Here is a 121,895-nt window from a genome sequence, read left to right on the forward strand (position 1 = left end):
TTCCCTTCATTTTTATACTATACCAAATCCCTAAATATATTCAGGTTTATTTTGGTCTCCAGTCTGTTCTGTGGACATCTATTTATTCATTCAAATGATAGGTTGAATTGTGTCCATTCCCTTCCCCTCTGCAAAAAGATATGTTAGAGTTATAACCCCCAGTACTTCAGAATAGGAAGGAAGGAAGGAAGGAAGAAGAAAGATTCATTGGTATTTTTATTGGGTTTATATTTTTCTTTTTAAAGTAATTTTGTGAAAATCAACATCTTTAGACTATGAAATCTTTATGTCTAAGGGCAAGATTAACAAATATAGCCACATAAGAATAAAACATGCTGTGGCTAAAACAACCACAAAGTGAAAGAACAAATTAGCAAAGAATATTTGCAAACTCCAAACCAATAAAAAGAAGGCTAACAGATCAATAGAAGAATGCACTAAGAACACAAATGGTAAGCTTCATAGAAAATTAAAATTGTTTCTAAACATAAATGAAAAGATGTTCAACTTCATCCCTATAAAAGGAATGCAAGGAGGTATCTTTGTTTCCCTTTTTTTATTCCTATGTAACTGGCAAATGGAAAGAAACTTAGTAACTTAAAGAAGCTTAATATATTGGCAAGGGTATGGGGTACCAGACATTCTCAAGTCTCATTTACTGTTGATGGGGGTGTATTTTAGTACAACCTCTACAGAAAGCAATCTGGATATATCCAAATTTTAAATAAACACAGTATCTTTTTAAAGATTTATTTATTTATTTTAGAGAGACAGAGAGAGAGTGAGAGAACACAAGTGGAGGGAGTGGTAGAAGGAGAGAATCTCAAGCAGACTTCCTGCTGAGCACGGAGCCCCAGGCAGGGATTGATCTCATAACCCATGAGATCACAACCTGAGCCAAAATCAGGAGTTGGACTCAACCAACTGAACCACCAAGGCACACAATAGGACACAATATTTAAATCAGCATTTCCTTTTCTAGAAAGAGGTCCTAAAATATATTCACACAATGGTGTGCAGATAATATTCTGAGGTACATAGTACAAGAGTGGTATATCTTATATTAGTACACAAGTTATAGAATATCCATGCAATAGAATACTAAGTAGTTGTAACTGTAAATGAATCTGTAGGTAGGACTACAGAATGATTTATATTAAGTGAAAAAAGTGGGTCACAGAACAACATGTACAGGATGCTGATATTGAATTTAAAAAAGAGGGATCATGCATGTATACACACCTGTACACACACATGTGCTTTGATATGCATCGTGTAATCTCTGGAGCGGTTCAAAAGAAACCAACAGTGGTGGTTGCTCAGGAGTGAAACTGAAAGGTTAACAATCAGGATGAAAAGAAAAAGTATTTTTACCCCTTTCTATCTTTTAAATTTTATCCCATATACATACATTGCCCATTCAAATAAGATATAAGTTTTTGGTTTTTAAACATTTTATTGAAAAAAATCATACACATAAAAATGCACACACTGTGGATATATAGCTCAATAAGTTTTTAGAAACTGATCCCACCCAAGTAACCAAGAATCCCAAACTATTTTAAATATAGATATAACCCATTCACAAACTTCAAGAGCTTGACTATTATTAGTAAATATTTTATTTATTTGAAAAATATATTTCAAGGACACCTGGGTGGCTTAGTTGGTTAAGTCACTGCCTTCGACTCAGGTCATGATCCTGGACTCCCAGGATTGAGTCCTGCATCTGGCTACCTGCTCAGCAGGGAGTCTGCTTCTCCCTCTGACCTACTCCCCTCTCATGCTCTCTCTCTCAAGTAAATAAATAAAATCTTTAAAAAAAGAAAAAAGAAAAATGTATTTCAACCACTCACAAACTTCTAGAGCTAGAGTCTTAACTTGTAAAAAGAAAAATTACATTTGGAAAACACCAGAATAATAATGATAATATTTGTTTTTTTTTCTTTTGTCACATCCATCATCTGCTCTAAACCTGTGAAATAGGTTATTCCTGTCATTTGAGATCCATGAAGAAACTGAGATTCAGAAAAGCAAAGTGACTTGCTAATAAGTGGCAGAGCCACTTTAGTTTAAAAAATTAAATTGTACTTGCCTCAGAATTGGCATTGGTTACTGTGACTCTCAAGCAAAGAATAGACTAGACACTTAAAATAGCACCCTCTCCCTTTTCTTGAATGTATTCCTGCAATGATAGACTGGGTGATTCGGGCCAGGCTTCCTTCTAAAAGAAACTTTTAAAAACCTGTACAAGATTGGTTTAACTTTTTTTTTTTTTTAAACATGCAATTATTAGGCCAACATCTGGGAATAAGGTGTGGTAACACAGAAAAGATGTACAAAGAGCACTAGTATTCATTTTTGTCCTGGGACATTTGGCAGCCTATAGAGATATCTGAGAGGCTGAGCTGCATTCTTTTCTGGCCTCTCAAAATGAGAAAACATTGTCTGAATCTGGAGCCTGCCAAGAGTGAGAACCTTGGAAATCTCTCACCCTGACTTAAGGGCCTGAGCAGAGTTTGCAGCCTGACTTCCTGTCATCTTGGTGGCTTGGAGAAATCTCAGCCTGGCACCAGAATGAAGGTAGCCATGAACTGTAACTGTTCCAGATGCCCTAAAAGAAACAATCACAATCTTTTCTGAAGGAGGGTAGGCCCATCTTACACTTCAAATTATTTCCACACATAATTTTTAAGTACTTGCCAACACACAATCAAAGATAATTAGACACATGAGGGGACAAGACCATATAAGGGAGAACCAGAAAAACAACAGGCATTGGACTCTCAGGGATCCAAGACATTAACACTCCCAGTATAACAACCATAAAATATTCTGTAAACAGAGATGTGTATGTTGTATTAGGAGATTTTTAAAAAAATCAAGATTGAAATGTTTGCCAAGGAAGTAAAAAACATTAAGAAATGACACAGGATTTTTTTTTTAAGTAAATTTTAGGGTTGAAAACAAGTTGTAGCCAAAAATAATAGTTCATGGACAGGCTTAATAGCTGATTAGTCAACACTAAAGACAGAATTAGTTGAATTATAGGTCAAAATAAACAATCTGGAATGAAGCAAAGAGAAATAAAATTGTTGAATAATATAAAAACAAGGTATAGATTGTAGTTGATACATAGTAGATATAGAGAGAAGATCTAACATATTTGGAATTGTCATCACAGTAGAAGAGGAGAGAGAAAATCCGACAGAAGTGTTATTTGAAGGAATAATGGTAGATACCACCCCCCACCTGTTGAAAGACATCAATCCACAGACTCAAAAACCCAACAGAATCCCTATCAGAATCAATATGAAGAAGACTCTTAGACATAGTGTAGTAAAACTACTGAAAACCAAAGACAAAGAAAGAACTTAAAAGTCAGCCATAGGAAAAAGACATCTTTATAGGAGCTTATCATTGATGATCAGTTAGACTGATAGCTGGCTCCCATCAGAACAATTACTGGAGGCCAGGAGGCATTGGAATGATATCTACAGGGACTTGAAGGGAAATAATTGCCATCCTAGAATTCTGTATCCAAGAAAACTATTTTTCAATGATTACGGCAAAATAAAGACATTTTTTAGACAAAAACTGGGAAGTTCATAATCAGCAAACCTGTACCAAGGGAATTCTGAGTTGTTCTTCAATATAAAGGAAAATGATCCTGGTTGGAAGTTGGAAAAGCAGGATGGAATGAAGAACAACAAAAGAGGTAAAAATGTGAGCAAATTCATGACTGTAAAAATAATATATCACAACATAATATACATTACAAAATCATATACTATCCCATTGTTTGTCTATAGCATAATTTAACCATTTCCCTATTATCAGATATTTAGGTTGTTTCCAACTTCTTGCAGTTATAATCAGGACATGATATATCTTTACAGTAAATCTAGCCAAGCTTTTTCCAGCCATGGCTTATGGATAATTTGATGGCATATTCTGATAATGCCTGCAGTGCAGTATGCTAACATTAAGGGCTGATTCATGCTCTGGAAACTAAACAAGTATTCAGAAAGGTTGGCATTCTCCACTTAGTTGAGAGGTCTAGTCACTATTCCCTTGGTTGTCATGCTGGTTATTAAGTCTCTCTTAGCTTTAGTCCCATTCTTCTGTGGGTGGTGGTTGTGATGTGTGGATCGGGACGTGGCAAAACACATCTCTGCTTACCCAGAAGCTCCTTGTCAGTTACTGCCAATGGTGAGACTGCTAGAGGGAGGATGCAAGGCTAAGGGGGTAGGGGGAGGTGAAGGGAGTTTTCTCTCCTGTCTGCCTCTTTTTCCTATGAGCATTACCCCAGCCATGCTTCTTCATCCCAGCTGAGGCAGTGCCTTCCTATAGCAGCAGCTCATGTGATTCAGTTTTCCCTGTGACACAGGAGAGACCAACACTTATTGTCCAGGGTCTTGTCCCCAGATGTCTGAGTTTCAGCTTTGTGGTGCCCACCTCTGAGATTCTAAGTCTTTTTTTTTTTTAAGATTTTATTTATTTATTTATTTGACAGAGATCACAAATAGGAGGAAGCAGGCTTCCTGTGGGGGTCTATACCAGGACCCTGGGATCATGACCTGAGCTGAAGGCAGAGGCTTAACCCACTGAGCCACCCAGGTGCCCCTAATATTCTAATTCTTAAGAATCCTAACCTCCTCCCAATGTTCCCTCAGTCCTATGAATAGTAGGTCCTTCCATAGCTGCCACTTCCATGATATCATAGTGTTTCCCCTCACCCTTTGGTTAACAAGTTAACAACTTTGTGCCCAGTTAACAAGTCTTTATAATAAGTTCTTTCTTTTTGGATTTCCATCTCCTGCCAAGGTGGCATAGCATTATCTGCTTTACCCACCCACCTGAAACAACCAAATCAAATAAATAACAGTTTCAACATACTAGTCATCGGGTAATGAAAGACAGTGATCCTAGATAAATGAGAACAGGCAAGGTGGTCATATGGCTGCTCCAGTGACTGCTTTCAGAGAGTTTCCAAGATACAACATAGAAGTGAGCCCAAGAGGTGCCTGGCTGGCTCAGTCAGTAGAGCATGCAGATTTGATCTTAGGATTGTAAGTGTTCGCTTCACATTGGATATAGAGATTACTTTAAATAGAATCTTGAAAAGAAAAAAAGAAGAATGAGCCAAGTGGGACCTCGCTGACTCCCAGAGTTGAATAGACTGAACTGAAAGTTGGGGGAGACCCAAGCAGTTGGAGTTTGCAATGACAGAGTACCGGGAAGAAAGATAACTCTTGAAATCTGCAAAGAATCAAATATTAACAGAAAGCTTGTTCCTACCAGCCAGAGTGGAAAATGTAATAATTAATAGGACACTGGATAAAGTATTCAGGAAAGTCTTGCTTCAGTGGCAGAAAATAATTAGTCTGGACTAGACCTGCCTAACAAACCATAAAAGCAAGACTCAAAAGGATCAAATTGCTTCCAAGACTTTCAACTGCTTCCCAGGACAAGATTTATAGGAATAAAAAAATATTCAGGACCCAAGGAGGCAAATTTCATAATCTCTGGAACCCAGAGAGATTACCAGGCATGCAAAGACGCAGGGAAACATGACCCATAATGAGGAAAAAATAGTTGAAAATGACCCATAATTGGCAGCGATGTTAGGATTAACAAGAAAGAACATTAGAACAGTTATAACTGTGTTTTCTATATTCAAAAAGTAAAGACATAGAAGATTTTACATATATGTATCTATATATATATATAGATAGATAGATAGATAGATAGATAGATACAGATATACCTATATGTATATATGATTCAAATAGAACTTCTAGAGATAAAAACTACAATGTCTGAGAAAACAGATGGGATGGGATTAACACTGGAATTAACAATGGAATTAGACATTGCAGAAGACAAGATAGTGGACTTGAAGGCAGGGCCATAAAACCAATCCAAAATAAGACCCAGAAGGAAAAAAAAAATTCCTTTTGGAAAAATGAACATCGAGCCTTGGAGCAAATTCAAACAGCTATATTAATATGCACAATTGGAGTCCTGGGCTGGGGGAGGCCCAGAAAAAAAAGTTGTTGGAGATACAATGGCCAAAATTTTCTAAGTTTTATGAAAAGTATAAAGCCAAGGGTCCAGGAAAAAATATGAAGAAAGCTATACCAGCGCACATCATAAATATGTTGAGGAACACAAATAATAAACATTAAATAAAAAGTAAAAATTAAAAAGGAAATTAAAAAATGAGAAAATCTTAAAAGCAGCTGAAGGGAAAAAGACAATAGTACATGCAGAAGAACAGAGATGGGGGGAGATTACTGGGTGGCTCAGTTGGTAAGCGTCTGCCTTCGGCTCAGGTCATGATCTCAGGGTCTTGGGATTGAGCCCCACATCAGGCTCACTGCTCTGTAGGAAGCCTGCTTCTCCCTCTTCCTCTCCCCTCACTGTGTCTCTCTCTGTCAATTAAATAAATAAAATCTTAAGAAAAAAAAAAAGAACAGAGATGAGATGATAGATTTATTGTCAGAAACAATTCAAGTGTAAAGGGATCAGTTCATCAAAAGGCCATAATTATGCATCTAGTAACAAAGCTTTGCAAGAAAAACTGATAGAATTGCAAAAATAAATAGATAAATCCATAATTGCAGTCAGAGATGTCAATACTTTTGTCAATAATTGATTGAACAAGTAAAATCAGTAAATGATATTTTAGACAACATTGTCATCCCAGTTGACCTAATTGACATTTATAGAACACTTCACCCCAAATTAGCAGGACAGACATTATTTTTTCCAAGCATACATACATACACAGAACATTTACCAAAATAGACAATATTCTGGCCATAAAATAAATCTCAAAAATGTTTCAAGATTCAAATCATACAATAGGTCTTTTCTGACAGTGATATAATTAAATTAGAAATTGATTACAGAAAAGATACTTGGACTCCACCCCCAAAATATTTGGAAACTAAGTAACACATCTAAATAATCAAGGATCAAAAAATAAGGGGGGAAATTAGACAATATTTCCAACTAAATAAAAACAAAAACACAACTTCAAAATTTGTAGGATGCTGCTAATGTAACAGTACTTGTGGAAAAATTTATAGTATTAAACACCTATATTAGGAAAGAAAAAGGTCTTAAATCGGTTACTTCTCCCAGCTTAAAAAACTAGATTAAGATTAAATAACATTTGGGTGGCTCAGTTGTTAAGTGTCTGTCTTCAGCTCAGGCCATAATTCCAGGGTCCTGAGACCAAGTCCTGCATTGGACTCCCTGCTCAGCGGGAAACCTGCTTCTCCCTCTCCCACTCCCTCTGCTTGTACTCTCTCTCTTCACTGTCTTTCTCTCTGTCAAATAAAATCTCAAGATAAAAAAAAGATTAAATAACATTAAACTCAAAGTAAATAGAACAAAAGAAATAATAATAGAACAATGAAAACTCAAATCAATAAAAAATGAGACAAAAATAGAAAAAAAAAAACCCAGTGGAAAAAAAGCTGATTATTTGGGGGAAAAAAAAAAAAAAGAGGCAACCCACGGAATGGGAAAAGATATTTGCAAATGATAGTACAGACAAAAGGTTGATATCTAGGATCTATAATGAACTCTTCAAGCTCAACACACACAAAACATACAATCATATCAAAAAATGGGCAGAAGATATGAACAGACACTTCTCCAATGAAGACATACAAATGGCTATCAGACACATGAAAAAATGTTCATCATCACTAGCCTTCAGGGAGATTCAAATTAAAACCACATTGAGATATCACCTTATACCAGTTAGAATGGCCAAAATTAACAAGACAGGAAACAACATGTGTTGGAGGGGATGTGGAGAAAGGGGAACCCTCTTACACTGTTGGTGGGAATGAGAGTTGGTGCAGCCTCTTTGGAGAACAGTGTGGAGATTCCTTAAGAAATTAAAAATAGAACTTCCCTATGACCCTGCAATTGCACTCCTGGGTATTTACCCCAAAGATACAGATGTAGTGAAAAGAGGGGCCATCTGTACCCCAATGTTTATAGCAGCAATGGCCACGGTTGCCAAACTGTGGGAAGAACCAAGATGCCTTTCAATGGATGAATGGATAAGGAAGATGTGGTCCATATACACTATGGAGTATTATGCCTCCATCAGAAAGGATGAATACCCAACTTTTGTAGCAACATGGACGGGACTGGAAGAGATTATGCTTAGTGAAATAAGTCAAGCAGAGAGAGTTCAATTATCATATGGTTTCACTTATTTGTGGAGCATAACAAATAGCATGGAAGACATGGGGAGTTAGAGAGGAGGAGGGAGTTGGGGGAAATTGGAAGGGGAGGTGAACCAGGAGAGACTATGGACTCTGAAAAACAATCTGAGGGGTTTGAAGTGGTGGGGGGGTGGGAGGTTGGGGTACCAGGTGGTGGGTATTATAGAGGACACGGATTGCATGGAGCACTGGGTGTGGTGAAAAAATAATGAATACTGTTATGCCAAAAATAAATAAAAAATAAATTTTAAAAAATCAACAAAATTGAACAATATCTTACCAGACTAATTAGGGAGGAAAAAGAGAAGACACAAATTATAAATACCAGGAGTGAGGAAGATAGTAACACTACAAATTCAATAGATATTAAAAAGGATAAAAGAGAAATATTATGAACTTTATGCCAATAAATTTGATAATTTAAGGAAATGGACAAATTCCTTGAAAGACACAAACTACCAAAGCTCACTCAAGAAGAAATAGATAATCTGAATATCTCTATATCTATTAAGGAAATTGAATCTGTAGTTTAAAACGTTCCTACAAAGAAAACCCCAAGCTCAGATGGCTTAACTGGTGAATTCTACCAGGCATTTAAGGAAGAATAAGAAAAATTCTACACACATTTCTCCAGAAAATTGAAGAGGAGGGAATATATTTTAACTCATCCTATGAGGATAGCATTACCCTGAAATGAAAATCACAAAAACACAAAAAGAGAAACCACAGACCCACATCCTTGAGAGACCCCCCCCCATATACATAGGTGTTGAAATTCTAAAGAAAATTTTATGAAGTTGAATTTTATAAAATGCTATAATTTTAAAAAGTAGAGTGTTCATGATGTCATAATCAAGTGGGCTTGGTTTAACATTTGAAAATCAATCAGTATAATTCACTATACTGAAAAACTAAGAAAGAAAAATCATCTGATTATCTCAATAGGCACTGAAAAAGCATTTAACAATATTTAACATCAATTCCTAATAAAACTCAGCAAACTAAGAATAGAAAGAAACTTCCTCAACTTGATAAAAGACATCTACCAAAAACCTACAACTAACCCAACACTTAAAGGGTAAAAGACTGACTGCTTTCCTTCCAAGATCAGACCAAGATCAGTCAATATTGTATGGGAGGTTGTAGTCAGTGTAACAAAACCAGTATAGGAAAACAGTGCTATTCAAACTGGGAAGGAAAAATTATTAATTAAATAAATTAAGTTAATTAAATTAAAAATTAAATTATTATTATGTGCAGATGACATGATCATCTAGGCAGAAAACTGGATGGAACTACAGTTACTAGAGCTACTAAATAAATTTAACATGCTTACAGAACCTGAGATCAATATGCAGATGTCAACTGTATTTTTATATACTACCCACAAATAGCAGGAAACTAAAATTTAAAAATTATATTCTCATTATCAAAAATAAATACTAAAATCTGATAAAACCTGTATTTGGAGAACTATCAACCATTTTGAGGGAAATTAAAGAAGACTTAAATAAAGAGATATATTATCTTCATAAGTCAGAAGTTTTCATATTGTTAAGATGACTTTTCTATCCCAGCTGGACTAAAGGTGCCAGGCAATATCAATCAAGATTCCAGCAGGCATCTTTGTAAAACTTGACAAAGTGATTCTAAAATTTTCATACAATGTAAAGTTATCTAGAATAGCCAAAACAACTTAGAAAGAAAGAAAGAAAGAAAGAAAGAAAGAAAGAAAGAAAGAGAAAGAAAGAAAGGAAAAAGAAAAAGGAACTAACTTGGAGGTCTAAGATTACCCGATTTCAAGACTTATTATAAAGCTATAATAACCAAGATAGAGTAGTGTTGGTATGGAGACGGATAAATAGATCAATGGAGTAGATTAGAAAATCTAGACATAAACACACAAATATATGAAATACTGATTTTAATGATGTTGCCTATGCAATTTGGTGGAGAAAAGATGGTCTTTTTCAATAAAGAGTGCTGAAAACAAAGTTATTTGGGGAAAAAAATGAGCTTTGGTCTAAATCTCCTACAAAAATTAAATAAAAAATAGTTCATAGACCTAAATACAAACCCTAAAGCTATAAAAGTTCTGAAAAAAATATAAGAAAAACCTTCTTGAGCTATGCAAAATTTTCTCAGCTACAACAGGAAAAACACAATCTATAAATGTCTGCACTTTAAAAGATATTGTTAAAGGAACAAAATGATAATCCACAGACTGGGAGAACATATCTGCAAATCATATGTATGATTAAAAACTCTTCTTCAAAATATATAAAGAATTCTCAAAACTCAAGGAAAAAAAAAAAACAACAAACTAACAACCAGCTGGGAAGGTGGTGGAGTAGGAGCATCCTGAGCTCACCTCATCCCATGGACACACTGAGATAACAGCTACATATGTACAACTAACTCTGAAAATGATCTGGAAGTCTAGCAGAACAGACTTCCCACAGTTAATTGTAAAGGGGGGGCCCACCACAAAAAGGGCAGGGGGGACAGAGGTGCAGCTGAAAACCAGACCCCTGGCAAGATTAATCACAAACAGAAGGATACCATAAGCATGGAGATGTGAGAAGATTCGATCCTACACCAGGTACCCTAGGTATGGGGGAACTCACACTGGGAAGATGAGTCCCCATAACACTTGGCTTTGAAATCTAGTAGGGCTTAACTTTGTGAGTTTTCACAATCAGTGGTGCTTAACTCTGGACACTTTAAAAATGATCAGGTCTAGCTCAGAGAGTGCTGGAAGGCAATAGGAAATGGAGTCCCCACCCTTAAAGAGCCAGCATAATAAATAACCTAGTTGAGACAGCATAGAAGCAGCAGTTTGAAAAGTACCCATGGTATACACAAAGGAGATTTATTTACTAATCTCAGAATATGCTGTCAAGTGGCAGGAGACTTCTTTAAGAACAAAAATGCTAGTGTGGGCGCCATTTCTCTCCCTCCAACCTCCCCTGGTCTAGACAGTGGGGCAGTTGCAGGAACCAACCAGAAAACTGTACCTGTCTTGCTAGCACCATGCACTCCACCCCCATATTCCCTGGTGGGTCCATTCCATACATTCTGCCCCACTTGACAGTCATCCCTCCAAAGCAGTTCTTGCCCCAATACCCTATACCCTATACCAATACCAATACCCTACAAGCAACCCCATAAGGGACTGCCAGCTCAGAGAGGGTGCCCTGTCCATCAGTGATGGCAGCCCTGGCAGATGGACTGGGGACAGACATCTGGTCTGACTGCATCCCTGCCTACAGCAAATATCTGTCTGAGGACAGCAGGGGGGAACACCCTGATCTATGTGGCTATAGTTCCAGTAGACAGACTGGTGTGGGGGTGTAGGTATCTGGTCTGACTGCTGGCTCTTCCCAACACTAACAACCTCAGTGGGCAGCCCAGGGAGAGTGCCCTGCACTTTGTCGTGACCACAGCCCTCAGAGATGAACTGAGGACAGGCACCTGGTATGACTGACTGCAAGCCTGTGACAGCCCCAGACAGGGGGAGTGTAATACAGGGCACCACAGAACCTCTTCTTCATAGGTAACTACTCTCAAGACCAGGAGACATAGCTGACCTTCCTAATACATAGAAACATAGAGTTAGATAAAATGAGGCCAAGGACTATGTTCCAAATGAAATAATAAGACAAAACCATAGGAAAATTAATAAGGACACAGTGGCTTTGAATGACACATTAGACTAGATGGACCTAACACATGCAAACAGAACATTCCATCCCCAAACAGTGAATGTTCTTCTCAAATGCACATGGAACATTCTGCAGGATAGATCACATATTAGGCCACAAAACAAGTTTCAAATTCAAAAAGTTTGAAATCAACCACAACAGTATGGAATTAGAAATCATTCACAAGAAAAAGTCTGTAAAGAACACAAATACTTGGAGGCTAAATAACATCTATTAAACAATGAATGATTCAGTCAAGAAATCAAAGGAGAAATAAAAAAAAAATAGATGGAGATAAATGAAAACACAATGGCCCAGAATCTCCGGGATGCAGCAAAAGCTGTTCTAAGATGGAAGTTTCTAGCAATACGGGCCTATCCCAAGAAACAAGAAAAATCTCAAAAAGGCTAACCTTACACTTAAAGGAACTAGCAAAAGAAGAATAAACAAATCCCAAAGCCTGTAAGAGGAAGGAAAAAATAAAGATTAGCGCATAAGTAAGTAAAATAGAGACTAAAAAGCAAAAGAACAGCTCAATGAAACCAGGAGTTGGTTCTTGGAGAAGATAAACAAAATTGATAAACCTTCAGCCAGACACATCAAGAAAAAAAGAAGACACAAATAAATAAAATAAGAAATGAAGGATAAATGAAACGGACATCACAGGAACACAATGAATTATAAGAATATTATGAAAAATTTTATGCCAATAAATTGGATAACCCAGAAGAAATGGCTAAGTTCCTAGAAACATGCAACCTTCTAAAACTGACTCAGGAAGAAGTAGAAAATTTGAGCAGACTACTACTAGCAATGAGTTGGAATCAGTAATCAAATAACTCTCAACAAACAAAAGTCCAGGACCAGGTGAGTTCTACCAAATATTTAAAGAAGAGTTAATACCTATTCTTCTCAAACTATTAAAAAAATAGAATAGGAAGGAAGGCTTCCAGATTCATTTTATGAGCCCAGTACTACCCTGATACGAAAACCAGATAAAGACACCACAGATAAAAGAGAACTACAGGCCAATGATGAACATACATGCAAAAATCCTCAAAATATCAGTAAACAGAATCCAACAATACATTAAAAAAATCATTCACCACATTCAAGTGGGATTTATTCTAGGAAGGCAGGGGGTGTTGTTAGGTGGGGAAGGGATGGTAAAATATCCCTCAGACCAAGAAGGTACTTTGAGACTAAAAACCAAACTAAATCACTTCATACCATTTACACAGAATTCTACTGTGAATTCTAACTTACTGGCAGGGGGATCAGGTAGGTGGCAATCCAGGGGCTACACAGCTATTTTCTGCCTCCATCTTGACCCTAACCCACAGCTTTTATAGAGTGGGGGGATTATGGTGGTGGGGTCAAAGGGTAGTTATCTAAACTGGCGTGTCCTGTGTACCACTTCAGGTACGATCAGATCAAGCTTCCCCGCATTCTGGTCAGGTCATACATTAACCTTCACAGGGCCTGGAACACGTAGCCCCAAGGGAGGTAATTGCATGGACATGAACAAGATGGAGGGCCAAAGATGGGGTTAGTGTTGTCAGCACTCTGCACTCTACCCTCCCATCTGTGTAGTTTGTATAATCTTTACATGCCATTCTTCCATGATGACTGTAGAGCCGGATATCAGGAGGGGCTTGCATCCCTATGCCACAACAGCAATATTAATATACCTATAAGACAAAGAAAATACTTAGAACCAGCATACTGGTTAATACTTAATGACGCAGTTGTTTGAGGCAGGGAGGACTAGTTATCACAAGTTAACATAAGCTTCCTCAGCAACCCTGTAAGGAAGTTCTCTCTGCAGACCCAACAGCTGGAGCGATTGTGAACTTCAACGTAAGTGATGACCATAAGACAAATGTTTTACAGGCAATAAAATATGGCAAAATTTCATTTAGCAACTACACAGTAGCAATGTGGTCCCCATGAGCCAATACCACCCTTGGCTTAGGTATTTTCCCTTGGCGATGATACCATATATTTTGCCCCTTAACATCATCAGAAGGTGTGTCCATATTGTAGGTAGGCGTTTCAACTGGCACCTATACTAACAACCCTATAGTACCAAGGTCAGGGGTTCAGAAACAGTTAATTGCATAAGTGTTGGACCCAGACCAATGTAGAACAAGGGGTTAAGAATAATACCGGATGTGAGCTGTTGGTCACAAGGGATTAGGACACCTAACCCTAGCCCAAGTCAATTTACAATGAGTTAGAGTCTTACCAGGTGGGAGGCCTTGTGGCAATCACAAAAAGACTTCCTCTTCCCACCAGAGAGGCCTCAACCTCATGCCATTATCTACACCCATTGCACCTGAGCTGTGGGGGTGTGGTTGGTTAGGTGTTCACATGCCAATGTGTGTCCTGCGATGGGCATGGCATCAAGGAGTCACATGGCCTCTGTTAGTTGTGGAGAATATCCTTTGAGACAGCTGTCTGGTGACATTTTTAACTTTTTTTTTTTTTGAAAAATTAATGTATTCATCCTTTTGATTAGACCTGTGGCAGTAGGACTGTATGGCAGGTGGAGAGTCCATAATATATCCTAAACTTCTGGCCATTCTCGGACATCATGGCCAGTAAAATTTGTCCCTTGATCACTATTTGAATTGGTGTTCTATATTTGCTCTCTAGTTCCATTAATCCCGAACCTGGTCTGTTAGACCCCCGGAGCCAGGAGCCCTTGCACCCTTGGGCCCCAGTTGTAAGAATCCAGTCAGACAGCAGAGGAATGCCAAATGGTGGGGGGTTCCTAGTAACTGCCATTCATGTACCATGTATCCACTGGGACAAGCCTACTCCTTCATTTACTTGGGGAGGTGGGGTGCATCATGTCAGCAACTCCTGGAAGTTAGGCTGCATCAATGTGAAATGACTGGCCTTGGTAACAAGTGCAGTTCATGAGATATCAGGTTAGTAATTAGGCACTCCTCTGCTGTATGTAAGTGTGTCTTTTCTGTAAGGGCACAGGTACTCTAAGCTTTGCTGAACATGTCCTACTTCTATCCTCCTATTGACAGGGAGGTTCCTATCATTATGGAAAAGTCAGTTAGTCTTTCTGTCTATTGCCATGCAAGATACACAGCTCCTAGTTATTTCTCAATGACACTGTACCTGGTTTCTGTTCCCTTCCATAATTAAGACCAGAATCCTAATAGGATTTGTTTCCCATTTTATCATTGCCACAAGTCTCAGCCAAATCCTTCTGGATATGAATTTATGTCTAATTCACAACTCACATCTGGTATCAATATCCCCAGGGCCTCTATTTGTTTAACTACCATTTTTGCCTTCAAGAAAGCTTCCTTTTGGTTAACACCCCAATCCCCTATGCTTCCCTTCTAAACCAAGGCATATAAAAGTCTTAATATCTGTGCAAAGGGGGAATAAAAGATCTTCAGTAACCCAATAAACCAACAAAAGCCGTAATTCCTTTTCCACTTTAGCGACTGGGAAGGCTTGTATTTTATCAGTGGCCACCTCTGGGATCACTTCCGCCTCACCTGCCCAGATGATGCCCCCAGAACTTTACTGATTGACCCCGCACTGGGATCTTGTCGGTACTTACATGCCATCCTCATGACTTTAAGTCTGCCTATAATGACGCAGCTGCTTGAGGCAGGGAGGACTAGTTATCACAAGTTAATATAACATCATCTATATAATGATAAAGTATCATGTCCTCTGGCAATATCCATTTTTTTCAATCCACCATCCCATGACAAATGTGGAACTATGGAGATGCCCTTGGGGAGATGCCTTCTATAGGCTTAGCAAGACCCAATTGAGTTGTTTGTCTATATTTCCTCTTGGCATTCCAGATAATACTAGATCTTGCCACAATTATTTATGAGAGAACTTGATGGGCCCTCTTTCTGCCATTCTATCATCGGCAGGATCCTTTGTTTTTGTCTGTTTTTAACCCCTCTATTTCCCTGACAAATTCTTTCAATTTCATTAAATCAGCCATCATAGTGGCTACTGTAGCAATGGGTTGGTTTAACCACAGGGGCAAGGACAGATACTAAAGTCCCATACCATGCTTCCAGGGCTGACTGTAAGATACAGTCTTCTATACGAGGGGAAGATAATTCTTCATCTGGGCCTCTGAAATGCTGGGCATAAATGGCATGTTGTATTCCCAGTTCACATATAATTTCTTGTAGTTCTTCCATAGAGGTCCAGTGTAATAGGGGCAGTGGGTAGGGAGAAGGAAACATCCCCTTTGTTATGCCAGGTTATGCTAGCGTTTATCCAATCCATCAAATTAGCTAAATGCCTGTGACTCTCACCCATGCCTGCAGTGTATATCTTTGGCACAAGGTAAATTAAACTGTGATGGAGGCCATTTTTGATGTCTCAAACCCATTTAATATTATGTCATCCCCTCTAATATTCCAGTTGTAACTTCCAAGCTGCCACCCTTTTTGGCCTTTTTGCTTAAAGAGGCCAGTTAATGCTACTAATTCAGGGTTGATTATTCCCTCACAGTCATTTCCTGATGCCTGGGAATTTTTTTCTTGGTCATCCCCAGGCTTATGAATGAACTGGGTCTTTGAATTGAAGGGTGTGCCTGTGAGTCATTTTCCTCCTCTATGATAATATCCTCCTCATCAGAGAAGTCATTCTCCTGGGGACTCCCATGCTTTAGGTCCCAAATCTGTTGAGATATAATAGTTTCTCACTTTAGTGCATGGTGGTCTGTACCCACTATCCATGCATCTTTAACATCTTACACGCCGTGGTTTCTAAGTGTTCCTCCTGCTGTTGGATTCTTTTGGACCTAATTGTTCCAGGATTTCTTTTCCTTTAGTGTCCAGGGTTCTTGGTCATGCCACTTCAAATAAAGAAGAGGTAGACCAGATGAAGAGTGGTGGGCAGCAAAGCAAAATTTATGGAACAGTAGTACAGAGCTCCCAAAGAGGGAGTAGATCCCAGAAGGTTGCCTTTGGAGTTTCTAAGTCTAGGGGTTTTTATGGGACTGCTGGAGGGCTGATTTTTTGTTTGTTTGTTTGTTGTTTTGTTTTGTTTTGTTTGTTTTCAGGAGGGCTGTTGTAATCTGATTAGCCCTCCATGTGCCTGTCATCCAATCAGGTTTTAACCACGCCCTCATCTGGTGGAGGCCTCTGTCCAGGGTGGTGTAGAAGAGCAGGATGGGGTCTTTTTTCCTTTTATGGGTAGTTTCCTCTTAGGATGGGGCCCCTTGCCCCCTGCCTTCCTTTCTTCCAACTATTCTCCATTATAACGTTCATCTTAGATGAATATGCAGCTCCTATATTCTTTTCTAAAGCCTACACTTCTCTGGTATGTTCTAATTCTCTCCTTACAGGGAAATCCCTTTTGTAATGTCTCCTATTGCATAGATCAATGGCCAAGCTGGGGCTGCAACTACTTGTTCACTTTCCCTTCTCTGTTTCTTTTCCACCACCTTGTATGGGATAGTAAACAATCCCACGGGAGTTTTGGAGGCCTCCCCGTGTTCATGCACTGGTCTAAAATGCTCAGAAAACCTGGCTCCCTACATAGAGGTGGTTGGCCGGCTTCCCCCCAGCCCAGTCCCTTCACTCATGCTTGTTTCGTTTTTGATCTGCCAGCTTATTAATTAATAGAAGGTGGGGGAGGGACAGCAAAGAGTCCTCCAGACTGAGAGCCCTCTGAGACTGTAAAACGAAGCAGATCACTCCCTACTCTTCACACAGAGTTGTATTCACAGTAATCTATTGACAGGCGGTGATCAGGTGGACAATGTTCCAGACGCTACGTAGCCCTTCTCCATCCCCATCTGGACCCTTATTCACCCATTTTACAGAGTGAGGGGATCATGGTGGTGAGGTCAAAGGGTAGTTATCTAAAGTGGTACGTTCTGTGTGCCACCTTAGGAAAGATCAGAACAAGCCTTCCCTAATTCTGGTCAGGGCATACACTCATCTCTAAGGGACCTGGAGGACATAGCCCCAAGGGAGGTCATTGTGTGGGCAAGATGGAGGGCTAAAGGTGGAGTCAATGTTGTCAGCCCTCCTACAAGTTGTTCAATATTCACAAATTGATCAACACGATATGTCATATTAATAAGAGAAAAGATAAAAACTGTATGATCCTCTCCATGAATGCAGAAAAGACTTTTGACAAAGTCCAACATCTATTCACGATAAAAACTCTCAAAAAGTAGGTTGAGAGGGAACATACCTGAACGTAATAAAGGTGATATATGTAAAACCCACAGCTAATATCATCCTTAATGGGGGAAACCTGAGAGCTTCTCCTCTTAGGTCAGGAACAAGACATGAATGTCCACGGTCACCACTTTTATTCAACATAGTGCTGGAAGTCCTAGCTGCAGCAATCAGACAGAAAAAGGAATAAAATGCATCCAAATTGGTAAGAGAGAAATAAAATTTTCACTATTTGCAGATAACATGATGCCATATATTGAAAGCCTTAGATTCCACCAAAAAAACTACTAGATCTGATAAATGATTCAGTAAGGTTGCAGGATAAAAAAAATTAATATACAGAAATCAGTTGCAATTCCATAGACTAATAATGAAGGAGCAAAAAGAGCAATTAAGAAAATAATCCCATTTATAGTTGCATCAATAAGAATAAGATACTTAGAAATAAATTTAGCCAGGGAGCTGAAAGCCAATTAAGAAAAGAAGAAAAGAAAGAAAGAAAAAAGGAAAAACAACCCCTAATATTTTAAATAGGCATAAGCTTTAAACAGTTCACCAAGAAAACCTATAGTTGGCCAATAAGCACATGAAAAGATGCTCACCATCATTAGCCATGAAGAAAATGCAAATTAAAACCCCCATGAGATTCTACTGCACACTTATTGGAAAGGCTAGAAAGACCTTGGACAATATTCCAAGTATTGGCAAGGATATGGAAGAACTGGAATTCTCACACAGTGCTGGTAGGAGTATAAAATGGAAAATGGTTTGAAAGGTCCTTAAAAAGTTAACTCACACCTATCATAGGACCCAGCCATTCCACTCGTAAGTACTTGCCCAAGGATAATGAGAGCATATGTCCGTACAAAGACTTGCATGTGAATGTTCATAACAGCTTTATGTGTAACAGTGCAAATCTCAGTGAGTGCAAATGTCCATCAACAGTTGGATGGATACGCAGTGGTATGTTTGTGGAATGGAATGTTACCCGGTAATAAAATGGAATGAACAATTAGCATGCACAGCGACAAGGATACATTTTAAAATAACTAGTGTGTATGTGTGAAAGAAGCCAGATGAGGAAAGTACATACTGTATGATTCCATTTATATAAAGCTCTGGAGAATATACACTGGCCTACAGTGATAGAGGGCAGGTCAGGGGTTGCCTGAGATGGAGGCTTGGGGCAGGGACAGAGTAACTTTCGAGGGGGATAGATAAGTCTTGACTTACAGCCTTAACTGTAGTTGTCTTAGTCCATTTGAGCTGCTATAACAAAATACGATCTGGATGCCAGCAAGGCTGGCTGAGGGTCCACATCCACATCTCAGCCCTCTTGATAACATCCTAACATGTCCTCCCCTGGATGCGAGGGAGCTCTGGGGGGTCCCTATTATAAAGACATTGATCCCACTCAAGAGAGCTCCACCCTCGTGACAGAATCACCTCCAAAGACCCCGCCTCCTAACACCTCATCTTGGAGATTAGGATTTCAACATACGAATTCGGTGTTGGCAGAGACACAAACATTCACGCCATAGCACTGATATGATATGATTGGATAATATGTGCAGCAAAACTTATCAAATTGTACATTTAGAACAAATATCAATAGATCTCAATAAAACTGTTTACAGAAATTCTTTTTTGTTCAAACAACAGGCCAGTTTTCTGGCCCCTGACTGGCCCCTGATGGCACAGGTGGTCCTGGGCAGGATCAGAGCTCTCTGTGGCATCTTTGAGTTTCTGTCAGCTTTGCTCTCTTGACATCACAAAATTTCATGAAGGATTAAGACAGAGGTGATTTGGGCGTGGTATATGTTCCAGGCAAATGTCACAGCTTCTCACCCTTCCTCTGATGTTTGCGCTCCTTTAACCCAAGCACTTGGCTCTATTACTAAGGAATAAAATTTAGAAATAGAACGGATTTTGCAATGGCATAGATTTTTTTTCTTATTTAATGAAATAACATTTAGTGGAAAATGTCAGGAAACCCGAACATGTAGAAAAGAAAGCAAATTATACTAGGTCAGTAGAGTTTCCTCATTATTTTCCTTTTCTTTTAAGATTTTATTTATTTATTTATTTGTCAGAGAGAGCAAGTGAGCACAAGCAAGGGGAGAGGCAGAAGGAGAGGGAGAATCAGGCTCCCTGCTGAGCAGAGAGCCCGATGTGGGGCCCGATCCCAGAACCCTGAGCGAGAAGCAGATGTCTAACTGACTGAGCCACCCAGGTGCCTCTCCCCAATATTTCCAGCTTCACAGAAACGACTGAACTATTCTGTCTGGCAGCAGGGCTAGTTGAAACTCAAGACCGTTTCTAGACTACAAATGACTCATTTCAGGCCAAATGATACCTACAGATTGAAAGTGAAGGGGTGGAGAAACACTGACTATGAAAATGGATGCCAAAGAAAGGGTAGCAATCCTTATATTGGACAAAATAGACTTTGAAACAAAGACTGTCACAAGAAACAAGGAAGGACACTATATAATAGTAAAGGGGACAGTCCAACAGGAAGATTTAATAATTGTAAATATTTATGCACCTAACATGGAGCACCCAAATACATAAAACAATTAATGATAAACATAAAAGAAATAATTGGTAGTAATATAACAACAGTAGGGGGCATCAACACCCCCCCTTATATTGATGGACAGATTACCCAAACAGAAACCAAGGAAACAGTGGCTTTGAATGACACACTGGACCAGAGATTTAACAGACATATTCACAACATTCCTTCCTAAAACAACAGAGTACACATTCTTTTCAAGTGGACGTTGAACATTTTCCAGAATAGATCACGTTAGGCCACAGAACAAGCCCCAACACATTCAAAAGCATTGAAGTCATGCCATGCATCTTTTGTGGCCACAACGCGATGAAACTAGAAATCAACTACCAGAAAAAAAACGTGGAAAGACCACAAATACATGGAGGTTAAATAACATGGCACTGAATGATGAATGAACAGGTTAGCCAGGGAATCAAAGAAGAAATAAAAACTTACATGGAAACAAATGAAAATAAAAACAAAATGCTCCAGAATCTTTGGGTTGCAGCAAAAGGAGTTCTAAGAGGGAAGTTTATAGGAACACAGGCTTACCTCAAAAAAGCAAGAAAGGGTGCCTGGGTGGCTCAGTGGGTTAAGCCGCTGCCTTCGGCTCAGCTCATGGTCCTGGAGTCCTTGCATCCAGCTCTGTGTCAGGTTCCCTCCTCGGTGGGAGGTCTGCTTCTCCCTTTCTTGCTTCCTCTTGTTTGTGTTCCCTCTCTCGTTGTCTCTCTCTGTCAGATAAATAAATAAAATAAAAAAAAAGAGAGAACACCCTACCATCATGTTCATAGATACAGAAAAAGCATTTGACAAAGTACAACATCCATTCATGATAAAAACCCTCAACAAAGTAGGTTTAGAGGAAACATACTTCAACATAATAAAGGGCATATATGACAAACCCACACCTAACATCATAGTCAATGGTGAAAAACTGAGAGTCTTTCCCCTAATACCAGGAACAAGACAGTGATGTCCACTCTCACCACTTCTATTCAGCATAGTACTGGAAGTCCTAGCCATAGCAGCCAGACAACATAAAGAAATGTAAAGCATCTGAATTGGTAAAGAAGAAGCAAAACACTCACTATTCGCAGATGATATAGTAATATATATAGGAAATACTAAAGACTCTACCAAAACACTATTAAAACTAATAAACGAGTTCAGTAAATTTGCAGGATACAGGAATCTGTTGCATTCCTATACACTAATAATGAAGCACCAGAAAGTGAAAATTAAGAAAATCCCATTTATTGCTGCACCAGAACCAATAAAGTATCTAGAAATAAACTTAACCAAAGAGGTGAAAGACCTGTCTTCTGAAAACTATAGACCACTGATAAAAGAAACTCAAGATGACATAAAGAAATGTGAAGACATTCCAGGCTCGTGGATTGGAAAAAGAAATATTGTTAAAATGTCCATACAACCCAAAGCACTCTACTAATTTAATGAAATCCCTATCAAAATACCAGCAGCATTTTTCAGAGAACTAGAATGAACAGTCCTAAAATCTGTATGGAACCACAGAAGACCTTGAATAGTCAAAGCAATCTTGAAAAATAAAAATAAAAGTGGAGGTATCACAACTCCAGATTTCAAGTTATATTGCACAGTGGTAGTAATTAAAACAGTATGGTACTGGCATAAAAACAGACACATGGATCTATAGAATAGAACACGGAACCCAGATTATATGAGTTAATTTTTGCAGCAATTATATGGGTTAATTTTTTTTTTTAAAGATTTTATCCATTTATTTGACAGAGAGAGAAATCACAAGTAGGCGGAGAGTCAGGCAGAGAGAGAGAGAAGCAGGCTCCCGCTGAGCAAAGAGCCCGATGCGGGGCCCGATCCCAGGACACTGAGATCATGACCTGAGCCGAAGGCAGCGGCCCAATCCACTGAGCCACCCAGGCGCCCCTATGAGTTAATTTTTGACAAAGGAGGAATAGCTAACGGGGGAAAAGACAGGGAAAAGACAGTCTCTTCAAAAATGGTGTTGGGAAAACTGATCAGTTACGTGCAAAGGAATGAAACTGGACCACTTTTTCACACTACATACAAAAATGAGCTCAAAATGGGTTCAAGACCTGAAATGATGTGAGACCTGAAACCATAAAAATCCTAGAAGAGAGCTCAGGCAGCAATCTCTCCAACGCTGGCTGTAGCAAGATTTTTCTAGCTATGTCTCCTGAGGTTCCCAGAAGGGTGGTGGGTAGGAGGATGAAGAAAATAGGAAATGGGGATTCTAGAGTAACTTTTCATGATGGAAACAAATGATATTTAAAAAGACCACGTCTAGCTTGTGATAATAAAGCATAGTAGCTTTGAGTCTCCTCCTGCACTTGCCAGGTGGGAGGGCACATTTTCAGACTGCCCTCTGAGTTCAGGCGTGGGTGGGGGGGCCTTTCTTATAGGGGACACAACAAAGGCAAACATGAGCAGATGACCACATCAGCCCCAGTTCATACGAGCGCAAATGTGTGGTGGTGTTTGGAGGAGAATTGTGAAGACGAGGTTTGGACCTCAAACATTGGCTTCAAGGGCCGGCAGATGAGCTTCTCCAGTATGAACTCCTCTGCAGCTGTGATCCCAGGCAGATGCAGGAGAAAGCTCCTCCCTTAGCATCTACTACCACGTGCAATCCGTTTACATTGGCTCGTCGTTATCATGGTGGGTGAAATCGACCCATTTCCCACATGAAAGCAGAGATCCCTGGCTCTCAAAACTCTCTGAGTAACAAAATCTCATGGGGGAGCTCGTTAAAACAGACACCAGTCACACTTCCCATTTCTCATTCAGCTTCAGGATGCAAGGGGTCGATCCTAACTGGCCCTTTAGCTCAACTCCTCTCATGTCACAGTTTCACCAAATGGTTGGCCACAAATACAAGACCAGGGTATCGCCTTGGAAGATTCTGGTAAAGTCAGGTCATTAGAAACAGGTTATTAGTAACCATAAAATAAAAAATCTGACTATTCTCTTTGGATCCAAGATTACAGATCTGCACTTACCAGGAATAGCCATACACCACAAGAGGGCGCCATTGTCACAATGTTCTGATAATGCCCGACCCCCCCCCCCCTTTTATTGTGTTTAAGACTGTGTTACTCCAAAATAATTTGGACAGATTGATTCTTTCTTTTGAATGCTTAAAGGTACACACACACAAAGGACAAGGCACGAAGCCCTAAGATTATAGAAGAACCAGGAATAAAGTACAAGATGGAACTAGGATTTAAAAAAAAATGGAGAAATAGATTCTGAAAGAATATAGGCATTTTGATGGTTTGAGTAGGCTCTTCATGCCTTTTCCATGCCGATAGAACACTTGCAATGATGTTAGGGAAAGCTGCCTAGTAAAATTTTGGTTAGCTCTCTGAAATTGCCATTTTAACTGATCCTTAAGTGGTGAGAGACGAAACTTGGGGGTATTTTTGCCTAGAATCTGAGACATTCTGGCCTGGGGTATTGGCTAATAGGCTGGTGGTGGCCCCCACAGAGCTAACCTGGTTTCATCTCTCTGGGTGCCTGGTCCCACTTCCATTAAACAAGGGCGGTAGCACCAAATCAGGTGTCAGAGAGAACCCAGGGTCTTTGGTCATCAGTGCTCTGCTAACATCATCTTCGGGCTTCAACTGGTGGGAAATTGGTACCTTTCCTTGGAGGGTTTGAGAGATCATACAATCATGTAACAAAAAACCAGATGAAAATTTAAGTCCCCGCTGGGAAATCTCACTCCCTTTTTTTCCTTTCAACCACCAAGCCCCACACTTGGAGGGTGTTTTTGTTTTGTTTTGTTTTTTAATTTTAAAAAAAGGTTTATTTATTTATTAATTTAAGGGAGGAAGAGAGTAAGCATGTGAGTGGGGCAGGGGGATACAGAGGGAGAGAAACTCAAGCTGATTCCCTGCCAACGCAGGCCTTGATCTCAAGACCCAGGGAGCATGACCTGAGCCAAAATCAAGAGTTGGACACTCAGTGGGTTGAGCCATCCAGGTACCCCCAAACCTGCAGGTTTTATTCTCTTCGGGTGTTTTGTTATGAAAACCCTACAAAAATCCCTATTCTGTTTGCTCTTTGTTCTGTCCCTCTCCCCTCTCAGGGGGAAGGAGTGCTTCCTTGCTCTGTTTGGCATCGGCAGATGATTTCATTCTCTGGGTTGTTGTTTCTTTGTCTATTCCCCATGAAATGAAACGGACACTTGGGTCTCATCTTTTAGTGCCACAAACACTGCGGCAGAGAATAACTATGGACAAGGGTCATTTTGTACTTGTATGGCGGGAGAACAAATTCCCAGAAGTGGCATTGCTGGGTCAAAACTCAATGAACTCAGAACTTGCCATTTTGACCAAATCGCTCTCTAAGTGGGTATGACTTCGCTCCCAGACTGTCAGAAAGTGTCTTCCTCCAGACTCTCCAACAGAGTGCATCACGTACCATTTTTATTTCGAACTCCTGTAGAGACCTTAATACCAGGTCTGGATAATCACCCTTCTAACTCATCAGATGGGCATGGGAGTGTTTATGACCCTGGCGTGGGCGTGACCCCAGGGTGTGTGCAAGGTCAACGGCATGGGATCATTTGAGCTGGTGGGTGTTTTCCCATTCTTGCTTTGCCCTTCATGTGTTTGTGGATCTGAATTTCTGCTGCCTCCATTCAGAGCTCAAACCTTCTCCTGCAGCTTGAATATTTTATTTCCCAAGCAATTTTATGCTTCATTAGGCCATGAGTAAAACAGAGAAGAGTCCAAACTGCACGTTGATGGAACATTTCCGCGAGGCGCCCAGGCCTGACCACTGTATGCGGTCCTCAGGTGGTGATGCTGCTGGCTAGCTGACCAGTGACTGGGTTCTGGTGGTGGGTGGGGGCGCGACACTCCCTCCCCCCGGTGGAATGGAAGCTTTGTCTTTGTGCAAACTTTCCAGCTGTGGAAACTCTGGCACCGCTCTGAAGATAAATGGCATTTCTTGGCAAGGGATGGGAAAGGCAAACTTCTCTGCTATTCAGGGATTAAGTCTTAGCCTAGAAGCAAACTGTCCCCAGCCTCTGTGGGGAGGTTATCTTCCAGAGAACATTCAGGCAGTTTCTCAAGAGCAGCCTGTGCTGGCGTCAGCCAATGTTTTCTAGTTAGTGAGATTACATCCCATCCGGCCAGCACACAGAGTCGTGCTGAATTTCTTCTGTCTCTCAAACACACACATAATGACTCAGTATCTGACAGAAGGAATGGACAAAGCTGATAAGCAGACCAAAGAAGCATGAAGAACATTCTAGCATGACCAGTGTCGGATCCACTCCCATCTGGAAGCCAGAACATAAGCCACAGTCGATTGCCCTTTCCTGCGTCTGCCTGGAAATGCTGCAAACAGAAGGAAATATTGAGCAAAGTAATTAGCTAATGAGGACCTTAAATGCCCGTTTAATAGTGGCATTAATAATAAAGCAAAGTTTTATTGGGTTAATAGAGGTTAAGTGGCAATCTGGGTAAAATGGTCATTATAGATTTTCTTCTTTGCAGGGACTGAACAGAACTTCTGAAAAGACGGATTATTACAACTCCCTCTCCTGCATTTGCTCCTTCTCAAAAGAGGTATTTCTAAAGGTTTTAAAAATGATTACCACCCTTTTTTGCAGGGCCCCCTGTCTGCGGCAGGAGTCCAGGGGCTGCGTCTTTAAAGAAGCCCTTACAGGGAACTCTGTCAGTTGCTCAAGGCTTGCTGCCAACAGACAATTGAGGTATTTACCAAGGGTTTCCAAGAAATTGCTGCAAATTATATGAAATGTTATACCTGTTACAGGCGTTCAATGTATTAGCAACAGAAAAAAATGTAACGCGTGTGGAGACAGAGTTCCAATTTGTGAGAAAGTGTTCAGGAACGTAGGTGGAGATGAATTTTAATTACATGTCATAGAGAATCACACTGCATGAAAGCCGACAGGAAGTTAAATCATGTGGCGTTTTTTGAGCAAATTTCTAAATGTCAGTTGAGAATCACTGAGAAGGAACTTTTAAAACGAGATCCGTGGAAAGACCCGTTGGGACACCAGAACACTGAGACCCTGAGTGGGGACACAGCGAGTCCCGATGGGACTTCCTCACACAGAAGGAAGACCGGAACGCCCACTCTGTACTTGACCCAGCCCCGGCCCCCATCTCAGGTGGGGTGTATGCAGTGGGGAGACGTCATCCTTTAATAACTCTCTAGTTTGGGGTTTCCCTTACAAGTTTTTCTGATTGTGGTTAACACTGCCCCCCCCTTTTTTCTTTTTAAATATTTCATTTATTTATTTGAGAGAGAGCGAGAGAGAGTGAGCGTGAGCACCAGTAGGGGGAGGAGCGGAGGGAGAAGCAGACTCCCCACTTAGCAGGGAACCCCCTTCCCAAGGCTTGGTCTCAGGAACCTGAGATGGTGACCTGAGCGGAAGGTCGATGTTAAACTGTCTTAGCTACCCGCGTGCCCCACCACTACCTCTTTTTTTGTTTTTTAAAGGTTTTATCTATTCATTCGGAAGATATACAGACACACACACAGAGGGGGAGAGAGAGAGAGAGCACAAGTAGGGGGAGAGGCAGAGGGAGAAGCAGTCTCCCCGCTGAGCTGGGAGCCAGACATGAGGCTCGATTCCAGGGCCTGGGGATCATGGCCTGAGCCAAAGGCAGACGCTTAAGTATCTTAGCCACCCAGGTGCCCCACTACCCCCTTTTTAAATGAGAAAAATGGTCAATGAGTCCCTTAAATTAAGAGGGCTCCTGGTACTGTGAAATTGAGAAATCATTCCTCCCTCAGTTTACTGAGGCAAAATGCCTATGAAACCCCATCTCCCTAGATCCTTGCCGGTAATGATGGTGCAGGGACTGACAGGGCTGGTATCTAACAGGCAGGCTTCCATACTGGACTTACCAAACCTCTTTGGCCCTTTGGGTCTTTGGCTGTCACGGAAGTCCTTGGTTCCAGGCATTGGCCTCCGGCTATGAAATCCCCACCCAGGATAGCTCTGCCTCCTGATTCAGGCCTCAAAGGGGGCCCTTGATGGGTAGGACACCTTTAGAAGCTTCCCCAGGAAAATTGCCTCAGCAATTCAGCTGCTGTTTCCCCTCTCTGTCCCCAGTATGGAGGTGTGCCCTGACCCAGTATGGAGGGAAGTGGCCCCTGACCCAGTATGGAGGCTCCTGGGGTCCCTGGCTGACTTATAGGTCCTTGGCTCCTCCCTCCCACCATCCCCTGGACTGGCATTCCTCTGCTTTTCCTTGGAGGAATTCACCTGTGTCCTATTTTCCTGGTCCAGGCTGCTCTACCTTCAAGGGCCAGGCTTTATGGAGAACAGGGAGTCTTCTAAATCATGAAGGAGACACTTCCATTGAGACCCCAGATGAGGCAGGTGACGTTATTGATCTAGGGGGCACAGGGACAAGTAGGAACCAAGGAATTGAGGAGGACAAAACATTCCACATCCTTACAACGTTAAGTTTCATCACATGTTTATGTACTTTCCATCAGATTTCAGTCTAGAAGAGGACATACAGAGACGTTTAAAGCAGGTTAGAAAATATTGAACTCATTCAGTATGTCACCAGATTGAACATCTGTGTCTTGCCAGATTCCTGCTTTATGGAAATCATTGTGAATTATGGGGCTGTTGCTGAATTTGGGGCATCTGGTGACTACTTGGCATTTGTGGCTTATGGTCTTACTGGAAACCCCTTTGGATGGTTTTTCGAGCCTATAATTCATGGTTATATGTTCTGTATTTTTCCCGAGACTACTGCTGGAGTCCTGTGTTCACTGTATAATGAGTATTTTATTTTTAGATGTGGATCACCTCTTAGGGAGGGAGTCTGTGGGGAAGGTGGGTAATGAACTATTTTTGAAATAAATAATAAGTGCCAAAGAATGTGGTAATATCCAAGGAATAAAACAACAGTGACCGCCATTCAGTTGCAGAGATTGTGTCTGTATCTCCCACAATTTACCACGTTCAGCTGTGTATTATTTCAAACATTTGGTCATATTAACAACAAGGAAAGATCCAAAGGATTACCCCCAAGCATGCTTACTTTCTGTCCCTAATTCCTGGATTCATTTGGGGGAAATGAAGGGGACCTCTCAGGCCCAGGAAAACACTTTGCTCTCCAGGAGTTTCATTAGAAAACCCCAAAGTATTGGCGACTAGGTAACAAGACTAATATTTGCTCTATACAAACATTTGTTGTATGGACACTTTCTCAGCTTTTGTAGCTTTAGCTGAGTTTTTTTTTGTCCCCCCTAAAGAGGAAATGTATAAAATTTAAACTCCATCCTAGAGAATCCGTTATTCAAAACCTGTCTTAGAAATCCACGGCATTTTTATGGATGAACTGTGTAAAAATATTGACAAAGATTCAGGTAGGTTTGGGGTGCTAACCGACTATCTGCCCACAAAGAATGTAAATAAAAGTAGTGTTTACCATCCACAGGATTAACATCACCTACCATTTCTCCAACATCCATTAAATGCTAGCACTGTTAGGAGCTTGGACATTAAATATGGCCTTTTTTTTTTTTTTAACTTAGAAACTAGGGGCAGGGAACAGGTAAGTGAATTCACGGTTCACTCTCCAAGCATGCACGTCTCAAACGGCTCCTGAACTGTTTATTCTATATGCGCTCGCTCCTGCCCACAGAACGGCGGGAACAAAGGTACAGTGTGAATCGGGAAGACGCGGACAAGGTAGACGGTCAGGTCCGCCTGGCTGAAGGGCAGGGCGTGGGGAGCGGGGTTTATCTGAGGACAGTTTCAGAGAGGGCACGAGCGCTTCGTGCCGAGTTCGGAGACCAAGAAGCCCCTTCTTCAAAGATCCCTCTTCAGCTTCGCGCTGGCAGTGCATCTCTCAGGATGGGGCCGCCTGGCGGGCACGGTCCCCGGGAGGGGACACCCTGGGGCCAGTGCTGGGCGCCGCCGCCCGGAGCCCGAGCGCGGACCGGCGGGGGCGTGGTCGCCGGGCGGATAACGGGCTGCAGGGCGCCGCGGTCCGGGCCCCCGCCCGCGCCCAGCCCGGCCCCACGCCCCCTCCGCCCCGGCGGCCGAGCCGCAGACCGTGCGGGCGGGGCAGAGCGGGGCGGGGGCCGCGCGCGCCGGGAGGCTTTTTTTTTTTTTTTTTGTCAAACTTTGGCCACGTGAACCGCCCCCCATTCACTTTTGCGCCAATCCGGCGGCGCGGACGGATCCCGAGAGGGGCCAGGCTCCGCCGCCGCTGGGGCCCCTTCATAACGCGCCGTGCGTGACGTGAGGGGCTCCTGTTGCAATGGCGAGCTAAGCCGGAGGATGTGCAGCTGCGGCGGCGGCGCCGGCCACGAAGAGGACGGGGGCGGGCGCAGCGCTAGCGGAGCCGAGCCAGCCGAGAGACGCGGGCGGGGCGGGACGGGGGTGCGGACTCCGCTGCCACAGCCGTCGCCGTCGCGCTGGCCCCGCGCCCTCGCGCGCGAGCGGGAAGAGCCGCCGCCGCGTCGCGCTCGAGCCGCCACCGGCGCGCGCTGGGCATGGTCCCCTCTTAAAGGCGCAGGCCGAGGCGGTGGGGGTGGGCGTGCGGAACAAAGCGGCGGCGTGGGGCCTACGGACGGCTCGGGGGCCACGATGGGCGCGGCGGGCCCGCGGCGGCCGCGGCGCTGCCCGGGCCGGGCTTCGCGGCGCTAGGGCGGGCTGGCCTCCGCGGGCGGGGGCGGCGGGCTGAGGGCGCGCGGAGCCTGCGGCGGCGGCGGCAGCGGCGGCCCGGCGGGCAGAGCGGCACGGGCATGGCCGCGCGCGGCCGGCGCGCCTGGCTCAGCGTGCTGCTCGGGCTCGTGCTGGGCTTCGTGCTGGCCTCGCGGCTCGTCCTGCCCCGCGCCTCTGAGCTGAAGCGAGCGGGCCCGCGGCGCCGAGCCAGCCCCGAGGGCTGCCGGCCAGGGCAGGCGGCGGCGGCGGCTTCCCAGGCCGGCGGGGCGCGCGGGGCGCGCGGGGCGCAGCTCTGGCCTCACGGCCCGGCCTCGGATGGCGGCCCGCGCGACAGTAACTTTCTCTTCGTGGGAGTCATGACCGCCCAGAAATACCTGCAGACCCGCGCGGTGGCCGCCTACAGGTGAGTGAGTCCCTGCTGTCTGGACTCCGACTCCTGTATTCAGCATCCCGGTGGGCGGCCCTGCCGGTACTCTCTTGGCTTGAGCCTCTTCCTGCTTTCCAGACCGCAAGCTCCCGGGGTGCGTGTGGGATCGGGGTGCCCCTTGGGCTATGGTTGTCCGACATTGGAAACAGAGGTCAGAGGCGGGATGGTGAATGCGACGCCCACGAGTATGGGCTTTGGGGTCAGGTGGACCAGGTTGGCTCCCGTGGGTGTGGTCCTCAGCCTGACTTTGTGTAAGGCACTTCAGCTTTCTCCGTCCAAGCCGCCTTCTTTGTGAAGTAGGTCTGACTGAACATACCTCCCTCGAAAGGTTGTTGGAAAACTCTTAAGACGCAGTATCTGTGATAGTAGTGGCAGTGATGGTTATCGTTTGATTCTCTGAAATAGGTACCTTTGCTCTTGCAGAGCGAGAGGGGAGGTAAGTTAATGTAGTTAGAGCTCTAACATAGCATACTTGTAGATATCAAGGGGCTGCCAGCTACACACTCGATCCCACCAGTCTGTTGAGTTAATGGAAAGAGAACCTTGGGAAAAGTAGTTCTTGGCCCATGGTAGATTCGGGCTTAACTATCTCCGTTTGGGGATGTGTGTGTGTTATCCAGTATCTGGGTCCTTGTTGGCCATATGAGTCATAAAAGTGACTGGAATCATGTTCAGGATTAACAGAGGGATTAACCAAAGTAACCTTTAGAAGGGCGATGATTTTGGAATGGCAGATTTGTGCTGGAGTGAATTTGAGGTAGGAGAAGGGTGTGGATCCAGTAAAGGGATTTAATGGAACCTTGTATGTGTGAACTACAGAAATGCTCTCCATGTGGAGAAGATTTGGGATTCATTCAGCCACAGAACAAACCAACGCAGGGAGGTCCTCTGAGAAGGAACTTTAGAGCCCTCAGCGCTGAGCAAGGCCAAGCTGGTTGCTCTTGGTTCTTTTTTTCCTTTTTTTTTAAAGATTTTATTTATTTATTTGACAGACAGAGAACACAAGTAGGCAGAGAGGCAGGCAGAGAGAGAGAGAGGAGGAAGCAGGCTTCCTGCTGAGCAGAGAGCCCCGATGCAGGGCTCAATCCCAGGACTCTGAGATCATGACCTGAGCCGAAGGCAGAAGCTTTAACCCACTGAGCCAACCAGGTGCCCTGGTTGCTATTGGTTCTTAATTTATAACCAATCCTTTGCAACTTTGGCTTTTAAATTTAATCCTGGTCTAAATGTGCAGGCATTAGATATGAGGGGAAAAACATATATGGATCTTTATTCCTCTAAGGGAAGAAGTACAAGATTGAAAAAGAAGACAAAGAGCAATGGAGAATGTCAGCACTCTCAGTGCATTGACTCCCCATTCCTGCATCTTTCTGTGAGGATCATATTTAAGTCCAGAGCCTAGGTTCTGCCGGGAAGGATACTGAGTGCCTGAAAAACCTTAGAATGTAGTCACTTAGTATAGAATTAGACTGTGTTAGTGATTTAGGAGTCCCCAGGTGAAGATTTACTCCCAGATCTTCCATGAATTACCTGGAATTTTATGCAGATGGTTCTTTTTGCCAAGACAAATGGCTACATCTGAAATCAGGGATGGGCTGTATAAATTGTTCAGAGAATGGTTTTGAAATGTAAGCCCACATGACTGCCATTGGGTGACAAGCCCTGCGAACTTGCAACTCTGGAGATGATTATCAAAGTAGTTTGGACAAATATTATATTGCCCACCAAACAGATATATTTTCATGGATTCAGAGTCAGTATAGACAAACCAGTAGGGGTCCTGGTACACCAGCAGTACTCAGAAAATGTAACACAAACTGGACCTACTCTTCTACACTTGGAGATGATCTTTTCCCTAAGCCCACGCTTGACACTCTGACTTTTGGTCTCCTTTTCCAAGTCTCCTACCTCATCTTTTTTGGATGCAGGATTTTTATCTCATTGTTTATTTTCTTTTGGACACTTAATGGAAAGTAGAAACACAATTTGCCATCTGGCCCCAGTTCTTCCTCCTTTGTGACAACTCTGCCTTTCTGATAAAGGGAAAACCCTTATGAGGAAACAGTTTATCCTACCCAGGCATCTGTCAGCTTTCCTGCAGCTCTTTCATCTTTTGATCTCAAAAAGTCCCATTACTTGAAGCTTGGGGGTGGACTTAGCTTTCCCATTAAGATCCTCTGCCTCAAGCCTCTGTTTAGGCCATTTGCAGGAGATGGCCCAATACAGTTTTAGTCTTAAGGAACTTTGGGGGAAGGCCTGAATTGGGATGGAAGTTACAGTGTGTAACTTATGATTATGGCTCTGCTGTGCTTTGCAACCCAGGCCGAAACTCCATACTCAGCTCTTAAAACGGAAGTTGCACGCCGTTTGGCATAAAAGTCTGTTTGAATCTTAACAGGTAGAACTGTAGTTTGGCACTGGGTGTGCTCAGTTCTAACTTCTCTCCTAAGAGGCAAATTCATTCTATACCTTTAGAAAAATTTGAATGTTTTTTAGTCTAATTTTTTTTTCTTTTCAAAGAAAATTAGTTTGGCTTTATGGATGTAAGGAGATGCTGGCATTTTTAGTAATCTTATGCTAAGGTACTGAAAATATCAGAATTTAGGTCTGGCTACTAGTAATTGTTCGAGGTCCAGAAGGGAAATCTAAAGCCTTTGGGAAATTCAATGAGCTATGCCTGTCTGCACTAAAGTTAGTGCATTTTAATGATGGAACAGCCCCATCATTGCAGACGTGTACTTTCTCGACCTGCCAAATGCTTGAAGTGGGGAGAAGGGCCACCAAGGAATGTTAGCAGTGCAGCAACGGCTGATAGCATGCAAGAAACAGCTCATATATATATATATATATATATATATATATATATATATATATATATATATATATAATTTATTTATTTATTTGACAGAGAGAGACAGCCAGAGATGGAACACAAGCAGCAGGGAGAGAGAGAGAGAAGCAGGCTTCCTGCTGAGAAGGGAGCCCGCTGAGCAGGGAATCTCCTTCGGGACTTGATCCCAGGACCCTGGGGTCATGACCTGAGCCAAAGGCAAAGGCTTACCTACTGAGCCACCCAGGTGCCCCAAGAAACAGCTTTTAAAAACCAGGCACAACAAACCTCAAAGTGTAGCTGATCAGAGTCTGACCAGGGCTAGTTTCTTCCATAGGCCCTGAGCAGACACCATAGCTGTTAAGTTCATAGGAGTGATCCTGGTTCCTAAAAGTACTCAGTTACACTTAAGATTCATCCCTTTATTCAACAAATACATACATGGGTCCTCTGTGTCGGGACTCTGTCGAGGACACAATGGTGAAGATGCTTGTTCTCATGGCGCTTCTGTATTAGTGGGAACCAAGATGCTGAAAGAGTTAATGATGGGCACTATGGAGAAAATAAAACGGTAAGGAAAGAGTGGGGTGGTGTCTAGAGAACTTAGGATTTGGGCTGCAGTCTGGTGGTGAGGAACTTGTTGTGTGAGTATCACTGAGGAGCAGGGGAGCAGAGGGAAGAGCTGATAGGTTACAGACAACAACCACCTTGGAAGGGAATAAAAGAAGGGAAATAAAAGAAAGCAGATGAGGCCTGATAATGTCTGGTCTCCTGGAATTTTTCCTAGGTGAATTAGAAAGCCTTCGGAGGGTTTAGACAGGAAAGGGAGGTGATGGCGTTATGTTCTAAAAGTTAATTCTGCCCATTGTGTGGAGATCGGATTGTAGAGAAGCAGGGAGATTTTAGGAGGTGGTCTGGCTGGAGGTGGGGGTGGCAGGGGGCGGCTGTGGTGGCTGTGGCCATGGAAAGATGTGGAGAATTCCAGGGGATCTGCTGGAGCAGAGCTCAGATGTGCTGACTGAACGTGGGTTGAGTGGTGAGGCATCAATAGTGCCTTCCAGGGTCTTGCCTTGAAAGACAAGTGTGAGTGGTTGTATTACTTACTGAGCTGGGTAAGGACGTGAGTCAACAGGTCTGGTTTTGCACAGGAAAAGTTTGAAGAAGGCCTTTAGACATGCAGGTGGATGTATCCTTAGCTTTGTAAATGCAGTGAATTTATGAAGAGATTGAGAAAAGATTTACATCTGAGGTGGCTATGGTGCTGGAGCTCTGAAGCTTGCCGGAGGCCTCTGGGTTGCTGGGGTTCTGCAAACGCATCAGGAAAGTTGTTTGGACTCATCTACAGAGTATTTGTATTCTCGGTCATTTCACTTCGGAATGGTACCTGATTCCTCCAGAGGGATGTATTGTGCCAGGTAGTAACAGATCATCAGATCCCCTGTGTTCCTTGTGTCTTTTGTTACTAGCTACAGTTCATATTATTTCTGTATTTTTTCCTTTGTTCTTAGTTTGATAGAAATTCATGTAGTTCAGTTTTTACTTTTCTGATTTTGGGGTTCCCCCCACCCTTCCCTGTCCCAAGCTCAAAAAATTAATGCCCTGAAGAGATTTTTTTTTTTTAAAGATTTTTTTAATAATTTGAGAGGGAGAGGCAGAGAGATCACAAGCATGGGGAAAAGCAGAGGGAGAGGGAGAAGAGGGAGAAGCAGGCTCCCCGCCAACCTGGGAGCCCGATGTGGGGCTCCATTCCAGAACCTGGAGAACATGACCTGAGGTGAAGGCAGGCACTCAACCATCTGAGCCACCCAGGTGTCCTCCTGTAGAGATTTAAAAAGCAATATTTTTTTCCCCCTGATTCTAGAAAGGGTAGAAATCATCTCAATCTCATTTCCCCCCTAAACAGTACATTGTCTTAGCAGCATCTGTTTAATAAGCTCCCTTTTCCCTACCAGTATGAAATGCCATCTTCATCATACTCAAAATTCCTGGGTATGTTTTGGACTTCTTATTCTGTTCCAGTGATCTTTCCGTCTGTTCTTATGCCAGTACCACCCTTTGAAATTATTGGAAGTCGAATAATTTTTTAATATCCGGTAGACAAGTTCCTCTTTGTTCCTCTTCTGTTTCAAACATTTCTTGGCTACACTTACCTGTTCTTGCCGGGAGAGTTTTGATATCATTTGGATTTTCTTTTTAATTAATGGTTTGATAAAAAAGAGAAAACATGCATACTTTGCTTTTTAGTCCTTTCTTTTGCCCAGAACTCTAAGCTAATCCAACACCTTATATTTGTCTTGGTTTTTAGCTCCCCTGGGCTGAAGATGGGGAACCGTTTTGTTCTTTCTCCACTTTCTCAGAGGAAAGCGGTGGATGGTTTCCCTTCTTTGCCCTGGGAGTGATAAAGGGCACCATTAAAGATTAGCATCAGTCTGTAGGGAACTGTGGGAAGAAAGTTTGAGAAACACTAGCTGTAGCTATAGGAATCTTGTTGCAAGATGTTGTAGTAGTTAATGGCCTCTTCCGAATGCTTTCAGTGAAGGTACACTGTTCTTTTACGAACCTTAAGGAGCAAACCTGAGTCCCTTTTCTTACTCTTGAACTCAGTAAACCATGCTTATCTTGAAACAGTTTAGAGTAATACTTTCTCAGCTAGAATTCAGTTCGGCAAAAACTCACTGCCTTCTATAATCCAGATAACTGACCTGTAAATGAACTTTTGAGCACAACCCCTTTCACATTGTGAATTACCTGTCTAAGGTGACTGGAGGACTCTGCAAGCCCTGAACGTGAGTTTAGCTTTTTATGTCATGGTTCCAGATCTTGGTGCCCTCAAATAGTTAGAATATTGCAAGGATAGCTGTGGTTGTCAGCAGAAGTTTATACACGGTTGTGTTTTCATCACATGGCTAGTTTCACTTCCCTTTTCCCTTCATTAAGCTGCTCTGTATTGAAAACAGATTAATAGTTCTATCCTGGCAGGGTGTGTCTTCTAGGGAGGGAAAGAAATGGTAATACTGATGAGGAGGGCCTACAGGGTGCCTGAACCTTAACTGCTGTGGGGACACAGCACAAAGAGGCCTGCACTGATTATGAAGGGGATCAGGAAGGGCCTTGCCCACACACTCCTGCCCCCTTTCCCTCACTTTGTCTTGAAGGAGTTTTCAAGGCAGAGACAACAGATTCCTGGAAATGTGGAAGAGCAGGAAGTAGTGAAGGAACAAGGGGATTGTACATTTTGTGGCTGGGATCTGAAATTTAGCATTTCCTCTAGAATTTTTCAAAGGGATTTAAAGATGTACTCAAAGATCTATGCATGGAGTGGAAATTTGTTTTTTTCTTTTCTTTTTTTTTTTTTTTTCTAAAGATTTTATTTATATATCTGAGAAAGACACAGGGAAAGAGGGAACACAAGCAAGGGAGTGGGAGAGGGAGAAGCAGGCTTCCTGCTGAGCAGGGAGCCTGATGCGGGGCTCCATCCCAGGACCCTGGATGATGACCTGAGCCGAAGGCAGACACTTAATGACTAAGCCACCCAGGCGCCCGGAAATTTCAATGTCTTCGGTGTCCTGCATTAGGAACTGTGGACCATAATTGATTTTGCTGATTTATCCATATTGTGACCCGCTTCTCTAGCCACAAAAACGATGTGGCTGAAATATGTGTCCTGAAATGAAGAGCGATTCACAATATATTTAAATTAAGCAAGACTAGGGTATAAAATTATATTCTGGGTATGAAGCCACTCTTGTTTAAAATCAAAGAAAATAATCTGTATGTGTAGTATAGAAAAGAAAATGTGACAGAATGTATACAGAGTGATGTTCAGTGATTTTTCATATTCTTCTTGGCCCTTTTGAGTTTTTCTGCAGTGAACACTTACTTTGTAGTAAAGCTACAGAACTAGAGCATAAAAAAAAAAAAAAAAAGGAGGAGGAGAGGACAGCTCTTGGAAGGGAATGGAAGTGCAGTTTTGAGTGTGTTGAATTGTAGGTTCCTGCAACGGTGCTGGGCACAGGTGGTGCTCTGGGCTTGGGTCTGAGATCATTCTGGTTTCAGTAAGTAGCAGTTAATCCTGTCCTGATAAAGTATTCGGATACTGTAACTGTATTTACCTTAGTTCTGTAACTTCACAATTCCAGGTAGTGCTTGGGAGAATCAGGTGACAGAATTTTTAATGTGAGGGCCCTGGCTTCCACACACGAATGTAAATATTCAGTGTCTCCATCTGTCCTGCATGTGGATGGAATTGGGGGAACAAGAAATTTAGTTACGATTTAAAAGTAATGAAGCTCTCCCATCTACTCATCTTAACTAGGTGTCATTTCTAAAACCTCTGTAGCTGTGATATTTGTTCTGTAACCAAGTACCTTGGTTTGCGGATGATTAAAAAGAAGAAGGTATGGGGCTTCTGGGTGGCTCAGTCAGTTAAGTGTCTGCCTTTGGCTCAGGTCATGATCCTGGGGTCCTGGGATCGAGCCTCGCCTATGTGGAGCCTGCTTCTTCCTCTCCCTTTGCCCTCCCCTGCGAAATGGTTCCCCCTCTCCTCCCCCATCCAAATAAATAAATAAAAAGTTTTGTGGGTTTTTTTTAAAGGTGTATTCTGCTGATTTGGTGTCGACCCTGGGTTTGCAAACCCAGCACCTGAGGATTGTTGAAAATATATTTGTCCGTGGCATTAAAACAATTGCTTTGTAAGTTGAGCCTAGGTGTGAGGGCTGCTTTTGTGTTGGGATTTTCTTCTGTTTCCAGCCTACTGCTGGAAAGTGATCTGGCAGGATTTACAGTAGTGAAGGGACCCAAACGGAATGAGGCTTTCAGAAGCTACCTTCAGAGTAGAGTCTTCTGACTGACTTTCAACTAATCCAGCTCAGACTCTGAAGAGGTGTCCTCAGTGGACAGGTTTCTGCCAGGCAGACGCAGTGGAAGTGGCTGAAGTGGGTGTAAGGTTGCCCTCCTTTTCTGGGATGACTGTTTTCTCAGCCTCCTCAATGGAGGAGGGACTGCAAAGAAAACGTGGGTGATAACCTGGAAAAAAGTGTGCGGGATGAAGGCGGCAGCAGAGGCTTTGGAATCAGACCCCATTTGAGTTCTGGCCTCAACATTTATTAGCTCCATGATCACAGGAAGTTATTTACCTAGCCTTGCGCCCCAGTTTCCTCATCTGTGAAATGTGGGTAATGGTACCGCACACTGCATAGAATTGTCACAGGCTGAGTTTCTCATGCCCGCAGCGCAGTGCCCTGCACCAGGTGACTGCTTGGTTGAAGGGTGGCTGTGGGCTGCTGTTCAGCGGGTTGATACCAGGAAGTGCCTTGGTACAGGAGACTGACTTGCAAAAGCGGTCGGCCAAAGTGGGTTCAGGGTGGTTTTATTGTTTGTGTCGAAGAACACTTTTTGTTGCTGCTGTTTTTTGTGTGGCTTTGTTTGCTTAGATTTAAATTTGAAATGAATTTTGTTCATGTGTGATTAAGAATTAGTTGCATATTTACACTTTTAAATGTACGGTGGCAAAACAAACCATCTAAGGTCGCTCTCCAACATTTGAAGCTTTGGAAATGTATCATGAGACCAGAATTCGCCTTCTATTATTAACACTCTGAATTTTAATTCTTAGGTTTCAAAGAGGGCGTTTTTGTGGTCTGTGCTGAAGAGTATTTCCATTGTTTGCTGTGAACCTGGGCTCAAAGGACAGGTTGCTGGTAGCCTTTAATATCTTGGAACTGCCTCCTGGGCTAGTGCCCAGGCCATTGTTGAGGTGGGAAGCTGTAATCCACCCGGCAGGAGGAAAAAAGTCTTAATGCTTCTTTTCACCTTAGGCCCACTTTTTAGGATTAGTGGTAAAGAGTATAATTTGATTTGTCTTAAAAAAATTTTTTTTCCCACTGTTTTATGATTTCTGTTCTCTTTCCCCACCTACTTCCAAAAGAATTGAGATTGCTCACGTCATAAGTTTACGCAGTAAGGCAGTTAGAGACTTTAAAAGAGGAAGCCATGTATCCGGAAACCACATAAGAGGAAGAGAAACCAGCTCAGTACACTCCATCCTCATACCCGCACAGGACAGAGATAGTGGACTGAGTAATGCTTACAGCATCCGGCCCGAGGGCATTCCTTCAGCTCCAGGAGAGGCCTTGAGTTACCACTTGGTAGCCTTGGAAGACCTCTGAGTTTTCCCAAGGTCTGATCAAGTTCAAGTGCATGGCTGCTCTGACTGGCAGCAAAGAATTGCCCTCCATGTACTTTTTTGGGGTGGTGAGCTCAGACTGCTGCTCCATCAAACTTGTGCTTCCTATAAGGACACTCACTACCTGTGACTTCCTTTCCCTCCCCTGGACCCTGCGGGACAAGTTTCTGTCAGGTCTTAGTGTCTGGAATATCCCTCTTACTTAACCCTGAGCAGTGGGACAGAGTCCTGCAACATCTCTTGGTTGCCTGCTGGTTGGGACCCACCATTATCAGACAGAGAGACCATGTGATGGCAGTTGCCTTTAATTCCCATTATCTATCAGTTCTATAAGGAGAAAAAATGATGTTCTCCCTTCCATGACTCCAAATTCTGAGATGATTTGATCAATAGGAGTCCTTTCAAACTTACCACTATAACTGTCTGGTAATGTATTTAGTTGTTTTTTTGGAGAAATCACAGAAGATCTCCCCTTTTTACTTGTAAAAATTACTGTAGCTATTAAAATTTTAAAAATGTGAAAGTACTCAATCTCACTCCATTTTTCTTTTAGTTTTTGTCCATTGTGTAGAATAAAAAAATGTTTATTACAAAAGTAGCATTTTCTGATGTCAAATCTTTTCATTTCTGTGGATGCTTTCTAGCTTAAAGTTTTTTTCCAGATTTAAACAAAAAACAAAAAACTTTCCCCCCAGCTCTGACTATACTTATTTGTTGCAGAAAATTTAGAAAATGTAGAAAATATGAAGAAAATTAAATGTCTTCTGATCCTCCATCCAAAAATAACCACAGTAAACACTCTGGGGTAAAATTGTAAAATATTTTATTTTTGTATGTGTACTTTTGTTCCCTTAATAGTACACATCACAGGGATGTACCCTTGCCTGCTTGTTAAATTTACCCATGTATTATGAATGTGAACTTAGGATGGGAGTCACGCTGTGGATGCAGTTTTGTACACAAATGTATTTTATGTAGTTTTTCTTAAAATGATAACAGAAAGGAAGACTATGAAGTCCTGAGTCAGCAAAGGCATTCCTTAGCGAAGCTAATATTGTCCAGCTGCAGCACTTAACTGTGATTTAACTCGGTGTAGGGATAGTGTTTAGAGGCCCGGAGGAAAAGATGATAGCTTACTTGGCTCTCTCCAGTTTCAGTTGTTGTATCTGTGCTTTAGCAAGAGTTGGTTATCCGTGCATTGAAAATTGAGCTTGCTGGCAAGGACCTCTGCAAATGTTCTGTGGTTTCAATTAAGGGAGCATTCTTTGCTCCTGGTAACAAACTCGTCGATGGCAAAGTTGACATTTGCTTATGAAAATAAGGAGCTTGACCTGTTTCTGTCTCGGAAGGAGGGCCAGCTTGCTTCCTCAGCAGTGTCTCCTTTACTTCTTTTCCATCACTAAGGCACCCCGCCCCTCCCCCAGGTCCCCCAGGATGGTGAATCATGATTCCTGTTCCAGAACACTCGATCTTTCCTGAGCTCTTGAAGCCAAAGATATCCTCAATGAAAAGATCATACTTTCTTAAGGTTGGAGGATTTACAGAAACTTTTTGAGAGATTTCTCTCCAACCACCAGTCATTTAGAACAGAAAAGGGCAGCCTGAGGTTTTTCCCTGGGTTACCTAAAAAGGAAAAGATAATAATTGGGTGGAGTTACCATAAAACTGCAGAGAGGCTTTTAAGGATGGTTTGAGGTTAGATTGTCTGTTTTTAAAATTAATTGGTTTCTCTTCTTGGACAAATTACATGATTTCAAGTCATGGTATAGGCGTTAATCGCCTCAGCGAGGGTGGTTCTCGAGAGAGGCTGGCGCTTGCTGTCCGTGTCCTGTGTGCTGCAGCAGGTAGGAGCCCAGACGCAAAGGCACTCTGATGCTCGGGCTAATAGGAAGGATTCTGGCGTTTCAGAAGTGAAAACACTTTTAAAAGTTAAAGTCTCAGTAGGCTTCTACCCTAACGCTGTCTAAGATTGACAGTAAAGCGGAATTCTCCTAGATCGCTCGAGTGTCAGGTTTTTAGCCCGAAGTGTGAGGGGTGGCGTTTTCCATAATGTCTGCACACTGGTTGTCGTCCTGTAACTGATTGCAGCATGTTCAGCCCACACTCCCCTGTGCCCTTCATTTTCTCCTTCACTGTCTTACTTTATTTGCACACTCCTGGCTTCCCTAATAAGTCGCACTTACATAATGCTTTCTGCGTGCTGGGCAGACGTGAGCACTTTAGGTCGAAGAATCCACTGGCCCTCACAGCAACCCTATGAGGCAGGTAGTGTTATTATCCCCAGCTTACAGACAAGGAAGGGGAGGCACACTGTGCCTTATCCCAAAGTGGAGCCAGGACTCTCACCCCAGGAGCCTGATTCTAGAACTCACACTCTGAACCTGTGTGTTGTCTCTTGAGGAGGTGGTTCCTTTGGAGGCAGACATTGTCTTACCCTCCCCATGTCTCCGGTAATGTCGTGGTGCTTTAGTATCTTAATGGCTTCTGGGGTTGGCTCCTTTTGCACTTAACATTTCGAACTTGGTCTGTTTTATTAATCACATTGTAGTTCAGAAGCAATGGGGTGGAAGCTAAAGTTAGGTTGATTTTATTCACTATTCATGTATAATAGATTATGAGATAATGCAGAGTGTTTATAATTTAAATTTCAGAAGTACTGTGAATGGTAGTGTATTTTAACTCCATCATGCCTGTGAATTTTACTTCTTAATTGTTTTCTGGTTGTGGCTTGAGTAAGTCAGGCTCTTTTTCAGCGTGTAGGGATCGTAGTAGATAGTAGTGTGTGTCTTATGGAAAGTGACACTTTAAGTCACTTTTTTCATGCAAGTGAGCAGGATGTATTGACTTCTTTTATGTGCCAACTATCGAAATTAATTACTTTTTCAAAGAATTGTTGTGACTGCCAAACAAAAATCATTTCTACTGAAAGAAGGAATCAGGGCTCCTTGACCGGTTGGGGGTCCTCTTAGTACATCTTCATTGTCACCAAGTTCCTGGGGTTGGGAAGCCGTCTGCCCTCTAGATACCACGTCGGAAGGGGGTCTTCAGGGTATTGTACATTCTGTGTTGGTTGTAGTTCATTCTCATTTTTGAAAGAGACTTGTCTCTTTATGGAAAGGGTGGGTTTCTTTTTTAATTAATTGCCTTGCTCCGGCCACGTTCACTTTTCATCCCTTTTTTTAGGAGCTTATGTGAAAATTTGTGGAAATGCAGTACAGTCCCTGTGACAGCATCTAGAGTCCATATATGCCGAATTCTTTGTTAAAGAATTTTGTAAAAGGCCTAAGACTCTATAGGTCCATTTTAAATCCATAGGCATAAAGGGAAAAACATTACTGCTACTGTTAAGACAGTAGCAGTCTTAACAGTAGCAGTAATGTTTTTCCCTTAAACATCATTCTGAGATGTACATTTCCCTGTCCCTACATTTTAACATTGCTGAAATCAGGATGCATTTTACAGTTGCATCATGTGATTAAGAATGTCACCTTTTTTCTTTGTTACTGGTACAAAAAACAGTGGTGTATCTTATAGTCGAATCCTAGTTTTAATGAAAAACGATGTATGTGTAGTCCTCAGATTTTTTGAGAAGCATGTTTGACAGAAAGTTCGTTTGAAGTCATTTTGTATTCCTTACAATTTGGGTTAGGAATTGAATTTAAAAACCAGTAACTTCTTTTTAAGTGCATCATTGTAGATTGTTTATAAAATTACAAAAATAATACTGTGCTTTAGAAATTTAGTTTTGTAGCTGAAAAAGTTCTGGAGGCAGAGGGTGGTGATGCTGAAGTATGTTGGGGATGTGTTTAATGCTCCACTGAACATTACTCTTAAAAAATGGTTAAGATGGTAAATTTCAAGTTACGTGTATTTTATCACAGTTAACATTTTTTTCCAAAAAAAGTAATATTATGCTTATAAAAAGTTTCCTCCATTTAGAGAGATACAGAATAAAGAAAGTTTTCTTTATCCCTTCCCCCATCCTTCTCATTTCCCTACTTCTGTACCCCTTCACCAGAGGTTTGGTGTGTACCTTTTTCGACTATTTCTCTCCCTAAGACTTTCCATTTAAGATATGTGTAATTTTCATTGACCCGTCAAGTTCACTTTTCACCACCACAATACATATAAGTGTAACAGATAAGTAAAATAAAAACATATTGGGGAGACAGTCACCTGGGAGGGGTCCTTTTTTTTTTTTTTTATCTTATTAGGGCTATATTGACTGCTTCATTCACATACTGTGATGTTTTTCCTAGAAGTGGTCTATGTAAGTGTATTTTGTAGCTGGACTGCTTCTAGTATAAAGAAGGCACAGGGACAGATGTAACATGGTGGCCTTAAATCAGTTGTTCAGCAGTAGGAGTCCTGACTTTTTCCTTCTGCAGTGGGTGGAACAGTTAGCCCTGATGACACCATGTCTGGGTGGCTGTAGCAGTTCTCTGCTGGTGGCCTCAGCTGGCTCCTCCACCCCTGAGGACTGCGGGAAGCCCAGCTTTCATCCGCGTCTGGTCTGCCCCATTCTTTCGGTAGCTGGTACTGTTGAGGGGCCCCAGCTCTAGGGGGCCTGCTCCCCTCGCGGCAACCTGCCCTGTCCCCACGTGCCACTTCCTGGGCCTGTTTCTCATCCTCGATGTTCACTTGGGTCTTGGGGAAGCGATCTGTGCACTGTATGTCTACTTTGTGTTCTTTCTGTATGCTCTTCATGGCTGTGCACCTTTCTTTCAGGGTGCTGGTTTTAATTCATACCAGTAAGCCCATTGGTGTGTGACTGCCTTGATAAATGTCTGTCTCTCCTGATGACAGCTCTGTGAGTTGGCCATCGATGTTATGCTTGCTCACTGTGCATCACCCTGGCTTTGCACAGACTTGGCACTTGATGTGCATTCAAAGAAGCTTTGTTGAATGAAGAATTTGATTTTTTTTTAATTTAATTTTACTTAAATTCAATTTAGTTAACATGTAGTGTATTATTAATTTTAGAGGTAGAGTGTAAGGATTCATCAGTTGTATATAACACCCAGTGCTCATTGCATCAAGTGCCCTCCTTAATGCCCATCACCCAGTTACCCCACCTCCCCTGCAGCAATTCTCAGTCTGTTTTCTATAGTTAAGAATCTCTTGTGGTTTGTCTTCCTCTCTGATTTCTTCTTATTTTACTATCTAAGCGAAAAAAAATCAATTAGAGAAAGACGGTTATCATATGATTTTATCATATGTGGAATTTAAGAAATAAAACCAGAGGATCATAGGGGAAGAGAGGAAAAAAAGGAATTTGATTTTTGATTATCTTACAGAGTGGAGAAGTTTGTGGGTAAGGGCTTGGTAAGTATCAGAAAATTTACAGGGAGATCTAGACCTCAGTGCCCTGCCAATTTGGTTTTCAGACACAGCTAAAACTTATTTATCCTGGAACTATTTGAACACTTCATCATTTTTTTTTGTTGGAATTCTTTTGAAAATGAATTTGGGCTTTGCAATACCCTCTAGCCTGGGTTTCTTTCAAGGGGAGGCAAACAGATCAAGTAGTTTTTTATCATTCCTTTTGAACACACAGTCATTCAGCATGAGTAGATATGTGAATTTCTGGAAATGAGAAGCTTGAAATAAACTGTTCTCTCACTGATACTTATTTTAATTCCAGAACATGGTCCAAGACAATTCCTGGGAAAGTCGAATTCTTCTCTAGTGAGGGTTCAGACACATCGATACCAATCCCGATAGTGCCACTACGGGGCGTGGACGACTCCTACCCACCCCAGAAGAAGTCTTTCATGATGCTCAAGTACATGCATGACCACTACTTGGACAAGTATGAATGGTTTATGAGAGCAGATGATGACGTGTATATCAAAGGAGACCGTCTGGAGAATTTTCTGAGGAGTTTGAATAGCAGTGAGCCCCTCTTTCTCGGGCAGACAGGACTGGGCACCACGGAAGAAATGGGGAAACTTGCCCTGGAACCCGGTGAGAACTTCTGCATGGGGGGGCCCGGTGTGATCATGAGCCGGGAGGTTCTCCGGAGAATGGTACCGCACATTGGAAAGTGTCTCCGGGAAATGTACACTACTCATGAGGACGTGGAGGTGGGAAGATGTGTCCGGAGGTTTGCGGGGGTGCAGTGTGTCTGGTCTTATGAGGTAAGAACAGAAAAAAAAAAAAAAAAAAATCTGTTAATTTCATCATTAGTTCTGAACCAATCCTAGGAAATGAGTGATGATATCTTCTTTAAGGCTCAGAGTTGGTATGAGGGTATTATACATTTTTACCCAAGTTTTTAAAATTTGAATTCCTTCTTTGTATCTTTTATCCTTCATTTTTAGAACATACTTTCTATTCTTTGGCCTGATACCTTAGTGAATAAATAATGGCATTTGGAACCCAAAGAAATGATATGGTTTACTGTAGGTAACAGCAATATTTTTATGATTATCCAGAACATTCATTTAATCTGACTTCCTCTGATTCTGCCGGTGTGATTCTAAGTGTGTCAAGGTTCCCTTTCCCTCTTCTCCTGAAGGCCTGACTTTTCTGTTCATGTTGACCCACACAGTTTTGAAACTCAGCATGTTTAGAATTCATAAAAATGAGTAATGATTTAAAAAAAAAGCCAATTGCATTTGACTTTACATTTATTTAAAACCTTGACTTTTTAGACAATATTTGTGACCTGGAAGTTTGCAATATGGTTGTTCTCTTCCGAATAGTTGGTAGGCAGTCTCGGAGTTATCTTGACACACAAGTGCAATTTTTGGTAGGAAGTCTACTTGTAGAGGTTTTGTCTTTAAATGTTCTCGAGAACATGAGTTCGCTTTTGACTTTTCTTTGTTTTTATTGGCAGATGTGCACCTCTTGCCTGCAGTTACAGGATCTGATATTAGTCAGAGTGGAAAAAATTATTTAGGTTGTGTTGTGTTTAGATTGATAAACTACCCATAGTTGTGAGGAACAGAGGGAACTTGTAGACCTTTGCCCAAGAAAAAGAAGCACACTTTCTGATGTAAACTGTTAGCTTTTGTTATGAGTTAATTTTCTAAAGTGCTTGAGTGAAGAAAGAGTATTCTTGCCCGTACTTGTCTCCCCCCCAGACTTGCGTTAAAGGTTTCCTAATAACTGTTTCTTTTGTTTGAACTCTTAGGGAAGTGGGCATTTTCAAGAAGACAGGAAGTAGTTTTCATGTTCATTTCTAATTATAAAAGATACATTTTAAATCTCAACTGTGTTTGGAGTGAAACCTCTGATCTTTGTGGGTCTCCCCCCCACCTTGCATGCAGGGAGGATTGGTCACTGGATCTAGGGGGGAGGTCGCTGTGGTCATGAATTTTTGCAGCGAGGAAGCCTCTTTAGGGATGTCTTGCAGTTTCCAGTAGAATACAGAAGGCAGTGTTTCTGCATTTTCCCCATTCTTAGTTTAGTAGTTACAACCTTAGCATGTTTCATTATGGTTAAAACATGTAGTGCCTTGTGTATTTTGGGATGTTTTATGCTATTTCTGATCTCTGAGAACCTAGCCTTCCTGCGGGAATTGTGGAGGATAGGCCTACTTTTGAGAGAGAATTTTTAAAAATACCTGTCTTATAATCTGTCACTTACAACGGTTACTTGTAAATACAGTAATTTGTTTTAAAATTAAAAGCACCACTTTTACTCATGTCCTTTCTTCAATACTCAATTATTCTATCATTTTGGCAGTGCAGAATTACATTAAACACTTACACAGTTTACAAATTTCACTATGTAAATTCCCTCAGATATTTCAAGGTACATGAAAATAATTAGTCTACTTTTCTTAAACATTCAAAATACCTACATCTCAACCTAGACAACAAATGTTTCCTATTACTTACAAAACTTTTAAGTTTAATAAATTATATATATATAAAAAATACTTGTCTTAGTGTTGTATTGCTGTTGTATCTTACGTGCTGCTAGATAGACAGCCGCAGAGCCAGTACCTTGTTATCAAGAACTCTAACCTAATGTTAGTGCGAAGACATTAGAAAGTATTGTCCTGGGATGCCTGGGTGGCTCAATTGGTTGAGCAGCTGCCTTCAGCTCAGGTCATGATCCCAGCATCCTGGGATCGAGTCCCACATCGGGCTCCTTGCTCCACAGGGAGCCTGCTTCTCCCTCTGACTCTGCCTTCCACTCTGTCTGCCTGTGCTCGCTCTCGCTCGCTCTCTCTGACAAATAAATAAAATCTTTAAAAAAAAAAAAAAAAAAAAAAGAAAGTATTGTCCTGGGGGGCTTCAGGGATTGAGAGATAGTTCAGCACTTTTTCCCCCATTATCTTGTAAGAACCAAAATTCTCTCGGGCCCGAAGTTGGGATGCTGGAAATTGTCCCTTCTGGATGCTGGGAGCCACCTCTTTGACCAGAAGCACCTGGCAAAGGGATCTGATGCAGGAGGAAGCTCCCTCCCTGGGTGGTTCCCATCCCTGCCTAGGATCCCTGAGGAGTGGAATGTGGAGGCCTGTGGGCAGTGTGGGGGTGGTGTCCCTGCTGCTTTTCTTGTGTTTAAGTGTCTGATGATGACAGAGCTTTTCCTAGGTACTGCCCTTCTGTGAGCTCCTTTTATGGGAGATTATCTTCTCCCAGAATGTGGCTTGTCTTTTCACTTTAAATGTGATACTCAGCATACAAATTGTGAATTTTAAGTGTGGTCTAGTTTCTTTCTTTTCCTGTATGGTTTGTGTTTTCTGTGCCTTGTGTAAGAAAGCCTTCACTTCCTTGGGTGGCAGGAATGTCTTCTACATATTTTTCTGCAGATTGGAAGTTTTGTGTTTTATGTACAGTTCTTCATCTTTTTCTTTTTTTAAGAATTACATTTGTGGGCACATGTACCATTTTATTAGACCTTAAGTTTCTTTAGGCCTTTTTGTTTTGGTAGTGCTTTAAGTCCTCTTAACGTAAGTTATTATTAGGATTTATCATTGTGTTCACCACTCAGGCGAGAATAATCCCTCATGTGGATGAGAACTTTTATTAAACTTCCTGTAAATGTAGTTTCTCCATCAAGGTTCACATTATGAGAAATGATTGAGGTGGAGTCTTACGTTAAAGATGATTACGTTAAGCTTTGGGTCTCAGAAGGTGCTTATTTAGCTCTTACAAATCTAGATGGAGGGTGTACATTTTTTTTTTTTTTTGCAAGTTTGAAATAATGCCTTGGGATTACACTTAATTAAAATGACTCACAAGAAACAACTGTTACAATCAAAATCCAGATTCATTTCTAAGCTTGTTTTGATTTTTATTCTTGTTTATAGACTTGTTTTGATTTTTATTGGTGTTTATTAATATATGGCTTTAAAAAACTTTATTTGGAAATAATTTTAATTTTACAGAAAAACAAAATAGCACAAAGCACATCTGTACGCCTTACGCTCAGATTAACCTGTTAACATTTTACACCACTTGCATTATCATTTCCCTCTGTTTCTGAGTGTATCCCCCCAATCCTGCGTACAGGGACATAGGGCTGTTCCTCATTTAAGAGTAACTAAACATTGTGGCTCTTAACTTGAACTAACATCGATGTATTTTGACTAAGAATAGGGAAATGCTCTCATGTAACCATAAGTACAAATGGAAACTTTAACCTAGTGTTGATACTCTGATTTTATCTGCTGATGAGGTACAGTCCCACATCACAGGACCCAGCCCAGGGCGAGGGATTGCATTTGATTGTTGTCGTGGCTCTAAAGCCTCCATTAGTCCTGACCCTTTGCACAAGTCTCTTTCTTAATCTTGTGACTTCGGCATTTTCGATAAGTGGCTTTAAATACTTTATTTTCATAATAAAAAATGTGTTACCGTAAGGTGATCTTTAGTAATGCTCAATGCTTACTGAAACCTCCCAGCCCAGAATGAGAATGTGGGCCGTGAGGCTGTTAACAGTATTGGCAAAGTGGAGCAGGCAAACCTGGTTCCCCCTTATCTCATGTGGGCTCGGCCTTACAACTCAAGTTACATGGGATTTTTTGAAGAAGTATTATTATTATTATTATTATTTTTCAAGATTTTATTTATTTGAGAGGGGGAACAAGTGAGAGAAAGAAGGAGTGGAGGAAGGAGCAGAAGGAGAGGGAGAAGCAGACTCCTCGCTGAGCAGAGAAACAGGGATGTGGCGAGATTGCAGAACTCCAGGACCATGACCTGAGCTGAAGGCAGGTGCTTAACAACTGAGCCACCCAGGTGCCTTTGAGGAATTATTGAAAAATTTGAAACAATTTACTTAGGCAAATAAATGAAATACCATACAACTCTTTTAATTAGGGAATAAAAAGACAATTGATCTAAATAATCTTTTCATTTTTCTTTTGACTTTTTATTGAAGTGTATATTATACCTATGGAGAAGTGCACAGATCAGTAAGTGTAGAGCTCAGTGGATTTTCTTAAACAGAACACGGCTAGCTAACCAGCAACCGGATTTTGACTTTTTTAATTGTTAATTCAACATTTGACTAGTGGTGAAGGTATTTCGAGTAGAAAATAATTGTTAGTAATGAAAGTGGGAGCTAGGCATAGGAAGATTTGGCAACTTTAAAAGATTTATTTCATGCCATCACATGGCTGAAAATTTAGAAGCTGAAAGAGTTTATCAGGACAAGTTTTCTCATCTCTGTCCACCAGGTTCCCCTCAGAGTCCACCACGGTGGTGCAGCCTTAACAGGTGTGCCATGTGAAGATAAAAGCCACAAAGTCTATATATCCTCCCGCATGTGTTGCTTACTATCCGTATCTTGCTGGTTTTCACTCCCAAGTCTTACGATTTTCCAGTTGCTACGTAAGAATCTTCGTCTTTTTTTTTTTTTTTTTTTTAATGGACATTCAAACTCTTTTCAGTTCTTTTCAGCAGTGTTTCTAATCAGTCCCTTAACCCAGTGTTTTCCGGCCTTTTTCACATCATGATACACACACTGAGGTATGTGGGGCCCCATAGGGCTCCTGCTACCCCACCCTCTACCCACGGCACTCCTCGACCCAGACCTGAAGGGATTGTCATCTTGGCCCAACTATAGTGTCTGGGATACACCAGTATATACGGAGACACACCAGCGTGATGCTCTGAGTTAGCTAATATTCATTAAGCAAGCATTAGTGAGCCCAGTACTGGCTTTCTAAACAGGTTGGAAACTACAAAAGCACAAAACACAAATGGCCGTTTTTTCTCTTTCAGGGCTGTCATCTAATTGAGGAGACTAAAATATTTATGAAATGGTTGAGAAAAATGTAAACGTGTAAAAACCCTGTGATAGTGATCTTAAAACAGTACAGGGAAGGGGTAAGATCAGTGATGTTCTTTTTAAGGAAGGCATATCATCAACGGAAACTGGGAGTTTAGAGCAAAATATGTAAAAAGAGAAGGTTTTCTTTGTTAGTCTGACTGGCTTAGAAAGGAATGTTGAATATCTTTGTATCAGAAGCCTGGGAATTTTTTCCTTTAATGATGGAAGGGATAATGTTTCAGCTGCTGGTTATCATGGAGCTGGTTTGTGTCTAGTGGTGCCTTCTTCACACCTTTAGGCTGCTTGTTACCCTTACCTGGCTGAGAACCATGCAGGGCCCTAAATAGCTAGAATAGATGCTCCAAATACAGATCACTGTCACTGGTTGTTCTTTGAGGCAAAGCTCCTGTGTGGTTTTATACAGAGCCTTTTGTTCTGGCTTGAGGGTTCAGTCTCCAAGCTCTTAATAGATCATAAGGGCAAATTGTCATCCAAAAAGGGCGCTGCCATAAAAGACTATATCAGCAGTGAGTGGGAAGGATGTGAAGAAGATGTGAAAAATAAGATGAAATGAGACTGTGAACAGCACAGAAGTCTAAGACCCACCATTGTGTTATTGATTTTTAATTTCATTCCATATGGTTGGAGAACATACACGTTGTATTGTTTCAGTTCTTTTAAATTTATTGAGACTTTTTATGACCTACATATGGTTACCCTGGAGAGTGTTGTGTGTGTACTTGAGAAGAGTGTGTTGTACTGTTGAGTGTTCTACGGATGTCTCTTTGGTCTAGTTGATTTGTATGTTAATTGTCCTTTTCCCTGGTCATCTCTTTGTCCTACCCATTATTGAAAGTGGGATAGTGAAGTCTCTGATACTTCTGGATTGTCAGTTTCTCCCTCTCAGTTGTGTTGTTTTTTGCTTCATGTATTTTGGGGCTCTATTGTTAGGTGCATATGTGTTTTTATCATTATAAAACGCCTTCTTTGTCTTCAGTGACAATTTTTGTCTTGAAGTTTATTTGGTCTGATAGTATAACCATTCCAGTACCTTGTAGTTACTATCATGTGCTTTATCTTTTTTCGTACTTTTGCTTTTAGCCCGTTTGTGTCTTTTTTTTTTTTTTTTTTTAAGATTTTATTTTGGTGAGAGAGAGAGAGAGGTGTGTGCATGGAAGGAGGGGCAGAGGGAGAGGAAGAGGGAGAAAGGGAATCCCCAGCAGACTCTGCACTGAGTGCCAAATCCGATGTAGAGCTCTACCTCATGACACTGAGATCATGACCTGAGCAGAAATCAAGAGTCAGATGTTTAACTGACTGAGCCACCCAGGCACCAATGTTTGTGTCTTTGTTTTTAAGATTTTACTTAATTATTAGAGAGAGAGAGAATGAATGAGATGGGGGGAAGAGCAGAGGAAGAAGCAGACTTCTCCACTGAGCTGGGAGCCAGACGTGGGGCTCGATCCCAGGACCCTGGGATCATGACCTGAGCTGAAGGCAGTCACCTAACTGACTGAGCCATCCAGGCACCCCGTTGGTGTTGGTGTCTGTGAATTTAAAGTGTGTCTCTTGTAGATAGCATGCAGTTGGATCAGTTTTAAATTGGGGTCTTTAATCCATTTACATTTAATGTCATTACTGATAGGGTAGGATTTGTGTCTGTCATTTTGCTCCTCCTTTCCTAGGTCGTCATGTCTGTTTTGTTTCTCTGTTCCTGCAATGCTGCCTTCTTTTGTGTTAAGTGGTTTTTGTACATTTTCACTCTTTTGTCATTTCTTTTATTTTTTAAGAAGCTACCCTAAGTATTACAGTAAACATCTTAACTGATAAACAAGAAGTTTGGATTAATGCCAGCTTAATAACTATAGTATACAAAATCTTGGGCTTTGATAAAGCTCCATTTTCTTCTTATTCCTTCCTATTATTGTCACACAAGTTGTATCTTATATGTGATAGGGCAGTCAACACTGATTTGTAATTACTGCTTTGTGCAGTTGTCTTTTAAATCAGATTAGAGGAAAAAATGTTAACAATATATTTTTATAAAATTTTTAAAAAGATTTTATTTATTTAATTTTCAGAGAGAGTGAGCAAGCGAGCATGCATACACAAGCAGGCAGAGTAGCAGGCAGAGGCAGAGAGAGAAGCAGGCTCCCTGCTGAGCAAGGAGCCCGATTTGGGACTTGATCCCAGGACCCTGGGATCATGACCTGAGCCGAAGGCAGCGGCTTAATCAACTGAGCCACCCAGGCATCCCAATTTTTATAAATATTTTTATAAATTTTCTGTTTGCTTATGTAGCTTCCCTTATTGGGCTCTTTATTCACATGTATTTGAGTTAATGTCATGTGTCCTTTCCTTTCAGTCTAAAAAGCCTCCTTTAATATTTCTCATAGGACAGGTTTGCTTGTAACAGATTCTCTCAGGTTTTTTTTTTCTTTCTTTCTTTCTTTTTTTTTTTTTGTATCTGGGAATGCGCTAATTTCTCCTTCACTTTTGAAAGATGGTTTTGTTGGTAGAGAATTCTTGGTTGACAGTCTTTTTCTTTCAGCACTTTGGATCGAAGCTCTCTGGTTTCCATGGCTTCTGGTGAGAAATCAGTTGTTCATCTCATTGAGGATCTCTCATATGCGAAGAGTCTCTTCTCTTGTTGCTCTTGAGACTGTGGCTTTCAGTGGTTTGATTACGATGTGTCAAGGTGTAGCTCTCTGAGCTTATTGTACTTGCAGTTCATTGAGCTTCTTGGGTGTGTGGATTGTTTCTCATCAAATTTGGTCATTTTTCAGCAGTTATTTCTTCAGAGGTTTTTGTCCTTTTCTCTTTATTGTTCTTCTCATTATACAACTGCCATATGCATATGCTTGGTTCTGTTTATTTTTCTTTTCTTTATTCTTTTTTCTTTCTCCCTTCAGACTGCATAATCTCAACTGACCTGTCTTCAAGTTTACTAATCCTTTATTTCACCAGTTCAAATTTGTTGTGACTTTTTTGTTCCAAGTATTGTGACTTTCAACTCCAGAATTTCTACTTGGTTCTTTTTTTTTTTTTTTTACAATTTCTACTTCTTTATTGGCTGCTCCCCTCCCCCTTTTTATGTCTCATAATTTTTTGTTGGAAACAAGACATTTAAAATAATATAGCAACTCTGGAAATCAGATTCTGCCCCCTCCTCAGGGTTTGATGATGTGGCTGTTATTTTGTTAGTGATTTTGGGGGGCGGGAATTTTGTAAAGTCTGTATTTGTGTGTGTGTGTAACTACTAAAATCTGCTTGGTTTGCTTTGTGGTCAGCTAATGATTGGACAAAGATGTCCTCAGAGACCTGGAACTAAGAACTCTCCCTGTCTTTGGTTAAGGGCTTTGTGTACTTGTTGGTGCTTGCCTGCAACGCTCACTATGCAGTTTTCAACTCTCAGCCTCACTTCTTGCTTGTGCAGAGCCTCACAGTCAACCAGACGTGAGAGCTTAGGGCCTTCTCTGATTTTCCCTGGGCATGTGCACAGGTTCCCACAAATATATTGAAACTCTTCAAAGCCCCTTATGGACATGCCATACCCCGACTTTTCTTTTTAAGCTTTTTGGTTAGCCTGTGTTTTACCCATACTGTTAGCCACCTCCTGAGGCAGCATGATATTCAACAATTGCCTATGATCATTTTTAACAAATATTTCCTCCCTTCCCCACCAACAGCTTTTTTGGAAAAAGAGGGCTCTGAATCAGGACAAATAAAGACAGCCTTATAAATAGGGTCTTCTAAGAAACCACTAGGCAGGTCAGATAACAGTTCTCTGGGAATGGGGCTTTGAAGGAGCTCCAGTCTTGCTCTGTCCCCTTCCAGTGGCTGTCAGGCTGCTGGCTTTCACCATGATTGTGGACTGTTGGTTTTCAAGGTTACCACATTGCTCTGGGCAACAGGGAAGAGGAATGGGCAAGTTAAAATGCCACAGGATTCACTATTCCTACTAAAATTTCACTGTTTTTCTTGCATAAACACTTCCTGGGTTACTCTAAGCCTTTGGCTAATATCCAGGTCCTGAAAAGGTTGCCTGAAGCTGTTTTTTGCCCATGTTCTCTTTGCTTTTATGGGGGGGAGAATTTTTGGATGTCTATACTTCATCATTTTCATTGATGTCACCTATGACCATCAGTAATGGAGCCTCAGGGGTGCCTGGTGGCTCAGTGGGTTAAAGCCTCTGCCTTTGGCTCAGGTCATGATCCCGGGGTCCTAGGATCGAGCCCCACATCGGGCTGTCTGCTCAGCAGGGAGCCTGCTTCCTCCTCTCTCTGACTGCCTCTCTGCCTACTTGTAATCTCTGTCTGTCAAATAAATACATAAAATCTTAAAAAAAAAATAGTGGAGCCTTAGCTTCACAGCTTAAAATTTGCCTTTTCCAATTGTATAAATCACTCTGAATATCCTCATCTTCTGCTTATGAAGTCAGGGAATTGTGCTCTAAAAATTAGAAAACTTCCAACCAATCAGAATATTCATATGTATTTATTTTTCAAATAAATTTTGAACATCCGGTAAGATCAAGACACTCTTCTATTTGGGGGCCCAACAGTTCAGAAAGGAGGCCTATTCTCTCCTATTCTGTTGGGGCTGGGCTGGGCTGGGCTGCAAAGGGACAGAGAGTAAAGTGTAATGTGTGAGATGTTTAAGACATAGCAAGGGGACAAGTGTTGGAATAGGGTGAGCAAGGGACAAGAGGTGTTAAGATGAGGCCAGGTGGCACACATGTTGAGGAAAACGGGAGTGAGTGGTGAGGACGTGCCCTAGGACACAGTAGGCCTGGTTTTGAATCTCCACAAATCATTCATCATTCTTCACCAGCTGTGTGATCCCAGGCAACAAGCTGTATAACTTCTCTGGACCCTTACCTCCTTGCAAAAATGGCATAAGAAATTGCCTACCTTGTAGGAATGTTTCAAGGATACATTGAGATGCTGCATATTAATCCAAGCTAGTGCTTGGCACAGAGTGAGGGCTTATGAAATACTTCAAGTATCTGAAAAGCTAAGCTGTTCAGAGCCCATTCCGTGAGGACTTTGCATAGGTTTTGACCTGTATAAACAGGTACTTGAATATGACTTGTAGGAACACTGGGGTGTTGGACTCCTTGGTTTTTGCTTTTAAAATTTAGAGAAGAATATTCTGACAGAACCAGTCAAGGTTGACCGAAAATGGAGAAGTTAGTTGCTTTGGACCTGTAATAACTGGCAAAACAAAACCCTCCGTAAGTACATCAACATCTCTGAAGTGGTTTCTCTGTTTGGGGTATGAGTCTTGTGCTTGCAAGGGAGGAGGTGTGGATCTAAAGGCAAAGGGCTCAGTCTTCACCAAGTTCAAATTTGGTAGGAATGTGTTAAAGATGTTCTAGGTTTCACATGTTAGTCCCCTTTCTTGTGATAAGGCTGCGGCTAGACATGTTATTGAGTTGACAGGAGAGGGCTCCTTAGCCATGTTATCAGGAGGTGGGATCAGTATATCATTTTCTTTATCTTAAGCTAATAGCTGAATAGTATTTTCTGTATAGTTGGAAAGATTGAGATCACATATGTCATCAGCTCATTTCCTGTGATAAACTGACAGTCTACTTTTTAAATCACGTTAGTATTCATAGTGCTGTATGAGCCATTTTGAGGTAATAAGAGTAAAATGAGCTTTAAGGACTTGCTATCAGTATGTGAAAGTGGACAAATGTATATGAAAAATACTGTACTACCTCATAATAGTAAACCAGCAAACCAGGGTGGAATAGTGTGAGCAACACAGGTCAGTGTGGAGGGCTGGGGAGCCACTGGGATGGGTGGGTAGGGAGGAGAGTGCACAGGAGGCTTGCATTATCTGGGTCACCCCCGTCTCTAAAAGTGACTGGATTTCTGGACTGTTCTGCACAATGAGGATGGTATCCCTTCACATTTGTAAGAGGTTGAGGGATGGCAACAACAAAGCTTTGTAAAATTTTTAATTCCAGTAATTAATTGTCCTTGTTGAACTGAACCAGTAAGACCATCTGGCACCGGCAGAGTGACCAGTGAGGGAACAGAGGCAAGAATGAACCCGATGGTAGCCATGTGGTCTGGGTCAGGAAGAGACAGTCAGAGGTGAAGCTCCTTCAGGCGTAAGAGGGTGTGTTGGACGTCAGTTTTCCAGACTTAGTGACGGGAATATGTGTGTGTGTGTGTGTGAGTGTGAGTGTGTACTCCAAGCATTAACATGGTCCAAAGGTCTTCTGCTAGGCTGCTCTTTTTCAAAGGGAAGCTGTTTATACAAGAATCACTTGAGGTGTTTGCTGTAGAGCAGGTTTCCAGGCCCAAACTGAGAACCAGACTCTTGGTGGGTAGATTCCAACGATCTAGGCTTCTCCGATAGTTCTTCCTGCTCGTCTTTGAGAACCATAGATGCCATGAATACTCAGCAACATTTCTTATGATCCAGTGACACTTTGGTACTAGGTAGAAACTGGAGTTATGTTTTGGCTAATTGGCATCTCATTTAGCTCCTGTCCTATGCGGAGCATTGCCCTGGTCGTGGAGAAGACAGAAAAGGGAGTTTGGACTGTGGTCTTTCCAGTATGAGACTTAGTCCAGGGGGCAGGGAAGCAAACTTGGCATCTCCTTCCTCATATGTTTGACAGACTAATGCTTTATAATCTTTCTTCCTTTCTTCTCTTCTTTAAGCCATGTTAATTGCAGTGAGTTGTGTAGCCGGATGAAAGTCCATGAGGGTTGAATGCTGGTCAGCAGTAAATCTTGAGTAATGACAAGGGAAGAAGTTCTATTTGATGTGATGACGAAAACAGAGAACTTTTGGCCAGAGATTAAACTGAAAAACACTTTAAAGCTAAAACCAAATGATATTTTTGAAGATCTTTTTTGTCTCTGCAATTGATGATTTAACAAATGTCTGTTTATGTGGTCTGGTTATAAATCTTTCTTGAGCCTTAGCTTGCCTTTTTTCTTTATCCTCAGCTTTTGCCTTGAACCATAACTTGCGATTTGTTTAATCAAACAAATGTCAGTTAAAAAAAAAAAAAGAAGGAGTTACAAAGTCTTTATTAATTACTGTGGTGGTTTTAACATTCACAGGTTGTTTGGAATAATCTTCTCTCCTGGTGGTAGAGCTAAATTTCCCTCCCCTTGACTGTAGGCTGTACTCATTTTTAATGAATGGAGTAGGGAATAGGAAGGATAGTAACTTCTAGAAAACCTGGCAGACACCCACTTGATATCAGCAGTATTAAAGTAGTCATATTTATATCATGTACTCCCAAATGCGATGGGATGAGACAGCTCTTCACCTGTGCCTTAGTCCTCCCCAAGCCGTAACTCCAGTCTGGTCATGAGAAAACGTTAGATGTCTACAAAATACCTGACCATTGCCCTTCCTAGTGCTGAGGTCATGAAAAGCGAGGAAAGACTGAGGGACTGTCACAGATGGACAGAGACTGAGGAGACAAGACAGCTGAAAGCATTACAGGGTCCTGAATTGCAAGAGAAGAGGCATTCATGGAAAAACTGATGAAATCTGAATAAAGCCTATGGTTTAATTAATAGCATGCGAATGTCAGTTTCTTAGTTTTAATATGCATAGTGTAGAGTGTAGTTACAGAAGATGTTGACATTAGAGGAAGTTGGGTCAAGAGATGGGATCTCTCTCTCTACAGCTCTGCTATTAACCTGAAATTATTTCAAAATAAAAATTAGTTAGACCCCAGAGATGATCTAATCGGACACACAGAAGTGGAGTGTACGGTGTTGACCGCTTGGTGCCCTGGGGAACCGGGGTGAAGCCACGGAAGACTGGATCTTCTGTGAGTCTAAGTGGATATTGTGCAGGATGTGATTTTTAGCTTATTGACTTCTAGGAAATCCGAGACAGAAAGGTCTTTGTTTGAGAGGGTTTGCAGACTTCTAACCCTCATAAAGAGCTTATCATTTGAGCAGGCTTATAATGTACCGTGTTATTACTGTAAGAAATTTGTAATGGTACCATGACAGCAAAACTTTTCCCCTGCTAAAAAGAATCTTTCAGCATTCACTCAGCAATTTAATGCTAGTGCTCTTACTAACGTCATCATGGTTAACCCTATCATGTTTTGTTCCTGGGTTTTCTCTCAGTGAGCCCTTGTGAGGATAAAGAAATTGGTACAAGCTTGTTTTCTTTGCTGTCTGGCACTTATTTTCAAAGACTTTGCTTTTGAAAAATACTGTAGGTGCTACTTTTCCTTTTGTATACGTTAGTCCCTGCTTTCCCCTTCAACAGAATATTCAATTTAAAGACTGAAGACTTTTATTTATAATTATGTGGTTTACTTAAGGCAGAAAGATGAGTTCATTCTTGTTTTTTACCACCAAAGGAATGCCTGTTTACTTTTTATATTATGAATTGATTCTGCAGTAATTTAGAATTCTGGTTGTTTTGTTATGGGTATGGAAATCGAAGTATCCCAAATGATATAAAAACACTTAAATTTTTAAAATGGTTAACTCCTTAAATGAGCCACCTGTATGCCTGCCCTCTGACAGGCCCTACTCTAGACACGGGCTACAGCAGTGAGCACAACAAAGCTTTCTTTCTTTCTTTCTTTCTTTCTTTTTTTTTTTTTTTTAAGATTTATTTATTTGAGATAGAGCGACAGTGACAGAGATAGTGACAGAGAGCATTAGCGGGAAAGAGAGGGAAAAGCAGGCTCCTGCCGAGCAAGAAACCTGATGTGGGGCTCAGTCCCACAACCCTGGGATCATGACCTGAGCCTAAGCAGACGCTTCAGTGACTGAGCCACCCAGGTGCCCCAAAGCTTGCTCCCTTGATGCATTTACTTCTTTATGGGGACGTGAGAAGAGACGAGTGTATACTGGAGGTGGTACTAAGCTCTCTGAAGAAATACAGCATGGTAAGGGGATAGAATGCTAGAGGGGTTGGGGAGTGCCAGCCCAGCTGGGAAAGTGTAAGTGAACCAGGGACGATCATCTCTAGCACAGGGAACTGGGCATGCAAAGGCCTGGAGGCAGGAAGTGTATGGGTGTGTGTGATGAGGACAGCAAGGAGTCTGGGTGGCTGGGGCACAGAAGTTGAAGGGTCCAGATCCTATAAGGCCTGTCCCCAGTGAAGGCTCTGGGTTCTGTGCTGAGTAAGCTGGGCAGGCACCAGGGGATTAGGACAGTGGAGTCCAGGGAGCTGTTTCAAAAGGACCACTCTGGTTGGTGTGTGGAGAACCCTGTAGGGAAGCAAGAGTGGGGAGGAGGGAGACTGGCGAGCAAGCACTTCTGGGAACTCAGAGAGAGAGATAGCTGGTGCGGGCGGCAGCTGTGGGAGTGATGAGAAGTGATTAGCCTGTGGATGAGTTTTCAAGGTAGAGCTGATACGACTTGTTGAGCAATGATATGTGGGAGATAGGAAGGCTGCCTGAGCCGTCAGAGGGATGGAGTTACAGGGATGGGGGAAGACAAGGAAGTTCAGGCTAGAGATAGCAGTGTGAGTCAGCTGCATTTATTTCCATGGTACTTAAAGCCAGAGGAGCAATGACATCACCGAGGGAGTTAGTGGAGATAGAGAAAAAGTCTAGGCCTGAGCCCAGGGCTTCCAGGGGCTAGAAGTCAGAGATGAAGAGGAATCCAGCAAAGGAGACTGAGCCAGGGAGGCCAGGAAATAGGAGGAAGGCCTTACCTTTGGTTGACATTAGCTTAGTTTGAACTTGAAAGTATTTGAACACTCACTATTCAGACTTTTCAATCTCCTGATGACTGATGCTTGGGAATACTTCTTTTTTTTTTTTTTTTTTAAGATTTTATTTGTTATTTATTTGATAGACAGAGGTCACAAGTAGAGTGGCAGGCAGAGAGAGAGAGGAGGAAGCAGGCTCCCCGCTGAGCAGAGAGCCCGATGCGGGACTCGATCCCAGGACCCTGAGATCATGACCTGAGCCAAAGGCAGCGGCTTAACCCACTGAGCCACCCAGGCGCCCCGGGAATACTTCTTAAAAGTGATAAAGCTCAGGGGGGGAGCCAAGGACTGGTGGGCCACAGATGACTCGTGGGCCACAGTTGGGCAGAGGCTGGAATATTGTTTGCTTGGAGTAAGTAGCAGTGGGGCTTGTGTCCCTGTGATACAGAGGTCATATTTATCATGGAGTTTGACATTCTGGTACGTTCATTTAAATCTGCATGGTTTTGCTTATTTTGAAAAAAGATAAGCCAGTCACTCCATAGAGATGCATGCATCGAGCAGCTGTTTCATATCTGTAACTAACTGATAGAGAAATATACCAGAGATGTAGCCTTTCTGGTATAATCTTTGACGTATAAAATTCCTAATAGACAAAGAGCTTACTGATTACCAACTGATCAAAGTCACTTTGTAATAGTTACAGTAGATTAATAAAGTTTCCAAGTGGGCACTTACCAGGAGGGCAGAAATTACTGTTAATTTCAGGAGAAAGTTATAATTGAACATCGATTCAGTTAAGCCTTTGTAGTAAATAGTTTGGTTTTGGAGAGGATGAGGGTTGAAGGACATCCTGCACTTTTGCTGTGTCTAAATGTGTCTAAACTGTGCTCTCCCAAGCCTTGGTTACCCTTTTCTCTGAAAACAGGTTGTTGGATGCATCCTGGATTGTACAGATGCTAATGTGCCCAGAATTTGAATCCAGGCAGTCTAACTGCAGAGCCTACCATCTAACTCTAATGCAATTCTGTTTTCTTTTTCTGTATCAGACTGCACTGTACTCTACCTTTTTATTGTAAGTGTTGCCAGGAGTCGTTTGAAAAGAACCAGTAACTTTTAGTTGTTGACAATTTTAGACAAAGGGAAAACTTCCATGCTTCATGCATTTCTTTGGTAGGATATTTTCAGTATACTCATCTGTTTAAGATGATTTTCAGCGGGCAGTAATTAGACCCCATAGTACTCTGTAAGTTTGATTTGTTAGACCCTTGCCAAGCTAATGTAAATGTCTAGCTGGAAACCACTGATTTAAGTGGGTTTGAAGTGGTGGACCTCAACCCATGAACCAACAAAAAAAAGTGCTTGCTCTCCAGTCCCTAGATTTAGGAAGTTTTTAATGCAAAAGACAGGAGCAGAGAAAATACTCCTGGATCAGTTTCTCAGATCTTTAAGATAGTCTTAAAATTTCTCAAAAGTTACTTTAAAGATGCTGGTTGATCAGTCTTCTGAAACAAGTCCTCTGAATTCTCTGGCCTTGATGAAGGTGTTTATTAATGGTATAATTGAATTTTTAGGTAGTAGAGAAGATGGTAATATTCTGCATTCAGAGTTGATTTTATGTGGTATTCTGTGGCTATCCCTCTAGGAAGAAAAATAGTGCCAGATCTTTGGTTAGAAGTCTTCATTCTCGGCTATAATTTTGTAGGGGAAATCCACTGATGTCATCTTGACTTAGAGTATGTGTAGTAGATTGAGTAATGGCCACCCAAAGATACCAAATCCTGATCCCTTTAATTAGTAAATACTATCCTATTTGGAAAAGGGGTCTTTGCAGATGGATTTAAACTAAGAATTTTAAGATGAGGTTAACCAGTTGGGTCCTAAATGCCATTGTTAGAGTCCATATAAGAGAGAAGCAAAGAAAAATAACACGGACACCAAGGAGAAGATAGGCAGAAACTAGAGCATTGTGGCCACAGGCCCAGAAAGCCAGTAGCCATCAGAAGCAGGAAGAGGTGAGGGGCGCAGTCTTCCCTAGAGGGAACACGGCCCTGTGGGGTTTCAGACTTGCAGCCTCCAGAAGGTTGAGAGAGTGAATTTCTGTTGCTCTAAGCCGCCTGGTTTGCAATGGTGTGTTCCAGCTGTTCAGATGAGTACAGTCTGTAACCCAGACATGTAGCCCCTGGAGAGAGCAGGACAGAGGCTCCACAGTCCCATCATGTCGCTGTGGCCCGAGGGAGACCCCTCTCTTTCTCTAGTGTGGGGGTGTTTCTTAAGTCATGTTGCAGTAAGTACTTCACAGATGGTAAGCATTCGCTAATGGCCATTCTTAGTGCTTGGTTTGTCCTCACCTGGTTCTGAAGTCCCACCCATCAGAAATCAGAACTTCTGTGCGGATAATTATACGTTACCATGTAGCAGAGGCACCTGAGGGGCTAAAACACAGGCTGTTGAGCCCCATCCCTGGACCCGATCCAGCCCATCTGGGGCTGGGCCTGAAAACTGGCATTTCTAACAAGTTGCCAGGCGGTTCTGATGCTGCTGGTCCAGGAACCACACTTTGAGAATCACTGGGCTAAGGTTTGGCGTGGTTTACAGAACAGTGAGGAGAGAGAGATTTAGGTTTGTTTGTTTTGTTTTAAAATAAACTTTGCCTTTGGGAGAGTTTTGGATTTATTTATCTTTATCATGAAGATAAAATACTTTATTTAGATGTTTTTAGTCTATACCTGCTGTCCTTTTTTTTTTTTTAATTTTAATCATTGCATCTCCTTAGACCCCTCTGGTCTGTGACCGTTTCTTCTGCTTTCTTTGTTTTTGATGACCTTGACATTTTTGAGGAATACTGGTTAGATATTTTGTAAAAAGTCCCTCTTTAGGATTTATCTGACGCTTTTCTTGTGATCAGACTGGGGTTATGGAGTTTGAGAGGAAGACCACAGAGGTGAAGTGCCATTCTCTGCACATCGTGTCAGGAATAATACCGTCAAGGCGACTTAGCACTGCTGACGTTAGGACAAGTGGTTGAGGGAGTGTTTGGTTTCTCCTCTGTAAAAACTCTCCTCCCCTTCCCCGAGTATGCCTTCTGGAAGGAAGGCATTAAGCACAGTCCACACTAAGGAGTGAGGAGTTATGTTCCCACAACCTGAGGTTGGACTGACTACATGTATTATTTAGAATTCTGCACAGATTTGTCTGTTCTTGCCCATTTATCTATTCAACTGTTCATTTGTATCAGTGAGGACTCATAGATGTTTATTTTACATTTCAGGTTACACACTACTTAATTTGGTTGCTAAAATTACTCCACCCTGTCCATTGGGAATTCTTTCAGTTAGATTCCCCCCACCTTTTCCTTCCCCTTCTCCCCCTCCCCCTGTTCCCTTCCTCTCTCGAGCACTTCCTTAGTCTCTGGCACTAGAAGATACTGTAGGCTCATCTTGTAAATTTTTTGCTGAAGTCCTGGAATCAGCCCTTTTTTTCAAGGAGCCCACTCTCCTATTGGAAAATGGCACTAGGAACCAAGATCTGGGTACTCGGTGTACTTGTTGCTGTTGGGGTGTCAGTTGCTTCTAGGTCCACTCGTATGACAGAGCCAGGAGGCTTGTGTGTGTACTGGCCCACGTGTATGCACAAATGTGTAACCATTTCTGAGTGTGATCTCCAGGATCTACATACTAGGCATGCGACGTCTCTAGGTCAGATTGTCAGCACATGGGGTATTCCGGCCCCCTCCTTTTGCTTTACTGTAATCTCCTGCTTGAGCAGTGAGAACCCTGTCTGTCTCCACTCACCATCCCTTTAGTTAATTGTTCAATCCCAGTGTTCATGTAGAGTGGTTTCTGAATCTAACATGTGCCCCCATGAGAAACCTTATCAGACACAGTGCTCTTGGACAGTTTCATTTTCCCTTAGTCTTAGTTTCTACTCATTTCCAAACTTAGGTCAGCAACCTTCCCCCCCGCCCCCGCCCTCCCCTTGGTGTGATTGTCTCATACATTTGTAGAACAGTTTCTTTTGTCATTGGCTGCATTCCATCCTGGAGTCCCCTCTCCTCTTAAATGACTTAAAAAAAATTGTTTATGTTAAGGTTCACTGTTTGTGCTATAAAATTCTCTGGGTTTTGATCAGTATGTACCCATCATTCTCATGTACACTGTGTGCAGTATAACGTGTCCATCCCTGTGTCCACAGTGTCCTGTGCCCCTCATGACCGTGTCATACAGAACAGTTTCCCTGAACTACAAGATCCCAGGGTTCTCAGTGCTCCTCCCCTGCACCTTCCACCCTCGTAAGTCCTTGGCAGCCTCTGATCTTTTAACTGTCTCTGCAGCTTTGCTTTTTCCAGAATGTCATAAGATTGGAATCATACAGTATGCAGTTTTTTTTGGACTGGCTTCTTTCATTAGGAGTATGCATTTCAGTTTCATCCACCTCTTTTGTGGCTTGATAACTCATTTCTTTTTATTACCCAATAACACTCCATTGCCTGGATGTTCTACGGTCTGTTCATCTCTCGCAGGACATTTTGATTGCTTCTGGTTTTGGCAATTACGAATAAAGCTTCTATAAAACATTCGCATGCGTGATTTTGTGTGGGCATACGTTGTTAGTCGTTTGGGTAAATATTTGGAATTGTGATTGCTGGACGACGGTAATAGTGTGTTTAGCTTTGTGAGAAGCTGCCGCCCTCTCCCAGAGTGGTTCTTCCGCGCTGCCTTCCCTCCAGCAATGAATGGGAGTTTCTGCCGCTCTTAGGCTCTCAAGCACTTGGTGTCGTCAGTGTTCTGGATTTAGCCATTTTAATAGGTGTGTAGTGGTCAAGGAGGAGGTTTTTATGCCCTACTTAATGGTTAGTCCAGGCTGATGTGCTTTTATTTGGTACTGTTCTAACCGTTTGTAATCTGGGCAAGGGGCTCTTTCCATTTTTGTATTTTAATAATATTAAACTTGGGCAGGTTTGTGCTTGACATAATGAGGATATGGAAAATTATTGAATTGATCTTCTCTGAGGATGGGTTTGATTTTTTTTTTTTCTTTCCCTCCATGTTCTTTTTTTGGTTGTTCATGTGCCTTAGGCATCTAGAATATTAATGCAGAGCACTTAACCTTAACAGTAATGGCAAAAGTTTTCAGAACAAGTCTGAACAGCTTAACAGAAGATGATCACATTCTGTGTTTCATACCGAGGTGAATATTAACAAAAGATGAGAGTGATTTTGAAGAGATGTACATGAATTGTTCATCATTTGTTCATTCATCAGTTAGTTAATAAATGCCTCCCAGGAGATGGTGGTGCGGTAAAGCAGGGGTACCAAGCTGAGTAAACCTGTACCCATCCTTGCTGTTGTGGAATTTTCTAAAGGGAGAGACAGAAAATATATAAACATCTGTGATTCATTCAACACTTAGCAAAAAGTTGTGTGCTTCCTGTGTGCCTGACACTGGGAAGTCAGGGGTGAGCAATGGGGAGGTCCCTGCACCCCAGAGCATATGTCTGTGCAAATGCACTTTTGCATTCTTTACAGCGTGGGTTCTCTGTAGTACGAAGACAAAGTACAGAGGGCTGTTAGCAAAAAGAGCAGGAAGGTCTGACCTGGGCTGGTGGGGCAGGGCCGCCTCTGTGAGGGAGTATCTGAAGGATGAGTTACGAATTCAGTAGGTTCAGTGGGAGGTGGAGGATGAGGAAGGTAAGAAGTAGAAGGAGCCAAGTTGAGCGTATTCAGATAGTCGTTCGTGCCTGGGATGTTCTTAGAATCAGCTTGCTTTCATCCTGATGATTTTCTCCCAGCAAGCAGTGTTACAGTGCTCAAACCCCAACCCCTTCCTCTTCATAGGTAAATAAGAGTGCCCAGTGGAGTAATTCAGAGTACTTCTCGCAGAGACTAGCTTTTTTTAGATGCCATTTTTACCACCTGATAGAAACAGCACAGACTAATGCGTGAGTAAAAAGCATTCCCCTTCTTTTAGCCAGGCAGCAGAGTAAAGATGAAAAAGACAAGAACCTTACTTTCAAGGAGCCTCTAGTCCTTCAGGGGAGGGATGGTGTATAATCCCACATCTCTCAGAGAGATGGTACCAGCAGAGCCAGGGACAGGGTGTTCTAGGAAACCAGTGACAGACTCTGGGGGTGGAGGAGTGGGTGGCATGGAGAAGTCCGCATAGGTGGGACTCTTACCCAAAGCCTTGTTGACGGACTCCAGAGGATGGCCAAGGTCATACAGCAGTCTCTTAGAAGCATGTAATAAAAATGCTGGCATCAGAGAGGCACCTGGATAGTTCAGTTGGTTAAGCACCTGCCTTCAGCTTAGGTCATGATTCTGGGATCCAGGGATCAAGCCCCATATTGGGCTTTTTACTCAATAGGGAGTCTGCTCTTCCCTCTGCCTCTGCCCCTTCCCCTGAGCGCACTCTCTGTCTCTGTCATGCTCTCTCTCAAATAAATAAATAAAATCTTTAAAAAAAAATGCTGGCACAAGAACACTCTAAATCTGTTTACAGTTGGAAATTATTTTGATTTGAGCAATTATTTTGGAAGAGTTTACTTTCCTCTGTATTTTAAAATTATGTGAGAGTCTGTGCCCTGGCAGCCCCTAGTAAGTCTTACTCAGTAGCCACTAAAGATTCTATAATACCCCTTCGTGTTTTTAATGGCCTTTCAAACTTCAGTTTGCTCTGATTGTAGGCTTAGTATACTCCAAGAAAATCTTCTAAATCATTGGCTCCATGAGTGATGGTCTTCACCTAGTATTTTCAGCTCTTCATACATCGTTTAATGTACCAAAGTACATAAAAATTTATTAAAATTTTAGAGGATGTACCAACTGAAAATAGTCTTTTTTTTTTTAAGATTTTGTTTATTTATTTGACAGAGATCACAAGTAGGCAGAGCAGCAGGCAGAGAGAGAGGTAAGCAGGCTCCCCGCTGAGCAGAGAGCCCGATGCGGGGCTCGATCCCAGGACCCTGGGATCATGACCTGAGCAGAGGCTTTAACCCACTGAGCCACCCAGGTGCCCCAGTCATTTTTTTTTTTTTTTTTTTAAGATGGTGGATAGAGATACAAGGAACTTGTGGGCTGAGGCTGATGCAGACCTTGCTATGGTCAGTGTCTCCCCAAAAAAGGGATGTAAAAATGGTAGTGTTTTATGATACAAATAGGCCTGGTAAGTCTGTGTCCAGTACCTGTGGGGACAGGGGAAGTATGAGGTGCCTGGTGACGTGAAGTTGCCACTCTCCACCGCACCCCTGTGTCTGACATGAGGGACTCCTCCGTCTCTCCCCCGTCTCGCTGCTGCAGTCTTCCTCCTTACCGTGATATTTTTATTACAACTTCGGTCTGAGTTTGTCGGTACTCACAGTAGCTACTTCTGATTTTTAAACTTAAGAGGATTTGAGATTTCAAAGCAGCACCCATGTAGGTATCTCGGTATCACTGCTAGGCTGTTACAACAGCCTTTTTCTGGCAATTGCAGTGTTTTTGCAGGGACAAGTACGGTTTCCAGAGGTTGGTGTCAGGTGTGGTAGAGCCTTCAGCCTCTTGGCCTCCTGAGCTTTCTGCTGTGCGATCTTACCATTCCAGTGTGCCTGTGGCCACATGTTTCAAAGCCCTGACCAAAAAAAGGTACCGTCTAATCGCAAACTGTTTAATGAGTAATTACAGTCAAATCTTAACTCCAGCGTTAAAAACAGAGCTCGGTTTTGAGCCTCCCCCTCCCCGCCGCCCCTGCTCCAATCCTTTTTTTTCCTTTGCATGGTTTTTACCAGAAGCATTCAGAGAGTTTTTCCAGGGCTAGTGGGTAGGTGGGGGAAGAGAAATACTAGACCAAGAGTTAAAGACAAGTGCTTGGAGAAGCTTGATCGGCATTTTAACAGCACTAAACCTGTAGGAATCTTAAAGAGTCGAAATTATAAAGTTGAAGGCACTTTTTATATTTTCTGTGTTGGTCTTGCCATTTAAGTTGTCTTTTAGTGCAGATCAATCACGTGCCAGTAACCTTCTTTGTAACATAGCCCTGTATCTGCCCAGCCTTCCCATAAGCTAGAGCATGCTACTGTGTGCATCTTAAACAAACACGTCTGGTGTTGGAGCAGTTTCTGATTTGTTTACAGCTGATCCTGGAAATTTAGCACAGAAAATACAGAAAATTTCTTTGCACTGCCTCTTCTTCTCCTTTGTTGACTTCATGCAAACATATTTCATTATTGTTGCATAGCAACTGACTTTGTGTTTATGATTTTTGTTTAGCAGTTTTTTTCCTATGGAACGCTGAATTTGTATAACAATTTCCAGTCTCGAAGCCTCAGTGATGAAGGTTTTTAACTTAACCCTTTTTCCTTGAAACAGAAAAACCTACGTGGCATTCCGGGTATATATCCCTTTGTCATGTCTCTAAAGTTTGTATGAATTGAGGTTCTGTTAAAATAGATGGCATTTTCAGTGCTCTGAATGTTCTCTTTAATCACCTCCAATCTGAAATAGTTCTGTAGCCTTTCTTGCCTTGATGTTTAGACCTTGACACTCTGGGGGATTACAAGCCGGTGGAGTGCTTAGCCGTTTGGATTTGTTTATTGTGTCCTCCTGATTAGATCCAAGTTGTGCATTTTGGGCAGGAATATTACCAAAGCAATGCTGTGCTCATCTTTTATTCCAGCAGGTCATGATTTTGATTTGTTCTGTTATTGCTGGTATTAACACAGATCACTTGATTGAGGTGGTATCTTCCAGCTTTTTACTGTAAAGTAACTTTCTTTTTCTCATTAAGAAATGTCCTGTGGAGAGATACTTTAAGGCTGTGTAAATATCCTGTTCCTCATCAAAATCACAGCTGCTAGTTTTAGCAACCCTTGATGTCTCTTGGCTGAATACAATATTATTATAATGATTGCCAAATGGTGCTTTTCTATTTCCCTTCTTTCTGCTTTTATTAGTTGCAAGTAAGGAAAAGCTTGTTTTTCCCATATATCTATTCATGTGTGTGTTTGTGTGAGTATAGACTCATTTATTCCTCATTTATTCAGTGGGTTACAATGCTTTATTCATTTATTTATTTATTACTATTTCACCCTGCCTTCTTACTCACCTCCCTTCTGGCAACCTCCAGTTCTCTGTATTTAAAAGTCTGATTTTTTTTGTTTGTGTCTTTTTTTTTCCCTTTGTTTTCTTTCTTAAATTTCATATATGAATGAAATCATAATGGTATTTGTCTTTCTCTGCCTTATTTCACTTAGCACAATACTCTCTAGCTCCATCTGTGTTGTTGCAAATGTCAAGATTTCATTCTTTTTTATGGCTGAATAATCTTCCATTGGATTTATATACTACATCTTTATCCACTCATCAAATCAGTGGACACTTGGGTTGCTTCCATATCTTGGCTCTTGGGTTATAATCTTTTACTATTAGTTTTCTGTGTTTAAATCATCCCAGATTCATCCAGTGACAGACAGCCCTTTCTTGCCAGTTTCTGTGTCTTTCTGATGTGTCTCTGTCATTCTTGGGGCGATTTCTTGCTTTCTGGCACAGCAGAATATCTCAGGCTTTTATATTTTTCTCTGCCACAGCTTTACAGTCTGCCATTTCTCTAAGAGACCCTAGTTCCTCTTCATGAAAAATGTCTAGAAGCCTAGGCCTCTAGGCTCTAGGTGTGCTCAGTGCTGTTGGGGTATTGCTGCTCCCAGCGCTGTTCAGTGAACTAAACCAGACCAAGTGTGTGTGTGTGTGTGTGTGTGTGTGTGTGTGTGTATCTGTGAGTTCATACTGATACCCCAAATCCCATTTCAGCACTAAAGAATTTTTTCCTATTATCTTCCTTCTCATATTTTTATCTCCTTTCTTTGACAGTTGAGTCATCTAAGTCCCATTATCTTCAGATATAGTTACTCATTGGATTAATTTGCATTGTACATGGTCAGTCCATTATTTCTGTGACACTCGTGAACACATAGGTACCTTACCTTCAGGGCTCCAGCACCCATTACTGGGCCACTGTGCCTGGCAGCCCTCTCCCCATGATGGGACCCTGTCTTGCTCAATCCCACTGAGCACTTTTACTTTTTACTTATACTCCAAGAAAAAGGGGGCGGGTGGGCAGGAAGTCTAAATCCATCTTGAGATAGCCTTGTATAATTATAGTTCCTTTGGGTAATACCTGCCCATGTTACAGAGCAGCATAGTCCTCCTTTTAAGAGGATTTCTACAACTATTGGTAAATTTAGTAAAACAGTCTTCCTGTTTTGATAATATGGTCCTTGAAGATCAAATTTCTTTGAGTGTTTCTTTGCACCAATGTTTGACTTGTTTTTTTTCCCCTGGTAGATTGGGTCTTGTCTTAACCATTTCTGTATTCTTCTAAGAGCCTTCTGCATTAGACACTTAGATGTTTGATAAATTAGCATGGATAGGGAATATGATAGAGGTACCTTGAGGTTTAAGAAAAGTATTCTGTTAACATTGAAATTGAAATATTGTATAAAGTACTAGAGTCTATAGCTGTTGGCGGCCAGCCAGCATCATGAGTTGTACTCTCAAAACTGGAATGAATAATTTTTAAAATACTGTTGTTAGTTGGCAAACTTGAGAAGCACTTGGTGATACTAATTCTTCCCATTCTGAAGTTTTATATGGGTGTAACTCTTTCCTCTTCTTTTAGCCAAAGATTCTTTTTTTATTTTTGTTTCCAAAAAATGAGGTATAGAAGAAAAGCCTTTTATTCCCATTTTAGGTAGTGAGTGGTTTCTTTTTCTTTTTGACTCTAAATGCTTGTTAATTTGAAAAACAGTTGTCAGGAGTCGACTGTTTTTGAGATAGCCCATTTAAGACCTCACCCCTCCTCAAATTTTGTCTCTTTGTTTTTGGTTTTGTTTTGTTTTGTCTGGTCTTGTTGCTTTTGACATATAATTTTAATTTTGGAATCAGGTTTCTCCAAAATGGTATCTAGGTATGTGCTGATCTATGCCAGTAGCCAGAGGATAAATGTGGCCTAAGACCCCAGAACACTGTGATGCGTCAGGATTGGGAGAGAGAGAGACATTTCACAGTGACACAGACATGGGTATCAGAGAGTATAATGCAAACTTGTATGCGGTTTTTTTTTTTTTTTTTTTGAGCAGTTACCTGTAGTTTTTTTTGTTTGTTTGTTTGATTTTTTACTTAATTTTATTAACATATAATGTATCATTTGCTTCAGGGGTACAGGTCTGTGAATCATCAGTCTTAAACAATTCACAGCACTCACCATAGCATATACCCTCTCCAGTGTCCATCACCCAGCCACCCCATCCCTCCCCCACCAGCCCCCTAGCAACCCTTAATTTGTTTCCTGAGATTAAGAGTCCTTTATGGTTTGTCTCCCTCCCTGGTCCCATCTTATTTCATTCCCCCTTGCCCCCGCCTCTCAATTTCCTCGTATCAGAGAGATCATATAATTGTTTTTCTCTGATTGACTTACTTTGCTTAGCATAATACCCTCTAGTTCCATCCAGTCATTGCAAATTGTAAGATTTTGGGGTTTTGATGGCTGCATAGTATTCCATTATACACACACACATACATACATACCACATCTTCTTTATCCGTTCATCTGTTGATGGACATCTAGGCTCTTTCCATGGTTTGACTATTGTGGACATTGCTGCTATAATCATTGGGGTACACATGCCCCTGCGGATCACTACATTTGTATCTTTAGGGTAAATATCAGTAGTGCGATCTCTGGGTTGCAGGGTAGCTCTGTTTTCAACTTTTTGAGGCACTTCCATACTGTTTTCCAGAGTGGTTGTACCAGCTTGCCTTGTATGCATTTTTAAGAGTAAAAATGAACAAAGAAATTTAATATTTATCAGAGGACCATTTAGGCTATGCCTTTAAACTGTGGGAGTATGCATTCATTCTACCCCACCCTTGGGGTCCTTCAGTGTGCAAAAAAAAAGAAAAAACTGCACTTGTTTTCTCATAGGTTGTATAGCACTGTTTTAATCCTTGCTTCTCTTCTGTAGCTGGTTTACTGATGTGGTCTAACTCTGCTTTCATTTATAGCTTCCATAGCACCTAACTTATGTAGGGCACCATACTCTGCCAGTGAATACTGTGATAACTTTATTTTCTGAAGTGTTACTTGTATGCAGTTGGCACACAGAAGTGCTTTGTTCCAGACCATTTTTGTAGGAAACCAGTCTCAGCTGTGACCCAGCAGTTAGCTTAACTTTGTCTTCAGAGCCGGGGATGCGGAGCTGCTTATTCACTGCCCCCTGTGTCACGAGGTGTCCTCCACCCCACTCCTGTCCCCCACCCTGTCTCCGTGGCTTAGTTGCTTTCTTTCATGGACTACATCATGTACTCTTTAAAGACAATCACCTGGGAATTGGTGCTCCTGCTGCTTTGAGGCCAGTTAAGTTTTCCATTTTCTGTCTATAAGCTCACGCCTGGCATGTGGGCCTGACCATGCCCCTGTGGCCTTGGTCTGTTTCCTGGATTGTACCTCTTTGCCCAGAGACTGCCTGTAGGACTGAAAGGAGGGCAGGCTTGGGTTTGGCTTTGAAGTTAAACTTCTCATTTCATCATGCAAACACTGTGTCATAACCATCAAAAATTAAATGCCCTTAAACACTATTATTTTAGCAGTGGAACATATTACTAGCTATAGGTACTTGAAATAGAAAACAAAACCATGTCTCCCGACAGGGGAGACAACAAATTTTTAGGAAACTGTCATCAAAATTAAAGTTCTTCACTTTGAGCAGAGTAAGCGTATATGGGTCTTTGAGCAGAGTAAGTGTATGTGGGTTTGTGTATCTGAATATTGGAGTGGCTGATACTAATAGTCCTCACTAGAAATGTCAGATTCCTAATGTTTTGTAGTTATAGGACCCTTTAGGTTTGAATATGTATCTTTCAGCAAGTAGCTAAAATAGGATCTGGTAGAGCTATATATACTTTTTCCTACTTATCAGGAAGCTTTGTAGAATGCATGTAGATTGATGGCTACTTTATATTAAGGGGAAATGTAAGAACCAGTCTTTTTCTTGAACAGCTGATGAATGTGCTAGTTCTAGTAGTACATTCTGGGTTTTTTTCCCCCTTTGAATCATCAGTGTGTATGGTGGTAATTTAGTGACTAGGAGGTACTTTAAATTATTGGTTATAATAAATTGATGTCATGCTCGCAACACAGCAGGCAAAAAAGGATGAATTAGAGACAGAAATAGTAACAGGTTTTTGTCCAGGAAACCTCAAAGAATGTAATGAAGTATTGCCATGTTGATTATTTTTAAAAAAAGGAGAAGGGAAAAAAAGATCCAAGGTAAAATACTGGAACCTTTGGCTTACTAAAACAGATTATATAGATCAAAAGGTTCTTGCTTTAACTGCTAAAAATTTCTTTGAACTGCTAAGGAACGCTTAAGAAATCTTTTTCCGTAGTTTGTGATTTTTATTTGGTTGGATAGAGTATGTAGAATTGCAGAAAACCATCACTATCATTTTTACCTCTCTCCATGGTTTTTTTTTTAGATTTTGAAATAATTTTAGCCTTAGAACAATTTCAAGAACAGTACAAAGAACTCTGATATTCCCGTCATCCAAGTTCCCTGATTGTTAACATTTTCTGCATCAGCCTTAACCGTTTTTCTCTATCTGTGTATATTCTTTCTTGAGCCGTTTGAGAGTAATTTGTAGACATAATACTCTTTTTTGCCCCTAAATACTTGTGTGTATTTTCTAAGAAGGATACTGATTTATATAAACACAGTGTGATCGTCAGAGCCAGGACATTAACATTGACATAATACTGTTTGCTAATCCACAGACTATATATCACTAGTGTCCTAATAACATCCTTGATAGCAAAAATAAAAACAAACTAAAAACAAACAAACAAAAAGTACCATCCAGAGTGTAGTTCAGGGTCACATAAAGCATTCACTCAACATGTCTCTTAGGTGTCCTTTAATTTTGACCTTCCCTTTGACATTCATAACCTTGACATTGTCAAAAAGTACTGTCCAGTTATCTTGCAGCATCCCTCAGTTTGGGTTTATAGGATAGGTCCCTGGCTGTGACATGTGTTCTTCTTGGGGCGTCATATCAGGGTGCATACAATGTCATTATGACTCCATGGGCACAATTAACTGGTCTTTTGCTAAGTCTCCACTGTAAGATTACTGTTTCCCCATTTAATTAATACATATTTTATTGGGAGATCTTTTGAGAACCATCCTTTTCTTCCTCTAGTGGCCATCCACTAATTTTAGCATCCATTGATGATTCTTAACCTGAATTGATTACTCTGTTTGTCAAATGGTGGTATTCTTAACTTCATCAGACAGTAGTTTTCATGCCCAGCAGCTTTATAGAGGGGGCTTTGGGAAATTGTTTACTTTCTTAGAAGTAGTTTGAGTGACTCTAAATTTTGGAAGCCTTTGTATTGAAATTAAGTGGTGTCTGTGTCTGTCTTGTCCTCTGTTGTTTTGTTCTCTTTGGTGTATGTCCTCCATCTGTAGAACTGGTGGATGGTGTGTGGCTGGGGGGACTGTTGACAGGATTTTTGAGTGCCCCCAGGTGCCTGCTCTGCTGTTCCATATTCTGCCCCCGTCCCCCGCCCCGCCACTTCCCTCTTTCAGGGGCTTATGGCTCTGGAACCCAGCACATTCAACTTTAAAGCTCGGTTTTGGGAATACAGTTCTTACTACAGTTGATCTGTGGCTGTTTTCTTGTTTTCTTTACCTGAAAATAGCTGTTATTGAATCCTGTTATCACATATTTTTAAATTTCTGTATGTTAAGTGATGCTATTAATGTTTTCTTCTAGAAAGAAGTGGCCAAGTGGCCTTTCTATGTAGTGCAAAATAGATTAAAAAAAAAAAAAAAGGAATCTAGTTCTATGTATAATATATACGCAGACCATGGCATTTCCTCCGTGAATTATAGTTGGTTCGTGCTTGTAGGAAAAAAGCCATCTAAAACACAAAAACAACCTGTGCCACCTTTTTTTTCCTTTTTTGATTTCCTTCTTTTTTAGCTTCTTCTTAATTACTGGTCCTCATTTTATAATCTTTATTGTTTAATCTTAACTACCTCTCCAAAATTCCCAAACATGCGAACTATTTATAAATCAACCTTTTTAAAGTATTAAAAAAAAATTAACAAAAAAACAACAGCCTAATTTGGGATCACCTTGTCCCATCTGTACCGGTGAGTGCTGCCAGCAGTCCCCGATGCCCTGGTCCTTCACTGCAGACCATACCTGTAATCTCAGACCCCACTGCCCCCCTTCCAGACCTCTGCCTCCTTCTTCCGTGGCAGGCTAGGTAGGAGAACTTGTCAGAAGCAGTCCCTGGAGTTGCTAAAGCTCACGGAATGCCGTCTGGCCCATCACATTGGCTCAGATGGAAAGCTCCAGGGCAAGTAGTCTTGTCCTCCACTGCAGTGGTGGGCCTGGCTGGCTTGCTGTTGACTTGAGATCACGGCCAATCCATCACATCACTGGCAGGCAGGCAGGCATGAAGGCAGTTCTCTCCTGGGCTCAGCTCAGGAGAGGTGGAAGGTGACAGTCCTCCTTTCCTTCCTATTCATCAGATTAGCCTGGTCTCCCTGAGAATACATACATCCCTCATATGAAAAAAAAAGGGGTAGTCCCTCCCAGCCCAGGGCCACCAGAGCTGCCAGGGAACGCCCGTCTGAGTTTCTTCCCCGCCGCTGATACTTCTGACCTCTTGTAATCTCTCCATCCCGTGACTCACAGCTCTAACCTTGAGCTGAGATGTAGCTCCTCTGATTTGGTGCCTTCTTGCCAGCCCTCCCCACTTGCCCCGTGGTCTGCTGGAAAGGAGCCCCACTTCTCCACTCATTAAATGCAGCAGGTTGGCCCCAAAAGGACGCTAAGGATTGCAGCTGCGATTGCTAACCAACAGCATCTTTCTTATATAGTGCTTTCTAACTCTGTTCCCCACCTTCTTCCATAGGACTCGAGAGATGGTCCTTCCTGCCAGAGTGTCTCTTTGTTGGTATTCATGGGAGGGGTCGGGGGAGGAATAGGCCGCTCTTCCTGAGGTCCCTTTGTCCAGACGCCAGCCTCATTATATCTTTATGTGGTGGGTTTTGCCAGGGATGTGCATCGGAATTCCAGGTGGTGGAGAGTCATGCTGTTTGCTGTAAGACGCACACAGGAGACTGATCTTCTGTCTTTCTTCGTAAGCTCTCCTGACACACACAGCTCCCTTGTAGGTACACCTAGAGGATCTTGGGAGAGAATGGCATATTGTGTGACAGAAAGTGCACAGGCCCTCTGCGGCCCACAGACCCGGGCTGAGGGAAGGGCTGAGTCCCAGGGAGGCTGACCATACCTGGAAACTGACCTGTATGGAGAGTAGGAACCTGCTTGACCCAGTCACAGAGCTGCCACAGAATTGGGCCTGGCGGTGGTGGGGACTAGAATGTGAGGAGACTTAGGGGTTACCCAGAGGAGCCCTTTCGGTGGATTGAATTATTCCCAGCAAGATGCAACATGACTGAGGTTCTGTATTTGCTAGAGCACCCCAGCAGGCATGGGGGACGGCAAGGCCAGGAGCAGGGAGGACAGAAGGTTTGGGCTGTAGCCGGGTGAGTAAAAAGGAGGGTCAGAATGAACTAAGAGCCTTGCTGGTGGGTTGTGGGAGGATGGATGCTTTGGAAGGACTTGGGCTGCATTGCCCAGAGTCACTGGTCACTGACTGATTTGGGGGTGCAGGTGGAGGCAGGGAGCGGCCAGTTGTCCTTATCAATGCCTGTTTTATTGTACTAGAGAACTGTCTTCAAATGATCTTTCAAATCTTGTCTGTACTATTAATTTGCCCTAGATTGTAACCCTGAAAGGGATTTGCATGTTTAGCCCCCTTATCTCCCAGTTAAACTGGGACTTGCTTAAGGTCAAACCGCCTGTGGTACAGAGCAAGCTCTGGTCTCAGTGCTTGCCACACATCATACTTAACCGTTGCATTTGCCATTACAGCATAGCAAACCCTAATAATCTTAATTTTGTAGCAGGGGTGGGGTCATAGGATTTTTTTTTTCCCATTGAACTCTATATCAAAAACCAATGTAGTCTTCCTTTTTTGTTGAAATGTCTCACTTTTTTTTTTTTAACCTTGAAACTCATAAAAATCAAAATAAAAAATGAATTCTGGAAGTAAGTTGGCTCATGAAATGACTCCAAGTGGTGAAAACACTGTATCTTATTCAACCTAGCTTGTCACCTGAGTGATGATGAGTATTTGGAATTCAAAATAGTTACTTCAGGCTACAGAGTGTTGGATGACTATACAGCTTTGCCTAGTGTGTGGTGAGTAGACAGGAAGGACTTGTATGAAATGAATTGTGTGTATGAAGTCAGTTTTTCTTGTACCTTATTCACAGTGATGCTTCCGAGAGCTTTTGTGACTCATTCATATCCAGTTGCTGATGCAGCTGGAAAGCTGGTTAGAAATAGGGATAAAATGAACATACTCTGCTGGTTCGCGGTCTTTGAGGGTTCTATTTTGGGGAGCGCTGTGTCTGTTTTTAGTTTCTTGAAACTGCCTTTTATGCGCAGAACTGAAGTAGAATGATTGTATACCACAAAGTATAAGGCATGCAGAATTTGATTCATTGTGTTTTCTGTTTCTGGTGTTATTACTTTCAGGTTTTTAATTTAGCTTGAATCAAATATGTTGGTTTTTGAACAACTTACATAAAATGTTAAGTTTGAAATTACTTTTTTTTTTTTTTTTAAGGAGTCTTGTTAGCACCAAAAGGTAGGAAACCAGAGGTGTTGGGTTCCACAGACGTAACACGGTGTGCTGGGGAGACACAACACAACCTAAAGCTGGTCGAGAGTGGGAGGTCTGGGGTCAGGGAGCAGAGAGCAAGGACACGTCAGCTGTACGTGGGAAGGGGAAATCACGTGGGGAGAACACTGCATCTAGAAACGTGTTTTGTTTAGACAGTCTGCACGCTCCTGGACTTTATCCACTGGTGGAGGTGCTGTCATGGTGAATGGGCCTGGGTCAGGGCTCAGTGGGCTTTTTCTGTCAAGGGCCAGGCAGTAACTGTTTTAGGCTTTGGTGGGACATAAAGTCTCTGTCTCCACGAAAGCATCCAGAGACAAAAGCTAAGCAAAGGTGCAAAGCAATGTTCCAGCAAAACTTCTAACAAGTAGCAGGCCAATTTTCAGAGTTGGCCTGGGGATGGGAGTTGCTGACCTCTGCTCTGGTTGCAGACCTGAGGGTTTTGGTGCCTGACTCTGCTCATAACTCTGTTCCTTCGTCAGTTCAGCCACTTTCTTAAAGCCCTTTTTACGCTTTGTAAAACGGGAATAATACATTTGACCTTCAAACAATACAGTTGGTTCGGGGCACCCTAGCTGTCCAAAATCCACGTGCCGTTGAAAAGACAACTTTTAACTCCCCCGGAACTTACCTGTTCGCACCCTGCTCTTGATGAGAAGTCTCACCTAAATAGTCGATTAACACTGATTTTGTATGTTATGTGTTGTATGTTATATGTATTATTTACTGTATTCTTAAAATAGAGTAAGCTAGAGGGCAGAAAATGTTAAAAACCATCAGGAAGAGATAATATACTTATAGGACTGTTCTCTGTTTATTGAAAAAATCTGCGTGTAAGTGGAGCCAGGCAGACCAGACCCATGTTGTTCGTAGGTCACCTGTACCCCGGCTGGCATGAGAGAATATGAGATAATATGTAAGCTCATATTCAGAGGATAGTAGCAGTTGCCCTGAGTCCTGTGTGAGATGTCATCCTGTCAAGTTGCATATAAAGCATAGTTTATTCATTGGCTCCTGCATTGACTCCAGAGGCAAATTTATAACTTTTGTGACTTGAAAAAGGGCCAGCCACTGTAACAGGGGTTACAGTGAGGAATGCAGCAGAGAGAGACGCTGATTTCTTTCTTGAGGAACAGTTGCTGTTCCAGGGGAGCAGGGACTCTGTTCCTTATGGTCATTTAGGGAACGGGGTTCTGCTGCTGCTTCTCTGCTGTCGCCCGTGGCATCATCCTCAACTGCATGGTTACGCTGCTCTGGGGACCAGAGCCGCAGGAGGAGAGGACAAGAGCCTGGGGGGACAGAGCCAGGCCTTGAGGAGGCACAGGCTGGAAGGCGAGCCCATGGCTTCCATTCGCACTCTGCAGAAGAGGACTTGGATGTGTGGTCACGCCCAAGTAGCTGGGCTGGTGGCCGGACCCAGCCACAAGCTTCTCACCACGGTGGAAGGGAGGACGGTCCCAGCAGTCAGTTCACAGTTGGTGCCACGGGACCCAAAGCAGACTTCACATATCGTCCCAAACCTCTTCATCCAGGGTACACCCTTCTGCGGGTTTGGGGATGGAGTTAGTGTTTCTTGGGTTGTAGGCGCAAGGCGATGGACTATCGCTGGTGGAAACTGTGGCCATGTACAGAGGCCAGACGTTGAAGAGCTAGAGTTGGGCAGCACAGTTTAGTTTTTAACTTTTACATTAAAGAGCTCCTAATAGGAGGGGCACCTGGGTGGCTCAGTGGGTTAAGCCTCTGCCTTCGGCTCAGGTCATGATCTCAGGTTTCTGGGATCGAGCCCTGCATCGGGCTCTCTGCTCAGCAGGGAGCCTGCTTCCTCCTCTCTCTCTGCCTGCCTGTCTGCCTACTTGTGATCTCTATCTGTCAAATAAATAAAATCTTAAAAAAAAAAAAAAAGCTCCTAATAGGAGATCCAAATAGGAAATAGTCTTCTCTCAGGCATTTCTATTGGCAAGAGTCATTGCCTGTTACAAATTGGTCATCAGTAAATTTTGTCATTGTGGTTTTATGTTTGTTGTATTGTGTGGTGCTCTTATAATTTAACTTTATATAAATGCCCTCTTTGGGGTGTCTGTGGATATTTCACCTAAATTTTTCTCTCCTGAAAAATCATTCTGGCTGTAATGGTAAGGCTAGAAGGACCTGGGAATATTCTCAAAATATAGTATCAAACCAGCAAATCAGTCCAAATAGGAAAGTTTCCCTTAGGGTGTCTCCTTTTAAATTTACAGTATATTGCTTTTAGCTTTGGCCCTACCATAACATGGAGACTGGGAATGTTTGTGATTAAATTTGCTTTTGGGGAATGTGGAAATGCCTTGCTTATAGTTATCACAGCTTACCCTGATGTTTAAAGAAGGAATATAATTAACGGGCTTGCAGTCAAATTGATCAATAAGTAGGAAAATCTCTAATTGGATTAATGCCACCTTCTGTGGGAAGAAATAAATCAAAGTTTATGATTCTTCCGTATTTGTTTAGTTACATACTTGTGAGTAAGGTAAAACAGAGAGTAAAAGAATTAAAAGTAAACATGTATTGCTCTTTTGTATTTTAGGAATTGTCCTGTTGTTCCCTGGGAATTGCCAGGTGTACATACACCCAGTGCAACACTGTAGCACTAGCAGACTAATGCATTTGAAAAGAAACTGGAACATTCACATTTAAATTTATTTTGACATCACTTGGAACTTAAGATAGGAATAGTGGTAGGGCTGGGGATCAAGAATAGAATTCTTGTTTCATTTTACCTCTCGGAGTTTTCCTGGTTTTGAGCAGTGAACACGGGCTGTGTAATAAACTTTACTCTTCTCCTTTTTTATTTTTTATTTTATTTTACTTTTTTGTTGTTGCACTGGCACAGTATACTGTATACTCTGACACCTAGCCCTAACATCAGTATGGAATACCAGAAAATGCCTGACCAAGAGTCTGGGAAAGAAGGTGATTTTCATCTTCCAGTGCAATTTCGTATTTATGGAGTTTGACAAGGAATATATTGTTTAGTTCGGAATGTGCTTATGTCACATATGCATCTGTTTTGTATATTTCTAGGTAATTTATTTTGACTAACTTGGGTCAAGATAATATGCAACTTGAATTTGTTTCTATGTGAAATTCTCGTTACCCACCCTCCCTTTAAGAAAAAAATTGTACTTCTACCCTTCAGTCGACATACGATTTATTCCTTTACATCAATCTTCAGGCTTTCTCACTTTTGTGAAATGTTTGTTTTTCTTGTAGCTTATGACTTTAGTGTCTCTTTTTCTTTGGTTAAAAAGTTCTGATTGACAAATAGTAGGATAGCTTGATTTTATTTTATTTTTTATTAAAGATTTATTTATTTGAGAGGGGGCAAGAGCTTGAATGTGGGGTAGTCTTCCAACAGACTCCCTGCTGAATGCAGAGCCTGATGTGGGGCTCGATCCCGTGACCATGAGCTCATGACCTGAGCAGAAATAGAGTTTGAGGCTCAACCTACAGAGCCACATAGGCGCCTCTTAATTTTAGTTAGCAGTTAGTGTTGTTAACTGTTTCAGAAAAATAAGATGTTCCAAAGTAGAATTATTATTTAGATAGGCTATACTTTTAAATATATACATACTGTACAGTTTACAGAGTATATTTGGTTCTCTTGCCTTGTATATGTGCATTGGAACAAATATTTTTCAAATATTCCCGAGTAGGTTTATAAGTGACTCTCCCTCCTTTCAGTATTTTATAATGAATGTATACTGCTTTATAATAGTAAAAAAAAAAAAAGGCAGGGAGTGTAAAATTAGTAACCATAGGTAATTTAAGCATTTCTGTAGGATGGCATTTTAAGAATCCCACGGCTCCTGGCACAGACAGGAAATACTGTGCACATAACTGCGCGTCATTCACGAAGTCCCCCTTTATTTCCTTGTACTTGTCTTTATTATAAGGTATATACTGTGGAATCTGATGGAAAGTTTGGGCAAAGAAGTAGATGAGATCTTATCTTTCTGTCATCCTTTTCAGAAGTGCACTTTTGAAAACAGAATTTTGACCTTCAGAGTCCCCAGTGGTCATCCTCCCACCCCCCTCCCATCATGGCTCTCACTGCGTCTCCTTTCCCCAACTAAACACAGGTCCACACAGGGGCAGGGGTAGCGATTTGATTTAGAAGTGGAGGCAAGGTATGAAAATGAGGGTGTGCAGAGACTTGGGGACTGGGCGTGTGCAGTGGGGTCTAGCCGGAGTCGAAAGTTCTGGGCGTGACTGATTAATACCAATGCCTTTGACCTGTAGAATTAGATCTCCCCTCCTCTTTCTAGCACTGGATTATTGGTTATTTAATAGTGCAGGATATTAGACTGGAAACAAGGACTCGAGGGGCATGAATGACCGCTGGATAGTTGTGTTGGCCACAGAACTCAGAGCCAAGTTAACTTAACCATTATGGTTTAAAATGCAGTGGTAAAAATGTATCATTTTGAAATACTTTAAAGTGTTACCTACCCTGCTTGACAGTTTCTTGCTGAGGTACTCCCCACAAAACGTGTTTGTCAATATGAACAGGCAGGAAGGGGTAGCAGAGTAGGCCATTTAAATTAGTTGAGGTAGGGTTACCTTACATGAGCTTTTTCTTTCTTTCTTTCTTTTTTTTTAAAGATCTTATTTATTTATTTGACAGAGATCACAAGTAGGCAGAGAGGCAGGCAGAGGTGGGGGGGAGTAGGCTCCCCACTGAGCAGAGAGCCCGACGTGGGGCTCGATCCGAGGACTCTGGGATCATGACCTGAGCCGAAGTCAGAGGCTTTAACCCACTGAGCCACCCAGGCGCCCTTACCTGAGCTTCTTCATTCTGTTTCCTTTCAGCTTAGAGTGCTGGAGGCCCATGTGAAAATAAATGTCAACAATAAAATGGGTTAGCCATTCTTATTTTTAGGAGTGGTTTTTATTTTCATTTTTCTAAATTCCAGATCACTTGAGGACATCACTGTCCTCCTGTCCACATGGCTTTCCTGCTAGAAAAACGGTAGCTACATCCAGAGGGCCACGCGGGCATGGGGGCGTGGGGGGTGAAGGGGGTGGCAAAAGCTGCTTAGTCCTTTCGAGGCCCTTGCACTTTAAAAGACAGCTGGGCTGGCATTTGGAGTGGATCCCAGTTCGTTCTGGTGCTGGGCCAGGGCAGGGCGGTGAGCAGCTGCCGGTAAGTGAGGGAGGAAGTGGGTGGAGAGAGAGGTGTGGAAATCGTGCTGAGTGTGAGCGACACTGCCCCGTGGAAGGGTTGTCCCTCTCCTGGCGCCCCTCCCCCATCGCTGAAACTCAGTGCCTCCGTCCACTGACAGCGTGAAAACGATCCTGTTGTGCTCTGTTTTGCCAAGAGAGTGGGTTTTCTTAGAAAGTGAAGGTTCCTGAAGGTTGACATCATCTTGGTGTGGGGGAGACTGGTGCTGTCATTGATCTTCCCTAGCGCCAGGAATGTTGGCGCTGTTGCTTCTCCACTCTTGTTTGCTCTTAGGCTTCATCTGACCAAAATATGATTCCATGGAGTTTACTTACATGGTCAGAAAGTCTGGGGTGGCTTTGAAGCCTTATTGATGATCCTATTAAAATGCCTCCCCTGCCACACACACATTCCCTTTCCTAAACCCAGGCTTATGAGCCCCACCGCACACATGAACGAGTCTTGCCATGAGCCGCCATGGAGAGGCTGGTGTGGATTGAGTAGTTTGGGAGGGTACCTGCCATCCTGGCTCAAGAACTCCAGGGTGGATGGTCAGGCCAGGTGGCCCTGTCACGGTTCCTGCTATTTGCTCCCAGATGCGGCCCTTGCACAGAGGAGGTGAGTCCTATTTGCTGAAGAAATGGGCGTTCTAGAGGGAGTAGCGTGTATCCTGGAGTCTCTGACCCAAGGTGCCTTATGGAACACTTCCCTCCTCCTCACTTCTGTCAGGTCTCTGCTTTGGATGATTTCCCCCAGCCAGAGAGGCCTTCCCCTACCCATGCCTGTGAGATCTCACCCCTCTCCTCTCCCTTGCCTCCCCCCTCCCCACCCTGGGGGTTTCTTCAGGGCTCTGGTCCTAGGCTCCCATGTTCCCCTCCCGTCCTACCTCTGGAGCATGAGCTGCAGGAGAAGGGGGGCCCGCCACCCCCTGACCTCTGCATGTGCCCTGTGCCCAGAGTGGTGCCTGCAGGAGGGCACTCTGCTTGTCATGTTACTAGCCTTCAGGCAGCTGTGACAGCAGGGCGCCCGGCGAGCTGCTGCACATGAGTCTCCTGGTTGGCACACGTGGACACTGAGGGCACCACCTCGCAGGCTTCAGTGACTGAGTGCGCGGGAAGTGCCCACAGAGCTTCTGAGAGATGTCGCTCATCAGGGTCGTAAAATCAGAAACTATAACTTCCACTTGGGATTGGTGGTTATAAGGATTAAAAAAAAATCAGGTACCTCTGAAGGGTTAAAGGACAAGCTTTCCATTCAAACATGTTGCCTAACATTTAACCAACGGAAAGGTTATGTTGACGGTTGTGTAAGTCGGGTAGGTTATTTTGGAAATATAGGATGATTATCTGTTTAGTACACCAAAATGCTCTGTTACTAACATTTTATCCTTTGAGTAAATGTTTATTGAGCGAATCGGTTGTGTGCCAGGCTCTGCTGGAGCCGCAGGAACATGGGTGAGGTCTTCCTTCCAGGGCCCTTGGTCCAGTGGAGCCTGATAGTAAGTGAAGTTTTTGAGAATTCTAGATGATTCTCTTATATGGATGCTTTTCCTCTTTCATGTCTCTGAAGATAGAATCTGTATTTTAGAGGCCTGTTTCGTGAGGTCTTGCTGCCATATCTGTTGGGAGTTGGGGAACCGGGTGGAAGCTGACAGGGTGTCAGCCTTGGGCTGGTCTGCCCTGGAGTATGAGGGGCAGGGTTGGGGTTGGGGACTGGGGGCAAGGGCTACCTTTACTTGGCGGACAGCTGTGGTACGGTGAACGTGTTCTCTTTTCTAAAGTTTTGTTAGCTCTTCTGTGGAATGTGGTGCTTCTCTTTCACTGTGATGTTTAAATACTGTTTGGAGCCACTTACAGTGTTAAGTGATTCATCCTTTAGTCCTTGCTCTCAAAATGGGAGAAACAATACTCATTTGTTCAGCAAGTACTTATTGGGCAATTACTTATGTCAGGCTCCTAGAACAAAAGTAGGTTTTGCCCTTAAGGGGTTTAAAATTGTGAGGATTCAATGTGTGTGTGCTTGGGTCAGGGGAAGGAGGCAGGAGAGGGAGAAGGGGAGAAGGGCAAGAAAGGTCTCATGCTAGATGCTCAAAGACTCAAAAGAAAAAATCTCTTCTCCTTTTTATCCCTTGGCTTTTTACTTTACTGTCTTAAAGACCAAAAAAATCTTACTCATTGTGAATTGTTAATCACTTCTGCTTTGTTTCTACCCATTTCTTTGCACAAAGGATCTGACGTTTAGAGTATTTTATATATTCCTCTAAAGGTTTGGTTTTGCTTAGAGCAGGGAGCTGATAGATGAGTGAAGGGAAGAACAAAAGAATTGATCATAAATAACAAGTCAGAGAAAAGGGATTAATTAACTGTTTTCCTCTAGAATCTACTTCAACATAAATAATTTGAGGGTTTTTCTCCTAATAGGTTGCCCATGGGCTTTTAAAAATTAACTTTTTTTTTTTTAAAGAATTTATTTGACAGAGATCACAAGTATGCAGGGAGAGAGGAGGAAGCAGGCTCCCTGCTAAGCAGGAGCCCTGATATGGGACTTGATCCCAGGATGCTGGGATCATGACCTGAGCCTAAGGCAGAGGCTTTAAACCACTGAGGCACCCAGGTGCCCCCACAATTAACTATTTTTTAGAGCAGATTAGGTTTAAAGCGAGATTAAGCGGACGGTACAGCGTTCCCGTGTACCCCTTCTCTCCCCTCCAGCACCCATGCTACCAGCATCCCCACAGAGCAGTACTTTTGTTACAGTCTACGGACCCCCACAAACACATCAGCATCACCTAGGTCTTGAACTTACATTGGCATTCCCTCTTGGCATTGCACGTTCTTCGGCTTGGACAGATTTCTAGTGTCTCCTATCCACCATTACAGTGTGTTGAGTAGTTTCCCGGCCCTGAAAACCCTCTGTACTCCTCCCCTCATTCACCCACCTCTCTCCCCTAGCCTCAGGCAACCACTGATCTTGTTACTGTCTCCCTGGTTTTGCCTTTTCCAGAATGTCCTATAGCTGGAGTCCTACAGTCTGTAGCCCTTTCAGACTGGCTTCTTTCACTCAGCAATATATATGTGAGGTTCCTCTGGGTCTTTGCTTGGCATGATAGCTCCCTTTCTTTTTAGTTGTGAATAAGTTTCTACTGTCTGGATGTACTGCACTTTACGCATTCACCTACCAGAAGGACATACTGGTTGATTCTGAGTTTGGGAATTTATGAATAAAGCTGCTCTAAACATCTGTGTGCAGGTTTTTGTATAAACAGATGTTTTCAGTTTAGTTGGGTAAATACCAAGGAATACAGTTGCTAGATCTTAATGTAGAAGTACATTTCGTTTTGTAAGAAACTGCCAACTGTCTTTAGAGGATGTGCTATTTGCCTTCCCACCATGTATGAGGGAGAGGTCCTCTTGATCCATATCCTCGCCAACAGTTGGTTTTGTCAGTATTTTAGATTTTGGCCATTTTAGTAGTTGTGTAGTGGTGGCTGGTTTTAATTTGCACTTCTTTAATGTCATATCGATTTTGAACATCTTTTCACATGTTTTCTTGGACATCTGTGTATCTTCTATGGTGAGCTCTCTGTGAAGGTCTTTTGTTCATGTTTTAAATCAGGTTGCTTATGTTATTGTTGTTGAGTAAGTTCTTAATACATTTGGACAACAGTTGTTTATCCAAGATGTCTTTTGCAAACATTTTCTCCCAGTCTATGGATTTTCTTTTCATTCTCCTGACAGTGTCTTTTTCAGAGCAGAAGTTTTTGATTTTAATGAAGTTCAGCTTCAGTTATTTCTTTCGTGGATCATGCCTTTGGTGTTGTATCTAAAAAGTCCTCTCCATACCCAGGGTGGTCTGGGTGTCTCCTGTTATCTCCGAGGACTTTCATAGTTTTGTGTTGTACATTTAGATGTGTGATCCATCTTGAGTTAATTTTTGTGAAGTGTTCTAAGTCGAGGTCCAGGTTGATTTTTGTGTGTTTTTGCTCGTGACTGTTCAGTTGTTCTGGCAGCATTTGCTGAAAAGACTGTCTTTCCTTCATTGTATTTTCTCTTTTGTTGGTTGCCTGTGTTTAGACACTGTTTATTTCTATCACTTCTCTAGAAACCGATACTATGGAGGTTTTTTTTAAAGATTTTATTTATTTATTTGAGAGAGAGTGAGGAGAGCACATGGGGGAGGGGCAGAGGAAGAAGCAGACTCCCCGTTAAGCAGGGAGCCCCCTTCGCAAAGCTTGATCCTGGGGACATGAGATCATGACCTGAGCCAAAGGCAGAGGCTTAACCAACTGAGTCACCCAGGAGCCCCAATACTCTAAAATTTAAAGCAGTAAGAGCTACCCTTCCCCCCAAACATTCCCTTTTCTTCCATTTTTCCCTTTTCTTAAAAAAAGCTTTGAAGAACTCAAGCCTTTGTGTGATAATCGTGGAGTGAGAGTCACTTCTTGGACTTCCACGGGGTGAACTCAGGATTAGTAAACCAGGGTATCCAAAACACGCTCCGTCCTCATCCCTGCTCCAGACTCCCTCACCATCATTGGGCTGGACGTTCAGAGGCTTGGGTGGACAGGAATTGGGCTGTGCTCTTGTTTCGCCTCATCACTGACCTTGCTGCCCTTCGCTAGTGGCCGTACCTTGTGACCACAGCTCCAGTGGGCTGCCCTAACTCAGTAGACCTTCATCATTCGAAGCCTGCTTGGATCTTTAGCAAGTATGTGGGTGTACGATATTACTAGATAGACATGGTAAGTTAAAATGGTTCAAAATGTGTTTATTTAGAATGAGATTCCACAGCAAATCAGGAATCTTGACTAAAAAAACCCAGAAGAAAATGAGTTTATAGGCCATATTTGGCCCACAGATTTGGCTCATATTTCTCTGTCTCTCATTCTAAAATTTGGGTTAGTTTCTAACATTTAGAAATTAGGAGGCTCTACACAAAAATAGCCCTCTTCCTCACTTTTCTTTAAAAATCAGAAGATCTGACCCCACTGGGCCTGGATTCCTGTGTCCCTCCCCAGCCTGGTACACTTCCCCCATATTGCCCCTGAAAGTTTGTTTTTAGCTTTGTTTTTGTTTTGGTTTGTTCTTTGGTGATCCCTTAGACTGCGGCTCACGTCGGTTTTGCTGTGGATTGTAGCTCCAGTGTGAGAGCTGGATGTGTTCACGTTGACTAGCATTAGTAAGGAGCGCCGAGAGGGGCCGCGACTGTGGTGGCCTGCCATGACTGTACCCGGACACGGGCTACGAGACACCTTTAGAGAGAGCCCTTCCCATCCTTCCCCCTCCCTTCCCCCACGAGCAGGCCCAGGACTGGGCTTGTCCCGCTGCCCACTCAGTGCTTTATCTTTGTGTGCAAGCTTATCTTCTCTTTGTACTTGACCTTTTAGATGTTCCCTGCCTGGTAGAGTGCCTTTAATGTGAATGTTCAGTAAGTCTTTGAAGCCACATTTACGTAAGACTTTGTTCATTTGAAGATAGGTGTGCACACATTCATTCTTCCTAACCCTGCCACGTTTACTTCTTTATCTGCGGGAGCAGAAAGGGGATGTCTGGAAAGCTTAATTGACTCGTGCAAGGTCAAAATGTTATTAAAGGGCAGCAAATGGGAGTTTAGATCATTTTCTGACTGCAGATAAGGGTGTTCTCTTTCCACGGTTGCTGTTGACTGTTCACGCTGCCAGCTGTCCACCGCAGACTCTTGATTTCAGTGGGATCACTTTGCTTAATAAGTCTTACATACAAGGGTCAAATTACTACCAACAGTTTTTGCCATACTTTGCCAAGCTTAATTCCCAGTTCTTTTGAAATGCATCCGACTTCTCAAAAAGGTGTTTAGATTTCAAATTTCGACACTGCTGGTTTGAGACACAAACATACAGCTCTCATTTTTTACTACCAGAGGCCCAGCGTAATTCCCATAAAAAATCTGCTTTTTTAAATGGACTCTAAAATATGAAGCACCTAATCCTCGAACTTAATTGGATGAAAGTCAGCAAAGCCTATACAAAACGAATTAGGAGAGAGACCTAATATGGATTGTAGTGGACCATATGCCCTGAGAGCCAGTGCCAGGCCAGTATATGCCCCCGATCTTGGCCTAATTATTAACAGATTTTCTCTTTCATCTCAAAAGGCCCTGCCCCAGACAATAAATTCTCTGGAAACCCTACTTCTAGGTATATGAGAATGTTAATTTAAATATTTAAAACTTGTGAATAAGAGTATTTTGAAACTATTATCAGGTATGGTCTCTTGATATTTAGCAGCCCATATTTTCTGTGAAGCATTTTTCAGCACAAAAGGATACAAAAAATCATCTGCGGAGAATTGAAGCACTGCACAAATCAGAATTAAGAGATAACTATCAATCTGGAGCAGTGACTGTTGATGTGGCTGAAATACATATTTAATGATAGACACTAATGTGAACAGTTACTGGGAAGAACCATGACTTAATGAGAATGTTGGCCTTCATTGCAGAGGATGCCGAGGACATTTGCTAATGCAGATCGTAGACCGTAGACCGTGTTCGTTAACTGAGGATTAGATGTGGATAGTTGATGGTTATTCCCAGCTGGACTGGAGGTTCCTGGGAATAGCGTGACCTTGATATTTATTAGCCCCTCTCAGATTTACCATGGAATGAGTCACAGTCCTGAAGCATGTCACAGTGCAGGAGATGGCTTTTCTGGAGTCCAGGATTATGGGGGTACTTTTTAGAACAAAGATTAGGGGCCGTTCTAGGGACACTGGAAATTAAATGAAACCACAGGGGTACTGTATGCATCTTCAAAGGGCTTCCTTGGTGTTTTTTAGCCAAGGAATGACCTTGTAATTATAAAATAACCCATATGCACACCAATTTTGTGTTTTCTTCTGCAGTACTTTTTAACTTCCCATTTTATAATATTCTTTAAGAGAATGTACCAAATTATAGATTATTGAAATACTTTAACGAAGTCCTTTTAAAATTCAAATTTGTTGACATTCGAAATATTCTTTTTTATTTTTTTAAAGATTTTGTTTATTTATTTGACAGAGATCACAAGTAGGCAGAGAGGCAGGCAGAGAGAGAGAGGGGGAAGCAGGCTCCCTGCTGAGCAGAGAGCCCGATGTGGGGATCGATCCCAGGACCCCAGGACCATGACCTGAGCCGAAGGCAGAGGCTTTAACCCACTGAGCCACCCAGGCACCCCTCGAAATGTTCTTTATAACAAAAATGCCTCCTTATTTGCCACTCATGGAATTACTAAAATGAACCATTACAAATCTCCTATCCTTAACTTTTTTATTTATAACAGAATTGGAAGTTTGTTTTTATAAGATGAAAAAAGTTAACAGGGTGCAATGTGGTGTTCTCTTCTAATGCTCCAAACACAGTTTGACTCAGTGAGGGTAGGAGCCTGTAACATTTGAATACTGTATCTTTGACCACATCAGAGTGAGTGGGTAGAAGAACATTAGGGCATGATTTTAGAATTATATGTGACTGTTTTATAAAACTAGCATATAAAATTTTTTTAAAACATAAGTTTTATAAAACTAGCATGTAAGATTACATAGTATCTTAGAATTCTTCATGTTGAAGGAACCTCTTGTATGATATAGTCATTTTATAAACAGGAAAACTTGAGATCCAACAAATTCAAGTGACTCCCCCAAGACCTTACAACTTACTGGTAGCATTAAGTCAGTAAATGTCTCCGTATAGTCTTATTTCTTAATGTTTATTTTACATTGTTACATTCTGTACTTTCTCCCAGGGAAATAGCAGCTTTAACTTGCTAAACACTTACTTTAGACATGCAATTATACCTCTTACGGGTGTAGGGGACTTCATTCCTGTTGAATCTGGGAAATTGCCCGAAGTCCAGAAATTAAATCTTACCTTCATCTTACTTGCTTAATGGGGAACATTGTAGTGAATAGAAAATTGGCTCTAATGTGGAGAAAAGAGGTATAATGGACAGAATATAGAGACATTCAGCATAATGATCCAGCTATTTCTCATTCAAGAGCCCAAAGCAGAGTGGTCCAACTTCTTCTCACCTTCAGTGTACACACCTTCTTAAATGCAACAGCCATCTTTAAAGGGAAAAAAAGAAAAGGTAGGCAAAGTCTAAATAATAGCAAGGAAGCTAGGAACCAGTCAAGATAAAAACAAGGATGATTTGAGGAGAACTTTGCAAAGGATTTGAAAAACAAAAGCAAATGCCTACAATACTACAAAGGCAGAAATGAGATGCAGAAGCACTAAGATCACTTGATGTGAACAGGTGGAAAAGGTGATTTGGGGTAAAAGTGGAGGAGGGATAGCTGGTGGCTGGGGAAGGTGTTGTGAGCTCTTGCCCAGAACCCGGCCCACTGGGATGTGGACACAGAAGTCTGATCAGTGGGACCAGCACCCAGCTTTCCCTTCTGGTGTTTCCCTCCCCATCTCTGTGGCAGGAACCGCAGATGATTTCTGGATCATTTGTCTCTAACTTAGCCTTAGTGTCTGCTTCATTGAAATTTTTGCTTCGAATTACACTATATTCCCTGTTCTAAATTCTGAAGGTGCTTTGTGACTCATATTCATATTTAAAAAAAAAAAGTTTTCTTGAAATCTGCATTTCCCCCTTTCTCTCCCCACTGCACTGAGGGTAAAAAGAAAGTTTCCTGACCTCTCCACCAAAACCATTTATAATAAGGCTTTGTATAGACGCTGATGGGGATTGGTCAATGTGCAGAATGACCGAAAAGGTACCACTAGAAACTGACTTGGGCAGGGTCTTTGTTTCACCATTAATACCATTATGTGGAGGTTCATGGCTTCGCCTCTTCGGTACCTCTGTCCACATCTGCCCTTTCGGAAGAGGAGCTGTTCATTGGCATTTATTGAGATTTTTCTTAGGATCATAGCAGGTGCATGGCTTCTTTGTTGAAAATGTTTATTTTGTAGTGATATTAGGGTGATGCAGGAGAGGAGGGCACCAGCTAGTCTGGACATAGACTTGGCCTTATTTGTAACAAAACAAGTGCTTTCCCCCAAACACACACGTGCTTGCACTTGTGTATGCCTGCACGCTCCCCACCCCTTTCTCTCGTCTTGCAAAAGATTTCATTTAAAAAAAAATACCTACACCATATATCTGTACGAGGCTGGGTGCAGTGTCAATTACGAGAGATATTTATATATCCCTATATAAATAATAAATTATTAATAGTAAATGTGTCCTATAAAAAAAAAGGATATAACAACATTCATTCAGACTGGTGGAGGTTAGCCAGAAGGTGCCTACAACAACTTTACTACAGTTCACGATCTTGGTCTCTAATGGCTCCAGGGGGTTTAAGGCTTTCATAAAACCCGGTTAGTCATTGTCAGCAATTTTCTTTTCTTTGTGTTTATCCCTTTAGCACACACATGCTGTGTTTCCGGTAAAGCTTACCTAAACGTCAGTTACTGTGAAAGTCGTGGCCTCAGACAGCTTCTAAAAGATGTTTAGAGGGGCACCTGGGTCGCTCAGTGGGTTAAAGCCTCTGCTTTCAGCTCAGGTCATGATCTCAGGGTCCTGGGATCAAGTCCTGCATCAGGCTCTTTGCTCCGCAGCAAGCCTGCTTCCTCCTCTCATTCTCTCTGTCTGCCTCTCTGTCTACTTGTGATCTCTGCCTGTCAACTTAAAAAAAAAAAAAAAAGACGTTGAGAAACATAGTCCTGAAAAATGCTTGGGGTTGTGGTGTCCTGGGAGTGGGTAAGAAGAACCAGTGACACATGGCAGACCCTGCACTCCACACCAGACCTTGGAGCTCGCTTGCCGCGGGTGGGGTTTTGATAGCCGAGAGTAAGATGTGCAGTTATCTGTTTGGTTTTCTAGAGAGTAAAGGACAAATAACAACTACATCCTTTATCTGGAAGGATATTTATTTTTCCTCAAATATACTGCTGATTTTTGCATTTAAAAATATATTCTAGCCAGAGGACCCCAGCCCTGTCCCGGTATATTAGTTACCACTTAGTTATCCTATCTGTCAGTCTTCATCAGCTGTGCTCTTCTGCATTGAAATCATGCAGCATTTTCTTGATACCTGCTGTGCTAAAGACTTTACTGTTTGCCGTAAGTTCACCAAATATCTGCCGAGTGTCTCGTGTCAGGCCTGAGCTAGACTCTGAACATAAAGGTCGTGAGCGTGCGTGCGCTGGTTCCCTCAGCCCGCTCTGGAGCCCTCTGCCTCTCCTGTCTGTTCGGGCTGCCAGAACGAAAGTTCGGTGGACAGGGTGGCCGATGCCGCAGACATGTATTTCTCCCCGTGCTGGGGGCTGGACGTCCGAGGTGGAGGCGTCCCTAGGGTCAGGGTCTGGGAAGGACCCTCTGCCTGGTTTACAGAGCTGCTTTCTTGCTGCATCCTGCCATGGTGGGGAGAGAGTGCTCTGGTGCCGTCTCAAAGCCCTATCTGGCCCCCATCCCACCGTGGGAGCCCCCCCTACAGCCTCTTCTCAGTTCCCTTCCAAGGGCCACACCACACACCCTCACACTGAGAGCGCCTCAGCGTGTGAATCTGGGGCGTGCGGACATCCCAGTCCACTATACTCTCCTTGTGGGACCTCCTTGCATTGTCGTTCTAGGCGCTCTTTCTTCTCTGTCGTACCCCTTGTTTCCAGGATGCTGTGTGATCGTCCTTTCCGATATATTCCCTCATTCTAGAAGGGCACATCCTTCCAGAGCTGGGAAAGGCTGAGTACAAGGTAGGACCGTCCTCCACTGCCTGAAAATCTCTCTTCTGCCCTCCTGCTTCATGGATCATTTGGTTAAGAGGAGAATTGTACGTTGGGAATAATTTTCACTCCCTCTTATTTCTAGATGGCCTTTTTTTCTTATCTTGGGAAGTTTTCAGAGTGCTTTCTTTGTGGTGTTCTGAATTTGTATTCTTTCTACCAGGTGATTGGGATTTAATTCAGGCAACTAGTTCTTTTATTCTGAACCCATTTTCTGTATTGTTATTTTCTCCCCTGGTGTACTTTCTTGTGGTAGAATGAATACTTTTCTGTTTTCTGGTTTTGTTATCATTTTTGTTTTCTGGGATATTCTTTAACTTTATTTTCAAATTTTACTCTTCTTTTTTTGTGCTGCTAGTTTATGTTGATTTTCAAGAGCCTTTTTGGTTTTCTGATTTTCTTATAGTATTCAGTTTTGGTTGCATGGGTGTATTATCTTCTGTGTGGATGCCTTCTAGGTTTGTCTTTTGTTTCTCTTGTTGGGCTGGGTGGGCTGTTCTGACCTAATTTTGAAAAGCAACCTGTAAGGTTCAGTGTGTTCACATTCTTGGAAATGGAGGGACCTTTAAAACAAGTCATGGTCCTTCATGCTCACTGTTAGAAATTTGGAAATTATAAGCAGACAAAATGAAAATAATATGTAATTATAACAAATATCTATAAAACTATTACGTAGCCCTCCATCATCTTGCATGCAGTAGTTATTTTACTGGTTCTAGTTGTGGAGCCTTGAGCTGGTGCTGATTTCTTGGCTGTGGTGGAAGGTGGAAGGGCCTTGAGCTGGTGCTGATTTCTTGGCTGTGGCCTTTGCATAGTCTGTTCGCTGCAGCGCACCACCACCCCCCCCACACACCCCCCCGCACCCAGGCCGTGTCCTCAGGCAGGTTTGGGGATCAGATAGCACACCCACTGTGGGATGCATGTCCTGAAGGCTGACCTTGCGAAAACTGGAAGAAGGGCCTCCAGGCTCCTGTTGGGGCATGCGGTCATGCAGGGGGTAAAGGGTGGGACCTTAGAACCTGTGGGCAGATTTCATTTCTCCTGGCTTGGCAACCTCACGGGACACTCACTTGTCCCCTTGCAGCCATTCAGTTGGCACCCAGGAGGCAGTCTGGCTGGAAGATGAATGTGAACTCCTGGGGCAGGAAGTTCCTGAAACCTCTTTTGTTGTCACCCATATAAAAAGAAAGGCACATGATCAGGTTCTTGTCCAGCCCCTGTCATGGGGTATTTACGTTACTGTAGTTTTTCTCCGTGCTCATGTCTGTGGCCTTATAGCCAGGCCTTGGAGGAGCTCAGACCTCCCTTGCTTCACGCTTTCCCAACTAAGCAAACCCCAGACTGCTGCTTTGCTTCGGGCTGTCCTGCAGCTTCCTGTAGATCAGAGGTGTGGGGAGGCGCCACCCGTGCTGGCTGCCCTCCGCTGGGAACAGAGGCCAAGAGCAGCCTCTGCACGGGGGTCCTGCGCATCCTGCGCATCCTGCGTTTGCCCTTTGCCTCCAGGCACGCTGAGAGGCGGGGCTGTTCTCCAGGGCTGGATATGCTGCGCTTCCGTTCTTTTTTTAAACTTTGACTGCCTTTTCTAATTAATTGCAAAATTTAGAAATGATTTGAGCGGCTAATTCCATGTCTCCTTGTCCTGTGTTGATCACAGACCATGTGGGAAGCAAAGTTGAAAAGAGTGAGGGCCTTTCTGAGATGTTGGCATTCCATGCCAAGTCCTAGTCTGTGGACAGACCTCGCAGGTGTCCAGGAGAGGAGAGAGCTGACCTTGAGAAGGTCAGCTTTCGCCAGACTCTCAGGTCCCTGAGAATGAAGCGAGCAAGTGGATGTGGCTGGAGGCCTCGCACAGAACCTGGCGTGCATTCCTCTATCTCTTCCTTGAAGTGTTTCCCTTCTTTTTATTCTTACTGGCTTTATTTAGTAGTAGCCTGTAGTATTGCATAGAAGAAAATGGGATGTAAAAATGCTAACCTGCGCTTTTCTGTTACGGTGATTGCTATGTGGCGGGAAAGAAAAAAGTAAAAAATAGGACTTTCCAAAGGTAAATAAGTAAACTGCCTGGTTCAAATACATATCACCCTATCAAGAGTTAGTATTTAGCAATGTGAACAAAACCCCAAAATGAGCCACAAATGCAACGGGACTCATTGTAATGATTTTTGTAGATTTTTATTCTTTCTTCTAGAAGGTGTTGTAGACATTCACCAATCATCTTGTTGCTCGGATATACAAGGGAATTAAGTACGTTCCCTGTCTGACTTGAGGGAACATGCCCCCGTTGGGGCTGATGGACTGCCACCCTTTGTCCTCCCTGCCCCCAAACCTGTATCATAGGACAGGGGGCGGGATGGTGGAATAATGAGTCCCCTCCCATTGCCTGCCTCTTACTCAACACTCTGAGCCTGTGGCTGTGCTGGTGCTGAGCACAGAGGACACACCCCTTGCCCCCAACCCCAACCCTCCACCAGTGCCTACACAGAGGCTGCGGGGGAGGGGCGCACTTGACACAGGAACTTGCAAGCATTTGAAAGGATTTTCAGCACGTCTGGGTGTCACAGATGGCATCCCCCTCCCGATGGCCGGCCTCTTCTCTTTCCTTCTCTTTAGCTCACTGGCAGCGGCACTAATCCTGGGTCAGGTCGTATTCCGGGAGCTTTCCTTTTCACTCTGTCAGTGCAGTTTATTCCTACAGCGCGCCGCTGCAGGGTCTGCTGTTCCAGAAGGATGGCGGCTCCTGTTGGGTGCCAGCCTTCAGTGAGGGGAGGGGGCCTTGGCGCTTGGGTTCCTTGCAGGGGCTTGGTGGGGACGCAGAGGGCCTTTCCTCCAGGTGCGTGCACTCGGTGCCCTGCGGTCTCAGGATCACCCTTTTCCTGTAAGAAAACTTTCTCACACTTCTGTTTGCCCACAGAATTCTGTCGGCCAGCTCTGCTTATCAATGAGCCTTCTTTCTTGAAGCAGTTTGCATTTCTTCTTCTTCTCATCTCATTGGACTGCGGGAGACCTGGCTTTTACCTCAGGCCTCCGGTATGCTGTGGCTCATTTGCAAAGATTTCTGATATTGAGAGTTCTGGTTTTTTTTTTTTTAAAGACCGTGTAGGTGTGTAAGGAACAGTAGAAATAGAGGGACAGAGTCACATAACACTAAAACAGCCATATTTCTGTGTTTATTCTCTTAACAGATGCAGCAGCTTTTTTATGAGAATTATGAACAGAACAAGAAGGGCTACATTCGGGATCTCCATAACAGTAAAATCCACCGAGCCATCACCCTGCACCCCAACAAAAGCCCGCCCTACCAGTACCGGCTGCATAGTTACGTGCTGAGCCGCAGGATCGCCGAGCTGCGCCACCGCACGGTCCAGCTGCACCGGGAGGTCGTGCTCATGGGCCGGTACAGCAACACTCAGGTTCCCAAGGAGGACCTCCAGCTGGGGATCCCGCCTTCCTTCATGCGCTTCCAGCCCCGCCAGCGGGAGGAGATTCTGGAGTGGGAGTTTCTGACCGGCAAGTACTTGTACTCAGCGGCCGAGGGCCAGCCCCCTCGCAGAGGCATGGACTCCGCCCAGCGGGAGGCCCTGGATGACATCGTCATGCAGGTCATGGAGATGATCAACGCCAATGCCAAGACCAGAGGGCGCATCATCGACTTCAAGGAGATACAGTACGGCTACCGCCGGGTGAACCCCATGTATGGGGCCGAGTATGTCCTGGACCTGCTGCTCCTCTACAGGAAGCACAAGGGGAAGAAGATGACCGTGCCCGTGCGGAGACACGCGTACCTGCAGCAGACCTTCAGCAGGATCCAGTTCGTGGAGCACGAGGAGCTGGACGCCGCAGAGCTGGCCAGCAAGATCAATCAGGAGTCCGGGTCCTTGTCCTTTCTCTCCAATTCCCTCAAGAAGCTCGTACCCTTTCAGCTCTCTGGGTCAAAGAACGAGCACAAAGAACCCAAAGAGAAAAAGATAAATATCTTGATTCCGTTGTCTGGGCGTTTTGACATGTTTGTGAGATTTATGGGAAACTTTGAGAAGACATGTCTCATTCCCAATCAGAACGTCAAGCTCGTGGTTCTGCTTTTCAATTCTGACTCCAACCCCGACAAGGCCAAACAAGTCGAACTCATGAGAGATTATCGCATCAAGTACCCCAAAGCGGACATGCAGATTCTGCCCGTGTCTGGAGAGTTTTCGAGAGCTCTGGCCCTTGAAGTGGGGTCTTCCCAGTTCAATAACGAATCTTTGCTGTTTTTCTGTGACGTTGACCTCGTGTTTACTACAGAGTTCCTTCAGCGGTGTCGAGCAAATACAGTTCTGGGCCAACAAATCTATTTTCCAATCATCTTTAGCCAGTACGATCCAAAGATTGTTTATAGTGGGAAAGCTCCCAGCGATAACCATTTTGCCTTCACTCAGAAAACTGGCTTCTGGAGAAACTATGGGTTTGGCATTACTTGCATTTACAAGGGCGATCTTGTCCGAGTCGGTGGCTTTGACATTTCCATCCAGGGCTGGGGGCTCGAGGATGTGGACCTTTTCAACAAGGTTGTCCAGGCAGGTTTGAAGACATTCAGAAGCCAAGAAGTAGGAGTGGTCCATGTCCACCATCCCGTCTTTTGTGATCCCAATCTCGATCCCAAACAGTACAAAATGTGTTTGGGGTCCAAAGCGTCCACATATGGGTCCACGCAGCAGCTAGCTGAGATGTGGCTGGAAAAACATGACCCAAGTTACAGTAAAAACAGCAATAATGGCTCCATGAGGACAGCCTAACGTCTAGCTCTGCTGGAAGAGACGTTTTTAATTATCTAATTTATTTTTCAAAAATTTTTTTGTATGATCAGTTTTTGAAGTCCATACAAGGATATATTTTACACATGATTTTCTTACAAAGGACTCCTTGATGATTGAGCTTTTTGAACAAAAATGTGATCATGTTTGCCTTTGAACACATTTTTTTTGCTGAACATTGTGTAGCAGACCTGCTTAATGATGACTTGAAATGTACCTGATGAACAAAGCTTGTTTGGTTTTGTTCTTTTACGCATTTCCTTTTCAGACGACTCCCCCACCCCCCGACCAGTCCTCTGGCAGAAAACATGACCGTTCTGCAAAGTATTATTGTAACAGAACACTGTAACTCTGGTAAATGTTTTGTTGTAACTGTTAACATTGCACAGATTCTACCTTTTGTCTTTTTTTTTTTAATGACAATTATTTTTTTCCCCAAGCCATTTTGTGTTCCAATTGTAAAATAACGAAATGTGATTAATAGCCATATCATCACCATCGGGAGAGCGTTCCGAAATTGATTCTTTCCCCCAAACTTGTGCTCATCATGGTCACGTATTGTTTTAAAAGCAGGGGGAGAAGGAGCGGCACAGTTAGATGTGTGGCTGTTCTTGTGATCGTTCACGTTCGTGTGGCCTAACGGACCTGGCATTCAATTCCAAGAAGGATTTGTTGTCTTTTTGTTTTGGTTTTTTTTTTTTCCTCCTCCTGACCCTTGTCTTTAAAGGGTAAACTATTCTTAATATTCAGAATGACAAAGAAGAATTATTGTAATAAATCTAACGTACACAAGCTAAAACAGAAACAAAAACCCGCCCTAATGGAAGCATTGGGGGAAAATGTATTTTGGTTTTGTTCACTTCATCTTGTCTGTGTTACATTATTGGTGGAGATGGTTGTTTCATTCTTTAATTACTGTTTTGTTTTATTCTTTGTATCCGAAATACCTTTAATTTATTTAATATCCATTGTTTAGAGCTCTGTCATTTCTCCAGTACCTGTTAGTTATTAGTATTTATGTGTATCAGGAGTGTGTTTAGTGTTCTTTTATTTGCAGTAAACTGATCTCCAAAGATTTCCTTTTGAAAACGCTTTTTCCCTCCTCAATTTTTACATTCCTTCCTGTTTTACTAAATACTAAGTGTTCTTTGACAATTTCGGTGCTCGCATGTTTTGGGGACAAAAGTGAAATGAAGTCTGTCTTGACACCAGAACCTTTTGTTTGTTTTCAACTCACGGATCAAATGTGCCTTAATAAATTTTTTTTTTTTCATTTAGATTTCAGTCAGTAATAGACTTGCCATTTTAATGCACATCGTTGGAGATCTGCTCATTTGTAAATAGTCTATTTCTCATTCGGGAAAATAAACCAGTGAACAGTATTTTTCTATTGTACTTTTCAGGACCATTTTGTCTCATTACTCCCATTTTAGCTAAAGAATTGTATTACATTTGGAGAGTAAAAAACTGAAACACTGATTTCTAAAGGTTTCCAAGTTATTTGAGGGAACATTTTGTGTAGACTGCAGTTTGGGTGTGGAATGGGTCTTCCAAGTGCCTCGTCCTCTGTTTTCCCGTGGAATGAATTTGTGCCATGTTCCTCCTCAGCTTGCCGAATCTGTGTTCCCTAGAACCAGGGTCTTCAAACCCATTCTCAGCCTCATCTGGCTTCTTTGCACGCATGCGCCTTCCTGCCCCCAGGGTGGGCCCGGCTGGGCCCATTAGAGCCGGCATCGTAACAGCCGCCCACGTGAGGCTGTGTGCTCGAACGCTCTCGGGGCTTTAGGATAGATCTAACTACCGGATAAATTGTGTACAGTGATATATAATCCAAGAATCAAAAAAAGTAAGACCTTTGATGTCAAGGTAGCAGGCTTCGTGGAAGCCAGTCCCCCTTCCAGGACAGCTACTTAGCGTGTAATGACAGTTGAGGCCCAGTATAATAACATCGTGCTCTCAGTAGGAATTGCTGTCATTCAGCCTAATTGTCATTTACTTGGTGGGATTGTTTAGTTTTTCTTTGGAAAGAAGCACATTTTTATTCCTCAGTAAAGAAGAGCACAGTATACACCTTGATGACAAAGTAATTTAAATTCTCTATCATAATAGCCAGCCGTCGGGATTTAGGACGGGGTGTGTATGAGCCGTGGCCTTGTCGAGCTTGAATGTCTGTCCAGCATCATGGTGATGCTTTGTTAAAGTTCACCATTTCCTTCCTACTCCCACTCTTGCTCGTCTGTTCCTCTTCCTGATGCCATGTGGATATTTATGGAGGTGTTGCCCTCCCTTCCTCAAGATTTCCGCTGAGGGGCACCGGGGTGGCTCATTCGGTTAAGCATCTGCCTTCAGCTCAGGTCATGATCTCGGGGTGGAGCCCCACATTGGGCTCCCCGCTCAGTGGGCAGTCTGCTTGTTCTTCACCTTCTACCTTTCACCCCTGCATGCTCCCTCTCTCTCTCTCCCCTCTCTCAAATAAATAAATGGAGTCTTAAAAAAAAAAAATAGAAAGGCTGCTGAACCCTTTCCTTCTGGTCCCCTCCCCTGGTCCTGCCACACCTGGGCTCTGCGCCCACTGTTCTCCTGGTTCCCTTTCCTCCTGGCCTCTCCTCGTTCAGCTGGGCCAGGGTCCCTGAATGCCTTCCTGCCCAGAAAGTGAGCCCTGGAGGCCCCCTCAGGAACCCCCTCCAACCAAACCGGGCTCCTGAGTTCATGGGGACATCAGGGTCTTTCCTGCAGACCTCAGTCTGGAACTCTCCCTGCACACCACTCTGCTGGCCTACTGGACTGATACTCCAGGAGCCAACTGAAACTCTCCCGTCATCCACACTGGTGCCTCCCCGGACCCTTTCAGTGCAGAGGTGACATGGCAGGACTTAATTCTGTGGTCATGTGATCACATCTTCATCACTGGACTCTTCCCCTGGTCCCCAGGCATGTCGAGCCCTCTTGTCTAGGATGACCGTGTCCTCCACTGTCCCCAGCCTTGGCATTAGCGCACACCTCTCCATCTTGTGTGTTACTTGCAGTGGAAAGTCCACGTGGCCCGCCTCCCCGCCACTGCATTCACTGTGGCCATGTGGCCCACGCACACTCGTGACCTGGAAATAATGGCTGCTTCTCCCAAAGCTCTGAAGGCTTTCCGGTTGTGCTCTTTGTTTCACTTGTTACTTTATACTTCGTGTGCATTACTGTATTTTAAATACAGAAAAGTATTGAAAGGGCCCATAACCCCACAAACCAGATAACTCCTGTTAACAGCCCTTAAAAAGGAAGACTCCTGGGGAGCATGGTTGGAAGGGGGAAGGTCACGCGGGTGCAGAGGCACGAAATGGAGCCTTCCTGCTCCCTCCAGCCATCCAGCCCTGGGGGCCCTCCCATGAAGAACTACCAGGTCTGTGTAGCCTGGTGGAGAAGGGGCCAGGTAAACCCTAGATGAGCTAGGTCGGTAGCATTTTAAACCATTTATGCAAATGAGAACCACATGCTTGTTTGCTTGTTCAGGAGGGCCCCAGTGAGCCTCTTGCTGCTGGACAGAGGGACCTGGAGCTCTGATGACCTGGCAGACATGTTTCTGTAGAGCAAGGCAGGGCCGAGTGGGCTTCCCAAGCCTTGTGGGTGTGCGCATGGCGTGGGAGCCCTGCCTGATGGGAGTAGGAGAGTCCTGTCTCGCAGAGTAGACGTGGAGGGCACCTCTCCTCTGGGAGATGGGATCGCTTTCCCAGCACTGCTCTTCTGGGCCAACATGAGGCCACAGTATGCCCACAAACCCTAGCATCCCAGGACTTTGATGTTTGGAGACAGGGCTGCAGTCACAAAGTACACGTCATGGGACAGTCCCCCTTTGGCTGCAAAGCTGGCAGCCTGGGAGTGAGGGAGGTGCGTTCCCTCTTGCCAAATGCTGAGAGCAGAAGGGGCAGGTGTTGCTGGCGCACCACAGCTGGGACCCTTCCTGAGTTCAGGGCACAGAAGTAGCCCTGACCCTCCAAAATGGCTTTCTTTAGTCTCCCGAGCTCCACCAGCCCAGTGGGTCAAGTTCTCTATCTCTGTGCCCCCTTCCTGCCTAGCCTTTTGACCTGTCCTCTCAACGAAGCTCACCAAGCCTCAGCCCTGGCTCAGCGGGCTTGTGCTTTATCTGCCACAGGTGCAGGGGACACGGCTAACATGAGTCTTTAGTCCCCACAGACAAGGGACGTGGACCCTTTGTCGTGTGTGATCGAGCATGACAGTTACGGTTTGCCTCAATCCTATGCCCTTGAAGGGTCAGCTGGAGGAGGACAACAGGGAAGGGGAATGGTGGGTTTTCAGAGGCCTGCTGATGCCAGCGTCTTCCTCCAGGAAGGCGAACGCCTGCGGGACTGCCTGCCCACCGGACTCTCTCAGCTGCCCAGGGATGCTGCGCTGGCCCCAGATTTCCACCTCTCTTCCTTGTGCTTTCTTGTCATGGAGAGAAATGATGGCCAGCCCTCCTGCACCTGCGCTGGCATCTGCCCTGGGGGATTAAGCTGTGTCACTGCGTACAAATTGCTGTAATCTCTGCTGCAAAGGAGCTTATGTGCCCCAGTGACTGGGGGCCTGCGGGGGGGGGGGGAGGGGGGATCTGTCTGCTAACGTGGCTGCATAGAGCTCTCTGCGTACCGCCGTGGGTCCCGCTATGCTTTCCCAAGCCCTCGAAGGATGGGCTTCTGTTCCACTTGAAGGAAAAGGCTGCTCCTACCAAACCTGCTTAGTCAAACTGGTTATAAATGCAGCGAAAGTGTCAATGTTGCAATGCATCAGATCAGATTACAACAACTCGTTTTCTATGACTTCAGTTCGTGAAAACCTACTGTTAGTTTGAAAACCTACTGTTAGTTTTGCTGTGCTTCAGGGTTTGGAGCTTTTTGCAGGGATGCATGGGGCTGGTGGAGGGATAGGGAGGTGGGAATGGAAACATCTCCAACCAGAAACCAAAAGGCCAGTGAGATTAGGGACTGGTTTGCCATGAGGGCAGCAAAACCACTTACATGCCTGTCGTCAGATACTTTTTCAGTGCATTAATTTGCCATGTATTATATTCCGGTTATGACGGTTTTCCTGTCTTACTACGACAGTCAAAATCCAAATTTTGTCCTTTAAAGAACGTTCTAGCTGCATTTCCTTTAAAACGAGTTGTCATGCCTGACTGATTTCTAATGAGAAAATGTAACAAGAAATTCATCAAGTCATTTAATAATGCAAATTAGACAAGCTCTGGAATCTGTTTAAAGGGGGCCGAGGCATCTGTGATGAATTTCTCTCCATCCAGCAGTTTGTCACAATTAAGCCAGCGACACCTCTGGGCTACCACCTTTCCTCTTGCTGATTTACCGGGGATCACCACCCGAATTGGGCCACAGCTCGCCTCGTGCCTAGCTCGATGCGGCCCACACGTTCCCACTGGAGAAAGGAAAACACTTTTAGCCAAATCTCAAAGATACCTTTATGTGTATATAATTCTGAATGAGGTTCAGGTATATAGGCAAAGGCTCACTTCCTGCTACAGAACTAAAGGGGAACTCTTACTCACAGTCTCCAAATGCCCTCTGAAAGCTAGACATTTCCTAAATTACACATTCAAGGAGCTGGAAAGGAAGCATTTTGTATTTTTTAAGTCCATCTCCTGTGTGAATAACCGTGTCATTAATCATTGTATGAAAATATGCATACTGAGAAGTTGAGTCAAGAAGGAAAGAACTTCCTCTTCCACCATCCTGTTCCCGCTTTGGCAAATTCCTCTGGGGTTTTTGTAACATAGATTTTTGAGGCCACGGTGTACATGCAGTGTAGCAACTTGCTCCTGCTCCTCCATCGCACCCTTAAAACCCCTCTTTCGGTCGTTGGAAATTATCATCAATGGCTGCTGTCTCCGGTAGAGTTGAGAACTTTCCCAATGTCGACCACATTGAGTGCCCCGTATTCTATCCACAATAACAAACAATGCAGGCAGCGTTGCTGGCACACAGCCCGTTTTGTCCTTGGACCATCATACTTGCAGATTTCCAGAAGTGGGACATCTACCTCTAGGGGTGAAGGACCAGGTGTTTGGCTATTTCTGACTTAACACGAAGCTATTTGGTATGGGACGTGGTGAACCTTGACATTTTGTATAAATAAAACCTTAAATAAATAAATAAAACCTTTAAAAAAAAAAAAAAACTTGAACTCAGCGAAATGACCTTTAAGAAAGACTAAGGGAACGTCGCACCCGGAATCTTGGTTCCACCATCCCGTGAGAACTGAAGGACCACAAACCCAACTTGGTGACTGCCCCGCTGAGTCACTCCAAAGTGAGAGAAAAGGCAGACGGATTTAGGGATGAATCAGTGGCTGAAGGGAGGCGAGCCCCAGACGGATGGCCTGTTTGGGAACAAGGTACATTTCTCCATCTCCCAGGCCACAGGCTTTCTTCCCAGGGGACCAGAGGGCAGGGGTCAGGAGGGGGCCTGGCTGGCTTGTGATAAGAGCGGCCCTTTGAAGACTTCACAAGCCGGTGGGAGGTATGGACGTGACCTGAGACACCAAGCCTCCCTCTGCACATGCGGCCGGAAGGGAGTCTGCATTTTGGGGAGGGGGGCAGCGTGTACGTTTGAATCCGTTTCAGTGTTCAAAGATGAAGCCACCAAGCACTCTCCCATGTTCTGAGCAGGTTCGGAGCACTCGTTATGTATTGTCATAAATACAATTTATTGTCACTTGGCAACTGCTTGGAAGCCAAAACTCACGACTAGATTTGAAGGTGGTACTGGCCATGGGCTGGTTTAGGGCCTGGGCTTGGAGAGCCGGAGATGAAGGGAGATGTGCGTGTGGCGTCTCCTAGTTAGCGAAGGAGTGCGGGAGACCCCTCTCTGTCAGCCCCAGTGAGCCAGAGATCTCTGAGAACCAGTCTTGGGCTCAAGGAAAGCTTGTCCCGGGCTGGAGAGGACAGAGGGCTGAGGTGGCTCACCATACAGTCATTGGCAATGAGCAGCTGAGGTCCTGATTCATGGGCCTTCTTTTAAATTAGATTTGGGGATGGGCCTTTCCTGCTCCCCAAAGGACGTGCCTTCCGGCAAAAACTCGTCAGGCCCAGTTTCTCTGAGCCGGTGATTAGGGCTGTCCCTGGCTGGGCCACAGCCTCAAGAGGATGGGACGTTTACGGCCCGCCCGCCTGGCAGGATAGGAGAGCCCTGTCCAGCCCCAGATTTGTGATTTCTGTCTGTCAAATAAATAAAATCTTAAAAAAAAATTTTTATTTATTTATTTGACAGAGATCACAAGTAGGCAGAGAGGCAGGCAGAGAGAGAGAGGGGGGGAAGCAGGCTCCCTGCTGAGCAGAGAGCCCGATGTGGGGCTCGATCCCAGGACCCTGAGATCATGGTCCGAGCCAAAGGCAGAGGCTTTAATCCACTGAACCATCCAGGCACCCCATAAATAAAATCTTCAAAAAAAAAAAAAAAAGACAAACCATATCTGTCCTCTTCTGCTTGGAGGCAACCCCGGTCCCGGTTCCGGTCCAGACATCTAGGCCTGATTGCCCCACGGCAGCAGCTGTGCCTGGCTGGCCTCTCCTCTGTCTTTCCAGCTTTTTCTGAGCTCAGCAATCCCTGCCCCCATCACCACGCCTCCCTACCCAAGAGGAGACAGGAAATTGCTCTTAAAAGGGCCAGTTGGCCCAAATGGCTTTCTGTGCTTGGAAGTCCTGCCCCGTCTCTGGCAAATGTGCGGGTCTGTGACGGTGCGGCCCTCGGGCTTGGGCCTGTCTGGTCCCCTTAGGTGGAGCTCCCTCCTGCCCCCACACCCATCCGAGGCCCCTTTTACCCACCTTTGTAGTCCCTGGCTCCTCGCTGGGGGCTTCTGATCTGCCGCTGCAGGTCGTCTGGCTCCCGCAGCAGACTGGCCCAGACCAGGCTCCCTCACCTTTGTGAGTCACCAGGAGCCCGGCCGGTCGTGCGGTGTAGCCAGCGACCGTTTCCTTTGACTTCTATTCTAGGCTCTTGGCTGGCTTATTTGCCAAAGGGAATTAACAACCGAGATGAAGTATTTCTATGCAGACAGCCTGGAACATTCAGTTTTTAGGTGAAAACAATCAAACAGCTTTCAGTAAGAACTGTAAGAACAAGAACCTTACTTCAGAGACGTGGAATGCTTTCCCTCTTGAATCATGAAACGGACATTTATGGAAGAGTTACTAAGTGCCAGGCACTTTATATGTTACTTCCTTGGCTGTTCCCTCAATCCCTGTGATTCAGTATTCTGACCTCAGTTTATAGGGGAGGAAAGGAAGCTCAGAGAGTTTAGGGGACATTGCCCAAGGTCACCGAGCTAATAAATGGCGGATCCAAAATTCACACCAGATCAGCCTTTTTTTTCAAAAGCCACGTCTCAGGGGGTAGGGAGGGAGGGGAAGGCAGTGTATCTCCTCGTCAGGGAATGTACGGTGCTTAATTTAGAGTACCAGGATGTGGGAACCCACTGGATGAGGGTGTTTTCAGAACCACAGAAAAGGGCAGAATGCATAAATACTTTATCTTTTGCTTTTTCTCTACCTTTTTAAATGCTGATTTTTTTTAAGATTCTCCAAATACACAATTCAACATAGATACAGTAAAAACTTCTCTCTCTCTCTTTTTTTTTTTCAAAATACACAGTATTCAGAAGAATGAAAGGTCCAGTAATGGTGGAGTGCCTTGTATCAGACTCACTCTCCCAGTGATAGTGATGATAAACTATGGACAAAGTAGCAAACATACACACACACACACACATATGTACACACACACATGTGCACACACATGCACACAAGCAGAAAAAATATTTAAAGATTTGAAGGCACTAGAGTGACAAAAATCAGGCAGATACCAGAAGAGATTTGCCTTTTAAATGACAAGAACTACATATTGTTATAATTACACATGTTATTTTATCCTGCTCTTTCTGGAGGGCTTCCTTCTGGCCATGGCCTGGGGGAGGGAAAAGGGGAGGTAGGATAGGGATTCAGAAAGTTCAGCTGTTATTGGCTTGAGGTGTCAGAGGATGGAGTTTAGAGTTGACAGAACAGCTGGCAGTGGAAGAAGGAAATCCCAGGAAGCAGGGAGATGTGGAGGAGGGAAGCCCCAAATCCACACATCAAATCTGTTCCCAGAGTTAACTCCTCCTGGACTGTGCTTTCAGTGGAATACGGTGTAGGGCAACAGTTGTCAGGCAGGAAAAGCTAATTGGAAAATTGCAGCTGCTTCTCACTGCAGTGGAGGCAGAGTTTGGAGTTAGAATCCCACTTATTGAAGGAGCCTCACAAACGCCTGGGTATTTTCACCAAACCCCCAAATGGGACTGTGTATTCGGAGCAAAGACTATGTCTCAGAGTTATCCTAAGACAAAATCAAAATATATTTTGGTTTAAAATCAAAGTGGCAAAATCAAAATATATTTCTCCCAATAAGTGTGAAAAACAAGCCTCTACAAAATCGAGATGATCAGCGAGGAATGTAACAGTCAGGTAGTCAAAAAGATCAACACTCTTCAGAGGAAGATAACAGACTCCAGAGTTTGTACAATGTCAAATATGAGGTCTAGAATTTCACTCTTAGTCAAATCTTTCCTAGTGCCTTGGGCAGAATTTTAGGTCTGGCTCCCCATTTCCATTCTGAACCCCCTTTGCACCACACCCTGCTGAGTTCTAATACTTAACTGGGAGCTTCTTATCAAGATCTAATGGTTGTCTGGCTGCCACACCAGACTGGTAACTTTTGATTAGGAGATATATGTGAAAAAAACAAAAAAAGAAAAACCAGAAGAGTGACCTATGGTCAAGAGAAAATTCAGGCTGTAGAAATAGCCCTGAAATAAGCCAGATATTTTATATCTGGCATATTATCAGATACGTCTTTAATACAGCAAGTATAAAATATTAAAGGGATGACTATATGGAGAATCTTAATTGAGAAATAGAAAATAGAAAAAATAATTTCATGGGTATGCTGAAAAATACAACATCTGAAGGAAGAATTCACTGGAAAGATGTAATAGCATATTGAAAATTACAAAAAGTTTTGTTTTGTTTTGTTTTTTAAGATTAAAGAAATTAACAAACCACTGCAAAACTGATCAAGAAAATAAGATAACAAAACACAAATTACCAATATTAGAAATGAAAGAGAGGCTGTCACTACAGATCCTACAGCTATTAAAAGAGGAATAAGAGAATAGTAACTTTATGCTAATAAATTCAATAACAAAGATGAAATGGACACATTTAAAAACACAACCAAAATTGATGTGAGATGAATAGTCTTTCATCCCATAGGAAATTTAGTTTGTAACTAAAAACCTGGCCAGAGGAAAAAACTCCAGGCCAGATAGCTTCCTGGTGAAATATATCAATATTTTATAAAGAAATGATAACCACAATGTGAATGGTGTAAACCTGATGAATCACAGACCTGTTCCCCTAACACAAATAATACATTATATATATTTTTAAAAGATTTTATTTATTGGACAGACCGAGATCACAAGTAGGCAGAGAGGCAGGCAGGAAGAGAGAGGAGGAAGTAGGCTCCCCACCAAGCAGAGATCCCAATGCAGGGCTCGATCCCAATGACCCTAGCAGAAGGCAGAGGCTTTAACCCACTGAGCTACCCAGGCGCCCCTACATTATATGTTTTAAAAAATAAAGAAAATAAAAAATAAAGAAAAATTTTAAAAAATTTTAAAAAATAAAGTCTGTTGGTAAGCATTAAAAAAAATGCAATGATAACCAACCTCACAGAAACAATTAAGGCCAGCATAACACCCATACCAAAACCTGACAAATATATAGGAGGTTTTATAGAGCAGAATGTCCCCTGAGGTGTCCCGGCCACTGGACTCTGGCTGTGGGCCCCCCTCTTGTGTCCTTCACTGTGAGGCCTCCCTTCATGGGACACCCTTTCTCAGTCTGATTGTGCCACTTGCCATATTCAGGAAACCATTTTCAGGTCACATATTGGTGACCTTCTGGGCCTCTTTTTTTAAAAAATGTATTTATTCATTTTATTTATTTTTTTAAAGGTTTTTTTGTTTTTGTTTTTGTTTTTTGTTTTTATTTATTTGACAGACAGAGATCACAATCAGGCAGAGAAAGAGAAAGGGAAGCAGGCTCCCCACTGAGCAGAGAGTCTGATGCAGAGCTTGATCCCAGGACCCAGGGATCATGACCTGAGCTGAAGGCAGAGGCTTTAACTCACTGAGCCACCCAGGTGCCCCATATTTATTCATTTTAGAGAGAGAGAGTGTGGAGGACAGGGCAGAGGGAGCAGTAGAGCCTCAAGCAGATTCTGCACTCGAGGCATATCTCACAACCTCCCAATCATGACCTGAGCCAAAATCAAGGGTTGGACACTGCTCAACCACTGCACCACCAAGGCGTCCCCAAGCCTCTCAGCTTCACTGTTCCAACATTGCCAGGTAGAAGGATATTGCTAATATCCCCAGTCCTACTTTGGATGGGGGCATTGGTTCCCTCTGCTCTTAGAGTCCCAAGAAATTAAGGGTTCAAGAGAGACGGTGCTCAGGCAGGAAGCGCACTCCAATGTCTGCTCTGCCCCTTACTTCTCCTCTTCCTCATCTAAGGGAGATTTATGTCATCCCACAGGCATGAGATACTGGCTCTGACTTATCTGCATCCTTTCCAAAACGAAAAGTCAAGAACCTTGGCTGTTTATCATCTATGTTCTGCTGCAACAACCATCCTTTGAGGAAATGGATGTCTCATAGGCCTGCTGTGTGAATGAGGGAACAACTTGGGATAACCAGAAATAGTGGTGTAGGAGGAAACACTTGTCTTCAGAACATGATTCTGCCATACTTTTCTGCAATAGGTACTGTTTAAGTAAAGCCTGGGCAGACAGATAGATCATTAGGATGGACTAAACAGCTCAGAAGCAGGTCTGCGCACATGGGCACAGGAATTGTTACAGTGTGACCTGCAGATCTGCAGGAAAGGACTGACTTCACAACAAATGGTGCCAGGACAGTTGAGGAGAATGAGACCCCAAACTTTTGCCCTAGGCAGAATGGATTAAAAACCTGAATGTGAAAAGCGAGATCATACAACTTTTAAAGAAAGTAACATGGGAGAATGAATATCTTCTGGATCTTGGGGCCAAGAAGGGTTTCTTAAACAAGATCCTAAGAACGTACTTACCATAAAGGCAAAGCCTAATAAACTCATTGAAATGAAAAGGCATCATAAAAGGAACAGAAAGATAAGCCATAGACCAAGAGAGGATATTTGCAACACATGTAAATGACAAAATACTTATATTAGAATACATAAAGCACTCCTATAAGCCAATAAGAACAAGACAGGCAACCCATAGCAAATGGGAGAAAGATCTCAATAGGAATTCTACCATGAAGGGAATTCAAAGGGCCAATAAGCATGAAAAGACACCCAGTTTGTAGTAAACAGGAGCACCCAAACTAAAGCCACAATGAGATACTCTGACACACCGTTACAGGAATAAAACATTTGCAAATCTAATGAATGATACCTAGTGTTGGTGAACACAGGGAGGAATGAGGGCTGAGCCACCGTTGACAGCAATGTATATTGGGACAAACACGTTGGAAACAAGTCTGGCATTATCTCATCAAGTTGTTGACACACATACTGTCTTAGGAGCAACTCTTCTCATAGCTCCATACCCAGAAGAAATGCGTGTGCGCGCTAGGATTCATATACAAGAATTCTCACTATAATGTTCATTGTTCATGGTAGTCAATATTGGAAATAACTCCAAGGTTTCCAAACAATAAATGTAGACGAAAAGAGTAGTATATGTGGAGATAAGGAATACTATCTAGCAAAAAAAGCTAATAAACTACTGTCACGTGCAGCCCTAGACCAATCCACCAAGGAATGAAAAGTCAGCACGAGGACATTACTGTATGTTTCCATTCACATAAAATTCAAAAAGTGGCCAAATTAAACAATGTTGTCTGGAGATGAATTCAAACATGGTAAAACTACTAAGCATAAAAGGGAAAGAAATACCTTAAAGATAGGCTGGTTGTTGAATCTGTTAAGAAAAGGATCTCTGGGGTACTCTATAGATTCTGTTGCTTTATCTGAGTATTCAAATTATAATTACTATTTAAATGTATATATGCTAATGACCTCTTTGATATTTATTAACCATCTTACAAAAGAAATAGTGAAAAGAAGAAATGACCCATGGCCCTATATGCTGTATCCATTAAAACTCATCTTCTGAGGGGCCTGGGTGGCTCAGTCAGTGAAGTGGCTGCCTTCGGCTTGAGTCATGATCCCAGGATCCTGGGATGGAGCCCTGCATTGGGCTCTCTGCTCAGCAGGGAGTCTGCTTTTCCTTCTCCCTTTGTCTGCTGCTCTGCCTACTTGTGCTCTCTCTCTCTCTTAAATAAATAAATAAAATCTTAAAAAAAAAAACCCTCATTTTCCACAACATGGGACATGGTTCATATATTAATAAGAATAGGAAGCAAGTTACAAAGCCATATGCACCACATGAGCGCAGCTTAGTGGGGGAGTGTATATATTCCCAGAGAAAAGATCTAATGGGAAAACCTCAAAGAAAATGAGATCAGCAATTCCTTTCCTTTGTATGCTCTTAGTGATACCCAAATTTTCACAATGAACAGGTGTTAACTTTTCTAGTTTTAGTATATGTGCTGCCGAAGCGAGCACAAACTTTTCTAGTTTTAGAAAACCAATATATGTTGTGTAAATTCTCTGCAGAAATGTCTGACATGTGACTGACCATGTTACTTCTATCAATTGGGATCTAGTGTGGGAAATGGAAGCCCTTCAAGACATTTCCGGGAAAGGTATTGAATAGAGGGGATTAGGTGTCTGCTATGCTCTGGGAAGGCAGGAGGAGCTAGAGGCTCTCCCCAGATGGATTTGTGGGAGGGCACACCACTGTAGCTTTGATTCCAAAGTCACGTCCAGGCCACCACAGCCACGTGCACATCCCACACTCATGAAGCATCTCGGGATACTGCTGTGGATTGCCGGGGGCCACGGACAGCTACAGCCTCGTGTCTGCCAGCAGCAAGAGCAGCCCCATGCTGGCCTCCATCTCAGTCTCTGTAGATTGCACGTAGATGCCTCTCATCAGTGAGCCCAGGGGTAGGAGTTTGGGGGTTCTGCTCAAGGGGGTTAAGATAGAGGTGGCTGAGAGAGCCAGCTTTCCCTTTGTACTTTATACCCTGTGGATGTAAAGTCGGGGCTCCCTACTATAGACTGGGCAGCTTAACCAACAGAAATGTATCATCTCAGCCCTGGAAGCTTTAAGTCCAAGATCAAGGCATCTCAGCAGCTTTGGTCCTTTCTGAAGCCATCTAGGGAGACTCTGTTCCGAGCCTCTCTCATAGGATTATAGACGGCTGTGGCCTCCCTGGCTCTTTCCACTGTGCGTATATCTGCATCCACACTTCCTGTTTTATAAGGACACTGGTCCTCTAGTTCAGCAGCCGCTCACTCCGGTGTGACCTCATCTTAACTAATGACACCTACAATGACCCTGTTTCCACACCAGGTCACACTCTGACATACTGGGGATCAGGACACCGGAGTCGGGGAGGGGGACACGATTCAGCCCATAACCATACATTCATTCAAGTTTCTTACAAAAAGCATGTCTAATGGAGGGAAAAGGGAAACCCAGCATTCCCTGCGGTGGCTCGTGGAGACGTTGACAATGCGTTGCTCTGGGACGGGCCTTGTGGAGGCTGGGACACTGGGGAAATGCGTGAGGCCCAAGGCCACAGATGTCAGCCTTCGGAGAATGTTCTTCCAGGTGATCGCTTTGTCGGCAGCAGAAGGCAGGAACTGACCGAAAACCCCATCTGCCTTCTGCATCAGCGAGGGGTTTTATCTTGTGTGGGAGGACCCTCTACACTGTCCTGTCTCTTTTTACCTTCTCTGGTAGAATCCAGCTGTCATCTGGCTGGACTCACCTTGGAGGGGGAGGAAGGGGCCAGTCCCTGGGGCCTAGGGCTCCTACTCCCCTTTATTATTCTGGGTCTGGCGCTGAGCCTGGGAAAGCTTCCGAAGAGCAGGCAGAGGCCCTGTGAGAATCCTGCATCCTCCATCTGATCTGGCAGAGACCCAGCCTCGGAGTGGGGACACAGGCCTGCCTTCCTCACAGAGCTGTCAGAGTGTCGCTGCTCCAGGGGCAGTGGGAGTGGGTCCCGAGAGGCCAGCCTCGGAAGGGCCCGGCCTCCCTCCACCCCGCTGGGATCATGCCCTTGAATGATAAGCGGTCATCCCCGGCCACAGGGTCGGAGCAGGGCCTTGTGGCTCCCCAGCGAGAGTTTTGTGTTTCCCTTCCAGCGGGTGTTGGCCAGGACAGCACAAATGCCTTTGTCCCTGCTGGTTGCTCCAGAACTTGGATTCCATCCCTGGCCTGGCCCGAGATGCCGGCTGGTTTTCTCTAGCGGAAGAAGCTGTTCTTTCTGTGTCTGCAGAGGTCCTGTTTCAAGTAGTGTGGTCGGGGCGGCTCTGGAAGGGCAAGCTGGAACGAGCGGACATTCCCCTTCCTTGGAGAGGGTGCTGCTGGCTGCAGTGGAAATGGCCTTGGGGTGAGTGGGGATCTGTTCATCACCTCTTTGGGGATTGTACACCCTGTTCCCTCCATGCCTTGCTTCTCTCTCTTCCTCCCCTTTCCTCCTCCGAGCCGTATGGACACAACCACACAGCCTTCCACTTGCCTCCTGCGCAGCCCTGCTCCAAAAGCTTTGACGGCTCCCTAGTGCCTGACTGTGTGCCTCAGATGTGTCTGTAGCTCCTAAAAGCTCAGCCCCTCCCAGACCCAGCAATACGATCTCCAGTGGGGGAACCCAAGGACTTTAACTCACTTCTTGGGTGACTTTTTTTTTTTTTAATTTTTATTTATTTTTTTAAATTTCTTTTCAGTGTTTCAAGAGTTCGTTGTTTATGCACCACACACAGTGCTCTGTGCAAAACGTGCCCTCCATAATACCCACCACCAGGGTATTATGGTATTATATTATGGTATTATTCACCCAACCTTCCATTGGGTGACTTTTGTCTTAAATTTGTATATGTATATTTAAAAATATTGTGGTAATGGGGCACCTGGGTGGCTCAGTGGGTTAAAGCCTCTGCCTTCAGCTCAGGTCATGATCCCAGGGTCCTGGGATCAAGCCCCACATAGGGCTCTCTGCTCAGCGGAGAGAGCCTGCTTCCCCCCCTCTCTCTACCTGCCTCTCTGCCTATTTGTGATCTCTGTCAAATACATAAATTTAAAAAAAAATCTTAAAATCCTAAAAATAATAAAAAAAATAAAAATATTGTGGTAAAACACACATAATATGAAATTTACCATTTTAGCCATTTTTTAAGGGTACAGTTTGGGGGATTTAAGTACGATTATGGACCGAATCCTCATGTCCTCCCTGAATCCTTATGTTGGAGACCCAACCTCTGTTGCCATGGTATTTGGAGGTGGGGCCCTTGGCAGGTACTTAGGTTTAAATGAGGTCAGGAGGGTGGGGATCTTGTGATGAGATTAGTGTCCTTCAGAGAAGAGAAGAGTGGCTGTCTCTCTGTGAGCACCCACCAAAGAAAAGCCACGGGAACGCACAGTGTGTGACTTTCACTTTCACCCAACCCTGTCCGCTCTGACACGTGCTCTTGGATTTCCATCCTTCAGAGCTGAGAAAGTAAGGGTCTGACAGCTGGGCCAGCCCATCGATATTCTGGAACAGCAGCCTGAGGGCCTGAGACAGGCACGTCCACATTGTCGTGCCACCATCATGACCAGCCATCTCCGGTCCCTGGAACTTTTCATGTCCCTCCATTGGAAACTCTGTGCCTAGTAAAGCCTCACTCCCCACACCTCCCTCTGCCCCTTTTTCTTTCCGTCTCTGAATTGACAACTCGAGGGACCTCACCTAAGTAGAACCATACAATATTTGTCCTCTGTGACCGGTTGCTTTCACATATCCTCAAGTTCTCCCGGTTCACCCATGCTGTAGCCTGGGTCTGAGTGATCTTTCTTTTTAAAGCTGAGTAGCCTTCCACTGTTTGTAGAGACCACATTTTGTTTATCTGGTCATTAGACGATGATACTTGGGTTGCTTTTGGCTATTGGAAATAATGTTGCTGTAAACACGGGTGTACAAATGGTTCTTCTAGACCTGCCTTCAGTTCTTTCGGGTAGATATCAGACATGGAATTGTTGGATCGTATGCTAATTCTGTTTTAATGTTTCCAACGAACTGTCATACCACAGTGGCTGGCCATTTTGCATTCTCACCCGTGGTGTGTGAGGGTTCCAGTGTTCCTACATTCTCACCATTACTTGTTATTTTCTGTTTCGTTTGTTTGGTTGGTTGGTTAGTTAGTTTTGAGGGTTTGCTTTCTTTATTTCTTTCTTTTATTTGGTAGTAGCCCTCCCAGTGTATGAGGTGATACTTGACTGTGTTTTGACTTACATTTTCCTGATGATGAGTGATCTTGAGAACTTTTTCATGGGTTTACTGTTCATTTGTGTATTTTCTTTTCTTTATAAGAATTTATTTATTTATTTGAGAAAGAGAAAGAGAGAGAACACGAGAAAGGGGATTGGCAAAGGGGGAGGGAGAAGCAGGCTCCCACTGAGCAAGGAGCCCAAAGCGGGGCTCAAGCCCAGGACCCTGGGATCATGACCTGAGCCAAAGGCAGATGCTTAACAGACCAAACTATACAGGTGCCCCCATTGTGTATTTTCTTTGGAGAAATGTCTACTCAAGTTTCTTGCCCATTTTTAAAATTAGATTTTGTTGTTGAGTGGTATCTATAGCTGATTTTGAAAAACTATACTTATTTATTTATTTAGAGAGAGAGAGAGCAGGGGCAGAAACAGAGTGGACAGGGAGAGAGAGAATCCCAAGAAGACTTCTCCCTGACATGGGGCTCAATCTCACCCCAAGATTATGACCAGAGTCAAAATCAAGAAGAGTCTGTCACTCAAGCGACTGGGTCCCCAGGTGCCCCCAAGTTGTGTCTATTGGTGATTTTGTTGGAGGATAAAGTGAGCAAATGAACTAGTAGAGAAGTGTCTTTTTCTCCTTGGCTTGCTAAGCCGGGATGGTATAAGCCTGGGCCCCTTGTGGCTTCTCTGTAGGAAGAAAGAAAAAGTCAACACACAATGTAAAATGAGTCAAGATAAGGAAAGTGAAGAGAGAATGTGAATAAGAGAGAGAATGGTATTATTCGAGTTCCTGGATCCAGCCATACCTGAAACTCACACCCTCTTGATATTTCAAATCCATAAGCCAATAGATTCCCTTTTTGCCTAAGCTGGTGTGAATGCAATTTTTGTCACTGGCAACAACAAGTTCTGAGGAATACAGAGTCTCCTCCCCAGTTCTTCTGTCTGTCCCACAGTGTGCCCACCCACCTGCGTCCCCACCCAGCTCAGATTTGCATTCTTCTCCTTCATGTCTGGGTGAAGAGCTGTTTCTTCTAGGATCTCCAGCAATCAAGGGGGAGGAGATGGCTTTGTAAGTGTTCGATTTTCAACTCTCTGCCTGCCCTATCCCTGAGAGACCTTCTGTATCATACACTTGCCATCTGTGCCTTGTGTCAGAGGGTGAGCCTTTATGAGAAAAACAATCCTTGTGGTGGCTGGTGTGAACTTGGGAGGGAGACATCCAGCATCTCCACATTCCTCACCCACACCTTGGGGCAGCCTTGGGCAGGGTCCAGCCCCAGCCAAGGAACGTGTCCTCCACAGGGACTTATGGAGGGCGGGTGTGAAAAGGTGAGTAATTGCGGAAAACATGAGCTGGTGTCTCCTTGTTGTGGGTTTCAAGTGTGTGGCTTTTTCTTTTTGCAGCTGTGCTCCCCCCAGAGGGTTTCCCACCTCCAGCCCAGGAAGGGGAAGCCACCCCCGGGTGTCAGAAAGGGTTGGGGCGCTCTCATGGGGAACCACTGGACTTTATGGTTCAGTCCCTTGGAGGGCGGTTGGAACGGCTGGAGGGTGGTGCTTTGGGTTGGAGGTTTTGGGGAATGTCCTGGCCACCCTGAGAGATGGGAAGGAGATGGATATTGGAGTTCTATTTAGTGGGTCCAGCACCCTGAACAGCTCATTCCCAGACAGCATTTCCTCTGGGCTGTGGGGGCTCAGGGGGAACAAGTCCCCACACCTACGTAGTTTGGGGCTTATACCCTGTGAACGGGTTCCGGTATGACTTGCTCAAAGACAATTCTTTTTTTCAGTGTAAAACTTTTTATCTGAAGCACAAAAAAATGTCTCTAGCACCCAGTTATTACGGAGCATGTTCTGAGATGCTATACACATTCATAGGTCCATACATCACGTGGCGTCTTTCACTGTTGTCACTAGTGCTGTTGCGACCACTGGCAGCGTGGTCATTAACTCGAGGTTGTTTCTGTCCCATCTCCCCGGTTGTGCTTTTTGAGTCCTGCTTCTGCTGCTCTGACTTGCCCAGGGCATCAAGAGTCTGGCCTGGGAGAAGTGCTCGAAGAGGGTGAAATTAGCAATAACAGTAATTGTTAATAACATTTACGGTGGGCTTTGTGTGCCTCAGGGGTTAGTTCATTTATTAGGTTTTTTTTTTTTTTTTTAAGACTTTCTTTATTTATTGGAGACAGAGAGATCACGAGAGAGAGAGAGAGAGTGCACAGTCAGGAGGGCGGGGTAGAAGGAGAAGCAGACTCCTCACTGAACAGGAAGCCTGATGCGGGGCTCGATCCCAGAACCCCGGGATCATGACCTGAGCCAAAGGCAGATCGTTTAACCCACTGAACCACTCATGCACCCCAGGGACTGGTTTGACAAACACTTTGTAAGTATTAGTTCACAAATAGTGGGTGCTCAGAGGGATTTTGTGATCTCTGCAGGTGGGTACCATCTGGGACTGACCCCCACCCTGCCACTCACCCCCCAGAGCCGGGGTTCACCCTCCCCTCTGTAAAGCATGCTGAGCCATCTCGAGAGCCTGCGGGTTTATTCCCAGTGTTGTTCCTGCCAGCTGCACGTGTCATAATAAGGAAGCAATCTAATTAAATATGATGCCAATTAATGAGATAGGAGGGTAATAAGAATGGATTGTTTTTTTATGATATGTAGGTTGAAACAGTCAATAAAGGTGAGTCACCTTGTAAAAAATGCTTGTCCAACGAGATGTGTGCAAGACAGCTGCAAGAGACCCGAAAAACCCAGTCACAGGGCCCCTGCCCACAAGTAGCTTGCTTCACCCCGCCTTGCAAGTTCTGGCTCCACTTTGGAGGAAACAAGAGCTGAAAGTCATAGAAACATTACCGTTATGATGTATGCAAAACGCCAAAAGCAGACGTGGAATTCTACCCTGGGGCTCATTGTCAAATGGAAGGACTGGGAGCTAGAGCAAGGTGCACTTACGGAGTGTGTTTTCAGTTAGAAGCTTTAAATTGTAAAGAGTGGTCTTACGATTCCCCACTCTAACCATCTTTCTCAATTGGCCCACCCACCTGTGGCTGGTCGGCGGGTTTGGCTTCCCATGTGTCCAAGTGTGGAAGAGAGGTCACGTGTCCACCCCACCTTTCTTAGGAAGATTCCTGAGACACTCCCGGCTTTGGTTCCCGTCCCCTTGTCAGAGCAGGGCCTTTCCTTCACGGCCTCCCCCCCACTCCCCCAGCAGGTCCCCTCCGGGCTCAGGTCACGGGAGAGTCCCCATCCCTGTGATGACCCCTGCTGACCTTCACCTCTCCCTTCTCCCAGTGTCCGGGAGACGACATCTCACCTGACCCTGCGAGCATGTCCCCACATCTTTCTGTTTCTTGCTCTTGCACCTCCTTGGAGACTCTGTCCTGAGCTGGGAGAGGGACATGGCCCTCAGGACACCTGAAAGCGCACAGGGGAGAAAAGTCCGCAGAAGACACTCCGCGTTTGGATGAATGGATAAACTAAATACGCTCTATCCATACAGGCGACTAGGATTCCGTCTCAGACAAAGAAGGAGATTGTGACACCTGCCCCAACAGGGATGAACCTTGAGGACGTGAGGCTGAGCGAAAAGAAGCCAGTCACGAAAGCACAAATCCTGGCGATCCCACTTACGTGAGGTTCCTGGGGTGGGCAAATTCATAGAGACAGAAAGTGGAGCAGTGTTTGCCAGAGCCTGTGCTGCGGGGAGGAAGGAACAGGGAGGGATTGTAACGGGGCAGAGTCTCAGTTTGGGAAGATGACAGATGTTTTGGAGATGGACGGTGGTGATGGTTGCACAAGGATGTGAATGTATTTAATTCCACTCAGCTCTGCACCTACAAATGGCCAGTTTTTGTTGTGCATAGTTACACACACACACAAACACACACACACACAGACACACACACATGAGCCAGGCCCTGCCCTTCGGTGCTGCATCTCAGTGGGAAATCTTGAGGTTGTTTCTGGTAGAATTGTGGGATTCTGGACATCGCCATGTTTTTCTTTGAGCCTTAATATACTTTCCCAATTCCCTGCAAAGAGCACTTATTACTTTAATAATTGGAGGGGAGAGAGGTCACTCCAAGAATCTAAAAGCAAATAGGAAGGGAGAGAATGGGGACTTACTTGTCTGGATCTCATTCTCCCCTTTCCCAGGGCCTGCCTGTGTCTTGTCCGAGGGAGCAAGGTCGCAGTTGATAAGCTCCGAGGATGGACTAGAGGGTCAGGGGGCTTATCGGAATACCGGGAAGGCTCGTACTGCCCCACTAGCCCCTGCCCCAAAGAGAGGTTGGCAGGGCCTCCCACTGAGCCCTGCACTGGTGCCTGCCGGAGATGCTTCTGGGAGATGGGACCCGTTCATCCAGCAAGGATGGAAGGACCGGTTCTGGTGATGGGACCGTCCAGCTCTCCGCCCTGACAATGGCCCTTGATTTAACAATTAGAGAAATAGATGTTACAAATTTTATTTTATTTTACTTTTAAAGATTTTATTTATTTGCTAGAAGATGAGAGAACATAAAAGTGGGTAGAGGGGAGCAGAAAGAGAGGGAGAAGCAGACTCCCTGCTGAGCGCAGACCCTGATGAGGGGCTCAGTCCTACAACCCTGAGATCATGACCTGAGCCAAAATCAAGAGTTGGATGTCGCTCAACCAACTGAGCCAGCCAGGTGCCCCAGATGCTACAGACGTTAGATGCTTGATCTGGTCCTGTCACGGAGGAGGGCTTTATGTGCATTACTTTCAAAGATTTTATTTATTTGAGAAGGAGAGAGCATACACATGAGAAGTGAGAGCTCAAGGAGAGAGGGGAGGGGCAGAGGGAGAGGGAGAAATAGACTCCCCGCTGAGCAGGCAGGGTTTGATGTCAGGATCCTGGGATCACGACCTGAGCTGAAGGCAGACACTCAACCAACCGAGACACATAGGTGCCCCTGAATGGCATTATTTTCTAAAACATTCTTTTTTTTTTTTTTAAAGATTTTAAATTTATTTTTATTTATTTGACAGACAGAGATCACAAGTAGGCAGAGAGGCAGGCAGAGAGAGAGGGGGAAGCAGGCTCCCTGCTGAGCAGAGAGCCCGATGTGGGGCTCGATCCCAGGACCCTGGGATCATGACCTGAGCTGAAGGCAGA

The 121,895-nt window shown here is 43.3% G+C and overlaps 1 protein-coding gene and 1 long non-coding RNA gene across 2 annotated transcripts; one reads left to right on the forward strand and one right to left on the reverse strand.

Annotated features, from left to right (window-relative positions):
• The first annotated feature begins 29,940 nt into the window (after positions 1-29,940).
• CHSY1 (chondroitin sulfate synthase 1) lies at positions 29,941-100,778 on the forward strand. Its single transcript, XM_082736662.1, has 3 exons — positions 29,941-30,819; positions 45,502-45,997; positions 97,692-100,778. Exons 1-3 carry the CDS (start codon positions 30,497-30,499, stop codon positions 99,279-99,281), a joined length of 2,409 nt encoding a protein of 802 aa, XP_082592788.1. The 5' UTR covers positions 29,941-30,496; the 3' UTR covers positions 99,282-100,778.
• LOC309867625 lies at positions 98,376-107,274 on the reverse strand. Its single transcript, XR_014313277.1, has 2 exons — positions 106,762-107,274; positions 98,376-104,714 (listed from the first exon to the last, which is right to left on the reverse strand). It is a non-coding gene; the product is annotated as an uncharacterized lncRNA (long non-coding RNA).
• Between the last annotated feature and the right edge of the window lie 14,621 nt (positions 107,275-121,895).

The sequence above is a fragment of the Mustela nivalis genome, assembly GCF_964662115.1.
Source record: "Mustela nivalis genome assembly, chromosome: 6".
NCBI classification, from domain to species: domain Eukaryota; kingdom Metazoa; phylum Chordata; class Mammalia; order Carnivora; family Mustelidae; genus Mustela; species Mustela nivalis.

Bases quoted from the DNA above. Each gene is read 5' to 3' on its own strand.
- CHSY1 (XM_082736662.1), top strand. From the start codon at position 30,497: ATGGCCGCGCGCGGCCGGCGCGCCTGGCTCAGCGTGCTGCTCGGGCTC. The intron at 30,820-45,501 runs GTGAGTGAGTCC...TTTTAATTCCAG, and splicing joins CGCGCGGTGGCCGCCTACAG to AACATGGTCCAAGACAATTC. The intron at 45,998-97,691 runs GTAAGAACAGAA...TTCTCTTAACAG, and splicing joins AGTGTGTCTGGTCTTATGAG to ATGCAGCAGCTTTTTTATGA.